Source organism: Nannobrachium achirus (genome assembly GCF_963921795.1).
Source record: "Nannobrachium achirus genome assembly, chromosome: 22".
In the NCBI taxonomy this organism is placed as follows: Eukaryota; Metazoa; Chordata; class Actinopteri; order Myctophiformes; family Myctophidae; genus Nannobrachium; species Nannobrachium achirus.
Window position 1 is genome coordinate 22,087,489 of NC_137829.1, and position 144,179 is coordinate 22,231,667.

The 144,179-nt window shown below is 42.7% G+C and overlaps 7 protein-coding genes across 14 annotated transcripts in view; 4 read left to right on the forward strand and 3 right to left on the reverse strand.

Annotated features, from left to right (window-relative positions):
- Positions 1-3,861: 3,861 nt before the first annotated feature.
- LOC308308351 (protein transport protein Sec61 subunit alpha-like 1) lies at positions 3,862-5,112 on the reverse strand (the record flags this gene model as incomplete). The annotated part of the gene is made up of 1 exon (XM_080753774.1): positions 3,862-5,112. One exon carries the CDS (start codon positions 5,110-5,112, stop codon positions 3,862-3,864), a length of 1,251 nt encoding a protein of 416 aa, XP_080609900.1.
- Positions 5,113-8,073: 2,961 nt separating this feature from the next.
- On the forward strand, positions 8,074-10,864 carry LOC308307488 (tubulin alpha chain-like; the record flags this gene model as incomplete). Its single annotated transcript, XM_080752753.1, has 4 exons — positions 8,074-8,090; positions 8,986-9,233; positions 9,629-9,777; positions 9,887-10,864. 4 exons carry the CDS (start codon positions 8,074-8,076, stop codon positions 10,862-10,864), a joined length of 1,392 nt encoding a protein of 463 aa, XP_080608879.1.
- Positions 10,865-13,118: 2,254 nt separating this feature from the next.
- LOC308308378 (tubulin alpha chain) lies at positions 13,119-16,959 on the forward strand. Its single transcript, XM_080753801.1, has 4 exons — positions 13,119-13,153; positions 15,268-15,490; positions 15,719-15,867; positions 15,976-16,959. Exons 1-4 carry the CDS (start codon positions 13,151-13,153, stop codon positions 16,951-16,953), a joined length of 1,353 nt encoding a protein of 450 aa, XP_080609927.1. The 5' UTR covers positions 13,119-13,150; the 3' UTR covers positions 16,954-16,959.
- A 1,874-nt stretch (positions 16,960-18,833) lies between these two features.
- dnajb2 (DnaJ heat shock protein family (Hsp40) member B2) lies at positions 18,834-40,388 on the forward strand. The gene is made up of 11 exons (XM_080753062.1): positions 18,834-19,216; positions 22,486-22,575; positions 24,041-24,150; positions 24,826-24,879; positions 25,645-25,770; positions 25,955-26,065; positions 26,198-26,327; positions 28,584-28,654; positions 29,276-29,587; positions 37,244-37,317; positions 40,135-40,388. The coding sequence occupies exons 2-10, from the start codon at positions 22,511-22,513 to the stop codon at positions 37,270-37,272; spliced, it is 1,008 nt and encodes a 335-aa protein (XP_080609188.1). The 5' UTR covers positions 18,834-19,216; positions 22,486-22,510; the 3' UTR covers positions 37,273-37,317; positions 40,135-40,388.
- A 2,210-nt stretch (positions 40,389-42,598) lies between these two features.
- On the reverse strand, positions 42,599-85,846 carry ptprna (protein tyrosine phosphatase receptor type Na; the record flags this gene model as incomplete). Its single annotated transcript, XM_080752756.1, has 24 exons — positions 42,599-42,670; positions 42,909-42,982; positions 44,054-44,118; positions 44,807-44,860; positions 47,973-48,139; positions 48,616-48,735; positions 49,681-49,758; positions 49,849-49,922; positions 50,751-50,898; positions 51,130-51,390; positions 52,483-52,692; positions 56,520-56,584; positions 57,004-57,083; positions 57,432-57,518; positions 61,857-62,137; positions 62,220-62,254; positions 63,384-63,506; positions 64,102-64,248; positions 64,763-64,964; positions 65,599-65,743; positions 66,123-66,243; positions 68,066-68,176; positions 76,934-76,984; positions 85,768-85,846. The coding sequence occupies 24 exons, from the start codon at positions 85,844-85,846 to the stop codon at positions 42,599-42,601; spliced, it is 2,850 nt and encodes a 949-aa protein (XP_080608882.1).
- Positions 85,847-98,351: 12,505 nt separating this feature from the next.
- Positions 98,352-108,139, forward strand: LOC308308237 (desmin-like; the record flags this gene model as incomplete). 8 transcript variants are annotated; one of them, XM_080753605.1, is made up of 11 exons in its annotated part: positions 98,352-98,926; positions 102,582-102,642; positions 103,161-103,256; positions 104,592-104,753; positions 105,178-105,303; positions 105,570-105,680; positions 106,050-106,159; positions 106,500-106,557; positions 107,270-107,356; positions 107,577-107,615; positions 108,098-108,139. In XM_080753605.1, 11 exons carry the CDS (start codon positions 98,352-98,354, stop codon positions 108,137-108,139), a joined length of 1,467 nt encoding a protein of 488 aa, XP_080609731.1. The 8 variants fall into 8 exon arrangements, with proteins under 8 accessions (XP_080609731.1, XP_080609732.1, XP_080609730.1 ...); XM_080753606.1 differs by having other exon boundaries at positions 107,276-107,356; XM_080753604.1 differs by having other exon boundaries at positions 106,500-106,552; positions 107,235-107,356.
- A 14,987-nt stretch (positions 108,140-123,126) lies between these two features.
- The window catches only part of tmem198aa (transmembrane protein 198aa), a gene marked incomplete at both ends in the record, with an annotated part of 22,781 nt that continues 1,728 nt past the window's right edge, over positions 123,127-144,179 (reverse strand). Inside the window, 5 exons of the mRNA XM_080753149.1 lie at positions 123,127-123,279; positions 127,136-127,452; positions 135,719-135,842; positions 136,792-137,034; positions 137,851-138,089. Of these exons, the coding sequence (XP_080609275.1) occupies positions 123,127-123,279; positions 127,136-127,452; positions 135,719-135,842; positions 136,792-137,034; positions 137,851-138,089 (1,076 nt within the window). The remainder of the gene's footprint in view (positions 123,280-127,135; positions 127,453-135,718; positions 135,843-136,791; positions 137,035-137,850; positions 138,090-144,179) is intronic.

The window sequence follows — 144,179 nt, forward strand, 5'->3', positions numbered from 1 at the left end:
TCGAAAATCGCCCCGGTTAAATTTTTTGACGGCGTCCACAACGTCCAGTCATGTATAAAATATGAATAAATGCTTTGTATATTTAAATGTAGTCTATACGTGCGTTTCTGCTGTTGGCTATGTCCCAAAAATCCTAGCATAGTCTATTTTTTTTATGTAAATGATGTATAAATCATGACAAAACAAAGTGGTCAGTGGTGCATTGCTGCTCTCTGCTGAACATAGTGTGCGCTATACGTTCACATTCAGGTCACAAATAGTTTTATTCCTGTTTGAAAGTGATTTTCATGTTGTTTTGGAAATGGGCTATATTGGCCATAGAATGAATACCTCACAGTCACAGCCGCTGCGCTGCGGTGGCAAGTAGTAACGGCTGCAGCCTGCGGGAAGGCGTCTGCGAGACCTGGGTCTGCAAACAGGTCTGCAGGAAGGCGTCTGCGAGACCTGGGTCTGCAAACAGGTCTGCAGACCCAGGTCAACCTCTCTACTGCTCCCAGTGGCAGCCTTAGCTCCAGGCGGAGCCGCTCGATTGTCCACGACATTGCAAGCGGCGCGAAGGCCAGCGGACCTTGGTCCTGCTCTTCGCACCCGAGCGCCGCAGGCGCGAGTGCCCGCGAAGAGCGGGCCAGGGCCGAAGCCGTGGTGAATGCAATCGTTATATTTATGCCCAGGCCGTAAGGCCTGGGCAAGCCCACGATAAACGCCCTGTCCAACTTAAGTGACTACAATGTCTGCACAGTCACTAGGGGGCAGTAAAGTGAAGTAGTATGGGGTCTTCAGACCCGGGTCTTCAGACCCGCATCTGCAGACTTCCCGCAGGCTGCAGCCGTTAGCTTCTCTGCGGTGGAGCCGGTCGGACGTCAAAGTGACGGCGTCAATGACGCCGTCAACACGAAGAGCAACGCGACGCCGCCAGTGGAGCCCTATTCGCCCCGGTTCATTTTTTGACGCCGTCCGACGCCGGCACGACGCTGTCATTTTGGTGGAGCCCTAGCTGCGTCTCAAGCTACTAGGTCTCAAGCATAGAATATATATATAAAATAGAAAGCGGACGAGCCCCGCCCCCACTATCATTTCAATGCAAGTGCTCAGTGGCGTTTTGAAGCAACGGCTACGTGCTAGCATGTAGCTAATCCAGGTGCATTCTGGGGGAAATTGGTCTCTATTAGAGACCACAAATGACGTCACGCTGCTCTCCGCTCAGAGGAAGGATTGTCTGGAGTGGAGGGGGTGGGGCCAAAATGCGCGTTTAGGCTGCAATTCCAACTTTGGCCACCATCGGGGTTGCTTCAAATCTAGCCCTGGGTTCTGGGGGCTTGAGTCTCAAGTGCTTACCTTAAATCCTATTTCCTATCTCCCATTGTCAGTGGGTTAGGAAAGAAGGGAACATACAAGGAAATAGGAAAGAAGTGTTGACACATTTTACATTTTAATGAAAACCTTTAAAAAGACATTCTGCATAAGTACTTTTACCTTTGGTACTTAAGTATATTTCGATGCCAATTCTGTGCTTTTAGCATACTCAGTTTACAGTACACATGACATTTACTATTTTACATCCATCCATCTTCAACCGCTTATATGGAATCGGGTTGCGAGGATAACACTTCAAATAGAGATTTCCAGAGTTCCTATCCTGAGCAACTTCCTCCACTCCCTCCGGGAATAAATGGTAAATGGTGCATTTATGTAGCGCTTTTTATCCAAAGCGCTTTACAGAGATTGTGCATTACATTCACCCATTCACACACACATTCATACACCGATGGGCGATGGCGGAGGAAACCATGCAAGGCACACTCCTGCTCACCGGGAGCAACTAGAGGTTCAGAGTCTTGCTCAAGGACTCTTCGACATTCAAGGCCCATTCCCACTGGGCCAGATAACAGATAAAAAAAATCTCTTTCTCCAGATATTTTTCCATTCAAAGTGGATGGTAGATACAGATAAAAAAAAGATCTGCCACAGATATTTATTTATCTGTTATCTGGCCCAGTGGGAATGGGCCTTAACTCAGGGGGAGCCCGGATTCGAACTGGGAGCTTTCCAATAACCCTTTGTGCTCTAATGTCAGTTTCTCTACCCCTGAGCTATGCCGCCCCTATACCGTGCCTATATACCGAGGTGTTCCCAGGCCAGTGTGGAGATATAATCCTTCCATCTGGTCTGCCACAGGGTCTCCTCCGAGTGGGACATACATCGAGGACCTTCCTAGGAAGGCGCTCGGGAGGCATCTGTATACTAGATGCTCGAACCACCTATAAGCTGACTCCGTTCCAAGAGTAGGAACACTCAACTTGGTGTTCTACTCCAGTGATTGACCTTCTCACCCTCATCTCTAAAGGCCACCCATCTGAGAAAACTAATTTCGGCCACTTGTAAGCAACCTTATACTTTCGGTCATGACCGACACTTCATGACCATAGGTGAGAGTAGGAACAAAGATTGCTCGGTAGACTAGCTTTGTCCTCTGGCTGAACTTTTTCTTCACACCAGTGCAATTCAACATAAATAAAAAGAAAATAAATCTGGGGCGTTCTTCTACTTCTTCAACCACTGCATATTGTGCTGAACACATTAACACAGAAGGTCTGTAAAGGATTCTACAAAATATATATACATTAAAGTAACTTCTCCAAAAAGATGATGCTTCTTAGGCCTACTTCCTTTAACCTCTCTTTTGGAAACTATAGACTATATCCAGAAACAACTTTCCTTTCCTTCTAAAGATTGGTGCATTTAACATCTGCACTAAAGCATCTATTCGGCTAGAATCATGCTGCCAATCTGCCATAGAATCATGCTGCCAAAAAAAAGACGAAAAAAAAAGAAAGAAAAAAAAGCACAGGCGGGAATAGGGGGAACCAGGAGAGGCATCCCAAGACACATTTTCCTGCACTGGAAGGACACAATAGAGGGCACTTTATCACGTTATCTTGCACATTATCACCAAGCTCAGTGAACTTAGGGTTAGAGTGTCTGATCTAATAGTGGGATGTCGAGGTTCAGCCCTGGGCCAAGTCATAGGTTACCAAAGACCAAAGATTGGCGAGGAGATGTTTTTGCCTCTATAATATGGTGAACAGATAATCTCCAGTACTGATGGACAGATCAGTGTGAAACTTTGCACAAACACTCCCAGTAGGCCATGGAAGAACCTCCACCCCCACATTCTGCACCTGAAACGCTTCATGTTCTGGTCTATACCGGTAACTCTTAACACTCCCATTGACAATAAATCACCCCATTTTGTGTTTTTCTTTTTGTTTCATTTTTTTCTTTGTTCTTAATTATTATATTATATTATTGTTTTTTACATGTATTTTAGTAGGCAAGACCGTTAAGAACAGATTCATATTTACAAGTGTGGCCTGGAAAAAGAAAAGGCCTTTTGAGGGAAAGGGGATCTCATGAGTCATTGGACAATGACCTCTAAACAGTTTGCTTGCCTACTGTACGGGCAGGGCCCATGTCTTAAAAACAAAACATAGTGGTTTGGACGGAGCACACCTCCAAACCCCTTTCATTTCTGCCCATAGGGGTGCCACAATGCGAACAGTTGCACCGTCTGTTGTACAAACTCTATTTCCACCCGCAGCTTCCTCATGTCCTGACAGACTGACTGGCCTGGTGGAGATATTTCAAGTTCTATGTTTTTTAGGGGCATTGAAGCAATTTGGGGGAGGGGGCATGGGGACCACAGGGGACTCCCCTGGTGATGCTGAACCCATTGTCACTCCTGTAAACCTTTCATCTCTTCTCATAATGACCCCCAAACTCACACTATTGACAGAAGAAATGTGGCAGTTACATGGGGAAAACTAAAAGTATTAGAGAATGGATATATTGCGTGTGTATCTTCTAGAACAGCAGTGCTCTTAGGCTGCCAGCTTCGTTCTGCTCTTTTACAAAGATCTCAAAGTACTGGTAGATGGTGGTCACAGCCAAGAGGATTCCTGTACCAGAACCGATGGCACCCAGCAAGTCAGCCATAACAGACAGTGCTCCTATGCAAAGTCCACCAAAGGCGGCAGCTGTGGGGATGTACCTGTTAAGCACGGTCACCATATTTGTGTCTCTGTATCCCCTTATAACCATTTGTTGTTCCCTTAGCTGCTTAGCTACATCTTTGGCAGAGGATCCTGTGATCTCAATCCATTTCTTGGAGATGAAGGCACAGGAGCCGAGCATGAAAACGATATAGGTGACAGCATGAATTGGGTCATGCAGAATGGAACTGAAGGACTGTAATGGAGAAAGGTAGTAGCAGAGACCACCCACTGGGTAGGCATGAACTGGGCCATCACTGGTGTCAGACCAGGTTCCCAGGAGTTTGACCAGGAAGCTGCCGCTGTAATTCGTAGAGAGCTTCTGCGAGAGAAAGTAGAGGTAGGAGACCATGGTAGACTGCAGGATGATTGGCATGTTAGAGGTGTAGAACAGCTTAATTGGGTAAGTGTTGAGCTGACCACGGTAGCGGTTTGACTTGATGGGCAAGTCCACCCTCCAGCCCTGGAAGTATATGACCACAGCAAAGACAATGGCTGTGGCGATGAGGTTCCAGACATTGGGCAGGTTCTGTCTCAGGAAAGCCTCCGTCAAAGCCTGCAACTTGTCCGTGCGGGTGGCGAGCAGATGGAAGAGAGCGAAGATGGCTCCCTCAACCTCAGTACCTTTGCCACGGTTGACCGTGATTGGGCTGAAGGCCTTCCAGGCGATGTTCTCACAGGTGTTCGTGGCAATGAACAGGGAGATGCCAGAACCCAGACCATAGCCCTTCTGGAGCAGCTCATCCAACAGCAGCACAATGAGACCGGCCACAAACAGCTGGAGGATGATGAGCATGCTAACTCCAAGACCCATCTCCCAGGGATCCCCATACATGCCAGTCATAACGTACACAGTGGCCTGTACAACGGTGATGATCATTCCAAACAACTTCTGTGCCTTGTCGAAAAGGGCTTTGTCTTTGGTGGTGCCTCCAACCTCAAAGAACTGCATGAATAGGCCTGATGTCACAATGGGGGAGATACCCAGCTCCATCAGAGTACCTCTGTTGGAAGCCAGAATTACTCTCATCCAGTACAAGGGATCGGCCGAGTCTGGCGGCATAATGCCAAACAGTGGCATCTGGCAGCATACTAGATAGATGAACAATGTCACGGCCGTGAACAGTAGTTTTTCTTTGAACTGAATGTTCTTTTGTGGTTTCTGAATTTCTGGCACAAATGCAGCGATCGGCTTGATGAATTGCAAAATGGTATCTCCGATGTCGTCCATTGTATGCTGGTTTGAAAGACCCCAAACAATAGGTTGGGATCAGAATCAGCGGCGGTGGTGACCAGTAAGAATGTAGTGAGAGACTGTCTGCCCGGGTGGTTCAAGGATGTCTTCGGTTCGGTGAGGACAGCAGTTGCACAGTATAATACAAGTATAGTTGTAAACAAAAACGCTTGGAAGTCTTGAAAATCTTGAAACTTGAAGCTCTGTGAAATAACCTGTACACTCTCGGCAGTACTGAGGATGTACTGCTTTTATACCATTCGGCAGTGTTTACCCTGTCGTCATGTGCTCGAATATGGAGATCCAGGTCAATCATGTCCAAAAATGGAGTCCTCTGAGTTTGGGCCGGTGCCCAGTGTGAAGTTGGTCAGAATGGCAGTCCTCCAAGAATATAAATAAATCCACAAATCCCCACATAATGGAGTACCCTGATGTCATCAATATGTCATCATAAGACTGAAGTCATAGACTAGCCTGGATTCCATATTTGGAGCCACTGTGGCTGACACAGACCTCCATATTTGGGCATGGGCTGACGTCATCACGTTATGACATTGTGTGTGTGTGTGTGTGTGTGTGTGTGTGTGTGTGTGTGTGTGTGTGTGTGTGTGTGTGTGTGTGTGTGTGTGTGTGTGTGTGTGTGTGTGTGTGTGTGTGTGTGTGTGTGTGTGCGTGCCTGCGTGCGTGCGTGCGTGTGTCCTTTTATGGAGATTCCCAAACTCTGCCAAATATCTTGATAGGTCACAACATGCAAGTAAAACTGCTAAACTACGCGTCTACTTGATAAACAATTTAATACAAGACTTTGAATTAAACCAGATTATCTTCGCCAGCATTGATGCAGATGAAAATAATCCATATTTTCATTTATTCAGTTTCAGTGATTTGCTTTCAGTAAACTTTGTCTAATTCAGGCTAAAAGTAAAGCCCACTGATTTTAAAGTTAATCATGATATATCATGTCACAAAAGATGATATGAGAAAATAGTAAATTGGTAAACTGACATTATGCCCATTACTTCATACTTGATTACACCACTGTATAATATTTCCTCAGTGGCAGCCCGACCTGAAGGCATTGGCTCAGCTACCGGTATGAGTGGCATATACCCAGTCAAGTTAATGAAGAGGCACTTCTTTGTTCAACATTTCTATGATCTAACCACTAACTCTAACTTCATTAATCTATGTCTATAATATTCAGAATCACAAATGCATTGGATTCCAACCTCAGAAAACATACCCTTACAGTATTACATATACAGTGACGGATTCGACCCACATTAAATTGCATTGGTCCTGGTATGTTTGGACAACATGACATACAGTACCTGCAGTGCTACCTAAGAGCATCAGAGTCATTCAAATGTTCCCATGATCTAATTCTAGAATCCATTTCAGCATTGGACACATGCTCATGTCTTGTATTCTCACAGCCTTCGGACACATGCTCATGTCTTGTATTCTCACAGCCTTGGGACAGAAACTGCCTTTAAAATGCAATCAAAGCGGCAGTATCCATTCCTAGTGGTTTGGCTGACACAAGTATGTTGACAAGGAACAGGACCAGGGACACACATGGATGATTTATGATGCTATGATGATGCTAGGGAAAACAGTCCATGGATGGCAATAACCCTTTTGTAGAGCGCTGATTCCATCTTACATTTTGCATCTTAAATTCAACAGGCAAAGTTTGTTAGAGTATTCATTTTGTGCTTATGATGATTGTATCAAGTTTAGGTCCATGTTAGGCAAGCCATTTGGTATTTTAATTTCAGGTATTGACAAAGTGTGTATGCATGCGTGGTTGGGTGCACACAGTTAAACGTACAATTCACCTCATGTCACCAATAGTAAAAACTTTTCAAGTTTGTTTTATAAATTGGCAGAAAACCCAAACAAAGTTATTTTGTGTGGATTAATTGACATTCACGTTATAGTTCTACAAAGGACAAGACTTGCTATAACTACTTAATGGTTTTCAGATGAGTCATGTTATTGACGCTGCACAAACAAACACTTATCGTTATACTGTACATGATAATGATCCCACAACTCCTGTTACAAATGTCTGTAAACTATACTAAATACAATGTCACATATGGATTATGTTTCCAAAACTTTTAACTCAGCTAACATTAAATTCATGTTATTGACGTTGCACAAACAAACACTTAACATTATACATGATATTGATCTGACAACTCCTGTTACAAAGGTCTGTAAACTATACTAAGTACAATGTCACATATGGATTATGTTTCCCAAACTTTGAAATCAGCTACTGTTTCAGTAGATGCATGCACATACAGTATCAGAACCCTTAAGGGAGGAAGACAGCTGGCTTGGAAAGTTGTCAACCCTGTTTTAAAAGAGCCAGAGTTGCACATTTCGCCAAGACATCAAAGGCTTTATTGATTCCTGCCGAAATAAATAGGCAAGTATCGTTTCTGAGGAAGCCTTTGACCACTCGAACCCTACAGTATATATTTCATTAACTGAGGTCCTCCAGGGGTCTATACTACCCTTAACATTTTCCCAGCTCACAACGTTGAGCTTGTAGATCTGCTATTTTTGAGGAATGTGCACCTATCATTCATGACATACCCAGAATAGGGTTCATATGGTTAAAAGTAAACAAACATAATATAGTGTTTGCTCACCACTGAAGCTGCCTTCTCCCACACTTCAATGTTAAGTTGAAGTGAGCCAACAGTCTAAAAAACAGCACAATGTATACTGAAACCTTTCATGCTTTGCTTATGATGCTTCAAGCCCATGGAGAGTATGGTAACTGAATACAGGTACATCACCTCAATAGGTGTCAGCTCTATGAATGCCAGGAATACAATAGCAGCTGTGATTTGCCTACCAGCATAGCTTCATTGCATTGACCATAAAAGTCAACAACAGGAACAGTAGCATAGGTAAAGAATCCCCAAAGGGATTGACTATTATGCACTTTGTTTGAGCTGATTATTAATGAGTTTAGGATGGGTGCTGACTAAGGTATAGTTTGCACTATATAAACCTTCTCCAACAAACAAAAACTTGGGGTCTTTAAAATGCTGTACACACCCACCACACATGCATCCACACACAATAAGTATGGCATTAACCTCATTTCCCATTGTGCGTCAGGTTTGTGTAGCGGATGGTGAGGTTATCATGGTTTCATCAGTGTATTCTCAGATTACAACTCAGATCAGATCACTGTTGAACCTGAGCCATATAAAAGCAGTGACACACAACTGTCTCGTACATCACATCTTCACGCCGATACCTGGACGTCGGAGAGGAGAGATACAAGGACAATATGGTGAGAGAGCTTTGGATAGACTGAGACAGATGTTTTCTTAAATCATAAATATATAGAGAGGGACATTGAATTGGACTGTTTTTATTTCCACATATGGAATTGCTATTTACAGTTTCCAAAAAATGCAATTATTTTCGATTTACAATCTGCTTTTTTAAATCTTAAAACCTTTTTATATATTTTTTCAAAAACAATGTAAGGGTTTGCCTGATATGCCCAAAATAAGGATGCCAGGGTTAACTCTTGTATAGATGGAGGAGAGTTGCATGATGCACTTCCCAACTGGACTGAGATTTCAGATAATCAAAACACATTTTATGAAATCAATGCAGCTGAAATCTGAGTAGTATCTAGATATTTCCTCTGAAACTAAATCTGAGTTGTTCTTTTTCACTGCAGCGTGAGTGTATCTCAATCCATGTTGGTCAAGCTGGGACTCAGATTGGCAATGCCTGCTGGGAGCTGTACTGTCTGGAGCATGGCATCCAGCCGGACGGCCAGATGCCTGAGGGTGAACAGCAGGCCAACTGCGGAGGAGATGACTCCTTCAGTACCTTCTTCAATGAGACAGGGGCTGGGAAACATGTCCCCAGAGCCATCTTTGTTGATTTGGAACCCACTGTTATTGGTCAGTGCACAGTTAAATAGCAGAATTAAGTTGTTTTAGGGAAACTTGACTCGTTGATTTATGGAAATCTGTGAGTTTTAAGAATATTGATGATTCCGATGATTGATAAGTCTGTTTTTTCCCCCTATGTAAACTCTGATTTGTGTTAGTAATAGTATACAAAATAATTGTCATACGTTATGACACAATAACATACTTATTATCACAAAACCTAGATATTAGCCAAGGATACAGATTGTACACATTTATGCAGATTTTAACCTGTTATATTTTAGGATTCAAAGAGTGCAATTAGAGCAAGATGACTATGTCTCTACAGATTATAAATATACAGTATACGATGTACCTTCATCATGCTTATTCTCATCAGGGGTAATTGATGCTTCTTTCTACAGATGAGGTGCGTACAGGAATGTACCGCCAGCTGTTCCACCCTGAGCAGCTGATCACAGGAAAGGAAGATGCAGCCAACAACTACGCCCGTGGACACTACACCATCGGCAAGGAGATCATCGATGTGGTGCTGGACAGAACACGTAAACTGGTGAGCTCTATTTGAAAGCTAAACAAGCTTACAGATACACATACGTACTGTAGAGTAAATGCAATTGGCATTTTCTATATTCTCATGTTCAAAACATTTACATTTACAGACTGACCAGTGCACTGGACTTCAGGGATTCCTCATCTTTCACTCATTTGGCGGAGGCACTGGCTCTGGTTTCACTTCCCTGCTGATGGAGAGGCTCTCTGTCGATTATGGCAAGAAGTCCAAACTTGAGTTTGCCATCTACCCAGCTCCCCAGGTGTCAACGGCTGTAGTCGAGCCCTACAACTCCATCCTGACCACCCACACTACCCTGGAGCACTCCGACTGTGCCTTCATGGTTGACAACGAGGCCATCTACGACATTTGCCGCAGGAACCTGGACATTGAGAGGCCAACCTACACAAACCTCAACAGGCTCATTGGCCAGATTGTCTCCTCAATCACTGCCTCCCTTCGCTTCGACGGAGCCCTGAATGTTGACCTGACAGAGTTCCAGACGAACTTGGTGCCATATCCTCGTATCCACTTCCCCCTGGCCACCTACGCCCCAGTCATCTCCGCCGAAAAGGCCTATCATGAGCAACTAACGGTTGCCGACATCACTAACACCTGCTTCGAGCCAGCCAGTCAGATGGTGAAATGTGATCCTCGTCATGGTAAATACATGGCCTGCTGTTTGCTGTATCGTGGTGATGTGGTGCCCAAAGATGTCAACTCTGCTATTGCTGCGATCAAGACCAGACGCACCATCCAGTTTGTAGACTGGTGCCCCACAGGCTTCAAGGTGGGCATCAACTACCAGCCTCCCACAGCGGTTCCTGGAGGAGACCTGGCCAAGGTCCAGAGGGCTGTGTGCATGCTGAGCAACACCACAGCCATCGCTGAGGCCTGGGCTCGTCTTGACCACAAGTTTGACCTCATGTACGCCAAGAGGGCCTTCGTCCACTGGTATGTTGGAGAGGGCATGGAGGAGGGAGAGTTCTCTGAGGCCAGAGAAGACATGGCTGCCCTGGAGAAGGATTATGAAGAGGTGGGCACCGACAACATGCTGAGAGAGGGGGATGAAGGAGAAGAATACTGAATGGTTTGTGGTTTGAATCTGCTTAACCAAACATTTATGTAGAATGTTTTTGTCTAATTGGTCTTAATATCTTATATGGTAGCCTACTTAATATTTAGTCTTGTGTAGCATGACTTGGAAGTTCAGAAAAATTCACGCAGCCAGTTCATAAATTGAATAATTAATTTTGTTGTCAACTCAACAAATACAACAAATGACTCATTCAATAAAAGCCAAATCTATTATCGATACACAAATAAAAGCTTGATTCGTCCAATAAAGACCAAAACAGAACTGGGGACATCTTTTCAATCTAAAGCGAACGGTCAGAATTACTGATGCAGTGACAGTATAGGCCTGCACATGAGTTATTTAAGTTTTTTGTATTGCCATTCAAAATAATGTAATATTGTATTCGTTTTAAATCAAATTTTGATATAAAATCTTAGCTTCCATTGCAATTTAACCGGTTCAAAAATCTAGAACAAAATGTTAGGTATTTATAGACCATTTAAAAAGAATACATTGTGGCTCTGAACATGCAAGACACCCAAGCCTTTAGTTATGAAAGATCTGTTGTGTGCCGGGTTTCTACATACCATTCCACCACTTTATGAGAGCGGGACATAGAGAGAATAACTGAGTGACTTTACTCACTCTCTGGTACATCTGTGACTGTGAACATCTCAGACCGACACACACTGCTCTGCAGCAACACTACTACTATTGTAATCTGACTCATAGTTCTGTGAATCTGAGGGGGGTTGGAGAAAAGCTTGACTAGGCTACAAAACGGGTTCAACGCTTCAGCCATATTTTGAGGCTTATTCGTTCTGTGATGTAATAGACTATACTAATACCCTTTCTATCATAATGGGATTATGCTACATCATGGTGTTGCATATCATATTATTTTTTGCCATTCGTTTTTGTTGCTTTTGAGTAGGGACTAATAGTCCATTCAAGTCGTCAATATAATTTCATTAAATACTAGGCTAATACACCTGCTACTGTTCAAATGTTCTCAATAATAAAGACATTAACAAATGTGTTATCTGTATCAGGTCAGGTGTGTGTGTGTGTGTGTGTGTGTGTGTGTGTGTGTGTGTGTGTGTGTGTGTGTGTGTGTGTGTGTGTGTGTGTGTGTGCCTCTGAACTGTAATAAAATATTGTTGTTATTAATAACACAGACACTTTAGAGGTAGCCAATAGGCCTACTTATGACTTATGAGTCATAAGTATGATCTATCAGGCTACCTCTATTGTGTCTGTGTCATAAGTTACGACGTATGCACGCACTGTTTGTGGGAAATGTTTCCCTGGGGTGTGTGTGTGTGTGTGTGTGTGTGTGTGTGTGTGTGTGTGTGTGTGTGTGTGTGTGTGTGTGTGGCGCGCGCGGCAATATGCCTGCCTGCCTGCCTGCCTGCATTGTGCCGGTTCGGGGTGGTCTATACAGTGCCTACTGTAAATACACACTACAGAGACTAAGTGATAAGTGGGAGGGAAACAGAGAAATAGATAAAGAAAAACATAGAGAAGAAGTAAAAAACGGAATCAATGCATCACACACTCGTGTAAAATGTTTAGCTCTGTGTTAATAACCGGAGACGGGCAGGCATATAGACAGACAGACCGTGGTGTGAATTGTAATCTTTGTACTTCATTTTACGACGGCATCGCGCGCCGAAAATAACCGATCTATAAGCTCACAACGCGTCGTGGAAGCGACGCGTTGTGAGCTTGTAGATCGGCTATTTTCGACAGCGGTAGGGAGGAACGCGCCATGCGTGCCTCGCGCCACAGCTGCCTGTTATGATTTGCTGGCAGCAGTGGTTTAAAAAAACAAATCTAAAACAGAAAAAAACATAAATAATATTATGTATAAATATTTTGGAGAAAAATAAAAAATAAAACATTTTGAAATGGCCGAAATGTAGGCCTATGCTGAAGCGGTTAATGTATGTTTTGTAATAATACTAAACATAAACCTTGACTTTCAGATAATTGTAGTGGAGGGGGAAAAAAAGTAAATCTTTGGATCCGAGATCAGATGTACTGGAGTAAGTAAAAGTATTGGAAATTGGAATTAGCCTACTCAAAATTGTACTTCTTGAGTAGACTACAGTAATAAGTAAATGTACTTAAATTACACACCACCACTGGCTGGCACTGAGCCCGCCGTGCGTGCGTGCGCGCGCCCGTGCACCGGACGTGTATAAATGTGTGCGCTGTCCCTCTCCGCCGCATTGTCTACCTTCTCTCTGAATCCTCAACTTCATCCGAAGGGCGAACAACAAAATCAACAAAATGGTGAGTCACAGGCAGACAGCGACTGCATTGCTGATGTATAGCCTCGGGACATCCCATAATATTCTTTCTTTATCTGTTGTGTTTCTTTATGTCATTTTAGATGTTTTAAACAAAATGTAGAGCCTATCCTTTAGGTCGGATGATCATCTATAACAGTAGTTTCTCAAACCTTTACATTAAGGTTTCCCCTTAACTCTGACAGTAGCCTATACAAATGGAACCAAATGGACCCGTTCGTTTGTTTGCTGTTAGAGTTAAAGACTTGTATGGGTCAATTTAGACCCCCATAAAGGAACCCACAATGTCCCTGGAATCCACTTCTATAAAACGAAAGCTTTCCATGTATTTATTGGGCATGTCATCATGCGAAAAATATTAAAATGTCTTAAATCAGAAATCACTTCGGTTCACAGGGCTTGTTATGATGATGCCTTATATGTGGGTCTGTTATTTTTGCGACTGCAACGTTTTATTTGATTTGTCTTTTGCCTTTAACATTCCATTCCATTAATTCCAAGTTAGCCTACTATTCCAAGAGACTTTTGACTATTATATATTTTTTAGTTTAGTGTGTGCTGGTTCTGTTTTGCTATTGTGGAAATAGGATGCTGTTATTGGAGGCTAAAATAAGGCTGAAAAGTTCTGTTTAACAATGTAGGTCAGACAGCACAGCAGCCACACACTTGCCGAAGCAGGAATGTCAATGTTGTCACACTTGTTTCATAATGTGACAGGTTGTCAACTCAAAAGGCAGGAGGGAAGCAGAAATACCTAGAGAGGGGGGAAATGATGAACAAGTATCATAAAGTTGCGTGTTGTTATCAAATATACCTTGAGATGGAAAGATTGTGGTAATCGTGGCAGTGAGTGGGGGGTGGACAGAAAGAACAGAAGAAAGGACAAGGAGTGGTCTTATGGGCTGGCCAGTATTGAGTTATTCAGCAGCCATTTTGCAGCTGTTGAGGGGTTTAGTTTGACAGAGAGGGGAGGGGGAGAGGAGGAGAGAGAAAGGCAGAAGAAGGAGAGGGAGGTGGGAGGGAGACATCTCTGACCAATGCACCGCCCTATGCAGCTGGACAGGATGGTGGGAGGAGACAAGGGCGGAGTGGGAGGGACACTAGGATGGAGAATGCAGGGGGGTGGGGGCATTCTCCATCCCCCCTCAACCTTGGGCAGCCTCCTTCGGCCACACTCCCTGCGACATGCACAGTAGAATCCTGAGTGTAAAAGGGTCCATTTGGTCACATTCGTTCACTCTAGGCAGTTGCACATGGATGAATTAACACTGGGGTTTTTACACAGGGTTTTACTGTGTGCTGTCTTTTAGTTCCACCTCTTTCCAAAAGGCATAAAGCCGGTGCTGAAGAAATTGGCAGGGTGGATTTTCACGACTGCTTTTCCTCCCAGCCACATGGCCTGCCTCCCTCATGCGCTGTGTGGTGGGACTGCATAAGCTGCTTTCCACTTTGGCCTGCAGACTTTTGTGAGGCCTGAGTGCCTGTGTACTGTACGTGCTTGCCACTGTAATTTAAGCTCTTGCTTTGCCAATTTACATATATAATGGCAGTGAGTCAGCATCTCTTTAGTGGCTAAGCTGTTTCCTTTAGAGCAGACTGCAGAGTCACCATAACAACAATGGTGGTTGGACAGTATATGTCAAATCAATATACAGTACTAGCCAGGCCTATATCCTTAAGTAAATCCATCTGTTTTGCACTTAGTTGATCTTTAAAAATTGGGAAATTATTGGCAGTGCAGTGAGTCAGCTTCTCTTTAGTGGCTAAAGCTGTTTCCTTTAGTGCAGAGTCATCATAACAACAATGGTGGTTGGGCAGTATATGTCCAATCAATATACAGTAGCCAGGCCTATATCTTGAAGTAAATCCATCTGTTTTGCACTCAGTCGATCTTTTAGATGGGGAACTTAAATTATTAATGAGGCGCACACTCATGATGATGCTCAAGTTTTCTCATGTGTGTATATTTTATCCCCAAGAATTATTATGACATGACAACTACAATTAATAATAATTTCATTACAGTCAGATTTATTAAACTGCAGTCGCCTACATGTTTTTGATTCATGATTTACCCCTACCTTCCTTCCTCTGCAGCGTGAGTGTATTTCTATGCATGTCGGCCAAGCAGGAGTCCAGATGGGCAACGCCTGCTGGGAGCTGTACTGTTTGGAGCATGGCATCCAACCAGATGGCCAGATGCCCAGTGATAAAACTATTGGTGGAGGAGACGACTCCTTCAACACCTTCTTCAGTGAGACGGGAGCAGGAAAGCACGTCCCCAGAGCCATCTTTGTCGACCTGGAACCCACTGTCATCGGTCAGTATCAGTAACTCTTGAAATTAACCTTTTAGCATTGCCTTTGTAGCCACTTGATTTCAAAAGCCCAGAATGTAACCATGAAATGGTCAAATTATTTCAATTACTGTGTAATTAATAATAATATATATAAAATACAATTACGCCTAGTAAATGAGCAAGCAACTTTCCCTAAGAACTAAAAACAATGTACTATTGATTGTAAACTGTTCATTTAAAACTTCACAGATGAGGTGCGTACCGGAACATACCGCCAGCTGTTCCACCCTGAGCAGCTGATCACAGGAAAGGAAGATGCAGCCAACAACTACGCCCGCGGACACTACACCATCGGCAAGGAGATCATCGACCTGGTCCTGGACAGAACACGTAAACTAGTGAGAGCCTTTGACTTTGTTTTCCTTAGCAAACTACTTAGCTTGTGTAGCTAGGGTATACCTTCAGCTTTTTAACTGACTTGTATTTTTCAAAATGTCTCTCTTCAGGCTGATCAGTGTACTGGCCTCCAGGGGTTTCTCATCTTCCATAGCTTTGGCGGTGGCACTGGCTCTGGTTTCACTTCCCTGCTGATGGAGAGGCTCTCTGTCGATTATGGCAAGAAATCCAAACTTGAGTTTGCCGTCTACCCAGCTCCCCAGGTGTCCACGGCTGTAGTCGAGCCCTACAACGCCATCCTGACCACCCACACCACCCTGGAGCACTCCGACTGTGCCTTCATGGTTGACAATGAGGCAATCTACGACATCTGCAAAAGGAACCTGGACATTGAGAGGCCAAGCTACACCAACCTCAACAGGCTCATTGGCCAGATTGTCTCCTCAATCACTGCCTCCCTTCGCTTCGATGGAGCCCTGAATGTTGACCTGACAGAGTTCCAGACCAACTTGGTGCCATATCCTCGTATCCACTTCCCCCTGGCCACCTACGCCCCAGTCATCTCTGCCGAAAAGGCCTATCACGAACAGCTGTCAGTTGCAGACATCACCAATGCCTGCTTTGAACCAGCCAATCAGATGGTAAAGTGTGATCCTCGTCATGGTAAATACATGGCCTGCTGTTTGCTGTATCGTGGTGATGTGGTGCCCAAAGACGTAAACTCTGCCATCGCAGCAATCAAGACCAAACGCACCATCCAGTTTGTAGACTGGTGCCCCACAGGCTTCAAGGTGGGCATCAACTACCAGCCTCCCACAGTGGTTCCTGGAGGAGACCTGGCCAAGGTCCAGAGGGCTGTGTGCATGCTGAGCAACACCACAGCCATCGCTGAGGCCTGGGCTCGTCTTGACCACAAGTTTGACCTCATGTACGCCAAGAGGGCCTTCGTCCACTGGTATGTTGGAGAGGGCATGGAGGAGGGAGAGTTCTCTGAGGCCAGAGAAGACATGGCTGCCCTGGAGAAGGATTATGAAGAGGTGGGCACTGACAGTGTAGGAGACGATGAAGAAGAAGGAGAAGAATATTAAAGGGCTTTGCCATCAAATTCCTAAGTTATCATGAGGGTAATGCGGCAGTAACATGGCAGTATTAATAAAAATATTCTCACGCCAATGTAACGACTTCATGACTATTCTTGTGTGTGTGCGTGTGTGTGTGTGTGTGTGGGGGGGGGGGGGGGGGGGGGTGTAGGATAGTTGAGTTGAACATTTGTAATGCTAAGACCAAATCAACCACAAGGTGGGCTAAATATAAATTAAAATGCTAATACAGGGGTAGAAAATATCAATCCAATAGTTTATACCATCTCATGCATTTAACCATTACTCATTTGCGGTAATGTGGAGTAATCTGATTTGCACAAATGCATTTAGTTTCCAGAATAGAAAATAAAATATACCGGTAACTATTTTAAGGTAGGTCTATTAATTGGGGCACATGAGTAGTTTCCATGTCTCTTGTAGCATGGCAGCTAATGACAGCAGTGTGGTGGCTCTGGACTGATATTTCACACAAACAAGGAACAATGTTCAAGCTTTCTGTTATTCTAAAGGCTAAGGCATTTAAGGTAAAGGGCTCTTGCTGTCACTACACTTTTTGCATAATACTTTAAATGTATATTTTAAGATGAGAAGATGAGGGCAGCTAGCTGTAGTTAAAACCTGTGGATTCACTTCTATATTGTAATTGTATTGTCGAATTTCAATTTAGTCTTTCATGCAACTTGCTGGAATTCTTTTGCAAACATAACGAAACTTCTTTTCTCAACCACTAGATGGGAGCAAAGACCATTGAGAGAGATTGTCACACCATAAACTTGGATTTATTCTGGAAACATTTAGTTCACCAGTCACGCACCACCATTTTGTCACGTTATTATATTAGCTCCCTTTTACTGGCAGCAGCAGCAAAATTAGACTGACTCATCATAGTTTCAAACAGGTGCAAAACCGAATAATATAGGCTGAAGACAATCTGGAAGACTTAAGAGGTAAGTTTCAGGTTTCACACCACTCTCTTGGTTGAATAGTCCTACCTAAATAGCAAAGTATTTCAGTAATTTAAATATGAGCTTGGTAAACTCAAAGGGCTTAAAAGTAATTATATTAGGCTATACAGGCCTATAAGCCTACATGAAAAGACGTTACAAATTAGCCTAATAAATCAAGAAAACTTGGGCATAGTTAGCCTTATGCCTACTCTTTCTAGTGTATTTTGAAATTGAAAATGAATAAGGCAGGCATTTAATGAATTGATCATTCGTGATATATAGGTCTATTTGTGATATAGGCTAGTTTAATATTTATGGCGTAATGGGCTACTGTAGGCCTACGTCCCAAGTCCCAACTGTAGCCTATCCCACGCCAATAAACCACGTGTCCCACTCAGATGCGTAATAATAATAATAATTATACATTTTATTTGTAACGCACCTTAAATTTGTACAAATCTCAAAGTGCATAAAATGGCATAAAAATAGCAAAAGCAGTAGAGTTGTGTGTTGATCGATCAACACACACAAAGCATGCAACAGGCTGATTTGCCGCAGCCGCCTGTCGCACGGTCGCTTTGCCACCAAGAACAGATGATCTACGACAGCGGCACCGTCCTGACTACTACTATCGGACGGAGTCGCCACAGCAGCACGCACGCACGCACGCACGCACGCACGCACGCACGCATGCACACACACACACACACACACACACACACACACACACACACACACACACACACACACACTATCGACTACAGCACAAGCAGGGAGGGTCGGGGTGACGGTGACGCTCCCAAAACACTGGCCATGATTTTCTGGGTGCTTCTATTTTTTCCAAACAACCCTCGCCGTGCCGCCGCGCGTTCTCAGCTGATCATGACGTAGTGCGTGCAGCTTAGCCCACGAGAAGAGACGAGAGGGGAGCTGGCCAGGGTAGAGGACTTCACTGTCAACTTATGATCGTATTCGTATGGGACATTGTAACGTTAAATAGCCTGCTGTAACAGTACCACTATAGTGGAACTAGTAGTATAGTACCGTTTTGTCGCGAGGTGGGGATCGCAGCCAGGGGGGCTTGGCTGGCTGTGTGCTGTCTGGCTGTCTGCGACTGTCACGAAGAGAGAAGGAGAAACGCTTTCCCGAGGAGGAGGCTCTGCTTCTACGACCAGCTCTCCTTCTGAGCCTACATACCGGCTACCTACCTACCTACCGCACACCAACCCTGGCCTGCTCCATCCAGAAGGTAGCCACTATAGCCAGCCTACAGACGCGCGCCTTAGGCCTACAGACAGACGGTAGGTCCAAACTCCAAACAGCTTCAGTCGTTGAAACAATTAAGGGCTAACATAACTCTAGAGCACTGTTTCCCAAACAGTGGGCCACGAACCATTTGTGGGTCACGCAGCAATGTTTATTATGGGTCACAACTCGAGTAAAATTCCCATTTTCTTTTCCTACATTTCAAAAGATTGTATTTGTATTTTTATATTATTAAAAAAAAAAAACTATTGTATATATTTTAAAACAAACAAACAAGAAACTCTCAGAGTTACAGGCCGACAAGGGACCATTTTGGAACCCCAAGGGTCCATGGACCACACTTTGAGAACGATTGGACCACTGTGTTGAGAATTGTGGGCTCCAGTAGTAGGCCTACTACAGACTACACGTTTGTTTTGTTAGGGAAGCAGCAACCTAACCATATTTGGTCATATTTTCCCACCTTGTCACAAGTTCTGAATTTGATGTTGTTTTTACTTTTTTTACAACTCCTCCAATTAGAGAAACCAGCCGTGCTATAATAAACTGACATCCCAACACTTTGAAATGTGTGTGTGTGAGTGTGTGTGTGTGTGTGTGTGTGTGTGTGTGTGTGTGTGTGTGTGTGTGTGTGTGTGTGTGTTTGTGGTGGTGGTCCTTCCTGGCAGCAGCTGTCAGATCAGATGCCATGACAGTCTGTTGAAGCTGTAAATAACATAAAGCCATGTCCCCCCACCGGGTGTCCAGCCTTCGGTTCCTCACAGGGGAATACCGGGATAGACAGATAGTCCAGTTTACTTTAGGTTGGTTTGGAACTCCCCCTGGCTCCCCCCGTCTTGTCACAGTCCACTCCACTTACGACATTGGCATGGGGGTAACAGCTATGTAGCCATCTAAACGGAACTATTGGCCCATTTGCATGGCCAGAACCCTTTCTGGATGGTAATTAATAAAAAATAAATAATTACAATTACTTTTTTTTTTATATACAAATTATTATATTCTTTTTGTTCAAGATTTAAATGTGGGACTCGGCCTCTAACTGCTCAAATTCCCTTCAATGAAAACAAAACAATAAATAAAATGAAAATAAACATGTAATAGTATAGTAACTGCGCAGGTATAGATAATCTGTGCTGACAGCAAAATATGTCATAAGTCTGTTGTGCGGCATCCACTTTTTGAGTTAAAAATAAATGTATTTCGGACACACAAAGGAAGATTTTAGAACTCTACTCTGACTCAACATCCCAAAAAGGGAAAGGCTCTGCAATAGGCTAGTTGCCTATAAGAGGGTCTGTCTGTCTGTGTGTCATGGAGCTAATCTCGCAAACAGTTGGATCAATCAGCTAATTTCTTGAGCGCACATTGCCAGTAGGCCACAGGTCACATAAGTTTTATACTTTTTGAAATATATATGAATACATATCGAACTATAATTTTATAATGGAAGTCAAGGGAGTGGAAACACATATTTGAGTCTTAAGTCATAGTCATGTCGTATTTCACTAATCACTGTCTGAGGAACAGCTACCAGGCTGCCCCCCCTCTCCCCCCTCCCGGATGTAAGTGAAAACAAGACTTATGGTCCTCTTTAAAATATAAATAAATAAAGAAAAATTGAGTTGGAAAACATTTTTATATATAGTGCAATTTGTACACAAGTTGCACCATAACACCTATTTCACCCTTTACACACCAGACAATTTTATAGCTGAAAGTAAACATAGACTAAATAATATACCAATGTTATTACATTCAGCTGTGTCTACTTGCCAAAATGTGTGCTGTGATTGTGAGTATAATCCACCTAAACTGTCATATTATGCTGATGCTGGACAGTTTATTTTGTATATATATAGGGGTGCTCTCACAAAGGCCAGAGCAGAGGACAACGTCAAAATGGCCGCAAACATGTTTGAAAGTGAAATATCCCTTTAACAAAGATGGCAGCAGTAAATAGTAAAGAGACTTGCCTGACTGCTAGCGTCCGACATCTCAACACCACACTACGTGGGGGGAGAGAGTCTGACATTCCGGGCAGACAATCCATTTCGGCGGGGGGGGGCTAAAGCCTATTGACGTCACACACACACACACACACACACACACACACACACACACACACACACATACACACACACACACGCGCGCGACGGCGACGTGGCGTGACATTGCAAAAATACGTTATTTCTCATAACATATTATATGTCTGCATGTTTACGTTAGTGCAAAATGGTATTAAAACGTGAAGAAACGGCACTATTTCATAGTTTATTAAAATAATACGAGTCAAGTCTGACTCCGCCATGACAGTTTTCACGGACCAATCAGAGTCCACTAGACTCTCACGTGGGCAGAGGACACCAATCAGAGTCCACGAGTGAGTCTTACGTGAGCTCAAGAGCTCTGTTTGGAGGGGGCTGGGACCGGAGCAGCCACACACGTGCCCCAAGCATACAACCCTGATTGGCCCATTCAATGCGCCCGCTCTTCGGGCGCCTTCGAAATAGATTAAAATGTGTGCAGCTTCAGTCCACACTACAAACCACCCACCAGCAGGGGGGGGTGATGTGCGGACTGAAGTGTCAGGCTATAAAGAGACAGCATGCTACTCCAGGCAGTCTAATTAAAATAGAAATCACCTTCATTATTATTAGAAAACGCTCATATTCCCCTGCCAATAGACCCAATTCACAGCCCGCCTACGCATGCGCACTCAGCGAATTTCTCAGCAACTTCCTGGTGCTGACGTCAGCTTTGGAGGGTAAAATAACCGAAAATAACATAGAAATAGCTGGACTTAAAGCCAACAAATCATTATTTCGAACGGTAAAGTAAATTATGCCTTTTACTATCTTGTGTTCTTGATCATGCTAGCCATATTTTATACATTACTATTCGGAAATTGATTAAATTTGCGATTTCTGTTAACTCTATGGGATATTAGTAGTTTTTCCCCTGCTACCGTGACGTCAGCGCCAGGAAGTTGTAACGTGAATTCGGTCAATATGCATTTACCGGTAATCATTAAATGCATTACATTTTAATGCATTCATTCATATATTTTTTTCATCATACACAAAATGTAATGAAATTATGTAACAGGCAAGGTAGGCAGGGCAGGGCAAGGCAAGGTGTGTTTATTTCTTTTAAAAGGTCATGTAAAATGAAACAGAAACAGAAAATTACAGTAGCCAACATTTTAGGGGCTGTATAGGAATGTGCTTTGCATTTAAAATGGAAATCACTCAAGAGGTCTTATGTATGTATATGCTGCTTTTTGCTGTTGTTCCTGCTATAGGTGTGGTGAGGCCTGAGGAGGCGACATGGTCGATTACTATGCCACCCTGGGAGTGTCCAAAACAGCCTCTCAGGAAGACATCAAGAAAGCGTGAGTTACTGTTACTGTGTGGATCTAATGGAGTTGCAAAACCCCAGAAAAAGCATGCACATCCGCTGTCTGAATGCCAGGTGCAGCCAGTGCAGAAGTCAAAATCTAATGAAAATAGAGTCTTCTCCACCATACAGACGTGATGTTTCGAGCCTAAGCTGCTCTTCCTCAGACAGTGAGTAGTCAAATACGTGTGCAAGGAAGAGACACTTAGGCTCGAAACGTCATGTCTGTATGGTGGTACATTTAGAACATTTGGAGCATGATCCAGTGTGCAGATTCTATTTTTATTTGATCTAATGGAGTTGCCCAGTGATTCTTAATTCCAGGCCTGGAGGCCAAGACTAGTTAGTATTAGTAGTAGTAATAGCACTGGCTTACCTGTGATATTAGTGCTAATACTAACTTTTAATATTGCTTTTACTATTACTAATCCCATAATAGATTGATAGATACGGTCCTTGCTTTCATAACAATAGTTTTCAGTTACAAAATGTAGTTTATTTTTTAGTTTTACAGCTGTACTGTACTGTTTCATTCTGGTGTACTCTGAGGTTATAATGAAAATACGACTTACATAAAACAATCCCTGTCAATGCCATATCAACTTTTAAATTAGCCTAATATACATTTACACAGTATCTTATCTGATATGCACCACTCCATAGGTCACTGATAAAGCACATTGCATTATGGAAAATGATGGACTCAAGGCTTCACTAGTTTCACTGTTACATTATAAACATAACACATTTGAGTACATACGTACATGTATGCAGGAAGGAATGCAGGTATAGCACTCAAATGGTAAATATGATTTAAAGTTAAATTAATATAATCTAAAAACCATTAACATATGACAGCCTTTTAGATTGTAGAGGTTTGGGGGGTAATTTAGTTTTTCTTTTAGGACGGATTGAGATGGTCATGGGCTGTACTGGTATGTTGGACTAAAGGATTTGATCAGATCATGGATCACACAGTATGTCACTTAAAGGTGATACACCATGAATTTAAAAAGTATTTATGTCATATTGTTTATGTCCCAAAAACGTTTTTCAAAAGGTTTGAGGCTAAATTACCACTCCTGAATAGAGAGCCTCTCTCATTTTTGAATGGCTCTCAGAGCATGTTCAGCTGCAGTACCACCTTTGGCCTAAACCGAAAAGATTCAGACGTCAACGACGGCAGCAAATCTGGACAGCCTGTTTTGAGAACCCGTGGGATGCTTTTAACCTCCGCCTTCCCAAAACCAGAGAAAGACACAACAGTCAGAAATGGGACTTTGTGAGGATAGAAGGTGCTAGTGGGACCCCAAAAAAAGGTTTTAAAATAGGAAAAGTGCAATTTCATGGTGTATCACCTTTAAGAATAACCTTTGTTTTGCTCTGAGATAATAATTCTGTATAATGTCAAGAAACGTCCATATGTTGTATACTCAACCTATATACAATATGTATTTCAGATACAGGAAGCAAGCACTGAAATGGCATCCAGACAAGAACCCAGACAACAAGGATGAAGCAGAGAAAAAGTTTAAAGAACTGGCCGAGGCCTATGAAGTTCTTTCTGATAGTAAGTCACAACACTGTGTGCTTAACCACTTGAACCCAATACTTCTGTACTTGGTCCCCTCTTGTTTTCCCTCTACACCAAATCTCTTATGGCCAATCCACAAGCTCACAACACTTCGAAACAAGACATGTTGTGAGCTTGTAGAGCTGTTATTTTTGCAGAAGGATTGCCTTTGCCTATATATTTTGTTTATATGTTTGCTTATTATGACATACCAAGAACAGGAACGCTAAGGTTCCTGGGGGTAAAGCTATGGAACACAAGAGGGAGTGACAATAATGTCTGGTTGTGACTTGCAAGCTTGTAGATCTGCTATACTTGCTATTTTGGAGAATTGACATGCCAAAAATAGGGATGCCAGTTTGAAAGTGGTTACATTGACATTGACAGGAAAAGCATCATGATTTTCAAAAGGTTGAAAGGTTTAAAAAGCTAATGAAACCCCATCACTACACTATAGTGTATATTCCCGTGAGTCATGAGTCTCGTACTGTGTTCTGATGTCAGGTCTCTCACAGGAGAACTTTACATATGAGTCATTGCTTTAAATATTGCAACACACTGTATATTTAACAATATTTCGCGTGTGTGTGTGCCTGGTGTGATGTGCCTATATACAATATTATGTGTGATCACTGTATGTTTTTAAGTGCCATTACTTTTACCGTCCTGCAGAGAGTAAGCGGGAGGAATACGACAACTATGGCAGTGACCGAATGAGACACAGAGGTAAAAAGAGCAAATGTTCACGTTCAACAATGCACAGTAGAACATGCGGCACCATATGTTACGAACCATTGTCGTCGGCACAGCCCGTAACATATCATTGGGCAGGACACCAGTTTACAAAAAAAAAACACCAGTTTTAAAAGCAAGATGGTCCTGCCATTTACAAGAGTATCAAAATGTTATCATAGATATATGTACATGAGATGTCATATGATAAGGTAGATCTTAGAATGTTGAATACATTATTACCTATTCCCAAATGTTACTTGAGGTGCTTAATTCAAGGAACTAAAATTAACTCAACACAAACCAAAACAAATTCCTTTGCTAAGGGAGCTAACTAAACATAATACCAACAAGAGTCGGCATGGAGAGAGCAGGGGTGCGCTGTTCCCCCTCCACGGCTACGTGTGTGCTCTCTCCCAGAGCCAGGCTCAGACTGAGGCTTTTATACTGTTCCCAATCAGGTAATCAGTGTCGTTTGGCGTTGCCAGGATCCGTTGCCCCTCCCTGGCCAGATCCCCATGCCCCGTTTCCATGGCAACCTCCACCGACTGATCTATAATAAAAGAAACACATGTCTCTATTCATAGAACACAAGAAGAAGACTAATAGTAATAATAAGAATAATAGCAAGACACGACCCAGGGTCGTGACACCATAGTATCTATGACACGGAAGTAATCTGTCTATTTGTCTTCTCTTCTCCATCTCTTTGAACTCCCTTCCCTTTCTCTTCCTTTTCCCAAAACCACATCCTCATAGGCTCGTCTAGATCCTCTCCTACAGATTTCTCAAAAGATTTCCCAGGGTTCACCTTCACATTCCGCAGTCCAGACGAGGTGTTCAGAGAGTTTTTCGGTGATCAGGATCCATTCGCCAACTTCTTCGGTAAGTAAGTGTTGTTTTGTGAGGGGTGTACTCCAGGGAATGCGTAAAGATTCTACTGTATTCCAGCACAAATACACATTACAGACTACATGTACATACATACTCAAGGCTTTCATTTCAATCAGCCATTTTCGAGCCTTTATGATGATGATGATGATGATGATGATGTCAATCTATCCTTCAGATGATTTTTCTACCTTCGGAGGCGGAGGCATCCATGGGCATGGGTTTCATGGCAACGCTGGCCCCTCTCGTCTTGGCCCCAGTCGATTCTTCTCCTTCCCCTCAGCAGGAGGTAAACCGAGTTCTCCCATTACTCTATTGCTGTCTAGTTGGTTAGTGATGACTCACTCAAGGCAAGCCTAGACCCACAAAACTGTTCCCAGCGGAACATGTATCAATCTAATCCTCCTCGTCTCTCCTCCAGTGGACTTCACCTCCTTCTCTTCCTTGGGGGGAATGGATGGGATGGACAGCATGGGAGGAGGGATGGGCAACTTCAAATCCGTCTCTACCTCCACTCGCATCATCAATGGCAAACGCACCACCACCAAAAAGTACAGTATGCATTTTCGTCCTTTGCCAAATGAGCTGATCTGGGCCAAGTTGCATATCTTTTACTAATTATTCTTCTTTCTTTTTGTCTTCCTCTCTCTCTTTTTACATTACTTGGTGCTAAAATGGGAGATTAGCATAAAAAGGATCTTTGCTCAACATATGTGTTTATTGCGACCGTCAGGGAGCAGTTTACTATCAAAACCTCCACCGGCCGTCCATCCGTCCGTCCGTCCGTCCGTCCGTCCGTCGGTCACACGTCACACGTCACACCTTTGCCCTGCTCATATCTCCGCATCAGTATGACATCACACCACATGTGTACACAAACCTTTGTGTACGTTGCTGTGGCAACAGTCTGTTGTTGCTGGTTTGTTAGTGTACGTTAGCAACCACCTTAGCAACCATGGTTTTACCCTAGCAACCAACTGTTTACCCTAGCAACCAACTATTTACCATAGCAACCATGTTTTTTTTACCCTAGCAACCAACTGTTTACCATAGCAACCAGATACGCAGAGCAGGGATCTCCATATATGGGCATAAACAGGTGACATCACACTGATGTCAGATACTCAGAGCAGGGATTTCTCCATAATATATGGGCATAAAAGGGATTCTGTTAGGGATCTCCATATATGGGCATAAAAGGGATTCTGTTAGGGATCTCCATATATGGGCATAAAAGGGATTCTGTTAGCTGTTAGTGATCTCCATATATGGGCATAAAAGGGATGCTGTTAGGGATCTCCATATATGGGCATAAAAGGGATTCTGTTAGGGATCTCCATATATGGGCATGAAAGGGATTCTGTTAGGGATCTCCATATATGGGCATAAAAGGGATTGTATCCCAGATGATGCCCTGTTAGGAGATCCACACTAACAGAATCCATATATGGTCCTACCGACAGCTGCTATAAGCCAACCCTGGCGATAAGGTCTGAGTCGAAGAAATGCTTCTTTCCTGGCAAGAATTGCCCCTTTATACTGTAGGGCTCGTTTGTGTATTGTATGACATCACGCCACATCATCGGCTGAGGACTGTGTGATGTCATCATATCTCCATATATGGAGACATAAGTTGCTCATGACCAAATATGGGCTGGTGAGGTCAGACTTAGTGTGATGCGTAGGTTATCTCCATATATGGAGATTCAACTTCAATGAGTAACCATGGCAAACTGTCAACTGCCCGTATGTATGGTAAAACAAACTTTTGGCCTATTTGTGGAGATAAGCGACCAACGGTCGCTTATCTCCCGATTAGGGAGTCTTACTGGTATACAGTAGTAGGTGTCATGAATAGGGTGTCATGAGTAAGTTGGCTAATGAAACCAAGTTCACTGAAAGTTTTACTGTGTTTACTTCCGGTGAGTAATTTGAGATCCAATTAGAATCAATTAATTATCCAGACCAAAAAAAAAGAAAAAAAAAATATATATATATATATATATATATACACACAGTATAAGTAGTTATGACACATCTAGTATAGTACACCTGTGGCAAAATAAACACAAAGAAATAATAATCCAACAAAACTACTACTATTACATGCCTGAATGTGCTGCAAACAATTAAATAGACAGTGTGCTATGCCACTCACTCATATGCCACAAATGTTGAGTTGCAGTCTTATCACAGACATGCAGGAGTAGATGTCTGTGACATAAGACTGCAACTCGATGTTTGAGTCATTTTGTCCATGCCCAGTGTGACTTGTTCCAGTTCGTACATGTGTATCAATTGTAACTGTAAATCATGGTGTAGTGCTAACACTGCAACCCAGTGACCTACACAACGGAAAAGACAGTTCACTGTCCTGGGAAGTAGAGCCTGACCGACGCCCAGAAGATCCTTGGGTTCGATGCAGATCCCGACTCCTAGCTCAGCAATTACCGTTGTTTTAACCGATATAATGAAGGAGAAAAGAAAGCTAAATGTTCGAATCAGTTTGAAAAAATTGTAATAAACTATGCAGGAGTCTTAGAAAGGATTAAGCCCAGATTCATGACTCACCAACCAATGTGTTGTAGCTTGGCGATAGAAGTGTAAGGGCAGCAGTGTATTGAAAGACAGAGTGATGTTTTTCTTCAGATGCATAATACGTGTCTGTGTGTGTGTGTGTGTGTGTGTGTGTGTGTGTGTGTGTGTGCGCGTGCGTGCGTGCGTGCGTGCGTGCGTGCGTGCGTGCGTGCGTGCGTGCGTGTGTGTGTGTGTGTGTGTGTGTGTGTGTTTGTGGGTATGGTCTGCAGGATCAAGGAGAATGGGCAAGAGAGAACAGAGGTGGAGGAGGACGGGGTGCTGAAAACAGTCCTTATCAATGGTAACCACACCTACAGCCAAGATCCTCTACTGCTAAATTAGTTTTAGGCACTATAACCTCCAATGCTATATCTAACATCTTTAAGCATTTAATCATTGCTGCCACACTGATCTGTTTTTAAACATTTGGATAGACGTGTGCCTGTTTCAATCTATGTGTGTTAGTGTGCTCATGGATACCGGGTACATCTGTACGCTAGGGATGGGATGGGACGAATGAAAATGAAATATCACGATTATTGTGACCAAAGAAATCTCGATTTACGATATTATCGCGATAATCAAAATATCCTCAACGTCCATTATTCTGGGGCGGAACATTTGTCAAAAAATAGTAGATCTAAAAGCTCACAACGTGTCGAGATTTGGTAGAGAGTGGAAAAAAATACTGTATCAAGTACGTACATTATACTGTAAGTACGTTTTACCAATTATTGAGGGTTTAAATGGTTCCCGGATATGCTGCTTGGCAAATAAAAGGTGAATTGATCCCAGTGCATGACGGAGGACGATATCACGTTAAATGTAACCTCCACGATACGATTATCGTGAGTGTTTCTTATCACGATAAACCGATAATATCGCTTATCGTCCCATCCCTAATGGATGCGTCTGTCCGCAGGCGTGGAGGATGAGATGGCCCTCGCGCTGGAGCTGAGCCGACGGGAGCAGCGGCCCTCGCCCCGCCAGTCGTCCCTCAAGCCACGCCTCCAACCCACCACTAGGCCCCCCGCCGAGCACCCCGAGAGGTCCCGCCTCAACCCGCACCCCACGGCCCCGCCGCAGCGCTCGTGTAGCTCCGCCCCGTACTTCCACTACAGCGGAGGAGGCGAGGTGGACGAGGACCTCGACGAAGACCTCCAGATGGCGCTGGCGTGCAGCCTGTCGGAACTGGAGGCCCAGCAGAGAGCTGCTGGCGCCACGACCATCTCAGGTGCCGGGGGCGGGGTTAACGTCACTATCAATGTGACCAGGGAGGAGCGTAGGGATGGTGGCGGGGTTACTAAGAGTGTTAAACACTTCAGCACGGTTGATGGCAAACTGGTTGAAAAAGAGGAGAGAGGTGGTGGTGAGCACAAAAATGAGGAGGGAACTATAGGAGGAGGGGGTTGTGGAGCTAGTCGGGGGAGGGATGGGGTGACGGGTTCAGGCCAACCAAGGGGACCAGGTGTCTTATCTGGGGAGCAGCCAGGCATCAGCCCCCCTGATCCAGACCTGACCCCCAAAGCTGCTAATTCAGCAAACCACCACAGTGAGGATGGGGAGCCTGCTGTAAAGAACAATGACAATGTTGTGAAGAAGAAAAAGAAGTGTGGATGCATTGTGTGCTGATGGAATGTGTGATGTGTGTGTGCGTGCGTGCGTGCGTGCGTGCATGCGTGCGTGCGTGTGTGCGTGTGCGTGTGTGTGCGTGTGCGTGTGGGTGCGTGGGTGCAAGCGTTTGTGTGTGTGTGATGCATTCTGCTGTGCGTTTTATACTACATTTTGTGTTTGGGGCAGTGCCTTCATTGATCAATGACAGTGCTTTAATTTTTTAAGAGAATGAGATGTGCAGATAGAGAATTGAGATTGTGTTAAAATACCAAATCCACATATTCCCACATACGCCTAAATTCCCAAATGCTAAGCTAAGATGTAACATTATCTATGAATGTATATTTGCCTAAACAAGAAAATATTAATTTCTTTGGCTTAAATACATAATCCATACCTTTTCTGTACATTGTGTCCCTCTCCCGGCAGATAGAAGTAATTGCAACGATAGCTAGTGTCATGCTGGTGACATCACCGTAGCCAAAGCCAAGTAACGGACCCAGCATAATCCAGCAATTAACACATTTACTGCCTAACACAACTAAAGTCGGGTTATCAAATCCATGAGTTGACTGCCTAACTCCACTTTCCTATAGTAAACCGTAGCCTGCGGTCTACGGGACCCGGCACTGATGCAATGGAATGATTTTCAGGAAAATTGATTTATCTCGGAATCTATCTCCAAATCGCGTTTTGGTCAAAATAAGCCCTTTTCTACGGACCATAACAAAAGCACGGATGGCCGCGGTTATAATCTTTCTTGACCGGGTGAAAGAAAAGACGAATCGTCTGCCGTTCCCGGAAGTAATCTGATTACATTTGGACGGTGGAACCTCGAAACTAAGGTAAAAACACTGAAAAACCTCGGCAGAAGAGCTACTGTAAAGTAAAGCACATCTCTGGCTGAAATAGCTTGGATACAGGGAAAGCACCACTTCTGGTGTGCTGTCCACGTTAAATACCTGTATTGCCATTGTCAACCAGTACTGTAGTCTGTAGATGTCATACCCAACAACACCCAGGTCAAAAGAGTATGGAGACCACCTCTGACCACAGATGTGGTAGTTATAATGTATTAACGTACTCTACCATAGAGAATGGTTAAAATACATCCTGGATTTCAGCTTTAATCGTGTAAAATCAAGAATTGGACAAGGAATACCCGATAGAGATTCTGTATGTGTGCATACCTAGCTGTGTATCTCTGTCTGTGTCTGTGCCTATCCTCATGTATCTTCTCTGCTTTTTGTGTGTGTGCACAAGTCTTTTGGAGTCAGTTGAGACCTGGTTATGGAATTTTCCTGCACAGACTCGAGCCTTGTTCTCTCTATTATAGAGAATGTGTTAGAATGACGTAATAGCAAAGCTACCCCAACTCCAGTGTAGCTTCAACTGAACTCACGGTATTAAACAATCACAAACAGAATACAAATGACATTACGCAAATTATTTTGTTGTTCTAAACCATTGTGTGCTTACTGATTAACTGCTATTGGTGTCCTAAAGGAGAAGGAAGCACACAGGCTGAACAGGCCCCAAGGCTTAATAATAGGCAATAGGTTAGAGTTGCACTTTGTTGGCTAGAATGGTTGAATCAAAGCAGTATTTTTTTATCCTAACCAGAGCATTATGATCTAATGTATGACAAAGAACAAAATAACCAAAGTTATCAAAAATATTTTGTTAGTGCCTTTTAAAGCATTTCTTGGATGTCTGTTGTCTTAACCAGAGTGCACCAACTACATGTTCCTTGTGACTTAAAGGGATACGGATTTGAATCCAAATCCTGTCTCTCTCCCTCTCTATTTGCCCTCACACGTACGGTAGTGTGAAGTGAGCGGTGCTATGCGTCCCATGCACGCAGCTTGGGCAATGTGACCCTCAGCATACAACAAACTTTGAGCACTTTGTGCCAAGATGTAGGGCCAGATGTAGGCCAGACAAAGCTAGATGTTGGAGCTTGGCTCCTTCCAGGAGCACTGCTCAAAAATAACATAGGCACCGCCTTTTTACATTAAACCCTATGGGAAATCACCTAGTGGCGACAGCATACCAGCCAGCCATTGGCTTTTCTTTTAAAGTTCAGAACAGATTGACTTTTTGAGAAATGCGCTTATGATGTGGACCGCTTTTTATCAGCTGTCCAAATCCAATCGCCTCTGTACTCTCTGCACAACTGCAGAGCTGCTCATCAGAGCTGATGGTTTCTCAGAGGCCATCAGCCACAGAGACATCCACACCCAACTACCACCAGCGACCCTCCTGCTCCCCTGACTAACAAAAGCGGTATATTATAAACCTATTGTTACCTAATATCCATCATGAAGTTGTATTTTTTCTTAAACGCAGACCTATTAATATATTTGCCGATTCACCAGTGTCAGCTGCACTGCTCAATACTGAGAAAGCCAGCAGTGGTGCCAGGAGAGAGGTAACTGCCGGCGAGGAGATCTATGTCAGCTTTGTCTATAATGGATTGATACATTTTTAGGCGAGAAATATGCCATGCACGGCATGCAGTGATCAATCTTGATTAATTTCACCTCTACAGCTGCTAGTTTAAAACGTCAATATTCTGTACATTCCATCGAGTATTGTTGAAGTGCGTTTATATTAATCGAATGACATCGCCACTACCATTCTTTTTGCTGTCGGCAGCAAAAAGCCACCATAAAAGGCCACATAACCACCTACTAAAGCAATAAAAATGCCAAAAAAAAGACATAATTTTTAAATAATAAATTAAAGAAAAGCATGTCTAAATTACGTAATTATGCGCTAGTAAGACGCCCTAAGGGCGAGGTCGCGCACATGGGCGTGTGCACGCATCCGCTTGGGTGACGGGCGGCAGAGCGGGCAGACTGCTGGGCAAGCGCTGGCGCTTTGGCATGGGATCAGCTTTGACCAAAAGAATGAACAGACCTGGTTGGTTGTTTAAGTTGGACAAAATGTGGCCATATTATTTTCCCTAATATGGAGATGACTGACATCTGACATCATAGATGTCTGACGTCATAGACCTATGAGACTGCGGTCTCAGGTTGGTTGTTTAAGTTTGACCAAATGTGGCCATATTTTCCCAAATATTGAGATGACTAACGTCTTATATCATAGATGTCTGACTCGTGGCCATGTATGGCCTTCTGGTGTGCCAGCAGAGTGTGCCCTGTTATTTATATCAGGTCGCACTTGTTGATGGTGATGTCACCAAGAAGGCATAATATTGATGACATTAGGGATCTGGAGTGTGACACGAATATTGATGGCATCAGGGATCTGGAGTGTGACATGAGGCGTGACGGACAGACGCACATGGTCTGCAGGTTTTCATACTGAATGCGACCTACGGTCACAATTATGCCAGCAGTGACAAATCCATTGTCCAATCAATTACCAAATGGCGGAGCACTTCCATTGGCTATTATTGGTCTTTTGATGGAGCCATTTTATATGAATCACTTGACTTTCTTAACTTAACCACTTAAGCCCTATTTACTTTGTTGTGCGACAAATGGCTAAAATAGCTCACAAGTCGTTGCATTCAAGACGCGCTGTGGGCTTGTCAATCACCTATTTTCGCTGTTTTGAAAATGTTTACATTTTTTATATGTTTTGAATATTTTGTAAAAAACATTTATAGTTTTTGCTACAATGACGTGCCCAAAATAGGGATGCCAGGTTAAAAGCGGTTAACCATCAGTGGAGGAATTGCACAAGTAACCCCATGTCAGTATTTAGGAGGAATGTGTCAGGTGTTGACGAAGGGAATGGAGGTTGACTGAAAGAAACAGAAGCCGGCTTGTGGTTGAAACTTTAGACCAGCTGAGAATCTAGAGAGATAAGGAAGTAATTCCGCATTCTGCTGGCTGCTTTGGTACAAATTAAACTGTTAAATGTTTTAATGTTGTTATCCAGTTACAGGCAGTCGGTTTAAATGCCTGGATCAGATTACCTGCGAGTGTGTGTTATTGGAACCATAGCTCATTTGTCATATATAATCTGCATCATACACAAAAAAGGGACCTTTATGTAAAAAAAAAAGGTGCTAATATTTGGGGTGATGCCCTTTCAAACATCTTAGCCATAGGCTCTCCTAGTAATTTTGTCAGTCTGTGTATGATTGTGAGGCAAAAGTCTAAAAATAATCCTAGCTGCCCCTAGAGGCTGTGCTGCTCCCCAAATGCAAGTGCTGCTCACACCCCAAATGACTGGTTTGAACCAATCTCCCTGTGTTCTCATCTCGCTAGTGGTGTTAAGAACTTGTGCCCCCATGCACACATTATCTGGTTACATAGCACAACAAACTAGCGGCCAGCAAACCGGTGCATTGATAGCCTGCTAAGGGCACAGTGGCTTTACATGAGAAAAACGTTTGGGCACAGTTCGGCCAAACAGTAACACAAATCACATGCCTTAACTAAAAAATTAAATAAATGCGGTGCTTAAAATATAATATTTATCCACATTCAGCCACCATGTACCTTTGATGAATGACGTTAAGCCTGCAGAGTTAAGGTTCTTGCACACTGCTGCGTTTTTTCGGCCGAATATCGGAGAAAATGTTGGAGCACGTTATTAATCAAATCAACCTCACGTTATGTCAATCACGTTTGCACACTGCCGCCGGTTATTTTGCCCATATTATTATTTTTTGGACCAGGGTCGATCTTTTCAAAAAAACGCACCAATGTGCAACCACCTTTAGTTCAGGTAGACAACTCAGAGCAGTGCCAACTCCTGATGAGGTGATCAATCACCTGCAGACTTCATCTGATTGGGGCGGCTAATTAAACCACCCTGCTTACTGCTCATTCTTTTTTAAGCCGCTTGCTGATCTGCTATGCTGCTACTGCTTTGTGCTCGAGCTCTGGGATGTATTTTGCGCTCTCACCACTCCAGGGGCTTGCTGTTTCATCCCCTGTAATATCCACAGTATTCGTCAGATCATTCATTCATTATAATCTTTTCATTCTTACAGGGAATGAATGAATTGAAACAGTGCCTTGACGCCAAAACATGCTTAACCGATTATTTATGCTAAAATATATTTTATGCTCAATGAATATATTTATTTCAATCCAAGAGCTGTCTGGCACAGAAATAAGATACAGAAGAATGTGGCAGGCAGAGTTGTTGAAGACTAGATTCCCTCATATTGTAGTGAAGCAGTAAAGCAGTGACTCTTGTGGTGACTCTGGTGTTTAGTAAGGGTTTCCATGGCACTGCTGGAGAGAACCTATACCGTCTGCTATACTGCAACTCACACACACACACACTCGCACGATATGGAACTTTAGCAACTGTCCGTCTGACTGAATGTTTTCAATGGGACTAGAACTAGATGATATATGGAGCGTTTATGATTTCATTTGGAATGCATTTTACAAGAGAGGGTGAAGTGAATAGTGCCAATTGAAGCTCTGATGAGACTGGATTCAACTCAAGACCATGTTCAGTGTGGTGAAGGCTAACTGTAATAAAACGCTCCTCGTAACTATAGTGCAAAAGAGTATATTGTTTACTAATGTATAGCATAGAGCCCCATTCATACTTCGTTGTGCGCCGGTGTCGCGCACTGAGAATAGCCAACCTACAAGCTTGCAACGCTTGTACAGTAGGTCTGCTTGTAGGTCTGCTATTCTCTGCCGCTCTCTGTGCACAACACCATTACATGACAGAGCATAAATTAGACTTAAGGCTGAAATAACGTCACAAGGAAAGTCTCATGCTATTCAGTATGTACGCCAACATTCTGCAGTATGTTTGTATTCATAACCTACGGTTCCTTATATTGTTATACACAGTAGTTTTACTTTTAGCATGTTGCCTATTATCCTTTTTTTTATTTGATTTTTTGCTACTATATAAACAAATCCAGATGAACATTTCCCTGTATATTATTTTGTTCAGATACTGCTAAATTAATTTAAAATGGTTTCATACATTTCATGTGCTTCGTGTAGTTTTAAAATGCATGAATTGCTTTGCTTCCTGTCATCGCTTTTGGCAGAAATAAAGTACACCCCAAGTGTGTGTAAAGTATTCAGATATTTCAAATCATTTTATGACAATTTAACAACTTATCTGCTTTTTAAAGTGGTTTTGTCATTTCTCCTCCACAAAATGTAATTTGTGAATGTGGGGAGACCCGGGAGAGCGAGTAAGAGAAAGGGGTGTGTTATAATTGTACTACATCAGACTGGCTTGTTCTTGTTTTATTTTTCATATGTTTTCCTCAAAAAATGTCAAAAGGGAACAAAATTAAATAAAAGTTCAGCTAAAAGTCGAGTGTCAGAAACTTTTATCAAACAAGTGTCAGCAATCCACAACATTATTCTGTATTTTTTCCCCATTTTGTTTGGTGTTATAATATCATAATTTAGCTTTAATGTCACAGTTTGTCACCTATCCTTGTTGTTTGTGCAGTGAAATATTGTACTGTTGTTGAAGAAAATTTGGCAGGACAGTAGTACGGGGGGTCGGGGGTGCTCTTGGGGGTTGCATGATACTGACATGATGCTGACCATGATACTGACATGATGCTGACTATGATGCTGACCACGATACTGACCATGATACTGACACGATACTGACCATGATAATGACCAATACTGACCATGATAATGACACCATGATACTGACCACGATACTGATGATGTCACAGCACTGTGACAGCCCAGGGATATCAGGCCCTGGTAACATGTTACCATGTTATGCTCATATTGTTGTAACATGTTACCATGATAACATGGTACCAGGTAACATACTGTACATGGTAACCTGACATCCAAGTACAATTCTACTTATAATCTTAACAGGCTTTCTTTTTTAATCTCCCTGGGAAGCAGGCTAATAATAATGTAATAATCAAATTTTCATTGGGTGTTAGGGGCGGTAAGGGACCTGGATATTGGATAGGGGGCGCTGGCCCATAAAGGTTGTGTCGAGGGCTTAGAGTGACATTTTCAGAATTGCACAGTAAAGCAAAAACAAACGTATTATTGATTGTAATTATTTAATAAAAAATATATAATGCATATAATACATGCATATAATACATTTTTGGCAAAAATGTCATGTAACCCCCTTTGCACTCGTTATGTTCTACGGTTTAAAATGTGACACATTCCACAGGTGACAAATGAATAGCTAGGTGACAGTATAGGCACTCACAGAATACCATGCCTTTGTAATTTAAGTTGATTACTGATCTTTCTTCTTCTAATGTTGTGTCTGTCTTTTTTGTCTTTCTCACACTTCCTGCTTCCTGTTTCAGACTCAGACTTCCAGGCCTTTACGGGCTAATCTGATTGGCTCATGCTGCTCTGTGCCCCACCCCCCAACCCTGAGGTAAAGACAGAGACTGACGCTGCAGCATCAATAAACTTGCACCTTTTGTCATGTCTGAGTGTAATTCCCCCCCCCTCCCGCCCACTTTTAGCCTGATAAATAGTAAAACAGACAGCGTCGCTTGTTGAAAATAAATCAAAGTTATTTTCAGCGAGCGATACTGTCCTACGCACAGACCACTTGCACGAGATTGTAGACCACATAGATTATAAAGAGTGTAATACTGTAGATGGGTTTGACTTGCCAGCCAGACTGTTCCCTGCTGAAAACCCCCCCAGCAAAAACATCTCATGCTTTTAGCTGGTCTTAACTGGACTTCTGCTTCATTCCCACCGGACGCGATAAAGATTACGATAACGATGTCGGCGTTCACATCAATTATGACGGCCATCCACTTCAATTGAAAACAATGTTTTTTATCGTTATCTTTATCGTTATCGCGCCCAGTGGGAAAGGGTCTTTATGCTGGTTTACCAGCCTTCGTGTTCACACTGAGTTGTTCTTTTGTATTTTAGCCTTGAAAATTCCAAATTATTCCAATTTTGAACTATAGGAGGACAAGGATTTGAACATGGAACCTCTGTGCTGAAAGTCAGATCATTAGACCACTAGAACAGCTCTCAGGCACTCACAGTACTTGTCTCTTAGTACTTTCAAAGTGTTCTTTTGTTGCTTAGCCTTCGTTTGTAAGTTAGTTGAAAAACTTTGACTTGAACATGGAAAGTCTGTGCTGAGAGCCTGATCAACAAACCACTACACCATCACTGTCTTAATACTGTTGAAGTACTCCACTCAGTTATCTCAACTCACTTAACTCAGTTAATCTCAACATGTGTCTCTTAGCACTGTTGAAGTCTTCCTTAGATAGTTAAGTTGAAATACTCTCGCATTGAACAATAGAATGACTGGGACTTTAACACGGAACGTCTGTGCTGAGATTCTGGTCATTTCACCACTACACTCTCATTGACGTCTTAGTACTCTTGAAGTGTTATTTTGTATGTTGCACCATGTAACTTTACTGTTCTGTACTTTTGAAGTTTGTTTACTGTATATATTAACATTAACATATTCACAGCAATTTTGCATTCAACTACAGTAGGTCTGGGACTTGAACATGGAAACCCAGTGCTGAGAGTTTGAGCATTAGTCCACCTCACCATCACATGTTTAATGTATAGTCATCTTTTATCGTGCTTTGAAGTGTTCTTTTGGACTGACCAGCAACGCCTAACTTACCAGCTTGGCTTTGCTGGTCAACAGATGACAGCTTTCTTTATAGCTTTCGGAGATAGTGGAATATATCTGGCTACGAAAGACGAATACCAGTCTGTTCGCCCTCTCGGCCTTTCGCCTCAGGCGTCTATCCGGCGGAACGGTACACGGTCTCTGCCTCACTGCCTGGTATTCCTAAACGTAACCTCTGTAAATCGGTTAAAACTTACATTTTCAAATAATTGTAGTGGAGTAAAAGTAAAATATTTGGATCCGAAATTTAGTGGAGTAGAAGTAAAAGTATTGGAAATTGGAAATACTCTAGTAAAATTATTTCTCATCTTATCCTCAGTAAAACAAATACAAGTATAGGCTACCAAAACCGCCCCACTGAGCGGTCAGCGCATTGAGCGTGAGGTCAGCGGAAAAAAATTAGGCGAACGGCCGGGAGGGCGAACAGACCGGTTACCCACAAGGCTAGCCATAGACTGCCAGCCCACAATTCGCTGGGTCTACTACTAGCATCATGACCACACCCTCACTTTGGTGATTGATGCCCCCACCACACCCCACATCACCACCACTTATTAAACCTATTAAAATATATATATATATATATATATATATGTTACCGGATGTTTGGGTAACTCAGGACGTTCTATGTAAGAGCGCTTGTTTTGTCGTTCACCACACACCAATCACCACCAGGTGGCGACGACAGCCCATAGAGTTATAATGCGACAGCCATTCACTAGTGAAGGCGCTGACGTCACTCGTTTGCGACTCTTTCTTTATTTACTAGCCTAGCCTAGCCTAGCCTAGCCTAGCCATTAGCTCCATTGTAGTCACTTGGACAGGGCGTTTATCGTGGGCTTGCCCAGGCCTTACGGCCTGGGCATAAATATAACGATTGCATTCACCACGGCTTCGTAACTCGCGCGGCGCTCCGCCGGCCGCGCGGCCCTGGCCCGCTCTTCGCGGCCACTCGCACCTGCGGTGCTCGGGGGCGAAGAGCAGGACCAAGGTCCGCTGGCCTGCGCGCCGCTTGCAATGTCGTGGACAATCGAGCGGCTCCGTTCCGCCCCGTGCTGCACGACGAGTGCTCCGTTTCTCGACCGTCCTGTTTCTCTAACAAACCGTGACATATATATATATATATATATTTTTTTTTTGTGGCTTTTCCCTAAATTATTAGCAGTTATAGACATTACAACCATTAAAATAGTTATCTTGGGACTGTAAAGTCAAGATTTCTAAACGAATGAATGTCCTAAACTTGGAAAAACAAGTGAGACAAAATTGGTTCCTGACCTGTCCTGGCCCAAAAAGTAAATTACATCAACAAATTTTTCCTTTACTGTGACTTATAGTAAAGGAAAAGGCATGTTGACAGTAGCACATACTGTCTATTACTTCCACAACTGTAGTTGGCACTTAGTAAATGAACCCATATTGGTTCATGAGCAATCAGCCAACAAAGTGTTTGTCCATTGATGTAAGAAAGCCACCAGGTGAATCTGGCCAGTGCTTGTTTGTAGTGTACTCGTGGTATACAGGTGTTATGACGAAATGTTGACGTTTAAATCTGTCCTTCTCCTACAGGTTAAAGGTCAAACTCCCATAACGCACTTGTCTCTCTCTGCCCACCGGGCTTCTCTACCTGCTGAAAGACACTTTCTTCTTTTTCAAAGTTTTATTTGAAAACGCAAAGCAAAATGAATGACAGATACCAGACGTGTGCTCTCTGAGTATTTGTAGTATGTGAAGTGGTGTGTACAGTATGTCTGAGATGATACTGTAAAGAAAGACTGGAATCTTTGTATTTTGAATATGGTAAAATGAACAGTTCAAATCATCTCTGCATTAAAAGGTGATGTTTAAATTATTGTGTCCTGGGGAAAACACGCCTGCTCACACACATTCACAATCACGGACCACTGCAGTGTAAAGCCTGAGTTTAAATCAGGCTAAAATATTTTCATCTGGATTTAGATTTATAGCCTTTCCAAGCAAGGTTTTCGACAATCATCAGCTTACAAACAAATAACAAACAAAACAACAAATAAATATCCATCCCTGATGTCTTAAACCGGGAAAGCATGTGTGTCATTTTAGATTTTTAACCACTTTAACCATATTTTATACTTTTTCCCCCTCTTTATTTAATAGCAAGCTCATACCGTCTCACTTCATGCCGCGCTATGAGCTTGAAGATCTACCATTTTAGAAAAATCAAGAAAATATGTGTAAATCTTTGAATATATTTATTTTTAAAAGTGAACATTTTTAACTCAAATCTCTATGTCATGGAACAAAATCGGGCCAAATGAATATAATTATGGGGCTCCTCGACATGAAAGTTTGAGCACCAGTGCATATAGCAAGATACAGTAAGCTTTGAGCTTTCGTGTATCAGTTTAAAAAATTAGACTAGGAGATAAGAGTAATGTGACTGATCCACGTATGTTTTTGACTTTTGTTTTATGGTGCGTTTTTTCGACACATTGTAAAGGACAAACATTCACAAAAATATGCTTTTTTAATGCTGCATCACATGACAAATTTATTCAGATCAAGTCAAAAATACATTTTTATAGTTATTTTATATAGGTCTGCTACATGAAATAAACACATAATCATTGGAGTGGATTATTTACATTTATCACAATGATAAATACACTTGAAGACAGAACACAAAGTGTGTGTGTGTGTGTGCGTGCGCGTGCGTGTGTGTGTGTGTGTGTGTGTGTGTGTGTGTGAGAGAGAGAGACAGAGAGAGATCAGATGTCAACTAGGTAGTGAGCGGAGAGTGTAGTAGTACAACAGTAAAATCCTGAGTGATGATTTAACCCTGAGTGTAAAAGCGCACACATCACCCTAAGAGTTAAATTAACACTAAGCATTTTGCTTGTAGATCGGCTATTTTTGGCAAAGAGATTTGGTGTAAGCGGGAAACCGTGGTCAAAGTACAGTCCAGTTCTCTAATCACTACAGGGGTTTACGTGTTAAATGAACTCTGGGGTTTTTACTTTGTGGTGTGTCATGGCAATCTCTTCAGGTATATCTACAGGATGGCTGCTGATAACTTTGAAAATACTTTGATGGAAATGAACAAAGAATTCACACCTGCCACTGGGATATTCAACAAAACAGGCACCTGATACAAGGGCATGTGGTATGAATGAATCCTTTTCTCTAAGTACTACTAAGTAAAGTACCGTCTCTTTGACGACACTGTCACACAGAACAATTATGATCCATCACAAAAATAAATTAATGTTCATTTGTACATGAACGACTGCTCCACACAGCCCCTCTCTCCCTGTGCTGTCATAATTAAAGGCAATACCTGATGTGGAAACCATAGCTGGATCCACATGTGCAAAACAATCATTTAGATTTGATTTCTCTTGTTAAACAGATCTGAAAATCTCCTTACTGTCTTAGGGTACGGTCACACGTGTGAAAGGTGAACGACCATCACCAGTGGAGGCAAGTTCCTACCTTTTGCTGAATGCGGGTGGCGGTGCAGAATGTGACACACATGGAAATCTATTTGCTGGTAGATCTATATGAGAGTTGGTAAGATTACAGCCAATGACAACCAAGTGGGGTCAAATTCACCAAATTGAACTCAACATGAGGGAAAAGACGCAGATTTGCATCACCACAGGAGGGATGTCCCTCCTGTTTGCGCTTGTATGACCGTACCCTTAACTAGGAAGATATCACAAGGCTGTTATATATATATATCAGTGGGAAAAATGCATCTGTACCACTAATGGCTGACATCAGAATTTCTGCTAGATGCAAAGAAAAGAAGAAAAAGTACCAGGTTTTAAAAATCTAAGGAACCCAGAAGCCAAGGAGTTGGGAAAGTAAATTCTGAGGAACACAAGGTAAATCTTGTAAATCTTATTTACAACAAGCTGACAAGTTTCATGTTGCGTCCATAGTTGTGCGTGTGGATAGATGAAACAGGTTGTTACCACATGTTCATGCCGTGTCCTTGGTTATGGGTGTGCACGTGTGGGTTTTTTGCGTATGTGTCCAGGGACTTTGTGGCTCACTGTGGCAGGGCCTTCAAGATGGCATTCACCTCCTCGGCCACTGCTGTCAGTGCGAACTCAAACTGGTCCTGAGCGGGGAAATGGACAGAGCGGAGGAAACAGACAAAGTCAAAGACATTATCATAAATTGTGGCCCTCGATCAAAACTAGAGTACAGTAGAAGAGAGAGAAAGGTAAAAAGTATAGAGAGAGGGAGGGAGGGTAGGGGGATAGAATTGGGTTGTGATGATGGTGGGTGTCTGTCTCATGGATCAGCAGCATGCACATGGATAGACACGCACGCACACACAGAAAGCACATTGGTACCTTGGTGGAGACCAGGCCAGGTCTCTGGTCTCTGATGTGTTCCAATGTGGCAGCGATGTCAATCTCCTTCACTCCTAACAACAGCAACATCAAGAAATTATTTGCACTCTGTTGTATGATGGAGTCGCATGTCAAAAATAACAGATACACAACCTCACAACGCATCGTAATGCTTGTGTCAGCTATGTTTAAGTATAAATCTACTATTGTTTGTTTTTTATTGTCAGTTGAATATAACAGTGTTTTATCTTCATTACGTTTTTTATTTTTTATTTTTTTTTATTGTAAAATAACACTATTCCCTGTAATGACATTTCCCCTTACTTCATAAAGCACCTTTTAAAAACACTTAAAATGTTAAACCACAGGGAGAAAACAATATGCTGTAAAAGCAATTAACACTTCAATGTAAGCCATGCATGTGAGAAGAACACAGCATTATGTAGGCTATACAAAATCTCTGGCACAGTAATGGTATATCATAAATTTACATCTTTACACTTATTCACTACATTCTGCAATGGTGCAACCACAATATAATATTATTTGTGAATATAGCACCCTCTGCTGTGCAATGTGTGAACTTCAAAGCTGGTGGAGAGAGTAGCTGCTTCTTATTTGCCCGATTTATACTTGGATTGCACGCCGAAAATAGATCTACAAGCAAATCTACCCAAGATCAGAATTAACAGAGAAACCGATTCACTCTCCTCGTAACTAGTTGAGAAGAGTATTTTTTTTACTATACTCAGTGGTGGAAAAAGTACTCAATTAGTTTTACTTCAGTTAAAATATCAATATTGCAATGTGGAAATACTCCTGGGGGTCCCTGGAACTAAATATTTTGAGAAGGGGGTCTGCGGCCAAATACATATCGTTTTGGGGGTCCTTGACATGAAAAAGTTTGAGCACCACTGACAAAGAAACAGGTATTTAAAAAAAAAAAAAAAAAACCTTAGAAAGGATTTATAAGACTCATTTCCTTCCTCGGTTTTGAATAAAAGGTGTATTTTCATCATGTCATAATTAATTTTATGACCCATGGCACTCCCTGTTGAAGGCTTTGGACATTTGCCTGACATTCGTGTGTGTGTGTGTGTGTGTGTGTGTGTGTGTGTGTGTGTGCGCGCGCGTGCGTGTCTCACCCTTGGCCATGCGGTTCAGCACCATGTCAATGAGAATGTATGTACCAGTTCGTCCAGTGCCGTCACTTAGGGAGACAGACGAGAGAGAGAAAGAGAGAGGATACCATTAGATTCTGAACAAAATACAGAGTTAGTTAGTGACTGAAGAGTTCTTCCAGTCACTAACTGTTCACCCATTCAGTTCTAAGGGTGGAAGGATTGCACTCAAGAGACAAAAAGTCTCTTTAAATGTTTTAACGTCTTGGATGTTTTAAATTGAAAAGAAATGCCACAAAGCCAGACTAAATGTATTCAGTATATGGCCAAGTGCATACATGTGACTCAGCACTCAGGTCAGAGACACTTTCATACTTAAATAAGAAAAAGACATTGGGGACATTGGAGTGCTAGACCTAAAGTCCAGTATACATAAAAAGGAGGAATTAAAAATTCCAAAAAGGAATAAAATGTTCCAAAAAGGTAGCACATCCAAAACTTTAAATGAGTGGAGGACAAAGTACTCACATTTCCACTTTGTTATTGGCACACACCAACAAAGAACGCTTACACGTTTCGGCTATGAGCCTTCATCAGAGCAGCATACTTATAATAAGTATAGCAGCCCCCCTCCTGTTTTTGCAGTTGCTACATAAAAAATAGGCAACATACAAGCTCACAACATTTCATGCCGTGTGCTTGTAGATTAGCTATTTTCGTGCTATGTTCGCTCACCGAAAAGCTATGGTAGGGTCAAAACGAGTTGTGGCTTATTACCTGCAATGAACAATGATGGGGCAAGAGCGACCTCTGTAGCACTTATTCACCTTTCTGAGGAACAGGGTTGGGCAGAGAATTAGAGACAGAGCGGGAAGGAGAGAGAGAGAGAGATTAGTTAGAATTCAGCAGTTGGAGCTCATGGAACTTAAAGCCTGTTATTCTCAACCTGTGGGCCAGGGACCACTGGTGAGCCGTGATGGTAGAACATAATATGCAAAAATGTCTCTGTACAAAAAAGGGACATATTACCGGTATGTCCCTGAAATAATTGTCAAAACACAAAGATTTGAATGAGAATATAACACTAATATATACACACACAAATATGGCATGCAATTGTTTTCTTTAAACCCTTGAAAAAATTGGTTTACATTGTGATACCGATAAATACGAATACTGTGTTAATTCCATTGATCCAAGACAGAACTTAATAGATTGTTGGCTCATTAAAATGAACATGCTCTGAATAAGCCCACAGTCCAATCATCTGAACAATTAGATGGTCAGAGATTTTCAAGTGGGCCCTGATCCAGAAACGGTTGAGAACCACTGCTTTAACACATTTAGGCCTAGAATTGTTTAATGCTTTAGCTATTGAAAAATAGCAGATATACAATCTCACAGCACGACACTGAGTGCCGCGCTGCGAGCTTGTAGATCTGCTATTTTTGAAAAATCTGCTATTTTTTAATAGCTAAAGCATAAAATGGGATAAGCAGGTAACACAAGGAGCTAAAAGAAAACGAAACAGAGGCATACAACATCATAACAAATAACGCTGATTCTGATTCAAGAGCTAAGGAGCGGTGGGAGAGGATATACCCCCCCAAAAAAGAAGAAAAACAGGATAAGGGAATAAGGTCAAAATGAGATGGGAAGAACAGGCAAGGCAGAGAGGAGAGAACAGAAAGCCATGGAGTCACTGTCCCTCTTGCAGTCGCCAGTCACACCTGCCAATGCTCATTTTTGTGACTATGCAACTGGAGCCAGAGTACTAGCTGCAAACCACAAAAATGACACTGGGAGACGTTACAATGCAAACCCATCAACCTACTGAGCACTGAGAGAGAGAGAGAGAGAGGGAGAGGGAGCAAGGAGGGGGGAGAAAAAGGCGGAGGTGAAATGTAAAGTTAGGGGTGGGCGATATGGAAAAATACAATATCACAATATTCTTCCAAGCTGTATCACGATACACAATCTTATCATGATTCTTTTTCACATTGGTTTTATGGTTATTTTTTCAAGTTACATAACAGTACAACCACCTACAAGGTAACAAGTAATGCGCCAATTCTTGGCCATCTGGCCAATGATGTATATCGGACCAGTTACCCATATATGGAGACCCCTGGTACCCATACTGTATATGGAGATCCATGTACTGTATATGGAGATATGGTGTGAGAGCCCAAACATGATTACTCTGTTCGTTATGTGAAAGTCCTATGATGTCTATGACATCTGACATCATACCCTTTTATCTCCATACATGGAGATCCCTGTCTGTAGTACCAGCCACACAGATATGGGCTGTCTTGGCCATCCGTCTTGGCCATATATGGATTCTGTTAGTGTGGTATGTGGCAGATGTGGCCTCCATATATGGGCATTCCCATATGAAGTCCTGTTAGATATGGGCTTAATATTGATGACATCAGGGAACACCATATGGGCATAAAAGGGATTCTGTTAGTGTGACATCACAGTGAAGCCAGACCATGATGTCAGAGCGACAAAGAGATACCGTACATACGGACGAGCTGTGACCGTTACATACTAATCTGCGACCTACAGTCACAACAAAATTAAAAGAAGAAGTGGGGTCCAGGCAGAGCACACGAGCGGAGTGGAGCGGGACGGAAAGCCGCTCCGCGCTCCAGGGGTCTATGGTACCGTTCACTCTTCGCTCATGTCGCGCCCCCCGCCGCTCCGCTCCTCCCCGCTCCGCTCGATTTGCGTATCGCTCCGCTCACCGCTCACTCCGCGCTCCGCTCAGGGTCGTCAAAAAGCAGCAAAAAAAAAAGTTCTGAAACACTTTCTCCTTCGCCAGTGTGTTCCCATCCAACACAAACGCCTGCGGTAATGTGAGCCTCGGCTTGATGGAGATCTATCTAGGCAATCTAATCATTGTATTTTAAGACGGGCAATATTAAATCCTGTTGGTTATTGATTAGGCGAGTCGTGGCGTGTGTTTTTCATTCAGCAAAATCAGTCTCACTTGCGTTTAAAATCGTATCCTTTGACTGGCTTAACTGACACAAGGTAGGCTACTTATTATAACATAGCCTAGCCTACTTGTGTGGATGATATAGATACATTTTGTGAAATCTTGATGAAGGGAATTCTCTGTCTGTTCTCCTCTCCGCGGTAACGACATGGCTGCACTGCCACTACTGCACCCGGCACTGTTTTGTTGGAAACATGCGGTGCGCGGCCCCAACAGGGTCGGCCAGGAGCGGAGGAGGTCTGCGCTCCAAGGAGCAGAGGAAAATCCTCGCTCCGAAGCCACTCAGACCCGTTTGAAAAGTCGCTTGCTCATGCTCACGTCAAAAACGGCCCGCTCCGCTCCCCGCGCCGCTCGCGCTCCACTCCGCTCGTATGCTCTGGGTCCAGGGAGGTTTAAATTGACCCTTACAAGTATGTAACTCTGACAGTATACAAATGAAACCAAATGGACCCTTACAGGTCCATTTGGTTTAATTTGTATAGTGTCAGAGTTAAGGGGAGTCCTTGACATTTTAAAGTTTGAAAACTACTAATTCAGCCCTAGGTTTAAATGCATTCTGCAATGAATCTCTGTATTAACAATTCAACAGGATTCTCTATAAGGCTCCCTTGTAGTATCACGATATATACGATATCTCTGAAAAGGAATATCGTGGAGACGTTGCATCGTCTCAACAATATTTATCACCATATCGCCCACCCCTACAGTATGTAAAGTACTTGTGCATTGTTTGATAATGGACACGAGAAGAGTGATAGAGAAGATGCAGAAACAGGTAGAGTGATAGAAAAGATGGAGAAACAAGTAGAAAGGATGACATGGGATTCATCGTTAGGATTCAAGGCCTGCAGTCACCACCAGTACACGGCATACAGGTATCTCTCACCCAACACTTACTGTTATTTAGCTGTGAGTGTTTCCGGATGGTGTCCTTACCTGCGGAAGTCGAGCAGGGGTCGCGTGGAGGTGGGGATGCCGTCAGCAGGCCAGCTGAGCAGGTGGAACTGAGTCAGCGTTCTGGTCTCCTGGGTCTGCACGTTCTTCAGGTAGAAACTACGTACTAAGAAGTCCTTACACCAGATGTGCTCTGACACCAAGTTAACCTGACACACACACACGCAGATTGAGAGAGAGATGGAAAGGATCAGCATCTGTTGGGCAAAGTATATACTGGATTGCTGTATTTAATTTAGAACATAACAAAATGTTGTGAGCTTATAACCAATAGGGATGCTGTGCCAAATGTCATGAACAAGTTTGGTGAATGTAGACCTGATGTAGCATTAGGCCATGGATGCCCATGATTTATCTCTGGGACCCCAATCTACACTGTACAATCATGTTCATTTAACTCTGATAAGAGTACAAATGGAAGAAGTGGTTCCATAGCAGCAGAGTACCCCTAGGAATCCCCTCCACGACCCCTAATACAATAGTTCACCTTCACCATACAACTGTTAGAAACATTATACAGGATAAAGAAGTGGTATATAGTACTGTAGTTACCGGTATAACGCTTTATGGATAAAACGTGGTGGTATACAGAATGAGTTCTTACAGGTATGAAAGAGGAGGTTACCTCATAGATGTTGTAGAGAGAAGAGCCTTCATCAGGCCAGTAACGTTCACACTGCTTCTCACCGTCCTCTGTCAGTGCGGTCATCATCACTATCACGGTACAGCCATTCTCCCATACCATCTGAGGATCCAGAACATTTTACAGTTTAGGCATTTAGCAGACGCTCTTAATCCAGAACAAGTTACATGTATTGTCATTTGAGGCTAGGCAAGTGCTACGGTAAGTGCTATAGGCTAAGGTGGAGTCTGGTGAACACGCACGCACGCACGCACGCACGCACACACACACACATTTTCAGACATTGAATGTACACAATATAATGCTCCACACATAAACTGAAGAATCTTTATTCTCTTTAATGGGGGCAAAATACTATTCATTTACAATCCACAAGTAACAACAAGCACCATCTAGTGGATAGACATTAAGTATTTTACAATCTATACTTACAGTATACACTACCGTGTTTAGTTTAAGATTTGGAAAGTGTTTCAATAAAGTGGAGAGGAATTGCCTAACTTAAATACAATTCTGAGGTATTTTTTACTTTACTAGAGTATTTCCCATTTTCAATACTTTTAATTCTACTCCATTACATCTCAGAGGCAAATATTGTACTTTTACTCCATTACAATTCTTTGACTGCTTTAGTTACTATACTTTGTATAATTTAGATTATTATCACAAAACATACATTAAACACTTCAGCCATATACATGTATATATATTTTGTCCAATTGACTAATAAGACGATCTACAGTACAGTATCTGTTATTTTCCAAAAATGTTATACATTTTGTGCTTGTGAAATTCTGGACATTCTGCACAATGAGCACTTTCTACTTTTGGTACTTTAAGTATATTTTGATGCCAATACTTCTGTACATTTACTCAAGTAAATGTTTAACTTTTATTAAACTTTTTAACTTTTTACCAGACTTACTTGCAACAGAGTATCTCTACACTGCAGTATAGATACTTTAACTTAAAAAAATAAAAAAAATAAAAGGTTTCTGTCTGACAGTGATGATAAACATCTACTAAACTCAGGACATCTGTACTGACCTGCCAGAAATCAGCCACAGTGTGAGCCATGGGTCCCTGGGTGGCGATGTAGGCTGTTAGGCGGGGGTCATGGTCAATCTTTAGATTAACAAGGAAAGAAAGATTGGTTGTTTTCAACACAATTTTGGTGACAGTCAGTGTTGATTTCACTTAATAATTATGCCTTACGATGTTGCTGGCATTGATGTAGTCTTCCTTATGGGGGTTCTGATCCGACTTCAGCTTGACCCGAGAGTGATCATCTGGAGAGAACAAACACATTTTTAAGAGAGTGTGAAGGAATGAAATGGTATTCTATTGAGAAAGAATCATCACATTAAACATCTGAAGGCAGATGTTATTAGAGAGGATTGTTACTTGTCCTGTTGACTTGTCCAGCTTGAAACAGGTACACATATACTGTACATGTAATTTACATGTACATGGGCACATATCTATCAATAATCTATCTATAAATGAAGGAAATCTATGTCTGTCTGTGTGTGCGTGTGTGTCTGCGCTGACGTCATCCAATGGGAAAACCCTTGAGAGTGGCGTCATCAATCGGGTAATGATGTCATCATCACCATAAAAGCCAATGAGGGACCAGCAGTCTTGGTGCCATCACCATCAATAAGTGCGACCAGATATAAACGGATATGTCTATGAGAGGGGCCATCTATGGCCGTAGCATAGTACCGTATATGCCAGATGGGCATAGAAGGGCATAAATGGGCAACAGGTAATATAGCATTGAAACCAGTTTAATCTTTTTAATTTTTTTTATATAATGTGGAAATCTTGGAAAAAGACAAATCTCGTATGGGGTGTCCCTTTCTGGCACAAAATATCTTTTCAGATTGGAGATCCGAGGCCAAATTCATATCAATTTGGGGGTCCTTGACATGACAAAGTTTAACGACCCTCTGCTCTTAACAGTATCCTTAAACGGGCATGGCAACCATATGATCAAGCAGATAGATACCAATCTGGCTAGCCATCGTCAAAGAAAAGGTCGATCCTTTTCACTTGAGCTCAGTTGTAACTCGAGCTCAGTTAGGCTGTTCTTGAGAGACTAGATAGATACTAACAGGGCAGAGAATGGGCGTGTCTGTTCTTGTCCATGTTGGCCTGGTCCTGGGCCATGTTGACTGAACAGGGCTCCGCCTGGTAGGAACACAGGGCCTCCCACTCCTTCTGCAGGCGGTCCTTGTTTCGCAGGTGGTCCTCCATGTACGTCTGGGGGAAGACAGGACGCAATGGAGGACAAAATGGACAACGTAGGTACACACAGTGAAATCCTCAGTGTTAAGGTCTTTGCACACTGCTGCGTTTTTTTCAGACGAATACCAGGGTCGATAAATACATATGAACTTGGGGGTCCTTGAAAATGAAAAGGTTTGGGAAACACCTAAGATATACAGTATGGACTTTTCATGAGTGGGCTTTAATGCTGCGTCTTTTGCTCACCAGTATCATGTGCCCGGTGGATATGTCCATGTTGGACTGAGCCGGCTCCTCGCTCCAGGAAGGGGTGGAGCTGTGGGTGGAGGAGGGGCTGTGCTGCGGCCCGTCGCTGAACTGGGAGGAGACGCTGCTGACGCGCGACGTGTCCGTCCCTCTGCGGCCCCCCGCGCCCGCCGCCACGGCGGACCCCGCCACGCTGCCCCCCACCCCGCAGTCCTGACGGGACAGGGAGGACTTGGATGCCATGTGCTGCCGACACAACTCCTGGACGGGGAGACAACAAGACAGAGATGGTACAGTGGTGGAAAAAGTAAGTGATTTCATTTAATTCAAATAATAACAAAATGGGTTCTATGTTCTGTACTAGTTACTATAGACTAGAGTGTTTTGTCCATATGTTGACATGTTTTCCTCCAATCAGGATAGAGTGGGGGCGGGCCTTATGCGTACCAAGGTGTATATATGTCACCGGATGTTAGAGAAACAGGACGGCCGAGAAACGGAGCACTCGCGGTGCCGCACGGGGCGGAACAAGCGGTCGCCCACAACAACGTCCTCCAGGCGGAGCCCATCGATTGTCCACGACATTGCAAGCGGCGCGAAGGCCAGCGGACCTTGGTCCTGCTCTTCGCCCCCGAGCGCCGCAGGCGCGAGTGGCCGTGAAGAGCGGGCCAGGGCCGCGCGGCCGGCGGAGCGCCGCGCGAGTTACGAAGCCGTGGTGAATGCAATCGTTATATTTATGCCCAGGCCGTAAGGCCTGGGCAAGCCCAAGATAAACGCTCATAGTAAGCTAATGGCTAAGCTAATGGCTAAGCTAATGGCTAAACACCGCCCAGCTAGGCTAGTAAATAAAGAAAGGGAGTCGCAAACGAGTGACGTCAGCGCCTGCACTAGTGAATGGCTGTCTATGGGCTGTCGTCGCCATCTGGTGGTGATTAGTGTGTGGTGAACGAAACAAGCGCTCTTACAATGAACGTCCTGAGTTACCCAAACATACTGTAACATATATATATATTAGTTTTCTTCATGTTTTGTTTTTGTAGGTTTTTATATTTTTGATATGTGGACGCCCTACATTAGCTTAGCCTCGTAAACCATCGGTGTTTACTTCTAATGGGGATCCTGCCAAATAAACAACTGCCGCCTTGAACCTTTTCTTGATGATTGATTTAAATGTGGTCTCTTCTTTTCTGCACACTAGCTTTAGAAAAAAGAATAGGAATAGAATGTTCATGCCACCAGTAAATTGAAAACAATAACACAGCTTGCCTGAACACAGCTGCCAGGATGTTGACATGGGTTTCCATATGTCTCCCAGTAACAAACAAAGACCCCTTCGAAACCCTAACTGAATACCTGGTAGTCAAAATGGGTTTCGACTCCTCCCTCTGGTCCCAGACCAAGCTTGCCATTGGCCAGTTGCTGGGCGTGGTGCCTGAGACAAGCAATGCCCATAGCCAATACCAGCACTCCCCCCACAACTGCCATGGAGACCAGGGTGATGACCGTCCCGCTGGAGCCCTGGGAAACCCGGGTGACCTGTGGGAGACCCTGTGCATCAGTTCTCTAGGAAGAGGAGGGCACAGACAGGAAAGGTTTTTATAGTTATCTCATTAATACGGTCTCACTTTGGCAAAATGATAAACCTTTTTCATACACGTTTTTGATATGTTCTTAAAGGACGACTTCACCACTTTTCAACCTATATTCATATAATTGGTGCTCACTAATGTTCATGATAAAATAGCAAAATATTTTCCAACTCTGTGTCTCATAGGAGGGTTGTGGGAAGTTCAGAAATCCGTTTACCCGTGACATCATCGATGGGAATCCAAGCTAATAGAAACGGCAGGCTTTCTATTCCTGAAAAGTTACAATGTTATAATCCGATGATGTCACTGGCAGACAGTTTTCGGAACTCCCCAGAGCCCTCCTATGAGACACAGACCGAGTAAAAATGTGCTATTCTATCGTTAACGTTAGTGAGGACCAATTATATAAAGACAGGTTGAAAAGTCGTCCTAAAGTGAAAGTGGTTAAATCTGTCTGTGGATTTTTACAAATATATATAACCAATGAAAAATATTAACAAGAGCTTGTGACTAAATGATAACTACACTAGATCCAGTGGAAGACAGGTTATTTTTAAAATAATTCTGAAATGTAACATTTTCGGCCATTTTCTTTTTTGGACAAGGTTTCCACCCGACAGCAATGATATGCTGAATGTCAAATCTAAAAATGTAAATAGCTTTTTGATACAAAACAACTTCATGTTATTCCTGACACAAATGCAACTCATGTATGATAACAATGCATTAATGCCAGAGGGGTTAATGTGTTGCTTTCAGTGGCCTGCTATTGAATGATCCCTCTCCTTATCTGTCTGTATTCCTGCCTTTGTGTAAACAAATACTATGCTATCACCTCCTCTAGCTACTGTACACTCTGAACTGATACCGTAGGCTCCCTTCCAAACTAAACCACACATTAAACTAACAACAAGCCAGCAGAACAACGCTACCAACGAAGGCAGGGAAAATGGATTGATCCGATGGCCCACAAACAAGTACCAGGCAAATTAAGTGGTTTAATAAATGGATTTCTCAACTGTACAGTGAAGCAGTGAACATTGGGATAACTACTAATCATGCCTCGATGTTGGCACATACTGTATGCTTGTTAGACACCTTTACAAATGAGGCTCAAGGTAAAACAGAAACCTTTGTTTGAACGAAAAGATCGTCACAGCCTGAGCTTGATCAAACAGTGAGACATGACTGAAGCATAAAAGCCATTTGATGCAGTACCGTAAGAAGTCGTTTTTACTGTCTTGCAGCACTAATATCAATATGAACCCCAAAACATGATGATGATAGAATAAAATTACATTGCAAAAAACAAACAAAAAACATTTCTTTCAATATAAAGGTAATCGTTTCCATCTTAGATGATCACAGTATGAAAACAAACAGGCTTATGTCGATACCGGCTTAAGATGACATTCTGACAAATATCACACGAACACGTGTAATCATTCTCAGAGGTTGATCCCAGTACAAAGCTGACTTCCCGTGACTTCCCGTGTCTCGTGTGTGTGTGTGTGTGTGTGTGTGTGTGTGTGTGTGTGTGTGTGTGTGTGTGTGTGTGTGTGTGTGTGTGGTGCGCGTACGTGTGGAGATAATGATAATGGGAGTAATGACGCCTGTGACTGTTGTCATAGCAGCCAGAGTGGGGGGTTTGGAAAAGATCAGGTGCCATGGCAACCCGGTGGAATGCTATGGGATGTCGCCTTGGTGATGTGCAGTGGCCACTTGCACTCCAGGTGGCAGACACACACACACACACACACACACACACACACACACACACACACACACACACACACACACACACACACACACACACACACACACACACACACACACACACACACCTACGCACTAACATAATTTGCCATTATAAAGCCCAGTTGACAAAAGGAAACCCACACAGCAGTGATATAAATGTCACAGCTCTTCTGCCCGGCCAGTTCTGCTGTGAGCAAAACATCAAGGGGGTTTTAAGAACGTTGACACACAATCCACAACCACAGGAGAAAATAATTAGATAAAACACACAGTGACCAACATTTTAGTGATCGAGTTCAATCAAAGTCAAAGTTTTGAATAATAGTCGAGCTAACCAGAGATTAAATGGACCATAGATTGTTGCATTATTATGGGCATCAGTCAGTGTTCATTTCACTTTGAGAGTATGCAAACACACACACACACACACACACACACACACACACGCACACACAAACACACACACACACACGCGCGCGCACGCACACAACCGACTGCTAAGATTAACACCTGCTAGGCAGTGGCTTGTCTTTGAAACAGATGTACCGTAGAACACGATCTTGCTCATTAAGCACATCCTCATCACACATAATTAGTCCTCCTTGCCCACCAGTGTTGCTGGTTCGGTTTGGCAGATACCCCGCTGTTTGCGTGGTCACACCGGGTTTCACATGTTTCCCGTGGTGGCACATGGTAAAACCTGTGTGCTACTTCCACTCTTAGAGTGTACACATTTAACGAAAGGTCATTTCGAAGACATTTGAACAGTCTCAGATTTACATTAACTCTCTCTAAAAGCAGCATCATGGCACAGCTATCAAACCACGGTAGTACAACTCACCACTAGGCCTGCCACAATTATTACATAATCATCTAATCACAATTATTTGACATAATCACAACTATTTTGTCATAATCGTCATAATAGTTTTCATCTTGAAAGATTTTCATATATTTAAAAAAATTGTGGAAATAGCAGATCTACAAGCTCACAACGCGCCGCGGTGCGACGAGTTGTGAGCTTGTAGATCGGCTATTTCCACTGTCAATGTTCTTTTTTAAGTATAAAGTTGTCAAATATGTCAGTAATTTCGTTATGTGTTATATCTGCCATGTGCAACTTCAAAGCTTACAAAGAGACAGAAATGTAATTGTTAACGACAAAAACACAATTGAATCGTTAATCGCAATTATTATTGACAGCCCTACTCACCACATCTAAGACGGACCCTCATCCTCTCTGCTCCCGGTGTTCTGTGGAGTGTCAGCAGTTCACTCCGTATACATTCATCTAGACTCTGACTACACTGAATTCTGCCTCTGATTTCAACATCAGGCGGACACAAGAGGCCTCTGCTACTCCAGGTGTTTGCATCTGTAGCGCTGATTCTTCAAACAAGTCACCGTAAGGTCACCTCTGACTCCAGCACTGTACCATGTGAATCTGTACAACTCGCTTGGATGCAGAGCAGAGAGTGACTAGCTCCTGAAACTATTTTCTCTGTGAAGAAAGCCCAGCTAAAGCCCACCCGACCAGAGTGAGTAGCAAGTGAAAGGGAAACGAAGACATGCGTGAGGACAGGCATAATTTGTCTTTGTGTTTCCCTGACAACTGCACCGTATGTAGCCAGGGGGAGAATTTGGGAGGCCAGGGATCATATTCACACAGTCTCCCACCCAATGAGCATGACGTATGAGCAAAATGGACGATAATGTGAAAACTGTCAATGAAATGTGTGTGTGTGCGCTCACGTGTGTGTGCTTTAGGACTGTCACAATTATTACATAATTGTTTTTTCAAGTATAAAGTTGTCAAATATGTCAGCCATTTCTTTGTATATTTAGGTTATGTGTCATATCTGCCATGTGCAACTTCAAAGCCTACAAGCCAAACAGGAATGTAATTGTCAAAGACAGAAACACAATTAAATCGTTATTTGAGTGACAATTAATCATCATGTAAGATGTCATAATCGTGACAGCCCTAACGTGCGTGTGCGCGTGCATGTGCGTGTGCATGTGCGCGTGCGTGTTTTTGTGTACCTCTCCCACGCCAGTCTGTACAATCTTCAGGCCAGTCTCAGACTCCAGGAAGCGCTTTTCAGATACTGTAAATAAAACCACGATAATAGTAAGCAAACACAAATAACTGACATAATATCTGTTTTTATTGTTGTTTTAAGGTAAGAAAAAGAGAAAACTTTTTTTTTCCATTCATCATTGTGAGTGTTATCTCTCCATCCTAGTTGACAGGCAGAGGACCATCAATGTCCTCTGAGTCAACAGTCAGATGGCTGACATTTCCCTGTTACCAAACACACTGTGCTGCACGGTCTGACCTCTCTCCTGAGTGTGTGTGGGCGTGCACACATTGTCAGTCCTCTCTGAGTGCGTGTGGGCATGCACACATTGTCAGACCTCTCTGAGTGTGTGTGGGTGTGCTCAAATGAGAGACGAAAAGCACTAACGATCTGTCGTGCATATCTGGTTTTGTGTTAGAGAGACAGTGTGTGCGTGCGTGTCTCACCAGCTTTAGCAGCCACCTCTGCAGCAGTCATGTTCTGTTCGTTCTGACGGATACGAAATGTCAACGCAGGACCCACCACACTGGAAACGCACGCACGCACGCACACACGCACGCACGCACGCGCACACGCACACGCACACACACACACACACACACACACATATTAATAATAATTAAATTCATACTGTGTAAAAATATAATATTCCACTGATATTTTTTTCACAATAACATTCCACATGAGTTTCGAATGTGACTTTGCAAGTTCTGGACAGCAGCTTCAAAGACACTCCCTTATAAGCTTATGCAAGGATGTCGCTTGCCAAACAATAATTAGCATGTAAGAATGTAATTGCTAACGCCTTTGAAGTGACACTGTCATACAACAGAGTATAAATGAGGCTTTACACACACACTGGAAGTGATGTTACCTGATGTTGATGAAGCTACTGGTGGTCAGGTGTATTTTACCGGCTAGCTGCTCCAGCAGTTTGACTCCGTCATACAGAGTCAGAGGTCTAGACGAGGACACGAAAACCTTTGTTAACATACTGTACTGCAGTATCAGGTACAGGGGGTCCCCAGCTAAATTAGTTAATAGATCCTCACAATCATTTTAACCACTTTATGGTAACACTTTATAGAGGTTATGCATCATATGTCACTCAAGTGCTCGTTGGGAAACTCCTACTGACTCCTCCTAACTCCTACTCCTACTGGCCACTCAGTAGCCATTCCTGCATAACCTCCGGGTACCCTCTAGAGTCTATACTTTGGCTATACAAAAATAGCAGATAGAGCAGCACTTTGTGCCGTGTTATGAGTTTCCAATACATCTACAGACAAAGAACCACTGCATACTCGTTCTCCTCAAAGTCAGCCTTCAGAATAGTGCAAAAGAGTTCATCGAACTAAGTATCAACATTTTTTTTAATAATTGCCAATTAATCTATCAATAAGTGGGGTGTGTCATTATATGCCAAAGGTATTTCAAATCAGGTGAAAACACAGGATCAACAAGCTCACAACGCGTTGTAGATATGCTATTTTCAATCATTCGATAAAATAAATAAAAAAGAAATGTAATAATCGCTAAGAAAATAATCGATAGTTGCAGCTCTATTTCAACAATAATGCAGAAGAATGGATGACATTTTAAAATGCCAACAGTCATGCCAAGTAACACCACTTTGACCATGGATTGTTGATAAAGAGCATTTGTCGCAGGGTGCCCGCTGGCCTACTGGTCTGGGCAAATACCACAAGCATTTGCCACATAGGCATGGATGCCTTGCGGCGTCGCCGGTTCGATTCCCGATCCGGACGATCTTTGCCGCATGTCACTCCCCGTCTTTCCCCCATTTCCTGTCAGTCTACTGTCCTATCAATAAAGGCATAAAAGCCCCAAAACAAATCTTAAACAAGAATTGACACAGTCAATATATAAGCTGGTCAGATGAAAAAATAAATGTTTTTTGAAAAAAAAAAAAAAAAAATGTTTTTTGAAAAAAAAAAAGTTTTGGAAAAAAATGTTTTTTGGAAAAAAAAAGTTTTGAAAAAACTCGGGCGTGCTCAAACAACAGTAATAACTGCGTATTACCTTACTGTACTTTACTGTACTGTATACTGTACCTCACTGTACTGTACTGTACATATTCTGTGTTCTATATCTATGAAGTCTGTGTTCTAGATCTATGAATTTTGTCACTCCCCCCCCCCCCGTGTATGTGTGTGTGTGTGTGTGTGTGTGTGTGTGTGTGTGTGTGTGTGTGTGTGTGTGTGTGTGTGTGTGTGTGTGTGTGTGTGACTTTTACTTATAACTGAGTACATCTACAGTGCAGTATTGATACTTTTAAGATACTTTAAAAAAAACAAGTGTAAAACATTTGAGTACTTTTTCCAACAGCTACTTTCCCCCATAGCCTGGAGGACTCCTGCTAAGTTTACAGTTGCCATATAGCCTATTACTCTATAAATCTATCTGTGATGTCTGATTTTACTAAAACTAGCATGCTTATTAGGCAGTAGTGGGAAAAGTACTCGCATTCTTTACTTAAGTATCATACAAGTGGAAGACTTGTATTCAAAATTTACTTGAGTACAAGTATAAAAAGTATTTGTATTGAAATGTACCAAAAGCAGAAAGTACGCATTATGCAGAACTTAATGTAACCAAGGTGTTCAAATAAGTGTATTGATTGTAGGCATTTTCCAAAATCTTGTGGTATTTCACTGCTACATATCGTTCTAAATATATGCTTTCTTGTCATTTAGTACAATGAATGTGTTACCGTGTCTCTAGAAATGTGCTCATTATTTGTGAAGATACTAACTGTAATTCTCAAAGACTCGCATTGGTTCATTCAGCACATCGTTTTTGCTCTGTTTCATTTGATATTAAAATGCAACTCGAATTAATCTACTGTGTGGACACTGATCAGATGACAGGAAGAAGCAGCTCATCAATGAATGTACTTTGTGTTGCTTTTGTAAATTGTGTAGGGTACGATATTTTCATGACTTCACACCAAAGCCCATATCATGGTCATAGAGTTAAATCATTGACAACTTGCATACTCGTTCAGTTCATATGTTAATGCAGATGGTATGCAGATGGTGTGACACATCACCTACTACAGCCTACAACGATGCCCAGGGCAACACTGCATATTGTCTATAAATGGCTCACAGTTTAAATAACGTACGGTTTATTTGGACAATCATCTGTAACAGATGAAGTATAATTAAATACGACGTGATTAACGTTTGTTTGACATCCTCATCACAATTACATTGGATGCATCGCGTTGATTAAAGTGAATGGCTGCTATAGTTTTGCTAGTTTTCATCACCTAATCACCTTCCTTTCATAACCTAATCTCTACGTTTAGAATTGAAAGAAGAAAAATAATGTTAATGTTAGTATGAAGCTAATTATAAAGCTTAAATGGATGATGATGTCAACAATGACTTGTGAAAATCAAAGAATGATAGCCGATCTACAAGCAATCATACAAACATTTTGTACTTTGATGCCAATACTTTTGTACTTTTACTCAAGTATAGACCTCTCTTTTCTTCTGTTTCATTTATCACAAGCAGGCTGGCCACAGGCACCGCCTCAGTGTGAAGGAATGGTGCTCCCTGCTGGACAAAATATGTCATTACAGCAGTACAGATCTGGAGGGCCTGGCCAATGGATCATGAGCTCGGTGACCATGTGACATGGACAGCCAATCGGCAAATAGGTCCCCTAGGTCCCCTGAATGTCTCAGGACAATGTAATCTGTTTAAAGAGCTGGTCCTGCTGACCAGCTAAAAAGAGCATATGTCAGAAAAGCTTGTCTCATAGGAGAAATGATATTATTATACTACAATAATAGCATTATATTTACAGATATAATATTGACCTCACTTATTTCACCTTCGACAAAAGGTGTTGCAACTACACTGCAATTGTGAGAGTAAAATTGATGTGTAATGTTTTACTTTATCCTATCCAATATTAAAATTGGCTTAAGGGAGGACGGGCCGGCAGGTGGGCCGGCAGGTGGGAAGACATCTGACGTCACGCTCATGTCACCATGACTCAGCAATAACCATAGAAGTAGTTACACCCAAATATGGAGTGTGTTCAACCTCAATCAGGTGCAAACAAATCAGTCAGCTCCATATATGGGCAGCATTGGGCACAAAAGTGGGAATGCTCATAAATGGGTATATATACTGATGACATCAGGGATCTCCATATTTGGGAATAAAAGGGCCAAGGACTGACAGATATAGAGATCTCCATATATGGGCATATCAGTCGGATTGGTGGTACCACATAAGTAGGTGTGAGGGCCCAAACCTCTAGTTCACTAAATTTGCTTAAATATTCCAATTGTAGCAGGATGTTTGCTTTAATCACTTTGAACCTAGTGTCCCTGTTTTGGGCGAACCATTATAGAGAGAGGGCGAGATCATTTAGCGACCTACAACCGGGTCGCGACGTGGTCGGTAGTTTTCAGCGACCGGGTCGCAAAATCGAGCGACCGGGTCGCTAAATGGAGCGACCGGGTCGCTAAATCACCGACCGCGGCACTAAAGTGAGCGACCGGGTCACTAAATGGAGCGACCGGGTCGCTAAATCACCGACCGCGGCACTAAAGCGAGCGACCGGGTCGCTAAATCGACCGACTGGGACACTAATTCCATCGACCGGGACGCTAATTCCACCGACTGGGACGCTAATCCAGCGACCGGGTAGGTAAATCCACCGACCGGTGGTCGCTTCCACCGACCTACTAACCCTAACCCTAACCCTAACCCTAAACCTAACCTCAGTAACCTTACCTCAGTTAGGCTAACCTGCCACGCAACCTCCCGACCGTTACCTCAGTTAGGCTAACCTGCCACGCAACCTCCCGACCGGGTCGCTAAATCACCGACCGCGTCGCTAAATCACCGACCGCGTCGCTAAAGCGAGCGACCGGGTCGCTAAATCGACCGACTGGGGCGCAAAATCTTCCGAACGGGTCGCTAAATCTACCGACCTAAAACTGCAGGCAGGTCGGTAGATTTAGCGACCGGGTCGGTCGATTTAGCGGCGCGGTCGGTGATTTAGCGACCCGGTCGCTCGATTTAGCGACCCGGTCGCTCGATTTAGCGACCCGGTCGCTGAAAACTACCGACCACGTCGCGACCCGGTTGTAGGTCGCTAAATGATCTCGCTCCTACTGCCATTATAGTTGAAAATAGCAGATCTACACACTCCTTCCTAGACATTGTGATGCAATGCGTTGTGAGTTTGTAGATTGGCTATAATTGTCAGTTCCAAGTTTAGGGCTTACAGCAAGTGGTTGAGTGCTCACCTCTGGTTGGTGACTATGTAACCATATTCTTCTTTGATTCCAGGCCCCTCATCCGGTGGCAGCCCCTGGTCCTTCAAGACTTGCCCGGCCTCTGCAGGGAGCGCCTGGGGGGGTTGAGGGTGGACAGAGGAGGGTGCTTGGCTGGGGCTCTTGGCTGGCGCTGGCGCCGGTGCTGGAGCTAGCATAGTGGAGGCGGCAGGCAGTACATCAACAGCCCCACTTGGTGCAGTGGCAGGCTTTGCTGGCACACTGGACACTTTGTCTGTTTTTAACAGCTGGGTCTGTGAAGAAGCAGGTGACTTTGTCAGCGTGACAAGATGGCGAGTGCGTCATCGACCGTGTTTAAGATGGATGCCAGCTTACCTCTTTGAGGGATATGAGGTCTTTCTCATATGGATCTGAAAGGTCAGACATACAGACATCACTATCATCATGCTATAGTGCTATAAAATATAGATATAATAAATCTAATTAAAAAGTGAATTATGTTATTCCTCTGCAAGGAAGTGGGGTCAAAAATAGTCCAAGTTAATTTAAAGTATAGGCCTAAGAACAAAATCTTCTTCATTCTATCTCTGAGCTATACAGTAATTCTATACATTGAAGATTGTTAGGCCGCAAACACACATAAGCGTGAGACAACTTCTCCGTATCGTTTGAGAATGAGGGGGGTTGGGGGAGGTCCAATTCATTCTGTAAGTCACGTGGTTTCATGTCTCTTCCAAGTCTCTTGCTCAACAGAAGGCTGTCTTTTGGTCAAGAGATTTGCAAGAGACAAAAAAACATGTGACCTCCATTGAGAAGGAATTGGACCACCTGCCCCCCCTCATTCTCAAACGACACAGACACGATATCTCTCGCAAATGTCTGTACGGAGCCTTAAGGTTTAACGTTTTGGGGGTCAAGATCATCAATTATAGGTCATCAATCAAAGTTCAAATATTTTCTACTATAACTTGAAAAAACTTCTTCATTTTGACTTTGACCTTGAGTGACTTTGGAAGATCATTCTCTTGGTCACTGTTTCTTCTGAGGTTAACTAATGTCCCAACAAAAAGCTGGAGATCACCAGCATTTGTTTTATTTAAAGGGTTTGTTGTAACTAGTGCCACTTAGTCTAGCCCACTGGTTACCAAATGGTATGCCAAGTCACAGTGGTGTCGAGGGAAATGTCCAGGTTTGCGTTGGGACTTTGTGACAATCACACATTATTATTGCAATATATACAACTATAGAAAAAGTTTGTCCGCACTAATTTCCCAAAACAAAGCTATACCTTAAAGAATAGATTTTAACCAGTTTCAACCTGTCATCCCTATTTTGGGCATGACATTAGAGCCAAACATATTTTTTTTGTTATATTCACAAATACTGAAAATAGCGAGTGTTATTTTCCCTCTGAGAGTGAACACATTCCATGTGTAGGCTAAACCCGCAGAAAGAAATAAACACTCAGGATTTGACATTCAACACGGCAGACAAGACATAATAACTGTGGGAATGGGGACTCCCACCACTGTATGGTACCTGTGTTGTCAACCTGCACCAGCTGCAGTATGAGGGCCAGCCTGTACAGCTGCTGGGGGCTCAGTTCTCTGGGCTTGACTCCATACCTCTCCAACACCTTGTACATCCTCTGTTGCAAGTCATCTGATAACACCACAGTACAGTACATTCATATCTGGGCTGCCTTTAATACTGTCCAGTTGTTTTGTGACCCCATTAAGGCCTGAACGCAAATCTGTGTCACCTTAGATTTAACATTATGTTATGCTTTAATTATTAAAAAATAGCAGATATACAAGCTTGCAGTGCAGCACTCGGTGCCGTGCTGTGAGCTTGTAGATCTGCTATTTTTTGTCTTTGACCCGATTCTATAAATGTCTTCTAAATCCTTCTTCTAAATCAGTCATTCTCAAACCTTTTCATGTTAAGGACCCCCCAAAATTACATGTATTTGGCCGCGGACCCCCATATCAAAATGTGTTGTTCCAGGGACCCCCCGGAAGCAAATATTTGAGTTACAAATGTTCGCTTTTAAAGACTTGAAAAAAAATCAAAGATTTTCAAAAATACCAGATCTACAAGCTCGCAAAAGCATTAAATAATTGTAGGCCTAAATGGGTTAAAAAGTAAGACAAACTATAGCCATTTGAATGTGCCAAAACCAGAACGAGGCTTGAGTAAAAAGCGCAATGGGCAAAGCAAATGACACACATCATTAACACATAAGTGTATGGCTCACCGTCGAGTGATACAGGGCTGTAGTCTTGAGGGATCGTCTTATGCTGGGGCTGGGGCAGCTGTTTGGCTGCAGTACCAAGTCTCTCCTCTAGGGTGTAGTCTTCCACATAGTCAACTGGCAACTCCAGTTCCTCATAGTAAGGCAGGCCTGCTCACAGCATAATGGCAAAGGCTGTAGCTCTCTCTCTCTGACAGACAGACATCGATCGATCGATCGATAGCTTTCATGTCATTATCTCTTTTAGAGATTCATTAATTCATATTAATTTCATGCCATTTCCTTTTTTTTCTTTTTTTTTACTGTTTCTATTTTATTCATATTCTTGGCAAATGGTGCATTTATATAGCGCCTTCATCCAAGGCGCTTTACAGAGATTGTGCATTACATTCACCCATTCACACACACATTCATACACCGATGGGCAGAGGAAACCATTCAAGGCACCAACCTGCTCACCGGGAGCAACTAGGGGTTCAGAGTCTTGCTCAAGGACTCTTCGACACTAACTCTGGGGGAGCCCGGGATCGAACTGGGAACCCTTCGGGATCCCTCTGTGTTCCAATGGCGGTTTCTCTACCCCTGAGCCACTGCCGCCCCCCCATATTCTTTAAAGTTATCAAACAGAAACTATTCTTCAAAGAAAGAAAGCTTCTTGATTCACCTGCAGGCGTCAGGGGAGCGGGTCCCCGGTGCCGATAGGAGGGCTGCGCAGACGCCAGGTACAGAGACATGGCTTCCTGCAACAACTGCCTTTCACGCTCCCGTTCTCTCTGATTGGCCTGGGACCGTGACGAGGGGCGGACATAGCCTCCTCCTCCTCCAATGGGATGAAGGGATCTCTCTACCTCGTCCTGGTATCTGTGCTGTGACAGGTAAAGAGGAGGAATTTGGATGGTACGGTTATGTGCGCGTGCATGCATGAATGGATAAATTGTTAATTTACAAAACATTCAAACAATTTCAATATCATAATCCATTTTTCCAATACTTTATTACAACTGACCCAGTGTCAGCCTTCAGATTGGCCCCTGACTGACTAACCAGCAGGCATTTCTGCATTGTTCTGCCTGGGTTCCGCCTTATGGTTGTTTATGTGAAATTTGCTAAAACATTTAAACCTGAGATGTTCCGTTTTTACTGAGTCCAAGTTTAAACAAAGAATTGAATACGCTGAACATCAGTACGAAGCAACTGAAAAACCTGCTATTTCAACGGTAGTGGATGGAGAGAAAGGATTTCTGTACAACCAAGACACAAACAGCAACCAATGGTGCGAAGAGGGGCAAGGACCACGGGTGGGACTTGACAAAGGGATTACAAACACTTATAGAAAAGCACTTATGGATGCATTCGACTAGTCCACGTGTGTACCTTTGCCTTTGTGTGTGTGTGTGTGTGTGTGTGTGTGCGTGTGTGTGTGTGTGTGTGTGTGTGTGTGTGTGTGTGTGTGTGTGTGTGTGTGTGTGTGCGCGCGTGCATGCATGCGTGCGTGCGTACCTGGTGATATGCGTATGGGTCCATGGAGGCAGCCTGCATGCGTAGCTGGGACTGAGGAGGCTCGACAATCATGTAGTCCAGATAATTGTCAGGAGAAGGCATGGGCCCTGACTTGGAACTGTGGTGGTGGTTGTGTTGTTTGGACCTGGCAACGCAGAACAAAGAACAGGTAAGGAAAGATTTCGCCGACCCGCGGAACGCACCACGTGACCAAGATGTAAACACGCTGTCTGTAACATCCGACGATCTTTTCTTCTTTCATCCGGAAAAAAGTACAATTTTAACCACAACGATCCGTTCTTTAGTTACGGTCCGTTGAAAAAAGATTGTTTCGACGAAAACGTTATCTGAGAAAGGATTCCTCGACAAACAGATTTTTCTGAAAATCATAGCAGAGGAGCGGACAGAGCGAAACATTTCCGGATTACGTAATATTTCCGGGTTCTAAGCATCGCTTAGCAACCGGGGACGCTTGAAGATGATTCACATCTCATTTTAGTTGATTAAAATGTTCCTGGCCTTACTGAGGGAGAGAGGAGGATGTGGAGGACGCAGAGTTAGGCTTGGAAGGGCGTGTGGTGTGAGGAACCCTCTTCAGCTCCTTGGATACAATGTACTGGGTGATGTCATCCTGCCAGGACAGACCTACATACGCACACGCACACACGCACGCACGCGCACATACACACATATAGCAGTGATCACAAGGACCACAATTTACTATGCATTGATTAGGCCATGGACCCACATAACTCTTGTACTTTACTCGAGTGTGTCCAATTTCCAGTAGGCCTACTTTTACTTCAACTCCACTACATCTTGGAACGTATCGGATTGTATTTTTACTCAACTATTTATTTTAAAACTGTAGTTACTAGTTACTTTGCAGATATAAATTATAATATTATTATAAAACATACATAAACCATACTTTTACTAGTAAGACATATTAGTACTTTATCCACCACTGGCTTTATCCACACACAGACCAGATACGGCTAAAAGGAGAAACACTGTTCCCTCTCAATGCAAAGGGATAGTCACTCGACCATGTTCTCTCTCTTTCTCTTTAAATTGGGTAGAGCTAGCTTGCCTTGATACTGAGAGAGAGAGAGAGAGAGGGCTTCGACACCAGAGCGAAAAAATAACTGGCGATTTTTCGCTCCCTGGAAATGTGTTGCCGGTGTGGAAGCTTGCATTGACTTTATAAGGTTAAAAAAAAGGGAATTATTCGCTTCCCAAATTCGCCCCCGGTGTGTAAAGACCTTGAGAGAGTGTGCAAATGGAACCATTTGATCATCCCGTTTGCACAATCTCAGAATTACCAGTTATTTAGCTGGGGACCCCCTGGGGCTGGAACCCCCTCTAGGACCCCAGGTTTATTTTTAAATTAAATTCTGTAACCGTGACAGCTCTGATGATGGAGAATAAAAGACAGAGAGGGAAACAGAGAGCTCTGTGACGTCAATACTCCTTCAACATCTCAGTGGATTTCCAGCCCTCGTCAGTGACAGTGTCTTAAGACTTATCGCAGCCTGCTTTCACGAAGCCTCCGGGGGAACTGGGGGAGGGTGCAGCACAGGAAGCACATTCATTCATTTCTACTTCTGAAGTTTAGGAAGAAAAAACTCCACGCACACCGTCTTCAAATGCAACAAAGTTTTAATGGGGAATCACAACGTTTTGGTCGTATTTAGACCTTCATCAGACTGTAAGATAAAGATAGCCTGATGAAGGTCTAAATACGACCAAAACCTTGTGATTCCCCATTAAAACCTTATTTCGTTTGAAGACGGTGTGCGTGGAGTTTTTTCTTACTCAGTTGACCGGACCATTGTTTGGTCTCTCCTCGACGCACCTGTCGCTTTTGTAGATGTGCAAGAGTCTTTCGTTTAATTACTTCTGAAGTTATATAATATATTATACTAGTCCTGTGCCTGGGGGGTGTGTATGAGAGATTGAATGTAGGAGTCTCGGAAGTAATGTTGGAGAACCCAGACCGGTGCCTGTTGGGCAGAATAGTCACCATTGACGTCCAGTTTTGCAATCTCCAAATTTGGGCAACGTTTCAGCATGTGGCTGTTACCATGGTGGATGTCACCATGCTCATCTCCAAATTTGGGCATTGTTTCGGCATGCGGCTATTACCATGGTGATGACACTGTGTAATATCAGTGATGTCAGCATGCAGACAAACGGATAGCGGATAGACATTCGCTAAATTAATAGTTAGATATCATATATTATAGAAATCATACTGTAGTGTACAAACTGTACATCTTGAGTGATTAATCCTGGTGGTGTCCCGTCTTTATACACTGTAGGCTGTACTGTACTGTACTGCAAGTATAAAATAGGGCTTAAGTAGTTAAACAATTACCTCAGCCAAAACAAAAGAACATTAGTGCAATAGTGCATGCTTTTCACTATATCAAGCCGCAATCACTATCATGTTTAAGAAGCTCACCTTTTAACGTGAGCTGTTTGAGGACCTCCTGCATCCTCTTCAGAACTGGAACAGTCACCTGATAATGGACCTGGTCCTGCTTTGAGGTCCGACACTGACCGAATAGCCCATCTAAAACACACACACACACACACACACACACACACACACACACACACACACACACACACACACGCACACACGCACGCACGCACGCACGCACGCACGCACGCACGCACGCACGCACGCACGCACGCACGCACACACACACACACACACACACACACGCGCGCACGCACAGTGCGCACGCATGCACAGTGCACACAGAATCAGCATCATTAGTATCATTTATGTCATTGTTCTGAAATATAATTTTAGTAGGGATGGTCCGATCAGGTTTTTTGGAACCGATCACCGATCACAAAAGTTTGATCACCCGATCCCGATCAATCACCGATCCGATCAAGTTATTATTTATATTTTCTAAATGTTAATGTTTTAACTTTATTTCATTCATTCACTCATTAATTCATTTATATATTTGCCTTATAGTTATTTACCAGCATTACTATGTATTTATTATCATAGCAGTAACTAATTATTCCTTCAGCACTGTGGAAATCAATACCCCAAAATGGCCTCAAGTGGGCATACTGAACGGCTGGTTGATCAGATGCACCGATCCGATCAGATTGGTGAATTTACCTTTTGATCTAAACCACCGATTATCGCCGATCATGCTTTGATCGGCCCGATCCGATCCATTGCCGATTGATCGGTAACATCTCTAAATTTTAGTCCTTATTTTAACTAGCAAACTCAGGAATGAGGCATGTCAAGAATGATTCAAGTTGGAAATGCACGCTTGACCCGGTTATGCAGTAACCATGGTCAGAGTACCCCTTGTCCCTTTTATGCCCATATGATGGAGATTTATGTATCTGTCTGCCTGTGTCCCGTTTATGCACATGATATGGAGTTCCCTCTCAGGCATGCCCACATATGGATGGAGTCTAGGCCAGTCTATGACATCATATTGATGTCATCAGAGCACTCAGTCCATATATGGGGATATGCGGTTCTATCGATATCTTTTGGAGATCCAATGATCTGACACATTTTCACCTTGGCTAATCACGCCCTCCAGTCAGGGGTGTCGCACCAAATTCTGGGCCCTGCATGGGTACAAGGATTCACTGTGTTGTTTTGTGCTTTAACTATTGAAAAATAGCAGATATACAAGCTCACAGCGCGGCATCGAGTGCCACGCTGCAAGCTTGTAGATCTGCTATTTTTGAAAAATCTTGAAGATTTGTGCAAATCTTTGAAGATTTTTTGAAAAACCTATGTTTCTATGTCAGTGGTGCTTAAACTTTTTCATGTGTATTTGGCCACGGACCCCCATCTCAAAATGCCAGGGACCCCCAGAAGCAAAATTTGAGTTACAAATGTTCGCTTAAAAAGTACATTTATTCAAAGATTTGCACACATTTTCACACATAGCAGATCACATAGTAGATCTACAAGCTCGCAGCAACCCTAACCCTGTGAGCTTGTACATCTGCTATTTTTCAATATAGCTAAAGTATAAAATAGTTAAGGCCCCTCCACCATGGGCCCTAGTAACTCAGTCCCACTCCCCCCCACCCTAACCCAGCGACTACATACAGCTGTACATATAATAATAATACATCAGACTTATATAGCACTTTTCTTGGTAAATTGTCATGTATAAGATCTGGTAAAATTCCTCACACACATTTTATTTATTTTTTTACTTTTGTTTTGTGCCGAGCATACTGTAGGACAGCTTCAGCAAGCATTTGAATATCAAATAGTCATGACTAATAGCTCTAGCCTACACTAGTTGAGTCATAGTTTCTGAATAAAATAAAATCCCACTCTTGATCTGGCTCTGTTTTGGTCTTTTTTAGGTCAGGTTTTTGAACCAGCAGGTGGCCCTCTAACAACGAAGATAATGATTTGCATTGTTCCTAACTGTTCTGCTGTTTTATTCCTCTTCTTTTGTTTGGTTAGTTGAAGTGTATAACTACTGTAACGAGATGTGTTTGTTTCACTCTGTATATACAGTACGTGTACAGTATAAATCCCCCAGTGGTGCAGACTATAGAGGGTATGTGCATGCATTAAGACAGTGAAGGGCAAATCGAGTGGCAAAGTGAGTTTAACGTCGTTTAACATCGTTTAATGCAATCAGATAGGACTTTTCTGTTTGGATGTATGGGCTGTCAAGGCCAGAAAGTAGTTTTTTTTTGTTGCCACTCAGTAGGCGTTCCCGCATAACTCCCGGGTATGATGATTATGTCACGTGCATATCCACTATATAAAGGAAAGGACAAACAATGGCACATTTTGTAGTTGTTTATTTCTTTGATTAAGGCAAACAAAATTAATGACTAATCGGGTATTCATCAGTGTCTATGTACAGTATTTGTGTCGGTTTGTTTTGTGGCCCTTACAGGTCCAAATGGTTCCATTTGTACAGGTGGTAAAGATGCTTTTTTATTTTTTTTACGCAACCCAAATACACCAGTCACAAATACTATCTATAATGCAGATGGCATTGTGAGACATGGGAGGTTTCAGCTCTGTGTTTTTCACACTGAGACCTCAATGAGCCGAGAAAATGAAATGTATTCCCAGACTTAAATGGATTCAGGCATGAATGCAGGCCGTGCTTTTTGGTGCATCGATGAATCACCACCAGGCAGCCCCTAGCAGCCAAACAGCACACAGCTAAATCTGTAGACCATAATGGTTTCATTATGTCCAGTGGATCCTGCTGTGAAGATACATACATCTGCTGTCTGCACAGTAAAATCCAGTGTTGCTGTAATTCTGAGAGTGTAAAAAAGTGGCACTACAGGACCTATTTCGTAACTTCTGTGCTCTATTTTGACTTCTTTGGTGACACAGAAGTGCTGCCACTGCTGTGTAACTTATTATTTCCAGGTCAATGTTGAGGGGAGCAAAATAAACACACACACACACACACACACACACACACACACACACACACACACACACACACACACACACACACACACACACACACACACACACACATACACACACACACACACACACACACACACAGTGTAACCAACACAGTATTGAGTCACAGTCTGCAAATGTCCAAGGGAGACGGAGAGGCAAAAGCAAACCGCAAGTATTTTTTTAAATCTAATTCAGTGATTCTCAACAATCACAAGGATAAGATTGATTTATGTATTTATTTATCTTTATCTCTGGGACCCCAATCTGAGAATAGAGTCTTTTCCACATGTACTGTACTGTAGGTAGAGTGATAATCGAAATAGCCATGCTTGTACGTTCTCTATATGTATTTACTTTCACATGTAAAGATGAACTATCAATCATTTATGTGCGGACCCCCTGGAACCCCTCAAGGACCCCTAGTCCCCAGACCCCACATTGAGAACACACAGATGTACACTGATGCTGGCCCCAATTCTAGAGAGCCTTTATTTAGCCAGGCAGGTGATCACCCAGTAATGAGCCGCTCGATTGACGTAGCACAACTTTCTTTCTTTCTTGTACGTTTCTTGTATGTATGTACAGTATGTAACTATATGTAAAGATCCATCTAAAAAAATAGAATATTGTGTAAAAAAGCATTGCAGATGCCATAGAACCCCAAATTATAAAAATTACTGCGGAAACTTCCCACTGGACTTCAAGCAACTCTGGCTTCAGAAGGTTGGCATTTCTCTGTTATAAATCCTTGTTTTGAGTGGTCTCATGTAATATTATAATATTTTGAAATATGGACTGAATGTGCAATGTTTCTAGAATATATGAACGTTTAAAAAATATATGAAATCTATCTATCTACCTATCTATCTATTTATTTTTCATTGTTTTGCAGTTAATAGTAAACCTTGTCCCAGTGGGACTGAGTGAAGACTGAGTCAGGTCTAAGAATAGCTAAAACAGAGGTGAGATGAAGGAGGACGGAGGAAGAATAGAAGATTAATGGAAAGGAGACGGGGGTGCTGAACAGCCACAACGGATTGCAACTATTTCTGTCTGGGTCGAACCACCAACTTAAAACACTGTTACACTTTGTTGCGTGCCAGTGTCACACGCCATAAATAGCTGATCTACATGTTCACCATGCTGTGCAAAGCCACGCGTCGTGAACTTGTAGATTGTCCGTTTTCGGGATGCGACACCGGTGTGCTACAACTGTAGTGTGCCGTCACTCTCATCCACCACAACATGATGTTGGGGCCACAATTATTTTGACAATTTTATATAAAAAATCAAATACTTTCTCTTTAGAATAGATCATGTGTTGCTAGCAGTCCAGTGAGCTGCTCTCTACTGTACATGCATGTTGCATGAATGTTTGCTGAAGTCACCTCCCCATCTTCAATGCATATCTTACCAGTACTCTGAAAGTATATTCCTTTAGGAACTGGTTACATATCGTTGCTGCTCCATATTAACTTCGGACTAATGGGCAGTCCCCGTTCGTATGCCCTACTTGATCATACTACAGCGTCACACACAAGCATCAAAAGTAGCATATCCACAAGCTCGAATCGCGGTCAATATTTACATTTCTTGTTGTGGTCATGAAATGATTGAAACAGGAACTCAGTTCTGAACCTTAACTCAATCATTTGATATTGGATGTTATGAGATGTACAACAATGTAATGTACCCACCTAAACAAAGGTAGTCTTGCGTTGTTTGAAGTCTATTCTCCACTCTGTAAATACACTATTTCTATTTTTGTCATGAAATAAAATGCATCCACCTCGACCACCGCAGTTTAGTATTCTTATTTCCGGGTTGTGTCTGCGGTGGTGAGGTTGGATGCATTTTATTTCATGACAAAAATAGTGTAGTAGATTTGTTTATTTTTTACTGAAGTCGAGCTCTCGTAGGGCAGACAGTGGAATTCCTGGTCCTTTGTCTAAGCCTTAGGCTGCTTAGAGCGCTAGAGAGACCTTGCTAACGCTCTGGACCAGAGCTAAGGGTCACGTAGACTATGTCACCACTGATTAGTCACTGGTGTCAGCCAACAAACAGTCATGAGACACAGAGGTGAGTCCATTCTACGGTGCAGGAGGTGTGACAATCCTCCAGTGGGCCAGAGCTGCCGCAGCGAATGAATACCCAGCCAAGTGAAACAGTCCGTTTTCTATTGATTTTTGCCTTTTCCACCCAAAAGTGTTCTATAATGTAATCAAATTGAGAGATGTAATGGCTTATTAAGCCTGTGATTGTCAACCTTAAACACTATGGGCAGATGGTCTCAATTGGATTTATCTTTCAACGCAAAACGGATTTAGTATGCAAATAGGTTACAGTAGACTAACCACACAAAACAAACAATCAAAATGTATTTTATGTTTCTAGCTAGCCCATTGGCTATTATGTACTTGGTACTATGATCAGAATTGCTTTTGAACTTACACATTTCTCCAATAATCTGGGGCTGCTACCTGCTAGTAATAATTTCCCTCACCTTTGGGGAAATGACCCTGTCATACAGAAAACACCAAAGTTATATCTTGAATGGACAAACATGGCATCTTTCCACCAGATTCAATAAAGCTGCAGGACCCATTCTCAGGTGCCAGGCACACACCTGTGACTGGCACACACCTGGCTGCCAGCACTTGAAGCTCACAACGAGAGTGAATGCCAACAGAACAATATTGCAGTGGATTTGGGAAATAAATAAAAAATGGGTCGCTACCCACACATTGTGCTGTTTTGCTCATTCCACGAATGCTCGATCCTTTACAAGCTGTACCTCAGCTATAAATAACTATATCTATATGTACAGTATATATATTTTAAGTGCTTTTTAATAAGAAAGAAATATATGTGTACTGCAAGAGTAATATGGTTTCTCAAAAATAAAGACAAAAATTACATAACATTGAAAACCAGAATGTGTCTGCTTCTGAATGGTACCACATAAATCTATTTTGTATTCCATTCAACAACGGTGTGTGTGTGTGTGTGTGTGTGTGTGTGTGTGTGTGTGTGTGTGTGTGTGTGTGTGTGTGTGTGTGTGTGTGTGTGTGTGTGTGCGTGTGTGTGTGTGTGTGCGTGTGCGCGCGTGGGTGAGGAGAAATGCGTAAGTGGATGTCAGTGACTCATCACTGTATTAGCTCAGCGACCGTGGGGGAGTCGACCTCATCGTGATGTCAGAGTTACCATGGAGACAGGGCAGTGGAGGAGGGGCTTGCTTGGATGAAAAGAGGGAAAAGTGCATGAGAAAGAGAGAGAGAGAGAGAGAGAGAGAGAGAGAGAGAGAGAGAGAGAGAGAGAGAGGTTGTGAAAGAAAGAATCATTGATCAATGTTTGTATTCTTTTCACACAACGCACTTTGCTAATATCCGCACAGCACCATTTAAGGTGCTGCCTTGTACCTGTGTCCTTGTACGTGTGTGCGCAAAGCCCGACGCGGATGTAGTAAATAATTACATTTCTTGTTGTGGTCATGGAAAGATTGAAACAGGAAATCAGTCCTGAACATTTACTCTGCCATTTGATATCAGATGTTATCAGATGTACAACAATGTAATGTACCCATAGAGATGGGAAGAGTGAAGGAGAGGGAGGTAGGGGTGAGAGGGAGAGAGAGAGAGAGAGAGAGAGAGAGAGAGAGAGAGAGAGAGAGAGAGAGAGAGAGAGAACTGTGTTCACTCTGTTCTCAAGGAGAGAACAGTTTTTGTTCCTACAGTGTTACAAATATAAAGACATTAGAGCAGGGGTCTTCAACGGTTTCAGGGCAAGGACCCCTTAGTTGAGAGAGATGATGCAGGGACCCCCCAAAACCTGTTCAGAGATTCCATATAGTTTCATCATTTGACGGTACAATCGTCAGTGTATTTTGGATTCATGTCAATTTGTATTTTCTCATATTTAAACATTTGAACAATCAATACTTGATCAATCAATAAACTTGACATTTTGGCTTAAGTTCTCAGAATATGGACGCTAGGGTTCAAGTGGTTAATATAAAAAATGAGAAAAAGGAGGACCCCCTGTAGTAACTCTGAGGACCCCCTAGGGGTCCCGGACCCCCTGTTGAAGCCACTTGCATTAGAGCATCATTCTTCCCTAAAATTAAAGAAAAATATAAAGGATTTTATTCCACCATTAATAAGTCGTCACTTCAAAATATTATGTTCTGGAAGAGCAGTCTAAATGCACCTTTTTGGCTGCACAATATGTGTGGTGTCATCAACTGAGGGGACAGCCAGTGGACAGAAGAACCAAGTACATCTGGATAAACAAAATAAAAACTAACTGCTGCATATTACTGTTATATTTGTATCACTGTTTGTTATTTACTTGCTTTCACTATTATTGTCATTAGGATGTTTATTGTTCAGTTGTGTCCCTGTATATACAATGTTATGATTTGTTTTATGTTATATCTATGCTTTGGCAGTGTGAGACATATTTTATCATGCCAATAAAGCTTTTTGAAATTGAACATTGAAATTGAAATTGACAGAGAGAGAGAGAGAGAGAGAGAGGGGGGGGGGGGAGAAAAGATGTAATAAATCAATTGAAAATAATCTGGACTGTCCTGAACATAATACACTGTCAGAGTAAAACCTGAGTTATACTCAGTTGCGTGCGGGTGTCGCCTACCGGAAACAGCAGATCTGCAAGCTCACGATGCATGGTGTTCGCGAAGCGCTGTGAGCTTGTACATCTGCTACTTTAGGTGCATGTGCGACACCAGTGTGCAAATACAGTAAGTGGAAATCTGCCTTTTTTTCACACATCCACCCACACAGCGCTCATCCTTTTGTAGCTCAATACAAAACCAACGGGCACAGAGATAAAAGTGTGTCACTGACTTCTATTTCACGCCCGCTACCTAAATCTACCCAGCAACACGTCACACACTTGTTTGATGATGTTCAAGGCTCAAGGTTATTTTTTTTGTGTTCTCCCAGACGGGCAATTTGTAGCACAGCCAGCACTACACTGTAAAGTTCTCAGTGCTAATTTAACTCTGAGTGTACAAAATGTAACCAAATGGACTGGTGTGTGTGTGTGTGTGTGTGTGTGTGTGTGTGTGTGTGTGTGTGTGTGTGTGTGTGTGTGTGTGTGTGTGTGTGTGTGTGTGCGTGTGCGTGTGTGTGTGTGGTCACCCTCTATATACAGATACAGTACCTGGAGAGGAAGACACACTTGGTCGAAGACAGGGCCATAGTTTATTGGTGGCTCACAGCTTTTGGTGTTACTGCTGTTAGTTTAGTTTTGAGTGGTAAATATTAAAGCTAAAGTAATTTCATGTTTTTCAACGTATGTAATAAAGCAACTTCAACTTCATGTTTTGGACACACCTCATTTAATTTTCTATCTTAATGTGTAACATTTTTGCCTGCCTAAAGCTATCACTATTGAAGTATTGATCCATATTAGTACTCTGTATCGGTGGTTCTCAAATACGGGCCCGGGGACCCCTGGGTGTCCTAGAGGGGATTTCAGGAGGTCCCAAGCTAAATGAGGAACATTTTAACCACTTTAAACCTATTCTTTAGCCAATCGACAAACTTACGAGAGAGCTTATACGAGAATATGAGTTGAGAGCTTGAAGATCTGCTATTTAAAAAAAAATCTTCAACAATTAATGAAACTTTTTAAGACAATGTTCTCTCATGGTGGTCCCTGGTCACAAAATCCTTTCAGATGATGGTCCGTCGTCAAACACATAAAAACGCGGGGGTCCTTGACATATAAATGTCTGAGAACCACTGCTCTAAAAATCAACAAGATCACAACAGTGTGCGTGCGTGCGTGCGTGCGTGCGTGCGTGCGTGCGTGCGTGCGTGCGTGCGTGCGTGCGTGCGCACTCACCATCTGAGCAGAATTGTTCCCTTGTGCATAGTCTCCTCTCAAACAGACAACCTGATTGGAGATAGAGGGAGAGGGACAGAGCATCAGCTAACCGTTTACCTCAAAAACAACATCAAGACAGTACAGTAAATCAACCAGCAATAAAATACCTGTGGCTATAGCTTGTGGTTTGGGAGTCTAATTGTCAACTTAAAACAGTCATAAACAATCAGTACTACATATGTTAGGAACACTACATCTTATATCTTACAGTTATATTGTGGCCGTTTGGCAACCAGAAGGTTCCCGGTTTGATCCCGGGCTCCCCCTAGTTACTGTGGAAGTGTCCTTGAGCAAGACACTGAACCCCTAGTTGCTCCCGATGAGCAGGTTGGTGCCCTCATGATTTCCTCCGCCATCCGCGTGTGAATGGGTGAATGTAATGCACACATTTATCTATGTAAAGCGCCTTGGATAAAGGCACTATGCACCATTTACCATAGTAATATGAGAGTAAACAGAATTGGTCTTGATACATTTTCTTGAGTGATTTGTATCTTCACCTGCAGTTCCCAGCATGTACAGTATGGGTGCGTTCGGAAATGCGCAGTCAACGCACTGGTGTGCCATGTTGTCGTTTGATTATTCTGTACACTCAGTGTGTTGTCGTTTAAAAATCCAGTGCGCTGCGCCCCTGGTGTGCTCAGTGCACGCACTGACCGACTCTACTCAGAAGATGGGGTTTGAAATAGTGGTGCCTCAATGCAGTGTTTTGATTGATCAATTTTCATGGCGGTGTCTCGCGTTTCTCAGCTTTGAACAATGATGTTGGAAATGATAACAAATGCACCATTTGGGCTTTATTGTTACACACGCATCAATGTGTAAACTAACAGCAGGTAGGCCAATGTTATGAATTAAATTACCTTTCAATACAAACATTACGTTAGCAACTGCTGCTTTTCAGAAAGTTTTCCTTCAGAGTTCAGACTTAACTGGTCGTTCGTACGTAAATAAGCCACACTGAATGCACTCTACCTCACCGCCCACTGCACTCACTACAGTGAGCACACACCCGGTGCACATTTCCGAACGCACCCTATGTATGTGTTACTTTCTATTAGCGCTACGAGTGGAAGTCATTGTTCCTTCTCCACCCACACGGCTCTTATCCTTGAGTAGTATAACATAAAACACTAGCCATGGCAGGCACTGTAGAAGTCTCCTGCCATCCTGTGCCAATAGCAGGCTACGGTGTTGTCTTTGTGTTTTTGAGTTGTTGTTTTGTATTAGTTTAAAAAATATAGTTTTGCGTGAAATTTTTGCTTTGTTAGACAGTAGCATGTACTGTACTTAGTTTGCACAATCTCTGTATATAAACGCACTAAGGCTGGGACTTTAACTGATTAATTGCGATTAATTAATTACAGAAAATTAATTAATTAACGCAATTAATTAAATTAGCGCATTTTAATCGCACTTAGTTTTTGCACCACAGAACCTTCAGTTTCGGGCATACCGATCATAGCGATGCACCAACCAAAGAAGAGACAACAAACGCAAAGTGAGAAGTAGCCGATCAGAGCGTTTTGCTTGGCCCAGTCGATGCGAAATTTAGATTTTAAAAACTCACTCGTTGATTCACTCGTACAACAAAAAGTGTTTTACTTGAAAAAAAAAATGCTTCCCAGGTCAAATATCGATGTGCGATTAAAATGCGATTAATTGCGATTAATTAATCACAGAGCCTGTAATTAATTAGATTAAAAATTGTAATCGCATCCCAGCCCTAAAACGCACCATTTACCATTTACAGAGTCAGGAAACCGAGGTCAGAGAGAAAGAAGGCAGACATGCAAGACATCATCATGATGGGAGTTAGTCAGATTAAAATTCAGAACATGTGCTCTTGCCTAACTGGCTGAAGCCCGATTTTATACTTTGTGGCTAGTATCACAAAGCAGACCTTCCACGATGTGTTTTGAGCTTGTAGATCTATTTTGGCATGCAATAACATTGTATGGCGGAGCATAAACCAGTAATAAGGGGAACATAATAAAATCTGCAAACTAAATCGTTACCAAGAAATGTCTTCACCAATGTGTTTCTAAAGGTGTGTAATAATATGTACTAAAAGGTTGAAATTCAACTCCCGGGGGAAACTTCATAAAAAACTGATGAAAGTTCGTGTCCCGTTAACTTTACTATACAGGGGGAAAAAACACAGAAAATAAATATGCTGTAAGTAGCATGTGAAAGGTCAATCTAGGGGTTTTTCATGATGCTGAATCCTGATCCTGATCCTTGGGCTAAAAACAGCCCCACAAAACAATGGTTTAGTGATGAGTCATCACTTTGCACCGTTTTGTGGGGGCCATTTGTAGCCCACGGAATGTTTTTCGTGCAAAACAAATGCTTGCAATGGATTCAGCATCATGAAAAACCCCTAGTTTGACCCCTCACATGCTACTTAAAGCAGATTTATTATTTATAGTTTTTTATGAGGTTTCCCCCGGGAGTTGAATTTCAACCTTTTAGTACATATTATTACACACCTTTAGAAACACATTGGTGAAGACATTTCTTGGTAACGGTTTACTTCACAGATTGGTCAAATATCTTATTAAATCCCCTTAATGATAACGTAGCCTGCGAGTTTAGTTCAGGCAGGTATACTTGAGAATATCATACTGCGCTGCATAAGCGCATACGGATGCTTATTACCATGTTATTACGTCACACGCCAATGTGGCAGTCAGCTGATCAATTGCCGGGCTACTTAAGCTCGCCTCAGTCTGTCAGTTCTCCTGCTGTCTCTTGTCCTGGACTGTTGTCTGTTATGCGCTTGTTTGCTCCCACCGCCTCCCCAGCTCCACCAGAAGGCTCTGTTACTAGTTCTGTTCCCCATGGGGGGTGTTTATTATATATATATATGTATGTGTGTATATATATACATATGTCTCCCTGCTCTTAATGGTTAATAATGGTTTCTATTTGTACTGCTGCTGAGCAGGGAGAATAAGGTAGCAGAGCCTGAACGCCAAGTCTAAATGTTATATCTACACTTGTACACTCATTCTATAATAAATATTGCTTCAATCTATTCGTAAGTTATCTGACTGAACTACAAGTATGAGCCACCCAGGCATCCCACAGTGACATTTTCTAAAAAATGTCCTCAGGGCTCAAGCAGAGCAGCATTAGTGCAACGAGCTATGCAAAGACGTTTTCATGATAGATACAGCCAAGGACGTGCTGGGCCCCTGATTCAGCCCGGGAAAAAGAATTGGAAGAGGCCCTCATTGCGCGTTATAGAGAGAGATATAGTAGCTGCTGCTACTCAAAGATTTGCCATTTCAGATCATGACAATTGACAGTGGGCCAATTACATTAGTTATATTTCGTCGTTGTCGGGTGGAAACCTTGTATGTCCAAAACCGTTTGTTTTGTATTTATCATTTAAAAAATTATTTAAACTAGTGAAAACAGCAGATCTACAAGCACACAACGCCTCGCGGTGCGAGGCGTTGTGTGCTTGTAGATCGGCTGTTTTCACTACTTTTGTGCAAACAGTTTAATTTTTACTTTTGTGCAAACAGTTTAATTTTTTCCTATAATAGCAGCCTGGACCGGCCGGGAATGAACCGGCCGTTCGGGAGTTGTCCCGTTTTTCCCAATGGCCCGCACGTCCCTGGATACAGCTGCAAGTCTGCAGTACAATGTGTTAGCAGTATTCAGAAGGCAGAAATCTCGTAAACCTTGAAACAAACAAATATCTTTTTTTTCTTCTTTTCATTTGGACTTTGACAGGGAACAGGTGGTCATATTGCACAGCGGGTTAAACATGTTTGCCCAAATTCCCACGATCTTCTGTCGATGTCTGACTGCATGTACAGTACTGTAGGTCTAATCCAGTGGTCTTCAACAGGGGGTCCGGGACCCCTAGGAGGTCCTCAGAGTTACTACTGTACAGGGGGGGGCACCAAATCTTTGTGTGATACATGTTACATTAACCACTTGAACCCTATAGTATCCCTATTCTGAGTGGAACATTACTAGCCAAAAATAGCAGATCTACAAGCTCACAACGCCTCGCAATGAGCTTGTAGATCGGCTATTATTGACAAAGAGGTTTGTAGAGGGATAAGAAGAGCAGACTTGACAATTGCCAAGTAGTTAAATGTCTGAAAATACACATTATTCCAACATACACTGATGATAGTGCTGTCAAACAAGTTAAGCTGTCTAAGAAAGCTATGGACATTTTTAATCTGCAAAACAATTTTATACAATATTTACTAGGGGTCCCTGCTTCATCTCTCTCTCTCAGCTAAGGGGTCCTTGGCCTGAAAAGACCCCTGGTCTAATCCAAAGCCACGTTGCCTCCTATAGCTCTGAAGACATGCATCCCATTATATTTCTAGGTGTCACTGCATTGTCTTGCCAACCCATTGATCTACATAGGCTACAAATGAGTCGGAATGAAATCATAAAAATGTAGAAATAATTATTAAAGTTATTATTTATGTATTTTGGGAGGGGGGGGGGGGGTTAAGCTACTATTTGACAGCTGTGATTGGCAACACAAAGTGCACATCAGTTTTGTAGATGTATAAGCAACTGGCGAGAAACCAGCGTTATTTTTGCACTGCGCTTCCCAACGCCAGGGTGTTCAGATGTGATAGACCTCAGTTGGTGATGTGGGAGACAGTTAGGCATAGATCACTCTAACCTAACGCGGACCAGTTTGTGTAGGCAGATGGGCGGGCGCGGCGAATCTCTCCGCGAGTCTCTCCGCGAGTCTCTGGCCAATAGCATGTGTTCTCCTCCCCCCCCCCCCCCCCCCCTCTGCTCCTCTGCTCAGCGCAGAGAACGCTGCTGCGTCATGACGTCAACACATTTGGTGCGACGCTCTCTGCACTCTGATTGGTTAGGGAAATTCTACACTTCCTCCAACAGTGATCATAACGCGATCGCCCAGGCTTCTTTTTCTTCCGATTGCCAAAAGAAGCCTGGGTTTCCGAGGCTAAGCATAGATGGGATCACAGCAAGAAGACATACTGTACTGTAGCACAGGGCTCTTGCCAGTTTTCATTCCTTCTGTCTCTTTATGTCTTTCTTTATCCCCATAGTGGCGTTATAAAATGCACATGTTCACACGGACAAACCAGTGCACTGATAAGCAATACACTGACTCAATTTAAATGCTCTTGTGTGTACAGTACTGCTCTCTTGCGTTTGTATTCCATCGAACAACTACCGGTATGTATGTTTATATAATAAAAAGATGGGACTATTCAAGCAATAGAGTGTGTGTGTGAGCGGGCGCGTGCGTTGCTTGTGGGGGGACTCTTGTGTCTAACTCATTGCCTGCATGCTGTACCAGAGCCCATCAATCAGGCAAGTCTGCCATTGTGACAGTCAAGAGACTGAAAAAGAGAGGAAAAGAGAAAACAGAGGAAAGGCAATAACAAAGGAAGAAGTGAAAAACAAATGGATGGATGGAAATAAATCAATACAGTAGACCTGAAAACTGTTTTGAATGCACATATGAGCACAATGAGTGAGATATGAAAGAAAAACAGCGAAAGAAGTAATAGAGAGAAGATCGATTAATGAAGGACTTGATTTTCAGTCTACCTGTGTATGGAGTGACGCAGTACATGACTGTAACTGTGACTCACCTCTCTCTACTTTGATATAACACGCACGCATGCACACACAAACGCATACTGAAACATCCCTGTAGTGAAAACTGTTATGTGAAAACATAAAACCAAAGATCACCAGCATTTGCTTGCACATTTTTTATCTCTTTTTCTGATTCGTTTGGACTCCATACAAAAGATGAAGAAAAAAAACTAAAGCACACGTACACAAAAGAAAAGAGAAAGTCTGCACACTGGAAAATACTCCCATAGCAATTCAATACAGTACCACCACAACTTTGGAGTAATATAAACACTCAATTAAACCTCATTGTTGTGGAATGTAATCTGAAGGTTCAACTGTGCTGGAAGTCAGGTAATCTAAAGCGGTGTTGAGTCTAAATCTCAACATCTTCTGGAATAGGGCCCACTTGAACTTCTTGAAAGCACTCCCAGACCACCAATGTGACTATTTAAGTTCTTATTTACCGGTAGCACAATGAAAGCATTTTTCTTTTTCTTTTTTTAGGTTTTAACCCATTTAGACCGTGAACGCATTATTATGCAATATTGTATGCTTTAACTATTGAAAAATAGCAGATAGATGCCGCACTGTGAGCTTGTAGATCTGCTATTTTTTTTTTATCTTGAAAATGTGTGCAAGTTCTTGAATATTTTGACCTGATTCTATAAGTGTCTTCTAAATCCTAAGGTTTTTTGAAAAACCTATGTTTCTATGTCAGTGGTGCTCAAATGTTTTCATGTCAAGGACCCCCAAGATTATATGTATTTGGCCACAGACCCCCATCTCAAAATATGTTGTTCCACAAATGTTGGCTTTAAAAATACATATATTCAAAGATTTGCACACATTTTCATGACTTTTCAAAAGTAGCAGATCTAAAGCTCACAGCGTGGCACCAGCTTGTATATCTGCTAGTTTTCAATAGTTAAAGCATTAAATAATTCTAAGCCTAGAAAAGATCCAATTATATATGTTTTGCATACCGTACGTACATTCTTTTCTATGTTATATTATCAAGAAAATCTGTGTTCTGCCAATCTCCGTATCTGGCCCACAGGTTGTGAATAATCACTGATCTAAAGGTTCCATTGGTGCGCACACACACACGTTCCCCTGAAACGCTCCTGAACTCTCACCTGTTATCCACAGTGGAGTACGTTGACATGGCAACTAGACATGGGACTGATGGGTTGCTGGGGAGATGAATGATAGGCTGCATGTAAGTGTCATTGACCGTGTGTGTGTGTGTGTGTGTGTGTGTGTGTGTGTGTGTGTGTGTGTGTGTGTGTGTGTGTGTGTGTGTGTGTGTGTGTGTGTGTGTGTGTGTGCTCGCGTTTGTGCATATGTGGGTGTTGGGGAAATTACACCGTAAAATTCTCAGTTTTTATTTAAACACTGAGCCCATAATGGGTAAATTTTTTAACCCCATTCACTTCCATGTTATACACTTTTACTTAAATTATCACTGATTTGACTGTGTAGCAGAAGATGTCTAATAGAAAGACATCTATCTGTACATAAATGAATAAATGTAATTGCTTTCCGGGCTGCTTCAGACAGATTGAATAGGTAGATAGAAAGACAGATGGATTAGGTGTATCTATGAATATATTGTATTGATGATTAGGGCTGTCACGATATGACATTTTACATGACGATTAATTGTCACTTAAATAATTGGCGATAACGATTTAATTGTGTTTTTGTCATTGACAATTACATTTCTGTTTGGCTTTTAGGCTTTGAAGTTGCCCATGGCAGATATGACACAAAACCTAAATACACAAAGAAATTAATGACATATTTGACAACTTACTACTTAATAAATAACATTGATAGTGGAAATAGCCGATCTACAAGCTCACAACGCGTCGCGATGCGACGCGTTGTGAGCTTGTAGATCTGCTATTTCCACTATTTCTGAAATTTTTCAACATTCACGATTATGACGATTATGACAAAATAATTGCGATAATGTCAAATAATCACGATTAGACGATTATGTAATAATTGTGACAGCCCTATTGATGATTCAGTATTGTGTTCTGTCTAATGTTTCTTCTGCAATGTCCACTTGCACTATTTGACTACTGCAGCCCAGTCCTTATCAATGTAGTGGATTGGATGACTGCATGCATGTAAAAACGGCAAGGGCCATATGTCTCTGTCCATGGTGCTGAAATGTCTCAAATGGCTTATCAATTCATGGGTTCAATTTGTAGTCCTACAGCGGCCATACTGAGGACCAACACAGGTGTTCTGATTGATGTAGAACATTAATTCTATGCCAATCAGACAAGTGAAACACCTGTGTTGGTCCTCAACATGGCCACTGTAGGACTACAAATTGAACCCATGAATACCTTTTCATTTTATTTGTTCTATTTTCATACTTTTTGATATAATAGTGTATACAGGTATGGTGCCTGTTTAAATGTTTGTTTATCAAACATGTTGTTGATACAGTTCTATTTATAAGTAGGCTTATACTGTATACTTAATTTAGAAACACAAGAAGCTGTAACAAACAATATGTCACTTCATTTACATTGATACTTCCCATGTATAACACCTGTTCCAGCATTCTGTGTCACAAGTGGTTGCTTCCAGTGGTGCTCAAAGTGGATTCCAGGGACTGTGGGTTCCTTTAGGGAGGGTCTAAAATTTAAATTGACCCATATACAAGTCTGTAGCAGTGTACAAATGGAACCAAATTTGGTTCCATTTGTACACTGTGAGAGTTAAGGAGAGACCTTGACATTTGAAAGTTTCAGAAACACTAGCCTAGTCTTTTAGACGGCAAGTAGCTATAGCTACAACGAAGTTTACGAAGTCATTTCTGGAGTGACATTCAGAGTTCAGACAGTTACCTATTAACTATAATACCGGTAAGCAGCATTACATTACTTGTAATTTTAGCTTCTTCTCAATAAGAAAATGAGACAATTCAGCGAATTCACTTATGATTCTGATGTAAATATTCTTTGTCTAACATAGTTTAGTTTGTATAAAACTCTCTTGTTATCCCTGGATATTAATTTGTCCATTGCTCAAATAATAAGTAAACAAAAGCTGGCACACCGAGTTCTTTTCTCCAGTAACAATTTGGCTGTACAATTTGCACCCATCATCATCTGGTCCTCCATCTCAGTTTTTCGTGGTCATAATCGGCGTCTTCTTACCGTATTTATCTGAGATTCCGGGTTGACACAAGCTGGCTACGAGGAGCAGGGCTCGCCATACATTATTATGATGTTGCATGATATCTTCTCAAGGCGTCAGCAGCGGCACTGTCTGCAGCCGATGAGATGAAGAAGAGTCCCGTTTCTTCTCTTCCGTTTAAATGTCCATGATGTCCCGACTCCCGAGCAGCCGCAATCAACACACCTGCTTCAAATCAAAGAAGCCCTGACGACGAAAAGAAGCGTGAGAAGAAGCAGTTTCCTCCTCCCAGGCAGTAACTACGTTATGATGACACATATAGGCGGGGCTGGTGATGGAGGGTGGACGTAGTAACCACGGTAAAGATGTGGAAGAACGAACTACAATCTGTGGAGTGGATCAGAATGGAACTGGGATCTCAATGATCCCTCTCGCCCTCCTACGAGAGATAAGGAGGAAACCTGCACTGACGTCATTTCGGCTCGGCATGTCTACATTTTGAGGCGGAGGAGGAGAGAGATGAGAGAGACTATAGAAAGATGAGAGGCGATGATGTGATGCTGCTGCTGCTGCTGCTGCTGCTGCTGCACACTGCACGATAATAGACTAAAGAAGTGCTGATCCTCTGAGTGCAGATCTCCACCAGGCCTGCTCTGCTCGCCCAGGGCTGTGCCAGTTGCAGTGAGATAATGTCAGAAATAAGCAGCATACATTTACTCAAGTTCTGTACTTTGAGGTACTTTTAAAACCTGCTGTACGTGTGTGTGTGTGTGTGTGTGTGTGTGTGTGTGTGTGTGTGTGTGTGTGTGTGTGTGTGTGTGTGTGTGTGTGTCGGGCTCAGGAATATGGACACTGTCTGTCTGACTCTGACCCATTGTCTTCAAACCTAACCCATATTCATGGATTTGTCTACCTTTGCATCACATCTGCACCAATGTAGCATGTAGGCTAGTAAGTGGTAACATGTTCAACAGACCTCCAGTATTTTACAGAGCAATGTACAACATACATGTCTGCAGGTCTGTCTGTCTCCCATTTATGCCCAATGTGTACATCATCAACATGACAAGTGGTTTGACTCGGCTATCCTTGTCTCGGACAGAAATAGCTTGCAGGTTGAAAAGCCCCTTAGCTCTGAACTAAATAAGATCTGCATTCTGCACCTGGATCAATGACAGCAAATGATCAATACACCAGGCTCCAAACAGCCCAAAACAAAAATAATTAGGGTCCTCACTCCTCAGTCAGACTCACCTCACCCCTACTCACCAGTCATAGCGTGGGGTGGCTCAGGGTAGATGACAGAGTACAGCATCTTGCAATGGGCCTGGTGTACAAGATACACTACCACTAAGATACCATTGTGCCTGTCTGCCTGAATAAATACTTCCAAAACGTCAAGGATGTCCACAATTACAACACCAGAGGCAACGCCACAGACCATGTTCAACCCAGAGTTGACTCAAACAAAAGGGTCAAATTCGTTTTTTGCTATAGCCTACCACTAACATGTGGAATGCCCTATACCGAAGGCCTTAAAGGAGTGTATCCCCAACTTCCTTTAAAATCGCTCTGAAAATCACTTACAGGCGGCTGCCACTTGAAACTGGTAACTTTAAACTCAACCTATAACCTTACCTGACCAAGGTTATAGGTTTAACCTGAGTTTTCTTTTAGTTGACCTTGTACCAGTGAACTGTACTGTCATGAAACTGTACCTTTCCCTATGCAAACTTATAATGAATACTTCAATCAATCAATCAAATGCATTCCCAATTTGCATTGTTCTTGACTTATATTGTTCCTGACTTGCATGGTCTCCAAAAGTGGGGCAAAGAAAAACTGCATGCAAATCAAATGTATTTTATCTAGCATTGTAACAGATGTTGGGACAGGAAATAACTCTAAGCATTAAGAGGAAGATCTGAACCTTCCTTCCTTTGAAGGATGGAAGCCAGGAAGGAAGGAAGGAAGAAAGGAAGGAAGGAGTAGATCTGAGGTGAGAACAGACATGCGCAGTCCTCAGTGATACTTACAACTTGGTTGGTGAGTTGGTGAGACGAAGGAGAACTCCAGGCAGGAATAATCCCACAGTACTGGAGAACTCTACGCACCTGTGTCACCTCAAGACCTCAGGAGGGACCCACCCAATACCTCCCCAGAGAAGCCTCTTGTTGGGAAAAAACTAATAGAGCAGGAGAGGGGAGTTTAGCCTTGGTCAGGAGGAGGAGATGGGCAGTGATTTGGCCACCACTGCCGACCCGGCCATCAGGAGGGTGTTGTGGTTTGTGGGTCGAAACACCTTATGACCGATGGTAACCACCTGAAGAATTTTTCAAATTTTCCTGGCCAAGGCTACATTCACCAAACGTGAATGGAGGAGAAGCATCGTTAGATGTAATTATAATCAAACTCAGGCCCGCGGGACACTCCCTTGGCACAATTTTGACTGGCCCACCAATCATCGATCAATCAATCAAAAAAAGGAAGGAGAAAAAAAATCAGACAGATTTTTATCATATTATCTTTAATTACATGAATAATCATCCAGGAAGGGAAAACTACGTGCACTCATTCAGAGCAGCAGCAAAGATGTAAATGTATGTAAAAAAAAATACATTTTGATGCAGAAAACCATCACTTTAACCCAAAGTGGATGCTTTTACTTTAATTGTATCATCTCATGCAAATTCAATACCATTAATTTGCCAGAAAACACTGTGTGTTGTTGACAATATAAGGCGCCAATGAAAGTATCATTAATGTTGTCATTTTATCAACTGGCCCCTTGCCATTTTTGTAATGTGGCCCACAGGTTCAGCTATATGAGTATCCCTGCTCTAGGTTTACAAAAGGTGGTACTCTATCACCCTCTTGTGTTATTATAAAGAATTACAATTGTTGAAAACGCAAACCAGATACAGTAGGCAGTTTAAGATGTTTGAACTTTGAATCAATCATGGTTTTTCAAATGGAAGTTTTTTTTTTTTTGCCATAGCCTTTAGTTCACTATAGGTCCTGAAATAACGGAATAGGCAATAGTTCACCCCCAAAATGACAATTTTTCTATTGATTACTCATGCCATAGAGACTTGAGTTCATTAAAAAAAAATTGTATTTGTTGCATTCCCCTAAGACAAAAATGTGATTATATAAAATTTACCCCCATTGATTCCGGATGGGGACCCAAATGCATGGCCCTGGATGGGGACCCAAATGCATGGCCCTGGATGGGGACCCAAATGCATGGCACTGGATGGGGAAACCGTCAGGTTAGGTTTACTATAATATTTCTTTTTTTTTGTCTAAGGAATGCAACAAAAAACTGAAAATATTACTGAACTCAAGTCTCCATGGTGTGAGTAATCAATGGAAAAAAAAAAGTCATTTTGGGGTGAACTATTCTTTTAACCTACAGCTGTCAGTGAAAAATATGACTTAAATACATTATTATCCAATATTTTCCTTTCCATGGTTGTGGTACATCAAAACATGGTTTGAAAAATGACAGTATTCTGTATTTGCGCCAATATTACATGTACTGTATTCTGTAAGCTAAAATAACATTTATGACAAAATTCAATGACAGCCCTCTCAGCATGTATCCATGTGCCAGCAGACCATTCTGTCTGCTGGGTTTCTATTAAAAAACCCTGATCTCTCTCTCTCTCTCTCTCTCGTCCTCTGTCATCATCCCTCCATCCTCATGTCACACACACGCTTGTGTGGTAGCTCACCTCGTTGGCATGCGTGTGTGTGTGTGTGTGTGTGTGTGTGTGTGTGTGTGCGCGTGTGTTTGTTTGCTCTGTTGCCGGGCAACATGCGTTTGGTGTTTATGACAGATGACCCCAGCAGAACCACCCACGTCTAGTACACACACACACACACACACGCACACACACACACACACACACACACACACACACACACACACACACACACACACACACACACACACACACACACATGTACTTAGAGTAAATGTCATGGCATTTTCCCCATCTCTCTCTCTCTGTCCATCTCTCCCTCTTTCTCTGCCTCTCTATTTCTCTTTTATTTAATTTTCCATCCCAGTAGATGTATTTATTATTGTTATTATTTATAATACTCATCATTATTAATCTTTACAATTCTTCTCTTTGTATTCTCTACTAGTAAAGCTTGTGACTGTGTCATGGTGACTTTATAGAACCATCCTCAGTATTAACTAATAATGACTAATGTCATTATTTCTCTCTCCTCTATCTGTTCCATCAAAGCAAACATTTTAATTCAATATCTTGCTTGTTTGCCATCAGGCCATTTCCCATCTGTACTTTTGTACTTACTATCTTATAACTGGCCCAGCATTCCAGAGGTCTTCCTTTTGAATAACATAATGTTGAGATTTACAGCTGAGATGTTTGTTTGTCTTCACTAATATAAGTTTAATTAAGAAGAACAAAACATTCTATGCAAGAGGCAACCAGGTTGTGTTTTTTTTTATTCAATTTGTGTCAAATACATACAGAAGTTCATACTTACATTCTAAATGGAGTCATGGAGTCATGGCAGCCAGTGATGACATGTTGTTTAGTTCTATATTTGACAGAGAGTGGGAGGAGGAGGTGGAATATTCATGGTCCCAAACTATAACATGAATAGCAAACTGGAAGAAGTGCAAAGGCCATGAGTCAGATTTCTGAAAACATTTGATCAACATTTGATCGGCCCTGGACTGTCATCTGTTCAAAGATATACAGTATGAGTCATCCAGATGTTAATGATATTCCATCCTATGAATGTAATAGAAGTGTCACATTGTGGGATAGTGTTTGGCTCCTCCTGGTTACTGCAGACATTTCTTAGACATTGTATGTGTGCGTGCGTTCGTGGATATGCAGGTATGCATCCAGCCATGCCGGGACTTTGGTGGTAATTTAAGATTCATCTATTCAGGACATAGGTCACTTCAGTTGTGGCTTCTGTGTCTATTGGTTACTTAGCAACCTCTGAGTAGGTACTATAGTATATTCTATCCAGCACCGAGGATGTGGTCTCCAGGGGGAGTTTATCTGGGGAAACTCCAGGATGTCTGCCCCCGATATGTCAGCAGATATCCCTGCCAAGTCACATCATGTCCCCATCATATCATTTCAGAGCATATAGTACTGTGAACTAACGTCCCCTATATGACATACTGCATGTAGTCTTGCATAAATTATGAGTCAGCCGGGAAAAGTCATTCCCCCGAAGGTATTTCTGGTGAAGGGAAAGTGACTCCATGCTCCAGTCAGTTCTTCACATGACATCCAAGTTAGTTAGTTGGGTGAAACCATGAACTCCTTTGAAAGAATGACATCATATGATGACATCTCTTGCCAGTCTCTGAAGCATGAAGGTCTTTGCTTCTTGCTTTTGATGATTAATGTATGAGGAAGAAAAACTGCTGAGCACTTTTTAGCCTCGCTAGGGATGGGTCTCTAAGGATGGCAATGCCAGCCGATTGGCCGGTTGAGCATCCATCCATGAAACATTGTGGACTCAAACAATTTGCCCGTGAAATGTCCTGAGTGGATTTTGGTGACCCTGCACCCTGTACAGCAGGGGTCTTCAACAGGGGGTCCAGGGCCCTTAGAGTTATTACAGGGGCACCACCAAATCCTTGTGTGATAGGATAATAATAACAACTTGAACCCTTGCATCCCTATTCCGAGGACAACTTTAGCCAAAAATAGCAGATCTACAAGGTTGAGAGCTTGTAGATTGGCTATTTTCGGCAAATAGGTTTGGTGTAGAGGTAAAAGAGAGCAGACCAAGTGAAAGTTTACGAAATATAGACGATTTAAGTGGTTAAATGTAATGAAAATACACATTAACATGAATCCAACATACAGTAGACTGATGACAGTGCTGTCAAACAAGTCTATGAATCTATCTATGAATTATGAAATCAATGAAAATCTGCATCACACATTTATACAATATGTAGAGGGGGTCCCTGCTTCATCTCTCTCTCAGCTAAGGGGTCCTTGGCCTGAAAACGTTGAAGACCCCTGCTGTACAGTACACAATTCATACACATTTCATCTACCCTCACGCCAGGGGTCATGTCAGGATCAGGAGAGAGAACTCATATATATAAATGATAGATGATAAACAAGTGAAATTGGAAATGATGACACAAAAAAATTAGCTGACAAAATTGTAAGTGGAACAATATAAAATTGAAGCTGATAAATGGCTACTCTCTCCTGATTGGTTAAAATTGTGCAAACTACCTGAAAATGTATTTTCTGTTTATTAAAGGGCTGGAGAGATGGGGGGAACCCTGTTATTGAACAAACACTCAATACTATCAATGATTAATATCACAATATAAATCCTTTTAATAAATAAAAATAACTTTTGTTTTGACTTTTGTTTTACCCTACCTTTAACCATTTCTGGTGGATCTCAAAGAAAATCCAACACTATCCAGCACAGAAGAGGGAAGGAAAAGTCAGACAGTGACATTTTGAAACAAATGAATGGCAAAATGTTCTGCTCCTATCATCTCACACTGCAGTTGACAGACAGCCACAGTGCAGCTGTAGAGGTGTTAAACAAAACACTGATAATGATAATAATAAGTACCCAAAGGGTTTACATGGGAGGGGGGGGGGGGAGGGGGGCAGCAGGCTTAAGGGGTCAGTCATGTCATGTCAGGTCAGGTCGCGGTCAGGTCAGGTCAGGTGAGTGTTGAGGAAGTAAAGACGGCAAATAATTAAATATCAAAAAACACGATTAAGCAAGAATTTATTTGACTATTCACAGGAGATCAAGCAATCCGTTTCTTTAGTTTTTTTGGGGTATTTTTTCATAATTGGTTCCTTTAGTAAAAAATGAAAATCTTTGACCTGGTTAGCTAATATAAGATCCTGGCTCTCACACTTGGATTGACTATTTGTGTGGAGGGCAGGCAAGGTCTCTCAGCGTGAAGAATGTGACAGGACAATCTAATTATTGACCCTGTTACATAAAACAAACACCAAATAAAATGCTTATATATGTATGCAGAATGTGTCATGTTTTTAATTCATGTTTAAAATGTGATATCTGAGGTCAACTGGCAACAGCTATATTTATCCTGGAATGACAGTAAAAAAATATCATAATTCTTATTTTTATTGGTCCTGTCAATTTATTTTCTTTTTTTTTGTCCCATGATCCTTTGGGGCAGTGGCATGACAAAAGACTGCAAACGGGAAAGCTAAAAATAGAGTTGACACCACCAGCAGGTGACACGACTCCCTCCCCCCCCCCCCCCACACACACACACACCACACACACACACACACACACACCATGTTTCTCAGTTTGAGTGTTCCACACTGGTTTGATGACACCTCGCTCCTCACACTGTCCTTTGGTGTTTCTTAGAGTGACAGATATCCCCACAACGCCATGGAAATGCCACAGGGCCCAGGCTGAGTCCATCACTTTCTCAAGCAGGGTCACAGATTTAACAGTTCTGGCTGACAGGACCACCCCTGGCAAAAGGGAACAATCACCATGTTTTAACAAGGCCATTGTGTATGACAGTACTGCCAACCATATTTAAAAAAAGAAATACTGTGTTGTTGATGTTGTTGTTCAAGGAATCAACTTGCAGAGATTTGATTCAAAAATTCTAGCTGAAAGTGCTCCTTATTGAGTTTTAACATTCAATTAGCCTACTTACTAACGTGTAAGGATACTTATATGTGGACCCCAGGAAGACTAGCGCAAATAAACATAGCCAACATTTACTCAATTATTCATGAGTTATATAGTTTTAATGTAAACCATGTGAAGAAAGTCGATATTTATGTAGGCTACAGTATGTGCGTTGCTTTGAAGAGATAGTGACAGGTAGGCCTATTGACGCTGGTATAATATCTTTAATCGCTTAAGCCCTATACGGTCGTTGTACATCAAATAGCGAAAATAGGCGATCTACAAGTATCACAACTCATCACAGCCGTAGTGTGACAAATTTGTGATCTTTTGCTATTTTTCCAAATGTTCGCCTACCTTCGCTGAATGTTCGCCATTACATGCCCACAATAGGGATGCTAGGGTGCGTGTGGTTAATTCTATGTGGACTCTCCCATGTTACTGCAATAAGCAGTGCTATATCAAAGTGATTATAGCTATTAATGATGCATTGAAAGCTAGTGCATCTCTATCAGGGCATGTCCAAAAAATGTACTTTTCATGAAATGGAAAAAATAACCTGCGTTCCAATGAGTCCAGTGTAGTTATTATTTAGTCACAAGCTCTTGTTAATGCTTTTCCTTAATATTTATAAACAGACTTAAATACTTTAAACCTGGCCTCCCTATTTTGGGTATGTCATTATAGGCGGGGGAAAATACATTCAAATATTGTATTATTCTTTCAAGAATAGTAGTAGGCTACATAGCATAAAATTCATTTGTGGAAAGAAACATGAAATATGGAGATATAAGCAAAGATTTCTGCCTGACAGTGACACATTCTACATTAGGTGACAATGAGATTTTCCAGAGGAAATTAGGATGCAAAGAATAACTAGGACAATATTATAGTTGTTTATGGACAGCAAATACTGTAGCGTAATATATTTCTACAGTTTAAAGACTCACAGTGCACAGAGACAAGCACGGGATTCTCTCACAAGTCTTATCAATTTGTGTCCGCCTCCAGTCACAACAAAACTAAAATAAACAAGACATAAAGAATAGCTAGCTGACAGCTGGCACTGAAGTTTAAACCCCTGTAATAACATCTTGTCAAATTTGAGTTCCTATTCCACAGTTGGTGCAATAATAGTTTTTACAGCTGAGCTAAAAGCCTTCTGGGCTTTTTGGCTTGATCTTTCATATCTCTATTATGTGTGTGTGTGTGTGTGTGTGTGTGTGTGTGTGTGTGTGTGTGTGTGTGTGTGTGTGTGTGTGTGTGTGTGTGTGTGTGTGTGTGTGTGTGTGTGCGTGCGTGCGTGCGTGCGTGCGTGCGTGCGTGCGTGCGTGCGTGCGTGCATGCATGCATGCGATACAATGAAGTTTCACATTATGCCATGTAAATTCTGAATGACGTGCGGCTCTCTCCTCAAACAATTCAGATTGTTTCATATGCCAACATGACATCTGTTACTGTGTATGTTTGTCACAGTTACGTATGACGCATATTGTGCTTCTATTTCAGGACAAAAGCTAAGAAAGGACGGTGCATTAGTGAGGACCAATCATTTGAAGATAAGACGCATGTGTGAGTAAAGCATTACTAACAATGGGTGAAGTAGGTGTTATAGTTGATTTATACTTTTTTGTTGTTGCGTGACACCAGTGTGCAACCAAATGTAATTCAGGCATTAGACGCTGGAATTGGCTCATGTCAGCTCTTGCCAATGTATACGAACATCATTATTAATCAGTATTCATCGTCAAATGAATATACATTTGATCATTTGTTCTGGGAAATCTTCAGAAGGCTTGGCAATGTGCTACTTTATATGTTGATGAATTGAATAACAAGGACCCCAATGTAAACAAGACCGCAAGGACATTTTCTTTTTCTTTTCTTTTTTTGTAAATCCAGTCAAAGTGTTTTGACTGTTACTCATGCTGTTATACATTTCTGTCTAATAAAATATTCAATCAATCAATCAAACAAACATTATTGACTTTTGGGGTTACAGAAAAGGTTACAAAAAAGATCCATTGAACTCAATGAACAAAAAGGCTTAACAAAAAACAGGTTTACTTTAGGTGACATAAAAGTTCTCAGACCTAGAACAATAGTGTGTTGCCTATAGCAACCACACTAATAATAACGACCTCATAAACCATTGCTGCGTCATGGTTTGTTGTATCTGTCCAATTGTTGTATCTGTCATGACCAGTAATGTAATTGTTCAAGCACCACATTGAGATTGTAACCCTAGGATTTGTCCGTCTCTCATAGGACTGCAGCCACTGCATGGCATCTTAGACAGGGATATTAGAGAGCAAATGCTGAGCAAATGTCATAGTCTGGCAGGTCCTGTGGACAGCAGGACCTTAGGACACCGGCTGATTCCAGGTTAATATTCCAGTGATGACTCATCTATGTGTCTGAGCTTACTTTCATCTGCAGCCCCGGCTGTCTGGGTGTCTGGCTGGAGATCTGCTGTCCATACTTTCATAGTGTGCAATCAAATAATTACTTAGACACGTCACACACACACACACGTTATCATCCCAACTGATATTCACATTCAATTGAGCGCACACACACACATCCAAGCACACCATACAGAAGCCCTTTATGCAACGGCGCTGGCGGGTAATGTAGTGTTATGTGCAGTGGAGACATGCTGTCAACAGTAGAAGTAGAGTCCTTATGATAAAGTGGAGTATGTGACCTTAATGGGGGCAGCTCTATCAGTCGAGCCTTACTGCACCATTATGTAACTAATGATAAATTCATAATTCAGCTGCAGCTCTATATTTAGTTGCATGACCGTAACCGAGAAGGCAGCTTACATATATACAGTATGTATATACTGTAGGCTTAGTAAATCTTAAACTAGGATAGAAATTCAGCTGCAGACAGGTTCCTGGCCACAGCCTGAACAAATAAGGATTGTGATCCTGTAACTCAATAACAATTTAAATTTAGGCGTTTAGCAGACGCTCTTAATCCAGAGCGATTTACAATAAGCAAGGTAATACATCAATACATCAAATGTATAGAAATATAAATCTAGATAAAGATAACGTAGGTAGACCAAGCACTTAATCAGTAAAAAACTTTATATAAAACCTAAGAATGCTATCTAGCTTTCATGTATGGTCATTGAGGGTAGGCGAGTGCTATGGTAAGTGCTATGGGCTTAGGTGGAGTCTGAAGAGGTGAGTCTTCAGGCCACCAACCATCATGGGAGTATGATGTGTCTGTCAGGGAAATATCACTTTATATTTCTATAAGGATAAATAAAATGTATAGGCCTCACCAATAGCAACAGTTGTAGTTGTAAAACATTTCTTCTTACGTGCCAGTCCTGCTGGCAATGCATTCAATGTATTTCTGTTGCTCCTTGGCTGTTTCAGGTATTTTTAGACATGTCTATATGGTATGACCCCTATTTCTGACCATTGAATGGGTGGATGATGACGATTTCTCCCCTCTCCTGTTGCTCAGCAGGCAAGCTGTTATCCCCCCCCCCTGGTGTCCTATAGGGTGTGCCAAATGTAGTTCTAAGAGCGGCCATTTCTTGGGACAACACAGCCTTACACAGGTGTTCTGATTAGACCATAGCATTAGTTCTATGCAATCAAACAATTGAAACACCTGTGTTTTGTCACAAGAAATGGGCGCTAAGGACTACAATGACGTAGCCGCTGGCACACACTATACAGCAGTAGTTCTCAAAAGGGTGTCTTGAAGAGGTTCCAGGGGGTCCCCAGCCAAATGATTGATAGTTAGGAGCCATGTGGACCCTTGAGTTTCCTAAATGGAGCCCGTCAGGGTGTATGTGGTATGCACCAGGACTACTAGGCTACGGCCAGCGGCAGCATTTTATACAAGAAGCACATCCAATATCATTAATGACTTCCCAAACACTCTCATCTGTCACCGTCTAATGTCTACAGAGAAAGTTGAGTCATAGACCTATGTATACAGTATACCCAGCACAAGTGAGTGGACTGAAGCCCTCAATCACTTTTGAACTCATTCACATATAATGCCCCCCCCCCCCAACACTAACCCAAACCACCCCCGAATCCAACCACGGCAGCTGACCAATCCTGCGAGTACAGTAATTAGTGACACATTACCAACAGCTCACTATCAATGCACAGGTGCACACACACACACACACGCACACGCACGCGCACGCGCACACACACACACACACACACACACACACACACACACACACACACACACACACACACACACACACACACACACACACACACACACACAGCCACCGCCCTTTCCAATGATTGAAACCAGACCCCTCGACAGCTGAATCAAGAGCCAGCCACAGCAGCAACACGTGGGTGAGTGCGGGAAAAAAAAGAGTGGTAGGAGAAGGGGGGAGGGAGGGGGGGTGCTGAAAATGATATAATTTCCATTACCCTTAATCGAAGATGGATATAGCAATCAGCGCGTATAATTGAAAATCGCTGGAATACATACAAAACACGAGAGAATAGGGAGATTTCCATATAACTATTGAGATTATGTATGGAAGACATGGTGTGTTTTCATGGAATAATTCATACACTGACTTCAGTGTAGGCCGGGTCACTGAGGAAGTTGGCCTGGCAGGGGTAACATTTGGGGAGGGGGGGGGGGGGGGGTGAGAGGGGGAGTAGAGAGCAGGCGTGGGAGATAGAAGGTGTGGGCGGCAGGGGGAGGAGGCGGGGGGGGGGGGGGGGGGTGTAGGACAGGCAGTGTGAGAGGGGGGCGTGATGGTTGCTACAAATAGCCCTGTCCCGTGGATGGTGTTCCTTCATTTATTCTCTGTCCCAGTCTCCCGGCGAGACAGTCACATCCCATCCCGGCCCAGGCTACACAACCACCACCACCTCTTCAACCTCAAAGCAGCCTTCAAGAAGAAACCAGTGCAACCATGAGCAAGAGCTACTCCCAGTCGGCCCAGACGGCCTCCTCCTACCGCCGCACCTTTGGCTCCGGCATCGGCGCCTCGCCCATGTCCTCCATGTACTCCTCCATGGGCGGCGGCAGCGGCAGCGGCCGCCACTCCTCGTCCCACATGTCGTCCCGTGTCTACGAGGTCAAGAGCAATGCCATGCCCTCCTACTCGGGCTACCGCATGTCCTCCGGGGCCGGTGGGAGCCTGGGCGCCGCGCGCTACTCCGGCGAGAAGCTGGACTTCAACCTGGCCGACGCCATGAACCAGGACTTCCTGAACACGCGCACCAACGAGAAGGCCGAGCTGCAGCACCTCAACGACCGCTTTGCCAGCTACATCGAGAAGGTGCGCTTCCTGGAGCAGCAGAACGCCATGCTCACCATAGAGGTGGAGAAGCTGAAGGGCCGCGAGGGGCCCGGCCGCGTCTCTGAGCTCTACGAGGAGGAGATGAGGGAGCTGCGCAGGCAGATCGAGGCGCTCACCAGCCAGCGCACCCGCGTGGAGGTGGACCGGGACAACCTGGCCGACGACATGCAGAAGCTCAAGCAGAGGTAGGGCTGGATGGATGGGTGGATGAATGGATGGAGGGTGGGTGGGTAGGTGGAGGGATGGAGGGATGGATGGAGGGATTCCAAGATTCTTTATATACCGGTATATATATTTCTTTCTTTTATGCTTTATAAAACAAAGAAACAGAAAAATCTACGAAATTCCATACATAAAAAATGATTAAGAAATTGTGAAAACAGACGATCTACACATGCAAGCCCACAACGCGGCACGATGCCACACGTTGTGGGCTTGTAGATCTGCTGTTTTCACTAGTTTGGGTCCTGGGCAAATGCATGTCTAATCTCTCTTTTGGGTCTCGACCTGAAAAGTTTGGGAACCACTGGGCAGTAATTGGTAAAGATCTCGAGTCAAACTGGAGTATGGTCAGGGATGTAGGGAGGAATTAATAGATTTCTCATCCATACCCAATTATATGGAGATATAAAGGGGTGGATGGACAGATCTATTATCTACAGTATATATCAACACTGAGACCGAATGGCTGAATTGAAAGGGGGAGAAAGTGGAATAGCAAGTAGAGAACGTGATAAATTCCAACTCTAGAGTGAAGAAGACTACTGGCTGTGGCAAAGACAGATTACATTTTCAACCTTAGTTTTGTGATTTATTCACTACAATGAATAATGAATGTTCACCACTGACAAGGATGTAATGATGCCCTTAATAGTATGAATCTTTAGTATGCTGTCGATACCCTTTGGCAAAAGCGAACGATAGTACACCATGGAGTGTTCCCAGGGGCGTCACAAAGTGGGACTGGGTTACCAGGGCCCAAGGTGGAGGGGCCTTAATTATTTTATACTTTAGATATTGAAAAATAGCAGATATACATCATCTGTGAGCTTGTATATCTGCGATTTTTCAATAGTTAAAGCACAAAATAATGCGTTCCCAGTCTAAATGGGTTAAACCCCCTCCCCCTATGAAGAACATTCACGGGGGCCCCGCAGTGAATGCTTGTACCCAGGGCCCAGAATTTGGTGCGACACCCCTGAGTGTTCCAGGGCTTTCTACAATTAGAACCAATACTAATGGCATGGAGTCTGGCACGGCAAGGAAAGAGTGAGGGTGGGGGGGTGGGGGGCATGCCAGATAGTGAGACAGAGAGAAAAGAGAGAGTCATAGAGACAGGCCTATTCCAGTCAGTTGTGCAACCGACTGGAATAGCAGTCTCCTTAAGTTCACCGACAGATTACCGCAAGACAGAAAAAAGAGGACAGAAAGAAAGAATGTTTTGAAAGGAGAGGCAGACAAGGACTAGAGGACACATACAGAGGAAGAGAAAAACAACAGACGGTTTGTTTGCTAACTTAAGAAATAAAAAAATTGAACCTCTGTTCGAAGTGGAGCTGTGTGTGTGTGTGTGTGTGTGTGTGTGTGTGTGTGTGTGTGTGTGTGTGTGTGTGTGTGTGTGTGTGTGTGTATTGCAGTTGAAAACAGCGCCCCTCCCTTAACATGTGTGGTCATAAAAGGTACTACACCACAGGCTTGAGGCTACATACAGACAGACCCACCCACATACAAACATACCTACACACACGGCCACGTATAGGGAGCTTGTGTTCCACACAGCTCCAAAAACACACACAACTTACTTTAAAGAGAGAGAGAGAAAAGCAGAGACACGGCCGTCAAAGAGGTGACAAGTAAAAGCCGCCACTTGAGCATTCAATCAAACAGTACTGTCAATTTAACATAAGTGGGGGAATATGCCCCCTATGGGGTTAGGCAGACAAATGGGAAGAATGTGTGTGTGTGTGTGTGTGTGTGTGTGTGTGTGTGTGTGTGTGTGTGTGTGTGTGTGTGTGTGTGTGTGTGTGTGTGTGTGTGTGTGCTGAGTCATTTAAAGTTGTGTGTAACTGGATGTAGCTGTGAATAGTGGTCTATTTGCAGCAAATGTATTTACAGCTGATCGGCACTGTGAAATTGGGGAATTCTGTCACTGCAACAGCTGACACGCACGCACGCCACGCCACGCCACGCACACACACACACACACACACACACACACACACACACACACACACACACACACACACACACACACACACACACACAGCTCAGATCAAAATACACTCCACCTCCTGTCTGCTAGTGCCAACTATCACAACAGGCATACCAGAAGCTCTATAGTCTGTGACTAGTACTGTATATTCCGTAGTGTAGTATATACTGTAGTGTACTATAGTATATATATTCTGTAGTTGGAGGATATGACACGCATGTACTGTGAGATCACATACTGTTACCACTGATTTACTGCACAGAGACTGGGGGAAAAACACATTGACTATAAGGGGATGGAATCTCCCCTAAGGCTAAAACATAAAGGTGAGATTATCATTGAATGTCTGTGGAGGTGTGCTGTTATAATGCTGTATTAGCAGCAAGCCAGCATGTGCAGTTGTGCACACAGTAAAGAAAACCAAAAGAATAATTATTTTAGACTCAAACCAGTGCAGTAGCCTATGGGTAGGGATTTTATTAATGCTGGTGTCAAATGGCATTGTCTTTCTGGTCATTCATACATGTAAGTAAAACATGTACATTACAAGTACAACCATGTCATCATTATACTAATGGTAACCTACCAAGAAGACCCGTTGCCACGGCAGCCACAGCAACATTTTCAAACGAGATAGGACACCATTTTTAGCCATCAGAGGGACTTGAGTTGACAGCGTCCTAACTGGTCCACTCGCCCTCTGTGATTCTGTTCAGATAAGACTTCTCCCCGAGGTTATGTTTGAGCGCGGAGGTTGGGATGGGTGAAAAAGGCATTGCATTGTGTGAGCTTACAGATCGGCTATTTTCGGCGAGCGACGCCGTCTACGACCGAGTATGAATTGCGCATAATTCTGGACATGACATGGTATCGGCCAAGGGCAGGCAGACCCGCATTCCTCCTCTTGGCACACAGACAGTATGACAGCAGCTGCAACCCGGTTCAGGGCCTGACAGAACAAGTGTCTGCATGTGTGCCTGCGTTATTGCAAGCTGTGTTGCATTATGCACATGGAGAGGCAAAGCATAGATAGACCTAGCATAGCGGAGAGACAGGACACACTGTTGCATTTGCGCAGGGTGGCCGGTTCTATTCCTGTATGTTCCCCAGGGAGATGTGCTCGAGTCGAGAACAGTTTGTTTTGAGAGGGAGCGAGGTGATAACCACCTACTGTCTCCTAACCACTCCCCAGGGAATCAGCCTCGTTCTCATGTCGCGTTCGCAATGTATTCAGTTTCTTCTTTGTGCCAGACGGTTCATAGTCTGCAGAAATGAGAGAACCCCCCCAGTGTTAAACACACTGGTAAAATATTATGCTCAGCACATAAACTATTTCTACCAATTTCTGTGCTGTGGGTTTTTAAAACTTTCTTAGCATGTGACCCAAAGCAGCACCTTAGGCAGAGTGCTTTGGCTGATATTGGATCCGCCCAGAGCCATATAACTAATGTGTATTCATTGTGGTTTTGTCTTACTGTAATTAATAGCTTCACACTTCCTCCGGCTAAATAGTTGACTGACTCCAGACAGTTCAGGAGTTCCTCCTTTATCCGTGTAAACTAAGTTAATGACGCTGTCTTTTTCTTTCCTCTGTCCCCTTTTCACCCTTCCCTCGTCTCTGTCTCCAGACTGCAGGAGGAGATTCACCAGAAGGAGGAGGCTGAGAACAACCTGTCTGCCTTCAGAGCTGTACGTCTTGTCTTATCTCTACACCCCCACTCCCTCGCGTGTATCTATTCTGCATCTAGCATGAGGAAAGACCCAAATTCAGAGTGAACATTTTTAACTCAAATCTTTGCTTCTGGGGGTCCCCGGAACAAAATATTTTGAGATGTGGGTCCGCGGACAAATCATCTTAGGGGTCCTTGACATGACAAATTCTGAGAACCGCTGATATAGGCCGATTCTACAAATATCTTCTAAATCCGCTTTCTGAAAAGCCTAAGTTTGTCATGTCAAGGACATGTATTTGGCCGCGGACCCCCATCTCAAAATGTTTTGTTCCAGGGACCCCCAGAATCAAAGATTTGAGTAAAATTTTGTCTTGCCCCATGCTAGATGCAGAATAGATACACGCCACTCCCTCCCTCTGCCGCCCGACTCACTTCTCTGCCATTGTTATTTCTTTCACCTTAGCTCCTGTATCAATACAGTATGTACATTTAGAGATGTAAATGACTTTGCTGGATGTGTGTCTGTCCATGCAGGATGTGGACAATGCCACTCTGTCCAGGCTGGACCTGGAGAGACGCATCGAGAGTCTGCAGGAGGAGATTGGCTTCCTGAAGAAGATCCACGAGGAGGTATGTACTGTCTGTCTGTGTCTGTTTTGTCAGATTCCCTCTTAAGCTAGACTTACAGGTAAAGCATTCTTTGAATAGCTACAGTGGCAACCATTTTTTAACTGTAGGGGAGTATTATACATTTTTCCTTACATCTGTAGGAAAAGAAAACTTACATAACAGTTTTAGATTTCTTTTCCATTAATGTAACTATTGTTTGCCTGCAATCTGGCAAGCCATCATCAAAGAAAAAGGAACGCCCACTCGGTTTGTCCCTCTCAGTAGCTACTAGCTACAGACTGTCTCGAGAGAATGGTGTGCCTATAACTTTAACTTCTACCTTTCCATATCTGTCTTTCTGTCTGTCGGTCTGTCTGACTGACCACTCTGTGTGCTATACTGTTACAGCAGATTTATGTGGCCCACACACATGCAGAAATGCAGGATACATCACATGTTTTTTACGCACTCATTCACTCATACGGACAGATTACAAGGCTAGACCGGACGGCCACATTCATATCTTGATCTTAAACAGTGTACGCATGCACACCCACACTGCATGCAATGTACTGTATGCATGCAAAGTCATCATAGTTTGACCTTTTAGTTGTTACACAACGATTACAACAGTAGAATATCACAAGTTCCTGTACATGTTCACACACACACAGAGCCCCATGCTGGCGGCGTCCTGGGGGTCCCTTCATGTCGTGTCTTCTGTCCTGTCGCAACTTTGACTTCTTAGATATGCAGAACTGCCGATTGGCTGAACGGGGAGTGTGTCAGCTGTTACATGTGTGTGGGAGCAGTTGCATGGCTATTTATGTCCTTGGGTCAGACAGACAGACAGCTGCGAGGAACCAAAGCATACCAATTTGATATTTCTAGTGTAAAGATGTTCACAATGCTTCATAAGCCCCACAGTAAAGGGTGAGAATGATTAAGTGACGCTGTCTAAATAACATCGAAAACAGTGTTTAAGAACTTGATATTATAACATTTCACCCCTACGCCGCAAGAGATTTAGATCATTCCCATATTTGGAGTAATTTCATGTTTAGAACAACTGCAAAATGCGAGGACAATTACCTGTACAATCTGGCAACACAAAAGCTGAGCCATATACCGTAAATGTCTCATTCATTCATGCTGCCGTGACTTTGCATTCACTTGCTCGCTCACTCCCTCAAACATAAATTATTTAATTCAACAATTCACACATTCATGGCCCTGCGAACTTGGATTCATTTACTATCTTATTTTTAATCATTCATTCATTCCCTCCCTTACTTACCGAAGAATGTTTCCATTCCATTTGTTCATCCATTACTGCCCCTCTGTCTGTCCTCACAGGAGATCCATGAGCTCCAGAACCAGATGCAAGACACTCAGGTCCAGGTCCAGATGGACATGTCCAAACCCGACCTGACCGCCGCTCTTAGGGACATCCGTGTGCAGTATGAAGGCATCGCCGCCAAGAACATTGCAGAGGCTGAAGAGTGGTACAAGACCAAGGTAGGTTGAAAGGACTATAGAGCCTGCAAACACACATAATCAGATTTCTTATTGTGCAATCTACACACACACACACACGCACACACAAGTAGCCCTGCCTGAATGCCAGACGCCTAATAGCTCCCTTTGCAGGGATTGTCTTTGACAGAGCAGTAGATGCTTTGCTTCCCAAACGTGACACTGGGGCTCAAATCTATGAGATTACACTCCTGCTACACTAGACGCACATACACTTGACTAGATGCACTACATTTATCTATATACTTACACACCTAAGAGGGTATTTAAACGTTTGGACACATTGCACTTATTACTTATTAGTACCCTTGTATTTTTATTATAACCTTATTACCAACTTGCATTAAAAAATATATATATTATCAAACTTCTTTAATCTTGAATCCTCCCATCTGCCCCTATCCAGGTAACGGACCTGAACCAGACTGTGACTAAGAACAGCGATGCTCTGAGACAGGCCAAGCAGGAGACCATGGAGTACAGGCACCAGATCCAGTCCTACACATGCGAGATCGACTCCCTCAAGGGCACAGTGAGTACTTCATTCTATTGATTCGCACATCGCTTTGTCTCTGTGTCCTTTCAGGGGTCCTGTTGTTTGTTGGTTCGGTCGTTTGAACGATTTCCTTTCTCTCTCTGTTTTGTTTGTGTCCTTTCTCTCCAGTGTTTACTCTTTGTTTTACTCCCTGATGGCCACACTTTCTTGTTTATAGTCCATTTTATTGTCCACTCACACTACCACTTCCTTCATTCACCCTTAATTTATGCCATTCTTCGCCTCGCTCTGTCTCTCTCTAGAACGAGTCTCTGCTGCGTCAGATGAGAGACATGGAGGACCGTATGGGCCGCGAGGCTGGTGGCTTCCAGGACACCATCACCAGACTGGAGGGAGAGATTGCCAAGATGAAGGTGACTTGTCTAATCTCAGTTTCATGAATTAATTAAATTGCTTTCACCAGACTCAGAGTTCAGAGTGGAAGATAGTACCGTATAGCTTCATATTGCACAGTGGGTGTTAGGTTGCTTTGGATTCCCATGACTGAAGATTAAAAATTCAATTTGCAGATTATTTTTAGTAATGACACTACTGTAGGTGGAATGTGCAACATTGCCAAGGCCAGGTGGTGTGGTGTGATGAGTTACTTAGCAACAGCATAGTGGAGTTGGCGTAGTGAATGAAACCTGCAATGGACGTTTTTGCCTGACAAGTAACCATGTTTGTTGCTTTGTGATGTGTTCCTGCCGCGTCCCTAACCATCCCAATGTGTCGTTTTAAAGGATGACATGGCCCGCCACATGAGAGAGTACCAGGATCTCCTCAACGTTAAGATGGCCTTGGACATTGAGATCGCCACTTACCGCAAGCTGCTAGAGGGAGAGGAGACCAGGTGTGTATGTGCATGAGTGGATATGGGTGGAGTGTCATCATCAGGACCAACAGAGGAGTGTAGTCTTGTAATAAATAGGCAACTGTCTGCTACTGCCAGATACTTAGGGAATGACGCGATCCACCTTAATAGAGATGCATGCAAGGATTGGGCCTCAAAATCAGGTGCAGGACTCAAAGAGTCTAGCATGTTTTTGCTTTAAAAAGAGATTATTCACAGTCCAGACGCTATAGGTATCTTACTATGGAAACAGACACTCTAAACATCTATTTATCCACCATATTGTGTGACTTGTTTATTATTGTATTAATTCTATATCATATGCTTTCTCTCTTTCAAGGATCACCACCAACATGCCTATGCATAGCGCCTACTCATCTATTGGATTTAGAGGTAACGTAAACATTACAACTTCTTCCCAATGCTCTCATGAATACATATACATCAATGAGTGAATAGAGGAGAAGTCCATCCACACACTATATAAAAGTCTTAAAGGAAAAAGATAGCACTCTTTCACCAATCCGTTTAACTGTATAAGGTAGGAGCATGGAGTACATTGGAGTAGGAGCTATTTTGGGACATTGACAGGCGTAGCTGCAGGTACACATGCTGACCAGCAGGTGGAGGTATATAATATATAAATACAGCAGCCCTTGACGACAGCTTGATTCACTGAGGCAATCATCTACAAGCCACATATCAATTTCCCCCATGGCTCAGTCGCTCCACATGACATACAAATAATCCTAATTCCCAGTGCTATCCATCCATATCAACAATTTACACTACAGTGTTCCAATTTGTGGCTGACTATATGAAAACATTAGACAGTTAGTTGAGGATGAATGATGAGACATAGCTAGACTGCTTCATACTAGTTAATTGTGAAGGAAACCATGTCTAAGCCACAATCCTCCTCACTGTTGCTGTGACCAGTGAATCTATGCCACTTTATGCCACCATGCCACTTTATCCTTTATAAAGCAGGGCATCTCTTGTCTCCATTGCCATTGTGTTGGCTGTTCTTAGCCTACAGCTCAGTTAGCTGATGTGTTTTCATCTATTTCTACAGAGACCAGCCCAGCTGAGTCTCAGTCTCAGTCTCAGTCTCAGTCTGCAGGCCATCAACGCGCTTCAGAAGTTCACTCCAAGAAGACTGTTCTCATCAAGACCATTGAGACCCGTGACGGAGAGGTGAGACACGCCAGCACCTGCACACCCATAAACTCACAGTCTCATACAAATGACATCTCTGTAGTCTCAATTAATAGCTGTTTTGCTTTCCCTACCATACACACAAGGACGCACACCACCGACTCACACATATCGTCAAAGACAAAGCTTGGGAAAATGGAATGCATTCATAATGTAGAGACTGAGCCCTGTTTTGTGTCTTGTTATATTTGTGATCTAGATGAAGTACTCTATGAGTGAGGGAGCTAGTGCCCAGTGTGTAAGTTTGGTTTACTGTCTACAAACTGGAATGAAAAGCTCACATATCACAGTTGGGCTTGGGCCACGCACAATATTAGGACGACGTTTGGCTGCAATGGCAATTAGCTCAGCTATAATTACAATCAAGTAGGCCTAGCGTGCACTGTGCACCCACCTTAACCAGACACGTTCAAATATAATTTAAGGACGCCCCACTGTCAACAGCTGCCATGCACTCTGTGAACAAGCAGGTGACTCACTGTCAACAGCTGCCATCGCCTTCCCACGCCACCTCACCCTAACAAGCCACGTGCGCACAGAAGCACAGTAGTAAAATACCGGTACACCTATATCTTTGCCACCGAATGGATGCTTTTCACTGCTAAAAAGAAATAGTTCACTGTGCTGTATGCTGATATTCTATTAGACATGGGACAAATGGATGGCTACCTCATTATCCTTTCTTTCTTCCTTAACCATATGTGTTTCTCTTCTCCTCAGGTGGTCAGTGAGTCCACACAGCACCAGCAAGACATTATGTAAACAGGAGGAAACCCTACTACATAATTACAAATAAATACATGAATACAAAATAATCTGTAACATTTTATATTTTCCTACCACCACTGTGAGGCATGTATAACTACAGAGATATTTCTCTCACTTTATAACACAGCCTCTATGGCTACTTTATAGTGACCATTTTGCCTCCCTTTTATTAACTTTAATTTAATTGGGGGAAGCAAATAAGTGCATGTGAAGGCAATCAGTACACACCTCCTCAGCTACGTTTGTACACTGTTGAGGCTACAAATGGATCAAACAGCGAGGACTTTACTGTGCCACAGTGCCGCACAAAATACACAAGATCTGAGGGATGAGGGGACAGTGAGGCTTTTTATTTTTATTTTTTAGAAACACTTTTCAAGCTTGAATTAAGCACAGGGCCAAGGCATTCCATGCAGGGCTAAGTAGAATTAGTGTCACTTAATGTCTCTGCACAACATGTCTGACTTGTGGGCTGGCAAAATGATCCGTCAGCTGTGGACTATGGTGTCACATGTATGACTTTAATTAGATTTAGAATATAAATATGCAGATTTGGCCCTGGTTCTATAAACCCTACTTGGTCCTGATCTTGGTCTAAGGTATAAAAAAAAAAGAAAAAAAAAGGCAGAGGAACATAATAAATGTCTTTGGCATCAAGATGGACATTTGAAGGACAGAAGACATTCATCTGTTACCATGCATAAAATGGTCCAAATTATTTTTCTTTTAAATAAACCACACTGCAGCTTGTTGAACTGCATGTCATAAAAAAAGTGATTTCCATGCAAATACATGCACATATAATGACTTAATAAGGCCAAATATCAGTGAAACAGTTGAAGGAAAGTGAGAGTTTGGTCTGAAACATGGATGTACAATAACAAACAGGGAATGAAGTAATGTTAGAAGATGGAGCTCTATATAGCATGTGTTGGATGTGTGTTTGTGTGTATGGGCAAGCAGATTACACTGATCAATGTGCCAGAGATATCAAATAAAAAATATGTCATCTGTTATCTGTGTCACTTCTGAACATTTATATATTCTATCAGTTTATCAATTTCATTAAGGATGTATGAATTCTGTTCTTGTCTACTCTTCCTCGGTACGTGAAGCAAACACTCTACCTCTGATACTTAATCACACAAACCCTAGCATCCCTAGTAACATCTGGCAAAAATAGCTAATCGGCAAGCTCAAAACGCATCGTGTTACGGCGTGTTGTGAGCTTGTATTGGTTATTTTTGGTGAAGATGTTTGGTGTAGAGCAGTGGTTTTCAACCAGTGGTCCTTGAGGGGGTTCCAGGTGGTCCCAGGTGGTCCCCTAGCTAAATGATGGAGAGTTGGTAACCAAATGGAACAGGAGATCTTTACGGGTCCATTTGGTTTCATTTTACACTCTCAAGTTAAATTATTGTTAAACATAATTACTTAATTTACAAGAAGTCTACACAATTACAGAATGTAGAAGAAATTATATTTTTGATTGACCTATCTATGTATCTATCTATCTATCTATCTATCTATCTATCTATCTATCTATACCTACCTACCTACCTACCTACCTACCTACCTACCTATCTATCTATTATATATAGGTTTTGGGTCTGAGAGGCTAAATCTCGTCAAATGGTGGTCCGTGGCTCAAATGCCCAATAAATAATGGACCTTTGGCTTTGTATGACAAAGGTTGAAAACCCGTAGAGGGATAAAAGGAGGAGGCTTAGCCCTTTCATGCAAGAATTATGATCCCCTGAGTCAAGATTTCTTTCTTTGAGTCTGCAGTTGCTCCACTATCGGCCTTCCTATCATGCTCTGCACTTGAGCTCTACAAAAAGTAAATAGACACAAACTAATGTAAATAAAGATGCACACATTATTGTCTCCACCAGCCGAAGGCATGGGGCGGGGGAGAGTATGTTTTCCCCTCCGTCCGTCCGTCCGTCCGTCCGTGTGTCCTCGCAGTTTGTGAGCACCTAATCTCAGTCGCCGTTGGCCCGATCGCTGCCAAAGTGAGCACACACATTCCCTGGATGACAATCTAGAACCTCTGCCCTAAATTTTTTAAATGGGCCTTTTCTAGCGCCACCTAGTGGCCGATGTTCGCAAAACAGATTTTGTCAAAAAATCATACAAATCGGTAGGCAGTATCTCGACAGTCATGTGATCGACACGGATCTGTCCGATTTTGCATATTCCATCCTGATTGGCTAAGATTGGCTTCCAAAGTTTGTAGGATCGAGCCGTTTTGAACAAAATGCCTCAAATCACAAACGCAAAGTGCGATTATCATGAAATCGCGCACACACGTTCCCACTAGGCCGAGGAAGAAATGCCACTTAATTTTTTTTAAATCAGCCTCATGGTGGCGCTATAACAGGCCGATTTGTGGTTTTACCTATAACTCCACCGATCAGTGGAGCTAGAAGCTAAGGATAAACCTTTGCCCTGCATTTTTCACATAAGCCTTTTATAGCGCCACCTTTGGGCCGACTTATGTAAAACACATTTTTGGATATTACTCCTTGAGATTTTATCCAAAAATCACGCAAATCGGTACACAGTATCTCTATAGTCATGTGATCAAGTCCGATCCGTCTGATATTTCATATGCCATCCTGATTGGCTAATATTAGCTTCCAAAGTTTGCCTGGTGGAGACCTGTGCTCGGAAGAGCACTGCTTCTAGTTATTTTTGAAACAAACAATGCAGGTTACATTCTCTAGTAGCACAAATAGATTGATTTATATCCAAAAATGTGACTGCAGATGAAGCATTTTCAAGAGCAAAGAATGGCAGTAATAAGAATAGTAGTTGAAATACTAGAGCCATGCAGTGATGCATGATGTCAAATTTCCTGGACAAATCAATCAGAATGGCCTCCCTCCCAACAAATCAATACTTGGAAATGTTTACAAGTACGACTAGTATTTAGGGTGACCAGATCCAAATTGTTCATTTGTGGGACAGAAGTACCGCTTGTGTGGGACAATGTGGGACGGGCGGGCGATGGGGTTATAGCAACTTATTACTTAAGTTGCTATTAAATTCCTTGATGTCATAGGCTATAGTCGACCGTCCATAGGCCTAATATTCCTACTGCCTATAATTTTTTTGTATTAACCTGCTATAGCCTGAGGATATTTCTAATGTTATTTTTACATGTTTAAAACATATCGTGTAGGAAAAATACAACAATTACATTGTTTAATTTTTAAAACTAACATGTAGACCTAAATGTGTTCTAACTTGATTCTATAGTACACTACTTATTACACCACATATTTCGCCTTTGTTCTGCAGCGTGTCATTTGAAGTTTCTCTCTCAACAAAATAAATGTGTCCAGACTAGCTTGATTTATTAGAGCCTGACAGTCACAATGTGGGATTTGGGGGACGCCTGAAAAGTCAGGGAAATGTGGGACTGTCCCACCCAAAGGGGGACATCTGGTCACCCTACTATATTGGATCTTACCTGATGTTACCTTCGTACCTTGACTCAAAACGTTATTATTGTCACGCGGGAACAACTGACAGCCTATTAGGCTATTACCTGTGTGCCTGTATTAACAACAGCCTATTGTGTGGGGGGTTTACTCAGTGTAATGCGTCCTCTGGTCCTCATTGGCTCTCAGGTAGAGCGGGCTGTATTGTTTATCCATTCACCCAGCATGGCCCCAGTTCAGTTGTGCTCCGGATCCCAAATAGAAGACGTCTGAAGTGTATCTCCGCTTTTACCAGGGAATTACGGACTGACTCACCGACCACCAGAGACTTTGTTACACAGCCAGTGCTACCGTATAGTAATAGTGAGTTATTTAGAGCCTACCTGCCTGCTGTATGTTGCTGTCCTACTGTTCTGTAAACTCGCCGTCCTGCAGTAAAGAAACGTTCTGGAAAGTCCTTGTTGTGTCATCCTTGACCCACCCTGCCTCCACCATAAACACTACAGAACGTAAGTCCACTAAGCCCACAACATTATTATTAGTTTTCACCTGCAAGGGTCTCCTACTAGATTGATATTCCTGAGCTGTTGTTGGCACAGATATAAAGAGCTAGATGCCTCGTTCGCCTCTGCATTTAATTGGAGCGATGTGTTTTTATATCTGTGGTTGTTGGGCGTGTTTACATTTCAGTCAGCCATCTTGGATGTTGACAAAATGATGTTGCAGTTACATCGGCTGGCCAGTGGGTGGTGGTATATATGGGGTGATGCATTGCTCTAGCTAGCTGCTAGTCTGGGATCACTTCACTTTTCGGGCTTGTAACCGGTCTGGAGCGGAAACCACAACACGTCATGTTGTAGTACTCAAAGGACTACAATTTGGCCGGAACTATCCATCGGAAACAGTTTTAACCCAAAATAATTCCCCTCCGCTCAAGTACAAACTTTTAGGGCCTACCTAATATACTCCTTGATGCGGAGTAGTTTTGCTTTTGAAAAATTTGTTTGGTATATGCATCTTTCAGTCCAACTGTTAGTGACTGGCAAGACTACACTAGGCTACTGGAGCATTTTAATAGGGATTGGGGAAACAAACGGAGGGAACCAAATCAAAGCGACGCCGCTTCTTCTAGTGGTTTCCGCGCTTTAGGCGGAAACCAAACGGCCTGTTGTGAACGAACACCAGGCAGAAAGCCTGGTGGGCGAGGTTAGCTAGCCGCTAGTCGGGACCGCCCACCCTGACAAGCACTTGGAATATGGGAAGAGATTTGTCTCAATATTATTTGTTTATCATAAATGCACAAATATTCCATGATTTACAAATGTGTTTCCACGATTTGCAAATGTGTTTCCACAATTTACAAACACATTCACACAAAGTCACTGCTATTGATTAAAAACAAATGTTATAGGCCCACTGGGTTTTGTGATGTTATTGACAGTGCATTAGTGACATGTGCATTTCACACTTGTGGGTGGTGTCAATTAACTTCATTAACAGTCCTTCACCTTAATTGGTTTACCTTTGCCCCGCCCCCTCCTCTGATTGGCTGAAACTTTATTTGGCTTTACTCCTCAACCGTTTGTCGTACAAACTTGTGGGTGGAACCAATGCCACTTACAGGGCCTCTTTGTTTTATACTGTGACCTGACGGTCGCTTATCTCCCGATTAGGGAGTCTTACTTGTTGACAGAACCACTGGTTGACAGGTTGACAGCATTTTTTATGTCTTATACAAGGGAATAAGTATCCGGCTAGCAAGTTGATACGATATAGGAAGTGACTTCAAGAGACTTCAACTTTAGCTGTTTTCCTCCCTGCTGGTACCAAAAAGTATTAATATGCTCCAATTGGTTTTAATGGGTTTTTTCCAAACTTTACATTTGATTTTATTAGGCTACCTTAATAAACATTCCAGTTAGTCACTGTTTAAAGTCTTAAAGGAGTAGTTCGCCCCCAAAAATACTTCACTATAAAACATTTCTGTCACATTTGTGTAGCCCCATGTGACAAAAACGTCAATTTGGGGGTGAACTACTCCTTTAAGACTTTGAATTGATTGAAAGAATTCTTTCAATGACCATGATATGCGTTTTGTTAAACTATGGTCCCATGTATTTTAAAATTGAGGATAAAATAGTGTATGCCGTAGGAGGGGCGTGATTGACAAGCATCTGATTGGCCTACCGAGTATCCCATTCTGTGACGCACAAGGAAGTGTCCTTCAGAATTCCGGAAGCTTGCCAGTCTTCTTTTACCAACGCCCCAGAGCCGGAGGAGGCGTCTACCCTTCTATGTCTATGTCATTTACCGTCTGTAGAGTATATGGGCGTAGCTTTGTCCATCTCTTTTCTACAGTCTATCTATGGTCCTATAATATAGCTATATTGTAGGAGAAGAAGTGCAATTGAAGTGTATTATTTCGGTCTGTTTTAAGCTCTGTCTCTAAGAACTTCTGGTGTTTATTAATAATGATTGATACCCTGAAGAAGGCCTAGCCATGCGAATTATGACGGTAGTAGGCCTATGTCATGAATGATATTGTAGGCTATAGTATACGGTATGTGCGTTGGCTCTCGCCAACGTGCCTGGCACTTTGGCTGACTGGTCAGCGTGCATACCTGGCAAATGGGGGTCCCGGGTTCGCCTCCCGGCCGTGACGCTACATTGGTGGCAGCGGTACAAAGAGGAAGTATTAATCCTCGGCGGTGTTGTAGACCTGTCCGGCTAGTAGTCGACGACTGTTCCCCCCTGAGTTGCGTTTGAACCCCCCGGTTTTAAAGTCGATCTTAGATCCTGGCCGGCGTGCGTGGTCGCGCTTCCAGGTAGAGGGGACGACTGTAGGCTATACGGTATGTGCGTTGGCTCTCGCCAATGTGCCTGGCACTTTGGCTGACTGGTCAGCGTGCATACCTGGCAAATCGAGGTCCCGGGTTCGCCTCCCGGCCGTGGCGCTACAATATGACAGTTATGTTTCAGGGCTAAAGAAGGCCGTGCTGGCTGTTACGCGTCGGTTATCCCAGTTTTTAATTTCTACTATGAACTAGCCACTTCAATAAAGGCTTTTTAACTTTTTTTCACCAGAAGAGTGGTTTCTTTGTCCGTGGTTGTAATGATTGTTTTAGTTTTGAATGACTCAATTATATTATTTTGAGGTGCATTGGAGAACAGAAGTAGCACGAGAGATGGGAGTTTAAAGTTCAGCGTTTTAACAACAACAATGGCGCTCCCCTGGAGATGTAATGGCTTGTATGGTTTAGTAACAGTGTCGGCGACTGTGTAGTGAGAAAATGGACTTTGAAGCAAAAAAAATTACCAGATTAACAATACGTACAGTATATACAATTGTTCCCGTTTGAAGCCCTGCTTGGGTAGGACGGCTTGACCAAAAATAGAATATATTGCATCTTTTCAAAAAGGGACACATGGACCATGTTTTTGGGCACCAAATAAATACTTTGAAAGGTAAGATAGCCGTTTTTGACCGAAATTCTCCTTTAAGTAAATGTACTTAGCTTACTGTCCACCACTGCTAACTACTGTTATTAACATTTAATTCAGTCATAACTAGAACTGCACTCCTTCCAGGTGCTAACTTGCACCTTGTGCACAAGTAGGCCATACATGGGGTGTTTGTATTGGACTGGTCGCTGACATCACCACTGGCATCACCAGGAATGCTGGTCCCTCATTGGGCTACGGGCTTAAACACACACGGCTACCTAACTACGCAGCCGAACACAGTACTTGCACGCTCTGCTGGTGCAAATAGGAGGTGCGTATCCTCAGAAATGATCAGTGTGGGTGCTGGCCTTGGTGCAGTGGAAAATGAACAATGGCTTGTTAATGAGTTGGCCTCGTCACGTTTTGTTTCCAGCAGAAAGCCGATTAGAGCAGCAACTGGAATTATGGTCTCCCGCGTGTAAATCTGAAGTCGCTGCACTGAAAATGTCAACTGAGATAAAGCAGGAAGAGAGAGAGAGGGGGGGGAGGAGGAGGGTGTTAGACTGGATGGGGAGATAGAGAGTCATGGAAGATAGATGACAGAGTGTGGTAGACGAGATAGACTAAAATAGAGAGACAGGGAGATAAATAGAGGAAGACACAAGATTAAGGTTTAATGTGTGGTAAGATGGACTGAGTGGCACAAAGGCAGAGAGAGCGAGAGAGAAAGCAAAAGTCAATTCAATGTTCACTCAGTCTAATTAGAAAAGGCACCTTGGTCATGACTTCCTGCCTCCATCACTATTTCCTGGCAGCTGTCAATAGCAACAGCTTCACAAGTCATTATGGGTCCATTTAGAATGCTATTGTGTCCCTGTGTGCCTTTCTGTTCATCACATCACATCATCTCCATAACCTTTTCTCTATCGGTTTTGCCTTTATACTCTAGTATGACAGTATGTGTTGCTTGCTGAAAATATCAAGCGACGCCATAATGTTTTTTTGTTTGTTTGTTTGTTTGTTTTGCAAATGATTTAATGTTTGTAATGTGTAAGGGATGTTTTTTATTGGTCTTTCTTTTTTCTTTTTTTGTAATCTCTGAAAATGAACAATGAACGGTACTGTTTTTAGTGTTAGGAACTACATTGCCTTAAACCATTTCACCACCTTTTGTTGAAGGCAGTCAGATACTGCTGTATGCTGTGTTTGGCATGAGAATAAGATAAAAGATAAAATACCAATTTTCTGTCACAAGGGATAGTGGAAATGCAGCCCTGAATCTCTCACCCTGAGGCTCCCCCCCACGCTCAGTCAGACACATCTACTTTTAGATCACATCAACGCTTCTGCAGAATGAAATACTCTGTGAGGAACTCCATCAGTAAAAAAAGAAAAGAAAAGGAAAAAAACAGATGTTTCATCTTTCTGTGCTTTTTATCTCTACAAATCCTCATTTGGTTCTCTGGCACGGCTATGACCAGAGGAGCAGCTTACAGTAAGACGAACCATGAACAGAAAAACATGGGAGAAAAGATTGTTTCTGATCATGAATCTCAGGATCTTTCATCGCCTCCAAACAATGTTGTTTTTGATCCTCTTATCGTTCTGTCAACAGAGTAGAGAGGAACCCAGCATGATAACACGATGAGTGTGTTTTTGGTGTGTGTAAATGTTTGCAACCCTACGTTTAGGCTATTTTAGATTAGAGGTTTTGACTTTGTCATCATCCCATGCAAAACTATTTTGTTCACCAGAACTTAGTAACAGCTGATTGACATGCAAGTAGACACAAACAAATAACCAAACGGACACCAAATCAGAGATTGTAGAATCACAATGTTGATCATATTCAGGTCCATATAAATACATGCTCCATAATAATCATAATAATAATAATCATAATAATAATAATAACCAATAAATCAGTGGATGATTTGTATTTACTTCAACAGGGACCAGGATGAGGTGAAGTGAATTGCTGTTGTTTCTCCCAATACACAACTTCCAGAAACAAACAAATGGCCACAGCTTTGAATTGTAAAACAATTTGTACCAACAAGAGAGATTTCACCCTCCAGAGTTCCCCGCTTAAATCGCCCTCTGGTGGAAATCAATGTTCAATAAAAAGGTGTTCTGTTTTCATGTTATTTTTCGGCATTGCACATTTGAAACTCAACCAACAGCTGAAATATTAGAGTGCAAATCACCTACCAGCCAAATGAAACAAAAGGAAACATACAACCATAAGATATCTATATTAAAAACTAGACCAGGTCAACCTGGTTGTGCCAGACCCCGGTTCTGCCAACCCCCTGTCTGTCATCATCATTTATGACATCATGCCTTTTGTAGGCATGTCATCATCATGTCATCATCATATATACCCTTTATATAGAAAAGGGACAGACCGACATTTGCTTATGTAGGCCTACCCATTTCATGGGTCTGGCAAAAAGGGGGGGGGGGACAGCTGTAGGGTATGTTCACCGCTAGAAAGTAATAAACCACATAAATTACTTAATGACTGTTCGTAAAACAATATCAGCAAAACATAACCAAACATATGTACATTTGGAACGTATTTACATAACAGTATTTACAATAATGTTACAGTGTCTCTCCTATTAGTACATACATTCAGCAGTGGTGGCTCACCACAGCAAGTAAACAAGGATCATGTGGAATGTATAATCTATTTATTTCTCCCCAAATTATAAAAGCAAAATGTACAGCTGCAACTCTTGGGCATAATTTGCACTTTTATCTGTGCTCAAAATGCCCAAATACCATCAGCATTGGTTCTAACAAAAGCACCAGAACCAGGGAAGCATGTGCAAAAAAAAAAAAAAGAATAACCCCAGAACCACCACTGCTGAGAAATCTACAGGGGAAACACGTATTCAGTAGTATAGAAGGTGTCTTAAGCGTAATGGTCACAAAACAAGAGGAGGGAAAATCCCTTTCCAAAGCCCTTTTCACAAGACAACACAGACAGACAGGAGAGAAGTAAGAGGTAGAGGAGATGAGGAGACTAGGGGAAGAGAAGAGAAGAGAAGAGAAGAGAAGAGAAGAGAAGAGAAGAGAAGATGTTCAAATCTGCCTGTCCCTGGTTGGGTAAGCCTGTCTAATAAGTCGAGTCTCTTAGATGTATTCACTGCAGAGCGGCTAAGTAGATTGTTTGGTCCATTCTCTGTCACAGGTTTCACTTTTACCACAAGTCCATTTCAGATGAAAGTGAAAACATGTACAGTATTTTTTCAATTCACAATGTATTTGGAATGTATTTCTTCAAAATGAAATGCACAAAAAGACTGTCACCTTTCAAATTCAAGGGGGAAAACAAAGAAACAAGAAATAAAATGTAACAGACAAAATTGTGATAAGGTGTTGTTGTCTGTATGCCAGCAGATGAGAGACTGGATGGACAGAAAGACAACAGGATTTTCATGCAGTAAAGGGCTCAGGTGACTTGATTTCTCCCAGTACATCACACAAAGGGCTACAACAACCAGTACAGCACATGGAGCACCCTTCCAGTATTTGTAACTACAGTAGAATCTCACTTATCTAACCCCAGAGGATCCCATCCGACCGGGCGACCACGACAGGCATAATCCAAATAAGCACAATTAGCAGGTGTGCAAAGTGATGCATAAATAATCCATGGGTTTTGTGTGATGGCCAGCATTTCCTCACAAAAGCATGCAAGTAGGGTAGACGCTTTTAAACTGCAAGCACTATAAGATTTGCAGATGCATGCAAAACTGGCTGTGAATTAGCTTTGGTCTGCTTTTTCATTACATTTCAGTGTCATAGATTATTAGTAGGCACTAAGTCACTGTAAACTAGCATAGATTCAAAACAAAGTGTCAGGTGGGATGTTACTGTAGTTCCATGTTCACTGACGCAGACCACTTAGTCTACAATTGATTGAGCACTGCTATCAAGGGGTTTGGATACAAAAGATTCCACTGCAATTACAATACTTTCCATCAATCTTCTGTACCTTTATGGATGAAGAGTATAACAATATCACTATAGTTATTTGAGCACTATTGGATTAAAAAATTAAATAAAAAAGATGTGCGCTCACCCATGCACTGCAGGTGCGTGCGCACACACACACACACACACACACACACACACACACACACACACACACACACACACACACACACACACACACACAAATGTACACAGCAATAAGTCCCTGTTATAGTACACTTCAGCCACCAAAATACAGCAGGCAGTTCCAGGAGTAAACAGCAGAGGTCACTGTTTTCAAGTGCTTTCATAGAACAACAGAAAGAACACCATTTCATAATCCTCTTCATTTTCACCTCTATCTTCACAATTCATCCCTACTTCCCAACTCACACATTCACATTTTAAACTACAAGCATAGTGAGTATAAAGGAAAATAAGCAGCACCCCACACCAAAAATGATCTGCTTAGATTTAAATGAACACCCCTTCCTTGGTCTATATTTGGTAGAGTCCATTGTTTGCCATGGGGCAGATCATGTGTCCACCCATAACTATATGGTCCACTCCACACACTAAACCCACACTGAACTGCCACTTATTGTTCGCACCATCCCCTCAAACTCAACATCAATCAATCAAATCACAGGGCTAGAAATTTAGAGTACACTTTGCATGCTGATGTATAACTTGAAAAACGGAACTGGAAATGTGCTGCTGACCAGATGGATAGTGCATCACAACTTTATATACACAACATCCCTAATGATTCTGGCTCAAGGGCTCAGGACCTTGCTCTGCCCTCGGTTTCACACTATCCTTTCAAAAGGGAAAGGGACACTGTAAAGAAAATACATTACAGAACAATGTAGCGCAAAAGAGAAAGTCCTCTCCACTGGTCAGTGCACTTACAGAACCAGCGGGCGTGCCAGGCAAGATGCACCAGTCCACTTTGATGTACAGTGTAACCTAGCTCTGGTCCAGAGTGTCAGCGAGCTCTCACTATAACGCTCTGACAGGCGGCTGACTCACAGACAGGACCAGGAATTTCTCTGCCCTACGAGGGCTCATCTTCAGTCAAAATAAACTAAACTACTTCTCTACTCACCAAAACAAAGGTAGTCTTGCGTTGTCTATTCTCTGTGGTGGGAAACCTCTCAGCACCCACCCACTCTGTAAATACACAATTTTTGTCATGAAATACGAAAAACTCGACCGCTGCTGTTGAGTATTCTGATTTCCAGGTTGTGTCTGTGGCGGTCGAGTTGGTGCATTTTATTTCATGACAAAAATAGTGTATTTTACTAAGTGGGTAAAACAAACTACCTTTGTTTAGGTGAGTAGCGAAGTAGTTTTGTTTATTTTGACTGAAGTTGAGCCCTCATAGGGAAGAGAAATTCCTGGTCTTGTCTGTGAGCCAGCCGCCTGTCAGAGCATTAGTGAGAAGAACTCGCCGACGCTCTGGACCAGAGCTAAGGAAAGCGGTACAAAGAGGCAAACTCTAACCGCCTAAAAGATATATTTTAAGCACTTTCAATCTGGCCCCTGTTTTGGGCATGTCATTTATAGGCAAAGCATTTCAAATTAGAATCATTATCTTTCAAAAATACAGTTGTGCCTTGAGATTTTGACTTGCCCATTGGCTTGCCTTGGGCACAAACAGTTGGAAAACCACTGGTGTAAACATATTCGATTTGACGTTGTTTCGTCCAGTAAACCCAATTTGACTGGAGCTGAGGATGATGTAGTATGTATGAGCAATAACAGAGATTCACACTGAAGTGGTCTGGTGTGTTATATATCATGATAGAGGAAGGGGCATGTTCCTGTGTCTGGTTTGAATCAGCTAAAATGGCTGCACGTTTGACTCCAAGTGACATCTTACATGAAGAAACACAGCGTCTCTGCTTTTCTTTTCTCTGTTTCTGAATTAAAAGAGTTTAAAGTGTGGGTACTGTCCATTGTTGGTCCTTTCACATTCCAGGTGCTTTTGTAACATCCTCCATAGTTCATAGAGAATTCTTTTAAGCTTTCCCTTAAACCAAATCTTCTTGGTAGTTTTAAATGGATGATTTCAATGTTTCTTTAGGGTAGAGATGCCATCTTGTCTTTATGAAAGCCGTATGGAACATGGGTTCCCTTTTTTCAGTTGTCTTTTAATATAAGATTACAAGTTCAAGAGAAGAAACTCCTTGTTTAAAAACGGAACCTTTTCAGCGTTCCACTACATGAAGGAACTAACTCATTTACTCTTTGAGTATTTCATCCGCAGGGCTCTATATGGTCAGCTCCATTTTTCCCATCTACTCTAAATCTCTTAGCCAAAAATAGCCAATCTATAAGCTTGAGCTTGTAGATCTGCTATTTTCACCGAAAGCACTCATCATGCACTTTGAGAACAAGTGAAGTACTCAATAATAAGTAATAAGTAATCAGTCAGATGAGAAGACTAAAACAGGCAGTGGTGCTTCCATCTCTCCCAGATCAGCACAGTAGCAGTAGAGGTTTTATGTACTGTAGGTAGGGTTGTTCGATATGGCCAAAAAATAAAATCTCGATTATTTTCTCTGAAATCCCGATTTTCGATTTCGATTTCGATTTTTTGTTAAAAGAATAATACATTGTTTCAACTATTTTGTTTTCATTTAAAAAATGCAAGGATTTTTTTTTTTTTTTTTCATTATTGTTTCATTTTTTGATTTTTTTTATATAGCCAAATAGCAAAATGCAATAAAACAATAAGGGTATTAATAATAATAACTTTAGTTGTGCAACAATCACATACAACTTAGCGTCCTTAGTGTTTCATTATCAATAGTGAGTGACAAAACAGCCAAAACAAGCCAGCTCTTGGAGGCTGGTGAGGCATTTTGGTAGGCATTTCGCCTACCAAAATGTAATTCCTGGCTACGCCCCTGCCCTGCACCACTCATGCACGGAGATGTTGACTGATTGTAAACGGAGGCGAAGCGCTTCGCTTCCCGACGCAAAATTAACACAGTGACGGACAGTAGGAGTAGACTACAGTCAGTAGGTGGGTAACACAGAATTAATAAGCTTCTTTCAAACTACAACAAGTAGAGTAAGTTTACCAGCTCAGCAGCGTTTTGTTCTGTTTGCTGCTTGAACCATCGCGAGTGAGCGCAGTGAGGTGGTGAACTCTGCTCAGTCTGACGTGCGCTAAACGCGCATCAAAGAAATTACACATCAGATAGAAAGTAGTATTAATTTGGTGTCGGACCTTGTCGTCCTGCTTTAGGAGGACGGGGCTGTGTACTTTTTGCGCGTGCAAGGCTCCAATGAGTAAGAATTTCCCTAATTAAAGTGAAAATCGATTTTACGATTTCCATTTTTTTAAATCTTCCAAAGGAAAAAAACCGGGTTACGATTAAAAATCGATTAATCGAACAACCCTAACTGTAGGCAGCTGTCTGTGATGTGTGATGATGTCTCAGAGATTTGACCAAATCACCTTCTGAACACAATCCGGTCCTGCACAATCCTCTTATAGGGAACGAACGGACACAGTGTCACTGTGCCCTGTCTTCACCAGTGAGACTTCACACTCTACACAGCGCTGGAACCAAACCAGAAAACTGCAGTCGTCTAACAGGGCCGTGATGGAAAAAGCTCAAATGAAGATTCAACCTCATCATGACCTTCAGGATGGAATAAGATCCTATCGGGGCTAATAGGCAGTTGGTTGGTTTGGCACACAAGATTAGGGTTTGACGCTTGATCTCTCTGTGTGTGTGACTGTAAGCACGAACACGAATGTGTGCCACGTACATGTTTGTGTATGTGTGTGTGTGTGTGTGTGCGTGCGTGCGTGCGTGCGTGCGTGCGTGCGTGCGTGCGTGCGTGTGTGTGTGTGTGTTGGTGTATGAGTCAAAATGCAAGCACAAAACATCTCAGTATGGTGTTGCACATAGGTTTCAAATTACTCCCAAGTGCATGTATGTATGTTTGTATGTGTGTGTGTGTGTGTGTGTGTGTGTGTGTGTGTGTGTGTGTGTGTGTGTGTGTGTGTGTGTGTGCGCGTGTGTGCGTGTGTGCACGTGTGTGCACACGTGTGTGTGTGCATGTGTGTCTCAATCCCAGACAGTCTCAGACGCGCACAGGAGGCCCGCTAGGCGCGGTGAGGGGCACTTGGGAGCCGCAGTCGTAGTCGAGCTCTGCCATACGCGAGCGGCTGATCATCCGACCGTGGGAGTACGCCCGCCTGTCCGTCTGTCTGTCTCTGAAGCTCCTGATGTAGCTCTGTGGATGGAAAGAAAGATGCAGATGACAGCTAGGGTTATAAGCCATTTAGACCTGAACACAAATCTGTGTCACTTTAGAGTTGAACCACTTTAACCATTATTTTATGCTTTAACTATTAAAAAATAGCAGATATACAAGCTCACAGCACGGCACCGAGTGCCACGCTGCGAGCTTGTAGATCTGCTATTTTTGAAAAAAATCTTGAACATTATGTGCAAGTCTTTGAATGTTTTTGACCCGATTCCATAAGTGTCTTCTAAATCCTTCTTCTAAATCAGTGGTTCTCAAACCTTTTCATGTCAAGGACCCCCAAAATGACATGTATTTGGCCGCGGACCGGGCCCCCATCTTAAAATATGTTGTGCCGGGGACCCCCCAGAAGCAAATATTTGAGTTACAAATGTTCGCTTTCAAAAAGATATATTCGAAATCACAATTTTTCAAAAATAGCAGATTAAAGCATTAAACTACTGCAGAGAAAGACTTCAAACCACAGAAATGGCAGTGCAATGGAGAGCTGTTATATATCCCTTTCATGAGGTACAGTATATGTTGCACAGAATAAACAAAATCTGAACGATGCAAAAAAGCAGTCCATCAAACTTCAATACTTTATTTGGCAGGCCTGAATTAATATTATATTTGTTATCTCTTTTTTTTTAAACTACTTATTCATCCCTATATTCTGGAGTCAACATTCGTCGGAGGGGGGCATATAGTATAGAGCCATTAGGAATCCAGTCAACTAAGTACAGGTTACAGTAAGTGGATATTTTGACATAAAGATTTTATCTAGGTCAAATGCTTGCTAAATTATTTATTAGAAATTGTCTTCAAAATATTTATATTCAAAGCAACACAACATTGCACCAGTACGTTATTGCTGCATGCAGCAGATGGAGAGTAACTCCCTTAGAGCGGTGGTTCTTCCAGATAGAATGCGTGGTGTAACACTGCCTCGGTATATCCACCCCTGGGGGAGTATCCACATCAGTTCGGGTACGAGGGTTATCAAATCTCTGTGGACGTGTCAGATAAGCGTGGTTTTGGGAAACTGATCTGCAATTACCGTTTACGTCATGTCATGTCTGGCGGTAAAGTGCACAGCACTCTGACTTCAGAGCCGGGGAGGGAGGGGGGGGGATTGCCCTTCCACTATATGGGTGCAAGCTACTGATATACTATACCCAATAGCAGTGGTGTAAAGTAACTAAGTACATTTACTGAAGTACTGTACTTAAGTACAATTTTGAGGTATTTGTACTTGAGTATTTCCAATTTCCAATACTTTTACTTCTACTCCACATCTCAGATCCACGTCACACAACACCTTGCACCGCGAGGCGTTGTGTGCTTGCAGATCTGCTATTTTCACTACTTTTGTGCGACACTTTTGTATAATGTCAGGCTTTAATTTACGGGAAAAAACATACTTGGAGATACCAGGTTTCTACCCGACAGTGACGATATATACATTGAATCTTGAGGTTTCGAGGCAGTCTCTAGGGGGCTTGAGCACCCAAGCGAGGCGCCAGCCCTGAGTGCCCACGCCAAGCGGTGTGTGAAGTCTGCTGCTGCCGACTCAGTGCCATTCGAAGTGCATACCGATAGGGTTGGAATCAGTTCTAATCTACTTCCAAAATGCACATAGTGCTTGAACTGGAAATCTAGCATGTAGGAAACATTCATTATGCGACATGTTTTAGGTAAAGTCAACATTAAATGTCAAATATTTTGATTTGCATAAGTGTACAGTGCTAACGCAACGCTTTCTCTGGTGACCAGGCTTTATGATGTGATGTCATTACAGTGACGTCACCCATGTGTAGCACCCTTTGTTTTCAGAGAACTTGGCAGCCAGTCTATGATGTCAGTCATCTCTGACATCACCACAGTGACAGCATTACAGCATTTTGCTTAGAACGTTTTGGTAGCACTTTACAATAATGACCTGTTATAAATCATTTATAAACATTTATAAGCAGTTTATAGATGAGTAATAAAACATGAACAAACTGTTTATTGACATTTGTAAATGTTTAACTAAACATTTATAACTGTTTTAAACATCATTTACAAGTTATTAGTAAGTAGTAAACTAATCATGAATAAACCATTTATATACATTTGTAAATGCTTACTAAATCATTTATAACCAATGCTAAAATTCACATAATGTGTAGGTAGGAATGCATTTACAAATGTCTGTTAAGGTGACCTCCATGTGTTGTTCATGTTTAATATACGCTTTGTAGATGTTATCAAGAGCCCTAATGTAAAGTGAAGGCTATTCATTGCGACCGTGAGGTCGCAAGTTACTATACAAACCTCCACCGGATGTCCGTCATGTCACATCACGTCACGTCACGTCACGTCACGTCACGTCACGCCACACTTTTGGCCCTACACAGCTCAAGACCTATTTCTTTACTCTTGCTTTTAGCTAAATTTTTAAATCCCTGTGCTGCTAATTGACGTCCGCACTGTTCTGAAATTGTTATTTCTCTGCTTAATTGTAATAATTTTAATTATTTCTTTTTATTCTGTATTTTTTATTTTATTTTACTGTTTCTCTGTTAAGCACTTGTGCTTCATTTTCTGCTCTGTAAAGCGCTTTGAGCTGCATTTCATGTCATGAAAGGTGCTATACAAATAAAGTTTTATTATTATTATTATTACTCTTATCTCTGGCACCGTTGCCCCTATCCATGCCAAACTTTGCACACACTCCTTGGCTGCCAAACCACAACCTCCACCCCTGATTTCTCACATGCCTCTCTTCTAGCGCCACCATGAGGTTGCTTATCTCCTTACTGGTTATTTATATCTGTCTGTTAATGTGGCCTCCTTGTTTGTTCATGGTTATGCTTTGTAAAACATTCCTTAAATATCTATAAATCATTAGTAGATGTTATCAAGAGCCCTAATGTAAAGTGAAGACTATTCATTATTTACAACTGTCTGTTAATGTGGCCTCCATGTTTGTTCATGTTTAGCAGTTTGGCAAGTTTGGCATGGATAGGGGAAACGGTGCCGGAGATAAGAGTAGGGCCAAAAGTGTGACGTGACGTGATGTGACGTGACGGACAGACTGACGGAGGGACTGACAGACAGCCGGGGGAGGTTTTCATAGTAACTTGCAACCTGATGGTCGCAATGAATAGTCTTCACTTTACATTAGGGCTCTTGATAACATCTACAAAGCGTATATTAAACATGAACAACACATGGAGGTCACCTTAACAGACATTTGTAAATGCATTCCTACCTACACATTATGTGAATTTTAGCATTGGTTATAAATGATTTAGTAAGCATTTACAAATGTATATAAATAGTTTATTCATGATTAGTTTACTACTTACTAATACCTTACTAATAACATGTAAATGATGTTTAAAACAGTTATAAATGTTTAGTTAAACATTTACAAATGTCAATAAACAGTTTGTTCATGTTTTATTACTCATCTAGAAACTGCTTATAAATGTTTATAAATGATTTATAACAGGTCATTATTGTAAAGTGCTACCAAGTCTGTCGATGTTTTCTTATTGTCCAGTGACCATAACACTACAATATACTGCTCAAAGAAATGAAGGGAACAAAATTAATTTATTTTAATTTATTTGAGTATAGTATACTATACTGTAGTACTGCTCAAAGAAAGCTCAAAGAATTAAGGGAACATTTTGTTCCCTTCATTTCTTTGAACAGTATACATTCTACTTTTTTCTCACATACCCCCTGCAGTACCCTCGCATATCCCAAGGGGTACACGTACCCCCATTTGAGAGAGACACACAAACATAAAGCGAGACCCTTTTTGGGGTCGTTCCGGGCAGAAACGTACCGGCGACAGCACGTCCCCGTCGAAGCGGCGCACAGGGTTGGTCTTGCGGTGGTAGCCGGGCTCGGTCTGCGGGGGCGGGGCCTTGGGCGGCGGCCCCGCGCTACTGTGGGTCTGGTGGTGGGGGTGGGAGGGGGCCGGGTGGTGGTACTGCTGGTGGTGCTGAGACAGCGAGGAGTGGCCCTTGGACTTGTTGACGCCGGCATTCTGGCTGGGACGCTGCTTCTTCTTCTTCTTGTTCTCCTTCTCCTTCTTCAGGCGCTCCTCCCGCTGGCGGATGCGCATGAGCTGCACGCGGCGCTGCTGTCGACTCAGGACCACTGGAGAGAGACAGGCAGAGCAGGGACGCGTGGAGAATGTTAGAGAGGTAGGGGCTGACATTTCTAAAAGGGCCTTTTGGTGGAAATATCGAAAATAGCAGACCTCAAAGCTCACACGTGCGACACGCGTTGAGACCTTGGAGGTCGGCTATTTTCAGTTATAGATACCACACTGAACTCAGCATAAGCAAGTCAATACTGGAGATGTGGTGTAACGGCATGGCTTTTTACAGAGACAGGGCAATTCTTTCAACATAGGATGCTGCATTCAAGTTCAGAGAGTTTGGACAAGGCACTTCTCTTGAATGCTGCCTTCAGGTATGGCATGGAAAGGAGGCATTTGCATTTATTTCACCATAGTAAAAACTGCATTCTTGGTCTTAAAAGGGCACTGTTTACAGACAGATAAAAGGGCAGGGGCTCAAGCCCCCTTTGATTATGTGTGCACGTGCCTGACAGGGTGAGAGAGAGAGAGGGGGAGAGGGAGAGGGAGGAGGAAAATACTATTATCTTATAAATTGAAATAAGAAGACAATTACGTTGGGGTAAATGAGATCAAGAGATACACAAGCAATAGTGATGGAGAGATAAGCCTGAATAAGCAGAGTAAGATGAGGTTGTTTGGAGAGAGGAGAGCGAGTGAACAAAGGGGGGTCAGAGAAGAGAAGAGAAGAGAAGAGAATGGAGGAATTGTAATGGGGTCAAACTGAGAGACAAACAAGGAATGAGAAAGCACGTCTGAAAATAATAAAAGAGCAATGTATGAGCAAAGAACAGGCAATCACAAGCAAACTTGTTTGTGTGTGTGTGTGTGTGTGTGTGTGTGTGTGTGTGTGTGTGTGTGTGTGTGTGTGTGTGTGTGTGTGTGTGTGTGTGTGTGTGTGTGTGTGTGTGTGTGTGTGTGTGTGTGTGTGTGTTAGAGGATGACATTTGACAGGAATTCCCGTGGGTCCCGTGGGTCCCGTGGGATTCCCGCAGGACAGGAGTCAAATTTGTATTAATGCCAGGATCGGGACGGGACAGGAATGAAAATCAACAGGAGTGGGCAGGAGCGGGAATCATCCCAGACCAGTTCATCAAATCGCAGAAATAAATTGCACAGGAAAGTGAGGTCTTTGAACTGCGAACATTATAAAATTATACATTATATAATAACTAGAAGCTCGGGCGGCCCAGCGTCTAGTCGGCGACCTGGCCAACTCGGAACAATGCAAATAGGGAATGAATGCCCTGCCCTTTAATGCAAACCCCATTATACCTGTTTTCATAGGACCCGTTTTGACCATCTGTCTGCCTGTGTCCATTTACTGTATGCCCATATATGGAGATATCTGTCTGTCTGTCTGTCTGTCGGCGTCCATTTTATGTCCATATATGGAGATCACTGCAGTTATAGTTCTGGGTCCATTTTATGCCCATATATGGAGATATCTGTCTATCTGCGTCCATTTTATGCCCATATATGGAGTATCTGTCTGTGCCTCCAACTGTGTTGCAGACACAGTGCCGGTTCCCCCTTTAATGCAAACCTCATTATACCTGTTGTCATAGGACCCGTTTTGAACATCTGTTTGCCTGTGTCCATTTATGCCCATATATGGAGATATCTGTATCTGTCTGTCTGCGTCCATTTTATGCCCATATATGGAGATCTTTGACCATCTGTTTGCCTCTGTCCATTTATGTCCATATATGGAGATATCTGTATCTGTCTGTCTGCAATCCATTTTATGCCCATATATGGGGGCATTCATGTTATGCCCATATATGGAGAACGCGCGTGCCCGTGGGACGAACGGTTCTCGAGATACGCGGATTACATACATACATACACACTCACAGAGATTTTTTGTTGACTCATGTGGCGTACGTGATGTCAGAGCATTTTATGAAGTAATGTCACAATGAGTCAGAGCTTTTGCCGATTTCCTCCGGAACAGCCTGATGTCAACAATCAGCACTGCACTCCGTGCCGCGGCGGGGAACGCGCGTGCCGAATCTGAAGCCGGTGGGACGAACGGTTCTCGAGATACGCGGATTACAGACAGACACACAGACAGACAGACAGACAGACACGCAGAGACTTCTCGCATTTATAGATAGATTAACATGATATCAAATATAATATGGATCAAAATAGAAAAACATCTGCGCGATCGGGAGCGGGATGTGAACAGGAGTGATTTTGACCAGGAGCGGGATGGGACCAGGAGTCATTGTACATGAGTGGGACAGGACAGGATTTATTTTTTTACTCTGGCCCAGGATTGGGATGGGACAGGATTTTTTCTGCGGGAGTGGGACGGGACAGGAGTGAAAATCCACTCCTGTGTCATCCTCTAGTGTGTGTGTGTGTGTGTGTGTGTGTGTGTGTGTGTGTGTGTGTGTGTGTGTGTGTGTGTGTGTGTGTGTGTGTGTGTGTGTGTGTGTGTGTGTGTGTGTGTGTGTGTGAGAGAGAGAGATAGATTGTAAAATAATAACACTAAGAAGTGAGTGAGAGAGTGAAACAATAAATGGCTTACTGTAACCCACCCTTTTCATTCAAATAAAAATACTTAAGGCAGTCAAAAGCTTTTCAGGAAAGTCCCCAAGCAGTCATAGAGGGGAGCAGGGTGATAGAGAGAGATGTAGAGAGTGACAGAGAGGGAGAGTGACAGAGAGACAGAGACAGAGAGAGAGAGATCCTCTGCTCATATAGAGGACTGTTGAGGCATAATTTATTGTTTACCGCTATTTGTTATTTCCACACTTTCCCCAATAGCAGACAATAATGCTGTAAGAACACTTCCCAATGCTTGTTTGATCTACTGTGTGAGAGTGTGTGAGTGTGTGTGTGTGTGTGTGTGTGTGTGTGTGTGTGTGTGTGTGTGTGTGTGTGTGTGTGTGTGTGTGTGTGTGTGTGTGTGTGTGTGTGTGTGTGTGTGTCTGTGTGTGTGTGTGTGTGTGTGTGTGTGTGTGTGTGTGTGTGCGTGTGTGTGCGCACATGTGCAGGCCAAGCGCCACAGACAGAAAGAGATCTATTGTATTATTGATTGCGTGATTCAAATGTCCAAGGACGGAATAAAAAGGCCTTTTCCCGAGCCTCATTAAAAGAAAGGCTATGTTCTACTGCTTGTGTGTGTGTGTGTGTGTGTGTGTGTGTGTGTGTGTGTGTGTGTGTGTGTGTGTGTGTGTGTGTGTGTGTGTGTGTGTGTTTCTTTGTGCCAGGGCACAGGCACGGGGGGTGTTGGCTAACGAGGTGCCATCTGCCAGGGAAACCGCTTTAATGATATTCCCTTCTTTCTCCCCCTCCTCTACCCCCAGTCCAGCCACATGGTTGGTGTGTGCGTGTGTGTGCGTGCGTGCGTGTGTGTGTGTGTGTGTGTGTGTGAGTGTTATTATTGGTAAGCCGAGGCCCGTGGAGAGGGCTCAAAGCTGAGTTCTAAACAGGTTTGTGAATAAACGGTACAGTACCTTTTATTAAATTTCATTTATTAGACGCACTCAGTTAAAATGTTTGTTATTGTCATTGAAGAAGACCTGTATTTTGTTGTAAATATGAATAAATGTTTGTGCGCGTCTATTGTTTGTACAGTAGAGTGTGTGTTTGCGTGCATGTGTGTGTATGTGAGTATAGGCCTATTTGTGTGCAGTGTGTGTGTGTGTGTGTGTGTGTGTGTGTGTGTGTGTGTGTGTGTGTGTGTGTGTGTGTGTGTGTGTGTGTGTGTGTGTGTGTGTGTGTGTGTGTGTGTGTCTGAGCGTGATGCCCCATAAACCCCATTTTGCCCCACTTTTTCCACATCCTATCCCCTCTGTGACACCCCTCCCCCGGAACACCTGGCCTTTCCATCTCTCCTTGTCCTCCATCCCTCTTGGCCAGGTCCATGGTTCGCAGTGTGCGTGCGTACTGTACGTGAGCGCGCGCATGAGCATTGTGTTTTCTTTCACATGTTATATTTTTGAGCGGTGGTTACACCGTCTCCTATACGTGGCCGTGTGTGTATGCGTGTGTGTGTGCGTGTGTGTCTGTATGTAGCCTGCAGGCCTGCAGTACCTTTTATGACCACACATGTTAAGGGAGGGGCGCTGTTGTTCAGGCCAGGCCAGACCAGGCACACACACACACACACACACGCACACACACACACACACACACACACACACACACACACACACACACACACACACACACAGGGGGGAAGGGGGGGGGTAAACCACCGCTCAGTTCACACGGGTGTGATTTTTTAATCATAGTTGCGTGTTATCGCCGATACCGGGTACACAGGAGGTTCATGTGAAGGCGATGGAAGATGGATATGATCTATATTATTTGCCGACAAAAAAATTAAAGGTGTAAAATAATTGTCCAGACTAACTAAAATGACGTTGTCTTGGACTAAGATAAAGAATAAAAGGCTCGACTATAACTTGACTAAATAAAAACCGGACGAGGTTGACTAAATGTGATAAAAACTAACAAGGGCGATTGAAACTGGACTAAGACTGACATTAAATTAAAAAAATGGCTCATAAAATGAACACTACGACACAGCGGGCTTTTGCTGAGCGCGTACAGCTCTCAGAATAAAGCAACATCCTTGGAGTTAATCTAATTCCAGAGTGTCCAAATGGACAGGTGCATTTGTACACCCTCAGAGTTAGACAAATACTGAGGATTGTATACTGTAGTTTACAGCAGTGGATAGGCAATAGGCCCACAGAGCCTCACTGTTTATAATATTTTGTGCCAGTGACCTCCAAGATTATTGTTCTACAACTGTCTAGACAAGAGTACCGTGGCGTGAAGAGAGTGATCTGAATAGTAATTCTTATTGGGTTTTTCTCAGTGGGTTAACGTCTAGCTATAGCCGGTGTAATAAAACTGTTCTTCATCTTGAGAACCAGTCAGAGGTAATCGCCATGCTGGCTGGACATGGACATGGACATGCAGACAATAATATTACCAGAAACACTAAAAGAGCTATAGCCCAGAATGACCATAACAGGTCTAAATCTCTGACAGTCTACAAATGGGACCAAATGGTTTCATCTGTACACTCTCAGAGTTAAGCTTCATTCCCACCAGACGCGATAAAGATAACGATAACAATATGTCGGCGTTCACCTCAATTATGACAGCTTTATCGTTGTGATGTGGACGCTACGCTAGCTGCCATCCACGTCAAATGAAAATGATATTTTTTTTATCGTTATCGTGCCCAGTGGGAAGGGGCCTTTATGGTGGTCGTTTAAAATAAGAAGGTTTGAGAAACCACTGTACTAGTGGACTTCTATGTGCCATCGTGTCATAGTAAATCAGTGTCATACTATACATATTCTCAAGAGGAAGAAAAAGTCTGACATTCGGTAATGGGGTTATTATAATAAATGTTGGAAACTAAATCTGCCACGGACACATTTGTCCGTGTACTACAGACATATTGATTTGTTGTTTGTTTACAGTACGTACTGTATAGTTGGTATGTGCATCAACACCGACTTGGCTTACTGGTGAAAGATGCCCTTGTTACTTCAGCTTTTTGACTGGATAAATGGACGTTTCCCCGGGGGTTAAGCGGGGGTTAAGTTCATGGGTTTGACACCTGCTCTCCCAGAAGAACACACCCTTTCTTAATGAGGAGGTCTTTGCCCACTGCACCTCCTCTCTGCTCCTCTCAGTCAAAAGCCTTTTTAACGCAGAGAGAGGCACCGCACGCCGTATCTATGGCAACGGACATAACATGTACATATGTTCTCTCTCTCTCTCTCAGACACACACACACACACACACACACACACGTTTGTGTTACTAGATACTTGTGAGGACAACATAATTTTAGGACGGTGATATTACTTGTTTTGCCATTTTTAACCCCAACTCTATCAAGCTGAGAATAGACGGTTTTCCAAATTGTGGAATAAACTCCCTGTCGCACTTAGAACAAAGCTTCCGCCGTGGACTGAAGAGTCACCTCTTCAGACTCACCTAAGCCCATAGTATTTACCGTAGCACTCGCCTACCCCCAATGACTATATTGAAAGCTAAATAGCATTTTTTAGGTTTTATATAACGTTTTTCACTGATTAGATCAGGTAGTAGATAGGTAGTAGATGATAGTAGATCAGGTAGGTAGACCGAGCGGTCTACCTATGTTATTTTGTCTAGATTGATATTGTATTGCTTATTGTATTGATGTATTACCTTGCTTATTGTAAGTCGTTCTGAATTAAGAGCATCTGCAAAATGCCTAAATTATAATTTTAATTGAGCTTGTACACAGGCTATTGTGTACACCAACGCACAACTCTAACACCAACCCCTTACATAACCCTTTAAACTCTAAATGCCTAATCATAACCTCTTAACCCAAAATGAATCGTTTCGTAATTGTAAGCCTAGCTGTAAAAACAACACATTCTCTTTTGCGGACCAGGGAAATTCTCTAATTTTACTATATAATACCTGTAGGAACCTATGGCCCTCAAAAGTATAATACAACCACACACGCACGCATGCACGCACGCACGCACGCACGCACGCACGCACGCACGCATGCACGTGCACACACACACACACACACACACACACACACACACACACACACACACACACACACACACACACACACACACACACACACGCTCTTTCATCTTTCATAGAAATAGCCAAAAAAGCTTCTGTCGTTATATCTGGCTTTCTATTCCCCATATGCTGTGACTGCATGCTGTGGCAGCTGGCCGTTTTATCCTGTTATAACAGACTGTTGTGTGCGACTCGTCCGTAGGCACGGTAGAACAACCCGTGACACACTCTGCTAGACATCAAATGGGCGAGCAAGTGTGTGTGTGTGTGTGTGGGACTGTGGGCTTGTGTGAGCATGAGAGGGAGAGAGAGAGAGAGAGAGAGAGAGAGAGAGAGAGAGAGAGAGAGAGAGAGAGAGAGAGAGAGAGAGAGAGAGAGACATTGACGTTTGACACTGGGTGGATGTACTGTAACTCATATTTTGTTTGTTATTTCCACTTTCCACAACAGCAGATGACAAGAATGCTCCCAGTCTCACTTCCCACAACACATTTCACCAACGGTGTGAGAGTCTGTGTTTGTACAGTATGTGTGTGTGTGTGTGTGTGTGTGTGTGTGTGTGTGTGTGTGTGTGTGTGTGTGTGTGTGTGCGTGTGCGTGTGTGTGTGTGTGTGCATGCGCCTGCTCGAGCGTGTGTGTGTGTGTGTGTGTGTCATACGTGTTGTACTTCCTCACAGAACAGACTATGCCTCTTTCTGTAAATACAGCCCGAGACCGCTGACAAGGCTGGTGACAGCTATAACACACACACACACACACACACACACACACACACACACACACACACACACACACACACACACTTACACACACACACACACACACACACACACACACACACACACACACACACACACACACACACACAGCAGATGCTCCAGTTTCACAGGCATCATGGGGCGTTTTTTTGTTTGTTTTGTTTTGTTTAGTTTTTGTTTCAAAAGCAGTTGTTCTAAAGTATTTGTTGTACTTGCTGCAGATGTGGAAACTTTTATTTGTGGGTGACATGTGACACTTGAAACTGTGGCTTATTGTGTCATTCTGTGTTTTCCACAGCTAGTTTCTGAACGGTTGAGAATTTGATGGAACACCTATGTCTCAACGCTTGACTTGAGATCAAATTCCACGGTGTCTCACTCACTTTTGCGTGAGTGTGCGTGCGTGTGTGCAGGCATGTGTGCGTGTTTGTGAATATCCCTACTAAGCCTAACAAGGCAGAGCAAGGCCCAACTTAGATTCATCGATTGTTGATTTCCCTTCACTTATACTCTGATCAAAGCTTTTGAGCTTGACAAGAAGTTGAACAGTAAAGCAATTGAAACATCAAGAGTGGGCATCCAGCCTATACACAACATCAGCCGAGGTACAAAGGGACGAGGGAGGCAGAGACATGGAGAAATGGAATGGTGTCAAGAAACAAGCCCCTCTGTGCCTGATGAAAAGAGAGGATTCTCCCATCAGAGCATCAGTGTCAGCCTTCTAGTTCCTGCCACGGAGCTGTTAGCCTACATCCAACCGGCTTCCAAGGCTCATTTGGCAGAAGGAGGACGTCTTAAGAGCAGCACACAGCAGTAGGGTAATTAATTAACTAAAACAGCAAAATTGAAATTCATGAACATGGAGTCAAAATGAAAACCAAAAAAAAAGATGAATGGAAAAACATCAAAAGTACTTTTAATAACCTTGCCCAGCAGCATCACTCACCTTCCGTATGAGAGTATCCCTCTGCGGTGACTTTCCATTGGATGAGCACCCCGAGGAGGGCCAGCACAGGCCACACCCCCAGGATGACCCAGGTGAACCAGCACAACGGCCTCTTCTGCGCCACCTAGAGGGGACATGAGTTACAATTTATTAAATTCTTACAGGAGGTGATTGCCATCAAATTCAGGCATGCTTTCTAAACTTTTAATTGATTTGAATCTTCTATGAATGAACTTTGCATTGATTCGAATGTTCTATGAATCTGAAAAGCAGGATGGATTGATTGATTGAATACTTTTTTTGGTACAAAGTACGTTCAGTAAAACCACATCCATTGAAATGTACTCCTTCCTGTTCACCAACCATACCTTTTAGATAAACGCCTTGAAGGGGTTTATTTTCCAGTAATGCCTGCAGTCACTGTTATCATGTTTCCTACATGCTACAAAATCAATCATTTTGACCAAAAATATTGATTTACAACAGCAGAATTCAGCTATTGACTGATCAGAATCGACCATTCAACAAAGCCAGCTAAGCACCACTGAGAAGTTAGGGCTTGATGTGCCAAAAATAGACGATCTATAAGCACACAACGTGTCACTCTGCTACACATTGTGAGCTAGAGGATCTGCTATTTGCAGTGCATAACTACAGTACGTGTAACTCTGGCTTTAGTCTCTCACAGTGCATAGTTCCTTGCCTTTTGTACACAATAATTCACCAAACGTGAAGAGTTCAATAAAGCAGTCAATGCTATCTAATTAACACTCACTTTCTCCCAATGCCACTACCCCTCAACGCACACACGCACACATGTGCGAGCGCACACACACACACACACACACACACACACACACACACACACACACACACACACACACACACACACACACACACACTCAATCTAACTTGAGTCGTAGTGCACTGAGCGTAACAACTCAATAAAGAGATACTTGGTGCTGAAGGTAATTGTGTTTGGGTCAAAAACGCCCACACATAAATTAGTACATGTGCACGCACGTACACGCACATGCACACGCACACACACGCACACGCACACACACACACACACACACACACACACACACACACACACTTACTTTGAGCCTCTCGTAAACGTAGTGGACCAAGGCGAACAGCTCAATGAAGTAGTCCACGGTGACAGTGATGATAGCCGAGCCAAAGGTGGCCGTGGACAGGGTGACAAAGCAGCGTTGCCATTGGAGGGTGAGGACGGCGAATAGCGTGCCGGAGCCCAGCAGAATGCCCAGTGGAACCCAGACCGTCCTGGGATGGTAGAACTCCTCCATCACCTTGAAGAAAGACGAGAGGAGAGAGTAAGAGAGTAAGAGAGAGAAACAGCGGTGTTGATTTGGGATTTCAACAAGCGGCACTTATGTATAATTTTTTATTATCTCCAGATAGAGTGATGTCACTCTATCTGTGTTTTTGGATCAGCCTCGAGCAGCCTCGAGAAAGAAATCCAAAATGCAAAGGGAATACATAATTGCTCATAACAACCACACCAGGGGGTCTAATGAAATACTGTCAACCTCCTAGACACATGAAAACCAGAAAAAGTACAAAACTATGGCAACACCTCTTTAAGGGTCATGATTCAACATCCCATTTTTAACTTTTACCCGAAGCCACGATCGTGTCCATGTTGTGGAAATTGTCAATTTTCAAATGGTTTGTTTACATTCGGTCGTGAAACTAAAATCCTAAAGCCGTTTATTTGCATCAGCAATGAATAGGAGCCTATGGAGAATAGACGCTCCATGATGCTGGCGGCCGAGTTGCATCATGGGATATGTAGTGTTTTCACTCACCAGCCGCTACCGCGTCACCTGTTCACTTGGTAACAATGGTAACCAGTTAACTAGTCTCTGGACGAGATAACGGGGCCCTGGCACAGCACACCCCCCCCCCCCCCCCCCCGCCCCCTTATCACAGATGACAGTGACTTCACTGTCTTCTGGGGACCCTCCCAAAATCATTTGGGGACCTCCCTGGGTCCCCCCAGTTCCCTTTGAAATGTCAAAGGCAACACCAAAGCATCTCAAAGGGCACACCAAAGGTCCGCGGCACAGTGGTTGGGATACCAGTGGTCTACAGTATATACTCACAATGAGCGAGGCCACCCCGAGCAGCAGCCCCAGCAGCAGGCCCACCATGAACAGACCCACGCTGCGGACCAGCATGGTGACCAGGCCACACAGGGTGCCGATGCCCAGGCCGATGCCCACCGACGCCTCCACGCTCAGCTGGGTGTCCATCACCCGCTCCTTGTAGCACAGCATGAAGATCACCACCGAGCCGAACATCAGGCCCGTCAGGAACATCACCGCCTTGAAGCACCGGTATCCTGGAACCCGGCGGAGGAGACCAAACACACACTTTAGATTTCAACCACTTTAACCATTATTTTATACTTTTCAAAAATAGCAAATATATGAGCTCATAGTGCGTGTAGAAAAAAATCATGAACATTTTGTGCAAATGTTTGACTACATATATACAGTATTTTTAAGCGAACATTTGTAACTCAAATCTTTCCATCTCGGGGTCCTTGGAACAAAATATTTTGAGATGGGGGTGATATACAGTAGGAACATGTTTTTTCAGAAGACCATTAGGATTTAGTCATTTTTAGAATCAGCCTCAGGTCTTCATGGCTTAACATACAACAATGACGGAGAAAGAGGACTCTTTCGTGGTCATTAAAGCGTATTATTGTTGTTTCAACTTTTTACCTTTTCGCGTACATTTGTGTAGGAAAAAGTCATTTTGCAGAATTTGCACACCTACATATCGTCGTTGTCGGGTGAAATATGTCCAAAACCGTTCGTTTTGCATTTATCATTTTAAAAATGATTTAAACTGGTGAAAACAGCCGATCTACAAGCACACGTCTCGCGCCGCGAGGCGTTGTGTGCTTGTAGACCTGCTGTTTTCACTACTACTACTACTTGTATGATGATACAGGGCTTTACTTTGCGAAAGAATGTACAAATTTGAAACTTTGAGATACGAGGTTTCCACCCGACAACGACGATATGGAGACGGACAGGTGCACCAGAGTGATGAAGTCAAAGAGCAGAAGAGGGGCGTCCTGCACACCGTCTTGTAAATGTATTAATGGGGATACAACGTCACTCAAACCTTCATCAGGCACAACATATTTTCAGATGGGGGGTCCATGGCCTATTACATATTCATTTGGGGGTCCTTGACATGAAAAGGTTTGAGAAGCACTGGCTTACCCTACAGTACATCCAAGCAGCTTCCACTGACTGAGCTGTGCTAGCCTACATCCAAGCAGCTTCCACTGACTGAGCTGTTAGCCTACAGTACATCCAAGCAGCTTCCATGGACTGCGCTGTGTTAGCCTACATCCAAGCAGCTTCCAAGGCTTGTTTGGCAGAATGAGGACGCTTTGGGAACAAGTTTCAACACTGCGGCATCACTCTACCTCTGTGTGAGAGTAGCCTTCCCACACACATGTTCAATGGAATGGAAAGGAAGTCAAATGAAAACAAATCGATTAGAATGAACTAAACCAAAACCAAATGGAATCATTCAACATGTACAGTTTATGCCTGTTAGAAACAGGCTTTCCTTTGAACCCTGGCAATTTGAAAAACAGACAGACAGGTACACACTGAGGTGATATGATCTCTGTGCAATAATTTCGAAACAACTTTATGAGCCATTCCAGTTTAATTTCATTTGAAATATTGGTATGCCGCACGCACGCACGCACGCACACAGTACAGTACAGTACAGTACAGTACAGTACAGTACAGTACACAATGATTTGTATTGGAGCTGAGATACCATCAACTTTCACTTCCCCCCTTCCCCTCTGCCTCCTGCAGCACACATTGACACAGTGGATATTGATTATGGGTAATATGGGCAGGGATCAATGTGGCTTAACAAAGGAACATGGTTAAGCTGGTCTAAACCCATTCGATAGCACGCTGCCTATTGTTACTGGCACAGCCACGAAAACCCACTTTCATTACAATGAGAGAGAGGGAATCTCTACTGTCCCCTGGCAATGGCTTGAAGGGGCCTAACAGTACTGTAGGATGAAAGCTATGGAGTTTTATATACCGTACATATATATATATTTTTTAACACTATCGACATACAGCTTATAATAAAGAATCATCTTCAATACAACAAAACGTCTCTCCACTTTGATATATACCATCCTCCGACAATTCCTCAACCCTTTCCCAGCTTAGCTCTCTCTCTCTCTCTCTCTATGTGTCTGTCTCTCTGTCTCTCTGTGGAGGGCTCAACATCAGACTGTTATCTTTGTGTAATCAGGCATTGCACAGCTGCGTCCTCCAATACACAGTCCTCTTCCTCAGCCCATGTCGTCCATCCTTCCACGACCGCTCTCCCTTGGATTCTGTAAATCCTTCCAGGCCTCCTTAGTTTTCCCTCCTGAACCCTTCCAATCTTGGTCTTGGTCTTGGTCTGTCGGTCCCTGGTCTGTTCTGCAACCTCCCTTCAGACGTCCTGCTCTAGCTCACTGGTTCCCAAACTTTTTAGGTCGAGGCCCAAAAGAGAAATTAGACGTTTTTGTTTCTTTAAATGCTATTCTGCTAGATTTTAAACTTTGAGCCATCTGTTCTTTTTTTGCCTCTCCTTCTCCCTCGCAGGCCTTACTTGTTCTTCCCTTAGTCCCTCCACCATGCATCATCGCGCACCTCACGGCCCGACTACACCAGAAAATGTGGTCTGTGCGCGTACGAATAGCCCCTGGCTAAACCAAGGAGGAAGTATTTGTGCGAGAGACCAGAGAGTACAAAACGGATACGTGAGTGTACAAAATCGAATCCTATTTTTAAAGCATGCTTATCCGGGGCTCGCGCTATCCGTGAGCCTGGTGTAGCAGTTATCATTGATATATACTGGATCTTTCCAAAAGCGCTGTGTGCACGCAGTAACTTCTACGCACAGACTTGGTGTAGTCCGGCCGTCACTGTATTTATTCCACCCCTATTCTTATTCTCCCGGTAGCCCCAGCCTCCTTCCATCCCTCACTTATCCCCCCATTCTCCCAGTCCAGCCGCTACACATTATACGCCCTCACCCCTTGCCATTGTCCATAATCTCTTCCCTTTCTTCAAACCCCTTGCTAATTCCTGAGAATCCTGATCCACTCATCTCATCCCACCCCTTTTCCATCCCTCCTCCATCCTTATCCTTATCCCCTCTTTCTCACTGCTTATTACTTTCCTCGCTGTTCCTCCAGCTAGGGATGGGATGATATGAAAATTTCATATCACGATTTACGATATTATCGCGATAATCAAAATCCATTATCCTGGGGTGGAACATTTGCCAAAAAATAGCAGATCTACAAGCTCACGACACGTTGTGAGCTTGTAGATCGGCTATTTTTTGGCTAAGACATTTGATAGAGTGAAAAAAAGACAGTATCAAGTACGTATATTATTACAAGTACCTTTTACCAATTATAGGGGGTTTAATTGGTACCAGATATGCAGCTCGGCAAATAAAAGGTGAATTGAACCCAGTGCATGACAGAGGACGATATCACAATAAATTAAATCTCTCTTAAATCTACGTGTTTTTTATCACGATAAACGATAATATCGCGTATCGTCCCATCCCTACCTCCTGCTAATAGACCTCCCTCACCTCCCAACCCATCAGCGACCCATCCTGCACAAATCAAATAGCTCTAATGTCGTATTAGCCTTTATGTAAATAACAGTGGCTGTTTAAGCAGGCTATTTAAGAGGCTGAGAAAGCAAAACCACACTCTGTTACAGGTAGACTCAAGCACCAGAGTTGAAATCCATAACTCTTCGCAAAAGAAAAAGTGACTTTGAGATGTCCACAGATCACAATGTAGTGGTACGGGTACCATGTTCCACTTCCTGCCCCATGAAACAGCCATTTATTTTGGTCTCATAGATTTGACATCCATGCTATCCAATACTAGCATTTCAGTGTTTCTGAAAAACAGATGCCTTTTACTCCCGCAATATGCAATCACACAGAGTACAAACTATCAGAGAGGATGCGAGAACAAATTACTGTAAGAGAGAGAGAGAGACAGGAACAATAGATGGAACAGGGGCGTCACAAGGGGGGGGAAAGTGCATGGGACTGAGTTACTAGGGCTCAAGGTGGAGGGGCCTTAACTATTTTATACTTTAGCTATTGAAAAATAGCACATACCGTATACAAGCTCACAGCACGGCACCGAGTGCCGTACTGCAAGCTTGTAGACGGGCTATTTTTGAAAAGTCATGAAAATGTGTGCAAATCTTTGAATATATGTTTTTAAGTGAACATTTGTAACTCAAATATTGCTTCTGGGTGGTCCCTGGAACAACATATTTTGAGATGCGGGTCCACGGCCAAATACATGTAATTTTGGGGGTCCTTCACATGAAAATGTTTGAGCACCACTGACATACAGTAGAAACATAGTTTTTCCAAAAAACCTTAAAAGGATTTGAAATATTCATAAGACTTGCACAAATGTTCACGATTGCCATGCTGTGAGCTTTTATATCTGCTATTTTTCAATAGTTAAAGCACAAAGTAATAATGCGTTCTCGTTGTACCCATGGCCCAGAATTTGGTGCGACACCCCTGGGTGAGAAGAAAGTAGAGGATGATTAAACTCAAATGATTTCTCTCTTGTTTTTTGATGTGCAGCGACATGATGGGTTTTTGCTCTGTTGCAGTGTTCTGCAGGCGTTCATTAAACTGGCTGTTGTTATTTTCTCTCATTAAATACATGGCAGTGATATTGGCAGTGAAGCAGTTTGCTCTTCACACAGCTCGCAATAACCCAGTGGGACCAGCTGTGCACAAGTTCAAACATGGCGGAGTTGTAACATTTGACACCAACAATGTATTTCTTGACTTACTCATTACTAAACTACAAGCGGCTGCATATACGGTAAATACTAATTTGCAACAACATGCCTAAATAACAACTGCTGTTGAAGAATAACACACCGTCCACACCACCACCACTACCACCACCACTACCACCACCACCAGGGCAGCCCTGAGGTAGGTGTTAACCGGATTGCACTCATTAGCAGAACAGCATGCGATCACACATGCAATTTCCTTATTCTGGTGGTGGTTTCATGTAGCCTAATTTTGCTGGTGAAGTGGATATAAAAATCAGCTGTAACTTGTGACACTTCAGAGTGTGGCACCCGATAGTGCTTACTTTAATCATTTATTGATTACCCTTACAGTAATAAAGACTTTATGTCCAAAGTCATTAAGATAAGAACTACTCACGTCGGTGGTTAGCACTTTCTACACTTTTAGTAAGTCACTTGTGTATATCCTTGCTTTCATACATGCACCTAATAGAGAATTGACCTGTCAGGGTCTCTCAGTGGTACATTAAAGGGATATTCCACTTTTTTTTAAAAAGAAACGTTTGCTTGATTCAATATTTAGATATTTGATATTCATTTTATCAGACACTCCCCATCCAGGGCCCATTCCTATACAAACCCATTGTAACTTCAAACTCCATTCATCAAATTTACAATGGGTTTGTATAGGAATGGGCCCTGGATGGGGGATTGGGGAGAACATCAAATATCTAAATATTGAATCAAACAAATTAAAAACTGACCAGGTGTTCACAAAAGCCTGAGTAGACGATAAAATTACCAAAAGTGTTTTATCCCTTCAAGTGGTAGATTGATACTACATAGTTTATTATGTATCTAGTGCAACCAGGTTCAGACACAGCAGAAGAATACAGGCAGCCCTAGTTCTTCATCCCAGACAAGTCTTTGTCTCTACAGTATGTGCCTCATTCCCCCAAACCCTGCCGGCTGCAGTCATTTAGTTGAAAGACTGGAACTTTGTGTTAGAACTTTCTGTGTCTTGCTCACTAAAGTAACAGCAGTAGATTGGATGCGTGTCGTTCTCTTTTTCTTCAGACAGTGGGTAGTCCGCTTAACTCAGTATTTCTTTGGACACTAGAAATGATGAGACAGGTTCGGGGATGGGGAGTTGTTGGGGGTGAGCGATGAGCCTAAAAGGGGAACTGCTGCTGAATTTGGGAGATTTGTTTTCTTCCCAACACCTAATCGCACTAATGCATAGCCCTGCGACGTAAAAAAGAAGTGAGAAAGATGGAATGCTTGAATGACAGCTCTCAGGACGGCTTTCTGGCGATATGGGGAAATATACTGGCTCATAAAGCAGTAGCAGTAGTATATCTAAAAAGGATTTGGTGGTGGAACAATAAGCAAACATGACAAAACGGCAACGTCAGCCAATTCAGTGCCAAATAAATTCCTTCCCTCGACAAGCGATAAGAGAGATGAGATCAGATGAGATCAGATGAAACGATGAGAGGAGAGGACATGGAATTTGTGTAAACTTTCTTAATCTATGGATCCATAACGGTCTGTGT

What these genes read in the sequence shown, in the direction of transcription:
- LOC308308378 (XM_080753801.1), top strand. An exon ending in CCTGGAACCCACTGTCATCG is followed by an intron (nt 15,491 to 15,718) that starts GTCAGTATCAGT and finishes AAAACTTCACAG; the next exon opens with ATGAGGTGCGTACCGGAACA. An exon ending in TGGACAGAACACGTAAACTA is followed by an intron (nt 15,868 to 15,975) that starts GTGAGAGCCTTT and finishes GTCTCTCTTCAG; the next exon opens with GCTGATCAGTGTACTGGCCT.
- dnajb2 (XM_080753062.1), top strand. Translation starts at nt 22,511, where the DNA reads ATGGTCGATTACTATGCCACCCTGGGAGTGTCCAAAACAGCCTCTCAG. An exon ending in TCCATTCGCCAACTTCTTCG is followed by an intron (nt 25,771 to 25,954) that starts GTAAGTAAGTGT and finishes TCTATCCTTCAG; the next exon opens with ATGATTTTTCTACCTTCGGA. An exon ending in CTCCTTCCCCTCAGCAGGAG is followed by an intron (nt 26,066 to 26,197) that starts GTAAACCGAGTT and finishes TCTCTCCTCCAG; the next exon opens with TGGACTTCACCTCCTTCTCT.